Genomic DNA, 104997 nt, shown 5'->3' on the forward strand with positions numbered 1-104997 from the left:
AGGAACACTCTCCAAAATGCCATCAATAATGCTGTGCCCTTATAAGCAAGGACATGGAAAACAAATATAATTTGATTAATGAGGCGCAGACAGCCGGCATAACAGGACAAACAGGTTGGACCATATCTGAGAGGAAATATATGACATGACGAGGAAGATACTCTGTTGCCCCCAATGGGCAATCAGTGGTAGTGCAGGCACGGCACGGACACTTGTTGCATATCGTGAAAGACTTGATCTTCAATTCTGAGGACTTAAATACAATCAACAAACGATGGTGATTCGTTTGAATTGGAATGGTTAGATTATCTTCAAAATGAATGGTCTAAAGAGGTGATGCAATGACGATTACCTGCTAAATACTGAATACTGAGAAGGGTGCAGAATGACCAGGTGTTTTGCTTCAGGTACCAATGCCAGGTCGACTGACAGACACCAAACACAGGCATGTGGGTATACGAAGCTTATCAGTCCCACTCAACTCCCAAAGCAAATAGTTGAGGATTGCCAATCATGTTGATGTTATGAACACATATTCTCTTTCGCACAAATGACAATGTAACTTGTGACAATGATAAACTCTATTTGCCTACATGAAGGTCCAATACTTTTCCTCAGGTGAACACATTTAGAACACACACACACACACACACACACACACACACACACACACACACACACACACACACACACACACACACACACACGCGCACACATGCCCCCCCACACACACACACACACACACACACACACACACAAAACAACACAACCCAAAGAAGCACACACTTTCTCACACAAATATGCACAAACATGACACGACACACAAACATGTCAAAAATTGCAACACCAACGCACAGACCTGAAGGAGCAGGTGAAGTGTATCAGCAGGTGTGCAGTGTGTGTGTGTGAGAGAGTTCAGTATATCAGTGGGCCAAGTAAGTGTCCATATAATAACCTCAGATGCAGATAGCTACTTCTTAAACATGTACTCACATACACAGACACAAACACCCGCACACACACACACACGCAGCTGCTAGCAGATTATTGCTGTGTAAAAACATTTAACTGCCCATGTGTGTACATAGCATATAAACACACCTGTGTGTATTGTCTGTCTGTCTGTCAGTCTGTCTGTCTGTGTGAGTGTGTGTGTGTGTGTTTGTGTGGTTGCGTCTGTGTGTGTGTGTGTGTGTGTGGGTGTGTATGTGGTGTGTGTGTGTGTGTGTGTGTCGTGCGGATAAAGTCATTTGATGCACTATGTAAATATAGTGCATCAAATAATTAACCCATTCAAGTCCCCACCCGGGCTCAAAAGGTCGTGTTTTTCCAATCGAGCAAAAACGTTCTCATGCCGCTCTAGAAACCTCCTACTCCCCTGAAGAGACCGCCAGACTTCACACTGCACATTAAGAACGTGGATGTGTACGTGTGTGAGTGTAAGTATGTGGGGGAGAGAGGGACAAAGTGAGATAAAGACTACATACGAGATGTGCTTCATCACGCCTGGTGACTCACAACCTGCTCGCTCGCACCCTTCCAACGAGTGATCAAAAAAGTCCAAGCGAGAGACGGCAAGAAGGGTTTCTTGATATAAGTGTTGAGATGGTGGTGGCGGCGGTGATGAAGTGGGGAGAGATAGCAATCAGTGGTGGGGAGGCTTATGCAAATAAGGAGGGGGGGGGGGGGAGGACCTGGGTAGAGATCACGGTGGATGCAGCCTCATGAGCGAGAGCCTTCTCGCGCGTGTGAGGGCGTTCATGCCACGCCAGACGCCATTGAATGTCACACCAGGTTCTTCTGGCGACAAATTCGCCTCTAAACCCGTCTTTGCATTGACTTTGTATGGAGACGCGGTGCCCCCTCTATTTTGGCGTGAACGTACCTTAGAGAGGGTGACCCGTGAAGGATGAAGAGGCATTCAACAGACACACAGACAAACAGAGAACGAGAGAGAGAGACAACAGACCGGCAAGCAGACAGCCAGGCAGCCAAAACAACAGAAAGAGATCAGGACCTGAAGCGAGAGGGACAGAAAGACAGAGAGAGATAAACAGACAGACAGACCGAGAGAGAAAGATAAACAGACAAGACAGACAGACACGCACACAAATTGTAGCAGACCTGATAGTCACACATTTTCTGGCCTCAGTGTTTCAGTCTTGAGTTTCACATGGTGTGTCAGCTCCTGTTCTCAGGTTGAATGCGAGCCACTCTAGAGGGCTTCATTCAAAGGAACATGTTGCTGTAATATGTGTGCATTTTATTCATTTCTTACACACAGCCAATTCGTAAAATAGCCAGGTTGCTTTGATCTAAAGTTCCCATCCAGGGGCAGATACTTATCGCTACAATGCTCTTATGGAGTTGTAATGGGGTAACAGTAAGGGGGAGGGGGGGGGGATTGAGGCTTTGTTTGGTGTGTCAATATTTACACTGACACATGCACAGTTAACACTGACTGACTGACTGACTTCTCCTGTTTGTGTATTTTTACCATGCGCAATTTTGAGTGCTCTGTGCATGCTTTGTGTAAGAACGTTTAGCTGTCGGTGTTATTTTTTGTTTGTGTATGTGTGAGAGAGAGAGAGAGAGAGAGAGAGAGAGAGAGAGAGAGAGAGAGAGAGAGAGAGAGAGAGAGAGAGAGAGAGAGAGAGAGAGAGAGACACACACACACACACGTGCACATGTGTGTGTGAGCGCATATGTGCACATGTATGTATCTGACATGATCAGATGAACAGATTAGGAGCCCAAAATCATGATCAACAAAACCCTTTCAAACAAAATGATGATCTTTTGTGAGTGTAAGTTACAATCAAGTTACACACACGTCCCGTGTTTGCATGCGTGTGTGCGCGTGTCTCACACAATTTGTGGTAGGCCTATACCGCGTGTAACATTAGCTTTCTATAGAGATAAAGGGGGAAATTAGAAGTGGTGCAGTATTTCACGCAAGCTGTAATTTGACACACTTATTGAGCAGTAAAACTAATAGAGGTATTTTAGTAAACCAATGACAAGAGAACAACGATGGAGATCCTGTCTAAATCTACAATAATAATTTGAATTGCAAATACTGGATATATGCAAATGTACCCAGGAATTATAGGCCATCTACCCCTACCTTCTCTCCCTCTGTCTTTCTATTACCCTCTCCGTGTATTACCTAAATACCTTCTTATCTCTAAACAAATTTCTAATCTGTACTTGGCTGTAATTCTAATACTACAATATATGTCAAGTAGGTTACTACATTTAACAAAGGTATATTATTCTGCCGGCCTACTACCACTGATGATACAATGGCCTCCATAAACTCTATCTCTACTTACAACATGAATCATTGTGACTCATTATCGGGCTAAATTCTCACGCTTGCGTGTTTGTCATGTAAACTCGAGCGGTATAAAACTTGTGTCATACCCCTTCAGTCCCTCTTTCATCTTTACCCAGCTCTATGTTTGCTTGCAGACAGACCATGGCTGCCTGCCATTCTTCTGCCACATGCACGGTTGTAGTATTTTTACGATGCCTGTATACGATTTTACAAGTAGTCAAACATTGAGGGAAAGTGATATAGTTTATTGGTTATGGGCGGTGTATGAAGCAGCGTGAGGGTAGCGCCGTCCAGTGGTGGAATAAAGCAATACCCGTGCGTGCGTCAAACCACTGCAGCTATTCAGTTTCATAAATAACTTTATGACGTTGTGGGGTGTGTTTACCCCAATCAGAATCGATTTCTTTATTTGCCATTGGTATTTTCAATGCAGCGGATACACTTTTGGGAAAAACAGTACTAACAGAGATAACACAGAGACTTCAGAGATATCACATTAAATTACAAAGGTGCCAGGTGCCTTATATCAGCTACAGTGATCCAATAAAATCACTTACCAGGCGAGATCACGGGATAGACAACTGTGGAAACATTTACCTTCAGTAATATTCACGGAAATGTACACATCAAGGTAAAAGTAAAAAAAACAGTTATTGTGTGACATACTGTCTTCAGTGCAGACCAATGCAAACATTTGACTTCAAACCTCAATGGACCCTTTCACCGAGGTGTCATGGTAGAATAAACACAGGTGTGGCTCACACCCCTCATTATGGATCTGCTCCTTTTATGTCCTAGCACACAGGTGGTAGACCTATCTGCACTAAATTACTCTTCTAATTGGGCCCTGGCAAATAAAAGTAGCAGAGCCATTATGAGTGCCATTAGCCTCACCCGTGTGACTCATAAGAACACGTCTGGGAAATGGGGCACTGCAGAGGGTTTAGACTATACAATGGATTCCCTGGAAGTTTGCTATCATCAAGATAGGTGAAAAGCGGGGGCCTTAAAGGATAGGTATTCTTTCATTTAGCGCCTCTTTTTTTTACCTGGACTGGATTTTCTTATCTTTTTAGGATTAAGGGACTGGTATGGGCAGATATTTTTTTAATGTGTCCAATATTGAGCAAGAACGTAATCCTTAAGCCGCAGAAACAGACAATGTACTGCTTTGGGCGGTTTCTCCCCGCCAATGTGTGTCTTCTGAAAGGGCTTGTTTTTGCTACTGGACGGCTCACATCACCTTATATCATTACGGAATGAATTCCTACAGAGAAATAAAAGTAGTTGATTCATTTTGGCTTGATCACGGTCTGTTTGTTCTTTGGGGTTGGATGGACACGTGGGTGAGAGCCGGAGAGAACGCTGATTGTTGTGTTGGACTACAGAAAACAAAGCTTAGTGTATCTAAAAGGTTTGGTCGAAGGGCAGTTGAGATTGTTAAAAACAATAGGGAAATATCCTTCAACAATGCGACACGATTTCAGAGACTCCTTGAGCCAGAATGGGTCGGACACAATAACAAACAGACCATATCCACCAAAAGGTAAAGAAACAAGTTTATTTCCTTTCCATTATGATAGAATATAATCTTAGCCCGTCATTAGCAAGTGGGGGGTGAATCAAGACCATATAGTCAGCAGCAGGAAACATTATTTTTTTTTTTAAATCTACAGCTACCTATTCATGAAGATGTGCTACACAATGAAACACTGAGAAATAGACAGACAGTGTACCTTTGTGGTTGTTGAAGTTCTGGTCAATAACAGTGATGTGACTATGGCTTGCTTGCTCGGTATACTGAGGTACTACTAAATCGTTTTAATAGAGACAAGTATCCCAAATGACTTGCAGTAGTTTTCCATTAAAGCTATGGTTGGCAATTTATTATAGAAGCATTTGTATAATCTTTGTAAATTGTCTTCATATAATAACGGCAACCAAATCAAATGCTGACAAAAGAAAATGAAAAATCTTGTATCTGCTGCTGTCGCGGGCCTGTTATAAGCCAGTCCCATCATTTTAGTGTCCCGTCATGTTGGGGTGAGAGTCAAACACCCCTAGACTAGATTGCAGATAAAAAGCACTTGTGCTCCCCTCTTAACTATGGCAGTAACCACTAAAACCTCTCCTGAGTTCATTTTAAAAAGTTCCCCAAACACGCAAGCCAGTGGCAACACTTTAAACTTTGTTATCCTTTTACAAAACTCTGAACCTTTGGATCATGTGTTTGAACGCAATTTGTTATTACTTTCGGTAAAGAGTCGCTGTATGGGAGTCCCCTTAACAAAAGTGCCCATTTGTGCAGTGATTATTCCCTAATCAGTATTTAACCATGGTCATGAAACCAAAGTTGACTACTCCGATCAATACCAGACATTATTGCAATGAAGTATTAAAATGCTGGAATGAAAAATACAGTTGCATTTGTTATTGAACATTAGATTAAGACACAAAGAAATATGAAGAAACAATTGATTTCCTCAAACAGGGAGGATGACTGAAGGGGATACCAATCAGTGTAGTGAGTAGAAGTCAATTAGATGAAACCCTGTATGATTGGCAGTATAATCGGAACCATTCGATTTTGGTGGAAAGAAATCCCCGGTTCCTACGTACTGACGACCAATTGTGAAAGAAGTGCATGGATCTGCGGAAGTGGTATTAAGAAACCAAGCAAAAAAATCAACGCTACTCCTTGTACCAAAGAGTAGAAGACAAAGGAGTACTGCATTATAAACTTGACAATACCTCAGTAGTGAACGGTGTGTACAAGTGACGGATCAAATCGCTGCTTGGTGCAAAGGCAGTTGTGAATGGAGGGTGTGTTGTTGTGAGGCCTATGAGGTTGAGATCACCTGTAAAAAACCATTCAAATCATATGCACAAAGAGTTTTTTGACATTCTGAACCAGTATAAGTGCACATGTAGAGATTTTGGCATTTGAATTGCGGAGTTCAAGCACCACACCGTTTGTATAGATTATTTTTTAGAAAGTACAGTGAGTTGTATGGCTTTTGGTATGCCATAAAAAACAGGCCCTTGGAAAGGGCTCAAGTTATGTTTGTTTCCATATCACCTGCCAAGTTCAGTCCACAAAAATCCAACGTATCTACGATTCAGTTTTCTTAAAACACAGGTATTGGTTATTGGTATCCATATTTACTCCAATGATAGGGTAAGTCTGCGCCACAATACCTCTTTCTATACAGGAGGCAGAGAGACATTTTTTAAATTGTGTCCAACAGAGTGCACATTTTGAAAAAGACTAAAGAAAGTACATACAATTTATAAAAGCCTCGATATATTATACAATGTTTCAATTGTTATTTTTTTGGTATTAATTACAGTAATAATTACAGTAATTGAAACAAATGTTTTACCCCAGTCCAGCTGTAAAGCGTTTCATCGTTTTGACATACTTTCATCAAGTCATAAAGTCAAAGCTGTCCATGAAATGATAACTTGCTCTTTTAAAACAATCCACATAGCCGCCCATATACCCGGGTAAACAAGACGAGAGGAGCGTTTTCATCAAGTTCCCCTTGCGGCCTTTCTCAATGCACTTTCCCTGTCATACTTCCCTTCCACCTCCAATCCACCAGAGGGCGCTATCCCCTTACCCTTCTCGTGGCCCCACACAGCCCTCCAGGCCCGTGCATACAGCCACAGAGGTTCGTCTGAACAAAGACGGAGCCGTCCGACCACGAGCCACCTCCCCACCCACTTGCTCCTTTCCTGGGTTTGGAAAGGTAGATGAAGAAGAAGAAGAAGAAGAAGAAGAAGAAAAAACCCAGCATGGAGGAAGGTTTAGCGAGGATTATGGGTTCGCCACCGGTCCCCTGTTTTCTCCTCCTCCATCTTCTTCTTCTTCTTCTTTCAGATGGGCATGGCCCATCCAGCAAGTCTTGTTCTGCTGCAGGAGGTCCATCATTGTGTGGCTGAGTGGGCTGGGCTCGGTGAACCGGCACCACTCCTCAAACAAGGGCTCCACGATGTGGGAGATGAAGCCTGAGGAGAGGGCAGGGAGGAGTCCAATGAGGGCCCCGTCCCCAAAGAAGAAGGGCCCCCCACCTCCAAGTGAGGACGTCTGACCACAACAGGCTTATACAAACACACACACACACACACACACACACACACACACACACACACACACACACACACACACACCCTACCTATCTGGATGGAGGGGACAGAGTCTTCCTGCTGATTGCACAGAGGGCTGACCTCCAAGGCAAATTTCCTCTCGATGTCACCTGACAATACAATGGTGTTGTTAAACATGGGGGATTCATTCAGCTCTCAGTGTATTATATTACAGATTGTTCACAGTTTTTATGCAGGTTTTGAGGTGCCAGTGTGGGGAGTCGGGACCCACCTTGCCTGTAGAATTCCTCACACACTCTCTCACTCCACTGTCTGCTGAGGTTCCACTCCCGACACGGGTTGCACACATCTGCACACTTCAGAGCAATCTGAGAACCATGGCAATTTACAAAAAAACACATTGGTTTACGAAGTCTTGGTTGGTTTTGTGTGTATGTATTTCGTTGTCAGTGTATGAATTGAATATATTTATGTACCTGTGTGTGTGTGTGTGTTTATGAATTGAATATATTTATGTACCTGTGTGTGTGTGTGTGTGTGTGTGTGTGTGTGTGTGTGTGTGTGTGTGTGTGTAGCCCTGTGGATGGTATACCTGCAGTATAAAGTGCCTGTGTGGGGCTTGATGGAGGTCCAGGCTCTGGTGGTTCAGGTGTTCTCTGAAGGTGGACAAGAACTCATTCTGTCTGCTGATATCTGTGGCCAGGATGAGGGAGCCCAGCTGCTGCTCCATGTCCTGCCTGGGGGGGCAGCACTGAGTCATGAAACCCACCCACAACAACACCTGCAGTGTCTATTTGATCAGATTGTGTGTGTGTGTGTGTGTGTGTGTGTGTGTGTGTGTGTGTGTGTGTGTGTGTGTGTGTGTGTGTGTGTGTGTGTGTGTGTGTGTGTGTGTGTGTGTGTGTGTGTGTGTGTGTGTGTGTGTGTGTGTGTGTGTGTGTGTGTGTGTGTGTGTGTGTGTGTGTGTGTGTGTGTGTGTTGTGGCAACCCGGCCCCGACACGGCGGGCCTGGAAGCCCAGAGGGCAGGTAATACGAGCTGTCTACCACCCTTTTCCCCCAGAGGGCGCCAAGGGCCGCTTTGAGAAGGTCCCACTCAACGCCAACAGGAGACACCTGTGTACCAGGCCAATCAGACCCAGGTGAGGGCTATAAAAGAGAAGCTGAGAGGTAGTCTGACACGCAGGAGGTATGTGACCCATGCAGGAGCAGAGAGCGGAGCGAAGCGAGATTCCCTACCCGCACGGACCTTTGCCCCAGGACCCGGCCTAGAGAAGACCCCAGGGGACCACAGAAGGACCGCCTCTCCTGGACATCGGGACGGCGCGTGAGACACGACCACAGCGTCCCCAGTGGCTCACGGAGCCCAGACTCTTTATTTTGTATCGTTTGCATTGACGGGTGATTCCCCTATTTTCCGTTCGTTTGGATTAATAAACGTGCCTTGTTGGCAGTTTGAGCAGCAGAGACTCTTGTTACTTGAGCCGGGTTACCACAGTGTGTGATCAGATTGTATGTGTGTGTGTGTGTGTTTGTGGGGGTGTTTGTGTATGTGTGTGTGTTGGTGTGTGTGTGTGTGATTGTGTGTCTGTGTTTGTGTGTCTGTCTGTGTGTGTGTGTTTGTGTGTCTGTGAGTGTGTGTGTGTTTGTGTGTGTGCTTTCTGGACCTCATGCTGAGTGGCAGGTGCGACAGCAGGCCCGACTCTCGGAGCATGCCCACCGTGGACCGCCAGTGGTGGCTCTCCAGCACCGAGGTGTTCTGTGGGGCAGGGGCATGTGTCAATTCGTTACCGTGGCAACAAAGGATTTTATGGTTGTTTCCCCCACCAACAAATAAAAGGGTTTTCAAAAGTTAAAACAAATGTCCATAAAATGCATATACAAACAGGTACAAATATATTTATCAAAACAGCAACCAAAAACAAGTGGTCAAATACAATTCATGCCAACAGCCATCGAACACGGAGGGAGGAGCCACGGGGTGCACCTGGTAGAGCGAGGCCAGGTGGTGGCCGGTCTTGATGAGGAAGGGCTGGTTGACCCCGGGGTGGTCCACGTCGTGGGCCGCCGCCGCCAGCAGACCCAGGAACACGTCGGTGGGACTCAGCAGCTCTGCAAGCTGCAAACAGGGACACAGTGACACAATGATCCAGTGACACAGTGACACATGATCCAGTGACACAGTGACACAGTGACACAATGATCCAGTGACAGTGACACAATGACACAGTGACACAGTGACGCAATGATCCAGTGACACAATGACACATGATCCAGTGACACAATGACACAGTGACACATGATCCAGTGACACAGTGACACAATGATCCAGTGACACAATGACACAGTGACACATGATCCAGTGACACAATGATCCAGTGACACAATGACACAGTGACACATGATCCAGTGACACAGTGACACAATGATCCAGAGTCACAATGATCCAGTGACACAGGGACACAATGATCCAGTGACACAGTGAGACAATGACACATGATCCAGTGACACAGTGACACAATGATCCAGTGACACAATGACACAGTGACACATGATCCAGTGACACAGTGACACAATGATCCAGTGACACAATGACACAGTGACACATGATCCAGTGACACAGTGACACAGTGACACAATGATCCAGTGACACAATGATCCAGAGTCACAATGATCCAGTGACACAGGGACACAATGATCCAGTGACACAGTGACACAATGACACATGATCCAGTGACACAGTGACACAGTGACACAATGATCCAGTGACACAATGACACAGTGACACATGATCCAGTGACACAGTGACACAATGATCCAGTGACACAGTGACACAATGATCCAGTGACACAATGATCCAGTGTCACAATGATCCAGTGACACAGGGACACAATGATCCATTGACACAGTGACACAGGGACACAATGATCCAGTGACACACTTATCCAGTGCCACAGTGACATAATGATCCAGGGACACAGTGACACAGGGACACAATGATCCAGGGACACAGTGACACAGGGACACAATGATCCAGTGACACAGTGACACAGGGACACAATGATCCAGTGACACAGGGACAGTGTCACTGGGACAGTGACACAGGGACAGGGACAGTGACACAGGGACAGTGACACAGTGATCCAGTGACACAGTGACACAGGGACAGTGACACAGTGATCCAGTGACACAGGGACAGTGACACAGTGATCCAGTGACACAGTGACAGTGACACAGGGACAGTGACAGTGACACAGGGATCCAGTGACACAGGGATCCAGTGACACAGGGACAGTGACACAGTGACAGTGATCCAGTGACACAGTGATCCAGTGACACAGTGATCCAGTGACACAGGGACAGTGACACAGTGACACAGGGAAAGTGACACAGGGACAGTGACACAGTGACAGAGGGAAAGTGACACAGGGACAGTGACACAGTGATCCAGTGACACAGTGACACAGTGATCCAGTGACACATTGACACAGTGATAAGGTGACACAGTGATAAGGTGATATAGGGACACACTGAGGCAGTGACAGTGAGTACTGTTCACTACGCTGCTACTACTGCCTCTGGCAATTGAGGTAGGCAAATTTAAAAGGCTTAGCTGAAGAACGACGTTTGTGTTCTCTATGTGATCTGATAATAGCTATCAATCAAAGCAAATATTAACATGCCGAGAATGACGTAGTTGAATTTGAATAGTTTTGAATCCTATTGGGTTCTTTTCTAAAATCCCTGTGTGTGATTGTCTGTGTGTGTGTTCGGGTGTGTGCGTTTGTATCAATGAACCTTTGATTCCTTCAGGTAACAGTACATGGCTTGTGTGACATCTGCAGCATGGAGAGCGTTGTGATAGGGATTGTGGGAGTGGTAGTCATCTTGCACCATGCCTGTTAAAAAAAGTGAAGTACTTTTTTTTAATCAAATCAATCCCATTTAATTTAACATACAAATATTCTTTGGGATGCTGAAGATGAAGCAAATGGTTTTGTCCTCTAAAGAAATGGACAAAGTATTACATATAGTATTACATTCAGGAAATAACACAGATTACCCAACCAATAGTCGAAGATGTTCGGCTGTCAAAAGAATCACAAGGATAGGATAGCCATACTGCTCGACAGAAAAGATTCAAAGAAAGACACCAGTGTTCAAAGTAGAGTTGACCAAAGGGGCATTGAGCTGGGGAACGCTAAAACCTACCCAGAAACCTGAGCAGTTTGACCATGTCCAGGTGGAAGTGCTGGATCAGACCATAGACGTTCAACAGGTGACACATCAGAGTGACCAGACTGTAACCTGTAATACGCACACACACACACACACACACACACACACACACACACTGAAGTGAGTTCACCGTGTGGGGTTCTGCCTGAGAACTGAATTATTACAGCACTCATTAAGATATCCTGGATGAGATGGAAATGCATTGTAAAGGAGCGTGATTAACAGCAACAGATTAAAGGTTTAGGTATTCCATCAATCCATTGATCATCAACATTAACCCTGTCATACAAATTATAACCACAAAGGTTTGGTGATAATATTTCACTCCTTCATTCAATGGGACTACTTGGATCTGAGCAGTAAAGAAATAGCAGGTCTTCTGCCCTTGAAGCTGTCCTCTATCTAGGATGAATGACTGTTGGCTGTTCTCACCGTTGGTGAGACGCTCAAACAGGAAAATGTCAAAGTTCCACGTGCCCACCTTGGACAGCATGTGCTGTAAGAGAAACAAAACATTATGTACTTACACAATGTAGCAGCTATATAACATGTGCATAAGAATGTGTGTCTGTTGAAATACATTTTGAGTCTACTGACCAAGTACAACTAAGTATATTCATCCAAATGTTCTAGTCTGGTCGTATGTTCAATAGCGGTATGCAATAATTATTCAGCAATAATCTTTACTGTTTGTGTGTGTGTGTGTGTGTGTGTGCAGGTACGTAAATGTGCATATATGTTTATATGTATGTGCGTGTGCTTGCGTGTATGTGCATTCATGTGCATCTGTGAGGATGTGCGTGTCTGTATGAAGTTGGTGTGTCAGAGTGTGTTTACCGTTGCCTGTCCCAGGTAGTGGTGGTCCAGTAGGTGCAGAGACCCCGGGGCACGGGGTACCTGCCCCCTCAGCAACCGTGAGGCGTGACAGTACCTCTGGAAGCTCAGCTGACGCTTCACACTCCTCCTGGAGCCCGCCTCCAGCTCCCCCTGTTGGACATTGGCTGGAATGACACACCAGTTACACACGCGCTATGGACTTAAAGCTAGGGTGGGCGATTTTGGAGAAAACAGCCGTTGAGATTCCGTCGCGTGCTCTCTGGCCCGTCCCTGCCACGCTACCTGCTGTAGCTCCTCCCACCGAACCGTCAGTTATGCGCGTTCATGTGAATTCAGTTACATTGATAGGAAGACGAAACACCATGTCCGATTCCGAGGTAATTAAACATTAGTGCTGATTGCTACATAAGTACATATATAGCATCAACATCTTACTCACAGACATACCATGTATGTTATCTTAAAATCATTGCCATTGCGCTGGTAGGCCTAAGAAAGGTAACTGTATCAGCCAAGCAAGATACCAATATGAAAACAGACTTCCAGAATTAGGAAGACGATTGAGACATATGGAGCTTGGTATATTACCGATGTTTTAAAGAGTGTGTTAACGGTTTATGTTCTATGTTAAATAAGTAACCCACTGAGTTAAAACCCCAAGTCAGCCAACAGGTGTGGAGAGAAACCACCCAAGCTCATGACACAACCAGTCCAGCAGGTGGCACTAATGAGGAGCAAGTCTCTGGAACGAAGCAAGCCTGTGGTAGAACTGAAAGTACTGAAGAATGATAATTTGCTCAAACGGCCAGAGACTATAAATGGGGGACTTACTGTTGAGGATGCGCAGGTCAATCAGTGGGTAGGAGCCTCTTCTCTCAGCCAGCAACACACCTGCATGACCTCTGGCCAATATGCCATCAGCTGGAGGGAGGAGAGAGAGATTTTTTATTTAGATTTTATGGTGCAATGGGTTTTCAGACCAGCAAAGGCAATACATTACGGACCTTCTTGCTATATCAATTTGTAATACATCATCAACCAATTCATATATACAGGGATGTGGATGAGAGATTGACCCAAGATGGAAGCAAGTGAAACTCGGGAAAACAAACAGTTCCACTGTCAAAGTCATTGTGCAGGCTGGCAGACCCTTAAAGGCAGATTAAGAGTCCTACCCACTAAAAGCCCAAAAGAAACAAGGGACCTTTGACGACGCCTGATCAGAAGAGAGCATCATGACGCTCATCTGAGCCAGGCTGAAGAGAATGGACTTCCTGTGTGTGTGAGTGTGTGTGTTGTACTACGACCAAAACATAATCGACCCACAGTCTGAAGCATTGCAATGTCTTCAATTATCACCAAAAATAAACTCACATACAGATAAAGAAACAAATGGTATCATGTTCTAAAAAACCGGTGTGTAGGTTTCAAAGAGTTTGACACATTTTTGTGTGTGTGTGTGTGTGTGTGTGTGCGTGCGTGCGTGCGTGCGTGCGTGTTGGGGTGTGTGCGTGTGTGTGTGTGCGCGTCTCTCCTTGAAGGTGAGCTGTGTGCGGGCCGTCCGTCTGTCCAGTGGACTGCGTGGAGGTCATGCTGACCAACTACGCTATAGACTGACATTGCATCAAGGCCTGTGACCGCGGACACAGCACGCCCAGCTCCAAGGGCCCTCACTCCCAAGTACTGGATACACAGATTTGTGTAAACGTATCACAGGATAACAAGTGAATAAACACACGCACTCAATGAAGCCCATCAAAAAAAGGAATGTTTAATACACACACACACACACACACTCACACATGCTTGTTTACCAGCATACGCACCAGACACACACACACACACACACAAACACACTCACACGTGCCTGTTTACCAGCGTACGCACCAGACACACACAGACAGACAAACACACACACACACACACAAAACTTTAACATGTGTCAACTCACACGGAGGCTGGTCCTTCAAGACGTTCTCAGCTATCTAACTGCCTTTATAAAGATCCTATGGGATGGGCCCCCAATAAACCGGGCACCTCTGGCATGCTCTGCATAACTCCTTATAGATGTCAGTGACTGTATGTGAAGGGACTTCAGAAGGGCGTGTGAAGGATTATCCAGGTCAGGAAGCCATGCGTTAAACATAGCCAGGAGATGGGGAGAGTAGAAACAACATACATGTAAAGACACTCCTATATACTGTATTTCAACTGACAGACGACACAAGTGAGTGAACAGGTATTTCTAAGAGTGCACAGAAAAATGGGGATGTTGCATTGTGGGACTCATCCACAACCAGGCAGAGAGAGGGAAGCAAAACATCAAGAGGACGAGTAGATCTGGCGACGAGTGCAACCCAAAATACCCCCGCTGACTAAAGTGCAGTGCAGGCATGCGTGTGTGTGTGTATACACACACACACACACACACACACTTCTGAGCATTGCCAAACTCTCCTCCTCCTCCTCCTTCTCCTCTTGTACACAGGGACAAGCTAGACAGACACACACACACACGCACACACACAACTGCCACCTAAGTAACAGTGATTCTCCCATCTTCTTTCCACCATCATTCCTTCTCTTCCTCTTCTCTTCCTCTTACTTCTCTCCAACTCCTCTACTTCTCCATGATTCACTCTCTCCTCGTCTCCCCCGCTCTCTCTTTCTCCTCCATCAAGCTCACCCCCGCCTACCCCCCCTATCCCCCCCACCCCCACATCTTGTCCCAGCACCATCGCCTGCTCTTTATCCTCTTGTGACCACCTTTCCTCTCCTCTTCATCTGCCTCCTTCTCCTCCACCGCGGGAGGAGAAACTGGGTCAGTGTCTGCAGCGTGAGCCCAGCCAGAAGTGGGTCGTATGGAACGTGAGCCAGCCGGCGTGCATGTGGTTAAAGAAGCAGCGGTGTGCACACCCCCCCCTTGTTATCCCACCTCTCCATGCACACTCACATAAAAACACACATGCGTGCCCCCCCCCCCCCCCACACACACACACACACATATACAGACACATAAGAATATTTGCACATACACAGGCAGGAAAATTCGGTCAAATCCCCGACATAAAAACAATGTGTTAATGTTAGAAATAAACCCACAATATTTTTGCCCGTCAAATCCATAGCTTCAACCAATCTCCCACACACACACACACACACACACACACACACACACACACACACACACACACACACACACACACACACACACACACACACACACACACACACACACACACACACACACACACACACACACACACACACACACACACACACACACGAATGCTAACAGGAAGCAATAGAAATGGATAGGATGCACGCCTTCAGCGTTCTGGAACAGGGATTGTTTACGCAACACACACACTGGGTGGGTGGGAGGGATGTGTCTGAGACAGGAACGCTGAGCAGAGCCACACCGCTCTCCAGCAGAGGCAGACCACATCCGGTAAACATCGTAAGAGTACGCACAGGAAATCCAACAAACACCGAGATCACACCGCAGTTTACTCTCTTGATTGGGTTCTTAGGTGGTTGGCTCCTTGTTACTTTCAATGTATCTGTGTTTTGGTTTAGTGTCACATGTTCAAGGGGGGAGGAATATGATAAGCATGTTCATTATTTAACATCAAAGATCATTTTTACATCTGTCTTTTTTTAAAAGAGTATAAGCTACAGCACTCATCTCAGTGGCTTGCATAGGATGACGGCCACAGCTTAGCAGAAAACCCTGAATGAGTTCATCCAGTGAGACTCAATGATGGCAATATTGACTGCCCCCTGGGCAGTGAGGGCTGCCTTGTAGTCTGAGGTCCCTGTCTGTAGATCTACACGGCCGGCTGGAATAAGGTTAGCTCAGTACACTCTGGAATAACCATCTATCTGCCTAACCCAGGAATCATTTTACATGCACAAATAATAATTTATTAATCAATGTTGTTAAGGTGCCTTAAACTACCATCACATCGCTACTTATATTTGAGAAGTAACTGAAATATTTGTATCTAACTTGACATCTTCCATATGCACCTCTCGAGAGACTTGTGAGGTAGTGTGTGTGTGTGTGTGTGTGTGTGTGTGTGTGTGTGTGTGTGTGTGTGCGCGCGTGCGCGTGTGAGAGTGTGTGTGTGTTTAGTAGAGAGGTGAGAGCATGGATTGAATCAGGTATTCTCTGAGGAACCCGTTGAACCGTTATCACAAGTCAACGGGTTCAATCATTCAGTCGGGGAAACTCCCACTGATCTACTAACACACATACAAGTCCGGAAACTTCTGCAAGACGTCATTATCATGCATTCAACCAATCCCTTTGGCCAGTATGTATTGACTTGCTTTAACAGCTCAAGTCAACGCTCACGACTGTGAGCATGCGTGCAAGGGTTAAACGAGCGAGCGAGACACCTCATCGGTGGAACACTTTTTTTATTACCACGTAAAAATAAACTTGAATCATCCACTTCAGTGTTGTGTGACGGTGTGCTTAATGAGATTATACTGATACACAGTCCAGTTTACCACTACGGCATCCTCCACTGAATCTCTTGCACCAAATAAAAACATGTTGCCGTTATCCACGGGCATGTGCGTTCTGACTCGGCAGCCACACAACAAAAACCTATGTTTATTCATTTAACTAGAAGAAAGAGGCAATTTTAATGAAAAAAATTGATCATGTGGATCATCATCTGTTATCTTTTTGGATAGCTCTTTGTAGTTCACAGTGGATCCTAACAAAGTTTCAACTTTCTTTTTTGCCCTTTCCCACGAACCTCTATCTCTAACAAATAGGTCACAAGAGCTTTCATTGTAACCCCTCTTGTATTGAATTTTCAATATCCAACGGTCCCGATCACATTATCCAAAGAATCCCTCAACCAATCTGCTGGCTCTCTGCTCCTATGTTGCAGGGAAGCAATATGAGTTGTTAACAGTTGTGCACACCAGACATCAGCGGTGCACACCAGACATCAGCCGTGCACACCAGACATCAGCCGTGCACACCAGACATCAGCCGTGCACACCAGACATCAGCCGTGCACACCAGACATCAGCCGTGCACACCAGACATCCCCAGAGCACGCTGTCACAAGCAGCATGCAGGATGCTAGCATTAGGCTCCCTTTCCCAGCGCGTGTGTGCTCTGCGCACACACACACATACACACACATACACACACACACACACACACACACACACACAGTAAACCATGAGCAGAAATTGCTTTTTTGTGTAAATTCCCTGACAAAGAACCTTGTGACAGTCCCAACACCATAGTAATGTACTGATAAATGGGATTCAAAGCCATCTCTGAAAGACATGCTCAGGTATTCCACATACTTGAACATACCACACACACAATTCACAGTGAAAAGGATCACCTATCGCCAAGAACAAATTAGGTATTTAGAATTGTCTCACATCGATAACATTGTTGTGTTACTGTAAACAACCACTACTACTAATAACAATGATAATAATATTAGGTGTCACTGTTACCTGCCCGCTGTGCACTCTTCTCTTCTGCGTCCTGCCTCAGCTCTTCCACCTCCACCCTCCAAGCTCCGGGTGTCTGACCTTGCTCGGGCCCCCGGGGGCCCCCTCGGCGGGCCCTCCAGGCGGCCCTCAGCTGCCGTAGGAGAGCGGGCAGTTCCAGCGCCAGGGACAGGGCGCCGCAGGTGACTGGCGAGGAGCCCAGGGGCCCCCACACCGGGGAAGGGGGGCCCTCGTCCTCCTCGTTGGGGGTGACGCCGGCCGTTACGTCGGCCCCCACCCCTTGGCCGGGATCTCGCAGCCCCAGGTCTTGAGCCCACAGGCCCCCAAGGACCGGCATGGCTGTCCCCTCGCTGGGAGATGGGCAACACAGGGTGAGAGAGACAGAGACAGAGACAGAGACAGAGAGAGAGAGAGAGAGACAGTGAGAGAGAGTGAGAGAGAAAGAGAAAAAGACAGTGAGGGAGAGACAGAGGAACGTCAGGAGGAGAAGGTAGGAGATGTCCTAAGTGTGGGAAATGAAAGACGTACAGGAGAAGAGATAAGTCCGATAAAAGCAGGGGAGAGGACGGAGAAAGACCATTGTAGGAGGTGGAGATGGAGAAGAGACGGATCAGCAGCAGGTATGGAGGAGAGAAGAGGAGCGAGGAGCGCCAGGAGAAAGTGGTACTAGACCAGCAGGAGGCACAGGGAAGAGCCGCGCACAACGCAAAGAAATGTCAGGCAGAGGAGAGGACAAAATGAGCGTGGCTTCACTCTGCTCCACTCCGCAACTGATGCTCAGCCTGCTACTGCCGCATTCTCCCACTCTCTCTCTCTCTCTCTCTCTCTCTCTCTCTCTCGTTGACTCTTAAGCCCTGCCTCTGTTATTCTATCGCCAGCATTACCACTACTACCATGTCTGTCCGTCTTTCTCACACACACACACGCCAGCACGCACGCACGCCAGAGAGAAAAATAAAGAAAACAAAACAAACATGTGATAGCAGTGTAAGCAGGTGGAGCGGTGGGTTCATGGTCATGTTTTCTGTCTGAATGACTAGTAGGAGCACCGCCTGCGCCTTCGTGCACGCACACACACACACACACACACACAGGAAGAGAGTTGGTTAGATCAGTGTGGGAGATCAGAAAATTATAAAACACATTGTCCTTGGAAGACACACACACACACACACACACACACACACACACACACACACACACACACACACACACACACACACACACACACACACACACACACACACACACACACACACACACACACACACACACACACACACACTTCTTAACATTGATTCCCATTCATGAAAATTATTAGTATTAAGCTCATGCATAAATCCCTATCAACGATTCAATTAGCCTCCCTATGATACACCTAACGCGACAAATTCAAGATTTCCAGTGACTTCAAAATAATTGACTATACAACCCACTGTGTCCTTCACTCTGAGCTCACATGCAGGGACCATCCCATCCACCCTCTAGGCCTTCCTGTATCCACTGAAGATCTGGCTTTGATTTACCAAACTCAAAGTCTTGGGGGGGGGGGGGAAAAACTCCCCCCGGGATGGAAAAATATGTTTTGCGTCAAAGCATAAGCACAAAGAAAAATATCTAAACATAGAGTGAGTGATACTGAGTACTTCTCCTGATTTTCTGTAACACATGATAAAAAATAAAAAGGAAATACCTGATGCACACGCGCACACACACACACACACACACACACACACACACACACACACACACACACACACACACACACACACACACACACACACACACACACACACACACACACACACACACACACACACACACACACACAGAGAGCCTTGAATCTCTCATATCAGAAACAATATGGTGTGTCTGCGCCTTTATGGAAAACATAGAATGATTCCCTCTGGTTTTGAAACAAAGACAAGGTTCACATGAGAACGAGGACTCATTCAATGAGACTTTCATTTCTTTACGTTGATGCTTCTGAAGGCACTTTTACTTTAAAAAGTATAAAGATCTATTTTACAGGTTATAAGGAATGATATTTTTTTTCTCTCTCTCTCTGTGTGTGTGTGTGTGTGTGTGTGTGTGTGTGTGTGTGTGTGTGTGTGTGTGTGTGTGTGTGTGTGTGTGTGTGTGTGTGTGTGTGTGTGTGTGTGTGTGTGTGTGTGTGTGTGTGTGTGTGTGTGTGTGTGTGTGTGTGTGTGTGGTCATGTTTTAGTGGTTTTCTTAGCTCAGTAAAGGACTAAACACAGTTCCTGTGAGCCAGGGCAAGGCTTGAAGCTAGTTATCAATTTCCCACAATGTGCAGTTTGTGAGCGCTCCATTAGTCTGACTAAACATTAACAGATAGATTAAGTAAATGTTATTTCAAAAGACAGGAGATTAAAATAAAAGGGCCTGGAAAGAACATTCAGTCTGACTCCAGAACGTGACACGGGAGAGGTTGAGAGTAGTATGGTCAGTCAGAATGGCTCTTACCTAGTGTGTCACTTAAAGGGGCATTGTGTTTCGTCCTTCCGAATAAAAGTCCTCCACGCCTCTGTGAGATAACACTTTTATATTCTATATGGATCAGAGATCTTCCAAAGGTAGGCTGACAAGAGAACTTTTATAACACAACATTGAGACATTTCAATGTGTGCCCAAACAAAAATAGTTAATATGTAAGATACAGAAACAGAGATTGTTGAAGAGCCTTTTCACAGAGGTGTCATCATACAAGGGCACGCTTTGTGGAGGATCTTCACTACTTAAGTCCACTACACTCTGCCCGAGCTTCTGTGAAACGGGATATTAGCAGTTTAAAGGGGACATATTATGATAACAATACTTTTCCTGGGATGTGTGTTGTTTTGGGTCTCTGGTGCTCCCACAAGCAAACAAACTTTGAAAAAAGTCACAAATACATCACAATACACAAAATACATTGGCTAGCACACCTGTTTTTCTATTGAGTTTGTATCAGGCGTACTACTAACATAGGACAATGCAGAACACTGGGCCACAGCAGGCAGGTTGAGAGGGCACCTCCACAGTAGGACTCCATTCGTTCTCCTTGTGGGCCATCCCTGACCTTTACAGACATCAAGTAGCGATCCACGCTCACACCTACTGTTAAGTTGGACAAGGGCAGGGCTCATTGATATTCTCAATGGCTGCAAGATGCAAGGAGGTAACTTGTGGGCGCTGACCAAATTGCTAATGACTGCTATCCAATAGCTGGGTTGGATTCAAACACTTGTGCCTGGCATAGAGTACCCATTCAGCCCACCTCAGTAAACTGCTGATGGAAAATGCCCTTTGAGCCAAGCTACTCTATTCCGAGTACCCCTGTTTTGTTGATCCGGTAACTAGGGTCGGGGGAGGGTAACAGACTACATTTTCCAGCAGTCCCCCCCAATCGTCAATATTGAGAGAAATCTTGAAGCCTTTTTATTCTAAGCAACGTTGAATTATAACACAGAGAGCTTGTTTTGAGAGAATGTTCACACATCCAAGACAGACGGCCAAACACACTCGTTCATGTTGTCATTCCAGAGACCAACTTGACAGAACCTTATGGCCGCGTACTGGAGAAATACGGCGGGGGGGGTAGGTCATCAAAGTGCTTCATCGTAAAAAGAAGGAGGATTAATCACCAAGCATATAAAGGCTTTAACTAAATGTTGGAAACAGAGCAACCATGGGGAGCGGTTAAAATCATTCAGTCCAGGTGGTCATGGCATGTTTAAAACTGCTTACTGGAAGTCCCAATTTTATCTGCCTTTTTTTTACTGAGAATGAGAGCAGACGTACTCCATTTAATCTGAGTCACCAATAATCCATTGAGGTGACTGTAATGCTGATTCGTTAGGCATATCATTTTAAAGCGTTGGACAAAATATTAAGAACAATATATAAAGTAAAGGTGTTTTAAATGTTTGAGTTTGGCTAATATTTATGTCCTTTTCAATGACAGGTTTATAACTAGGCCTATATACACTTCCCTAAACATAAACAAATAGTAAACAAACTGAAAATAAACCAAGCTGTCAATACACCAGCAGGTGTCATAGCAGAAACAGACCACAAAGAACTATACAGCAATCTTTTTCACATGCCTTAAGTGACTTATTTTTATTCTACCTTGTTTCAATACATTTTTACAGCGAGTTAAAATAAAATGTAAAAAATAAAGCGATCAACCGGCTGACTCTGATACATTTTCCTTGACCTAGAATTCCGTCTCAAAAAACAATATCCACATGAACGGCAACCAGCACAATGTTCATGTGAGGTCTAACACCTTTATACTTTATTATAAAATCTGGAATATTCCAGTGGTATTCCGGTTGACTATTCCAGTGACAGCACAAACAGCACTACACTCTTGTGTAGTGAATCAATCAGGGAAATTGGCCTGCGGCATCTTATCCGGTGAATATTTTACACTGGTGTCTGGCTTTTCTCTTAAAACTTGTGTGTCTATGTGCCTGTTGTGCTTTGAGTATTTACACTTCAATGAAACTTGAAATAACATTTTTGTTTATATTATGAGTGGGAGAGATGGGTTCCAGAATACTTTTTAAGGTTGTTCTTACTGTAAATGTGCGTGTGCATGTGCGTGTGTGTTTAAAGATAAAGACAGTGTAAGAGTGAAAAATCGACGGAAACATATTAGGGTAAGAAGAGTAATTATGTATGAAATAAGTCTATTTTCTCTAAGGTCAGGAAAATGCCACAATATGACTTGGTTTGGTAATGTCTGTGTTGGCATATAGAAACGTTTTTAAATTGCCCTGATGGTATAAGACAGCCACCAAAGTATACACTTTAGTTATAGTACCACCTTGTGGCTAGTCAGGGTAAATGTTGAGAATAACTCCCTACCTTTAGCCTTGATAAATGCCAAATCTATATCATTCAGTAATTTTAGTGATACATTAACCAAGGTTAAGAGCACATGAGAATGATGCCACAATGACCATGTTATGTTAACGTGGTATACACTTTAACCAGAGAGAGGGAAATAAAGAGAGAAAGCCAGAGTGAGCCAGAGACAGAGATACCTGCTATCGGTCTATGAGGCAGCTTCTCCAGGTTCCTGATGGCCGCGCGCGCATTGCTCCTTGGTCCGTTCTCCAGATCAGTGTGTAACTGCAGCACTGGCTCCACCATGGAGCATACCAGCTGGGCCAGGAGCATCTCATAGCGCATTTCTGCCCTGGCTGGACCCTTCAGGGATGGCCTTTCTCAACAGTTGTCGTTGTTATGAATCATAACATAGAGAATTCTCATCTTGTAGGGAAACATATGAAGCATTACATTTTAAGAGGTCTCAGCAATAAAAGGCGATACTGTAACAGGTTAACTGCCTGTCTTCGACAGCTCTAGATCTACTTTAAGAGGGGCTTCAATAGAGAGCAAGTGCTACGAATGATGGCCTATGCATTATACAGTCCCTGACAAAAGTCTTGTCGCTTGGGTACAAGTTGACCTTAAGCGCCCCTCAAATATGTCTAGTTACGTTCGGTGGCGGAAAAATCATGGTCTGGGGTTACATCCAGTATGGGGGTGTGCGAGAGATTTGCAGGGTGGAAGGCAATATCAATAGCCTAAAATATCAAGAGGTATTAGCTACCTCTTACATTCCAAACCATAAAAGGGGTCGAGTTTTGCAGCAGGATGGTGCTCCATCGCATATTTCCATCTCTACATCAAAGTTCCTCAAGGCGAAGAAGATCAAGGTGCTCCAGGACCGGCCAGCCCAGTCACCAGACATGAACACCATTGAGCATGTATGGGGTAGAATGAAAGAGGAAGCATGGAAGATGAAACCAAAAATTCTTGATGAACTCTGGGAGGCATGCAAGACTGCTTTCTTTGCTATTCCTGATGACTTCATCAATAAATTGTATGAATCATTGTCGAACCGCATGGATGCAGTCCTTCAAGCTCATGGAAGTCCTACAAGATATTAAATAAGGATCTCACAGCACCACTACTTAATTCAAAGTTATGCAACATTTTCATATTTGAAGTAAATTATTCACATTACTCTGTAGGCGACAAAACTTTTGTCTTGCCAAAATCTGACCTGTTCATTAAATGATCAATCCATCTTCAGTGAAGTAAATTTATTTTTGTATATTAAACTTAATTTGGGAGGGTTTTAGCTTTCATGAGCCATTTCTAAAACCGATGGATTAATAAAGTCAGGTTAAAAGCTGTTTCTACAAAATCGATAAGTGACAAGACATGTCAGGGACTGTGTAGTGGCAATGTGGCTAAAGCTGACACAATGTGTGTATTTGTAAATGTTTCTATCATTAGTCTATCCTATTCACACTTTGCATTGCTCTTTCCATGGTTTCCTTCTACAAAACATGTTTGTGATTTGCCAGTTAGGAGTGAGACAGAACTTATGTGGATGATTCAACAATTCATTTATGTACATGTAAACATAAAAATTATCCAGACGAAATAGCATTTGCATAGAATAAATCCATATCTTTAGAAGCCTCAACTCACATAACCAACATAAAAAATATAAAAAAATAAAATACAGCCATATACAATCTCACATCGTTAAAGCACAGCTTCAATAACAATATTACACATTTCATTCAAACCGTGAGCTGCCAAAACAAAACAAATTTGCATGACAGGAAAGAAGATCCCATTATTAAAACAACTTTCTCCATACATTGACTGCATCGAACAATAAGCCAACATTCAAACTTTCCTTACAAAACAAAAGTAGCTTATGAAAAGACACAGCCTTTCACATAAACATGATTGGTGGGGAACATCTGTATATGTGTCTAATGTCTGTGTGCTGCTGTGACCGTTTGATCATCTGAAATCAGTAGTAAGATAACCATTTCACAAGTTTAGAGGTGGAGGCGCCCCCGACTCCGTCTGCTTGGCTGAATGACCTAAAATAAATATTAAAAAGTATCTTGTAAGAAGACACTAGCCACAACAACAATATACACACTTTATGATGAGCATACCTTTGCTAAAATGGTAGAACTACTGTGACTAGTAAGCACATTTACCAAAAACGAATTGACAAGTTTATAACGTTCCCCTTTTTAAGGAATGTTTTAGTGTCATTTTGTCCCACTTGAAGCATGAGGAGGGGGAGGAGGAAGCACAAACACGTTTGGAACTCACCCGAGGGGATTCTGGGCTGCCGAAAGGCGAGCTCTCCATTGAGTTCTCTTTGTCAGAGGAGGTGTTGTGGAGGTGGTGGGCAAACTTCCTCCTCAGCGCCTCGGCGATGAGGGAGGCAGGGTCGCTGGGCAAGGCGAGGCTTTTACCTCCGCTGCGTCTGGGTTTCACCGGCCTACCTCCTGGGGACCTGGGAGCACACCACAGGGAGAAATATTCCATCAGCCGGTGACACTCTTCGTGGCATGAGATGTTCATTAATTCATTAAAACAATAGAATGCCTCTAAAAATATATTTTCCTGTGTATGCGAGTATATGTGTGAGGTATACTCTCCATAAAGTTCCCTCAAGTGCAAAATCAAAATCAATATTTTTCTTATCACAAACACAATGTAATCAATAGCTATTAAAACGCTTGCCATCGTTGCCTTACAATCTCCATCCTTTATCGATGACCCGGCTTACCTCTTCACAGAGCGCAGCGTAACACTGTTCAGGTCCTTAAGGACATCTAGCATGGAGGGCATGGCCTTGGCTGAGACAGAGCCCTGGGCCGGGTTGTTCCCCTGGGCGTTGTTGGCCAGTCTGCGCTGTCGGATCAGGTGCGACAGAGGCAGCGTCTCATCGGGAGCCCCGGGCCCAGACGAGGGGGGAGGAAGAGGCGGTGGCGGTGGAGGAGGAGGAGGAGGAGGTGCAGATCGTGGTGTGGAAGTAAGTTGAGGAGACAACGAATGTGTACCGAGCAGAGTCTGGGCAGGCGTCAAACCTGTGTTGCAACATAGATGAGAGATTGAGGGAAAACGGATGGGCGGTAATGATAGAGAAAAAGAAACACTGCTGCTTAAATGTAAGTGAGAGCAGCAGGATAAGAGATGAGAGAGAAAGATGATAACCTAACCAAACTACACATTGTTCCCAAAAAAGAGCACATAAACAATCGTGGGTTGTGTCTGGGATGTCTCTGATTATATCCGGTGTGAAATGGTGTACATTTGTTTGGCTGTACTCGAACCTTGTGGCGCGGTGACAATGATCGCTATCTGGGCTCGTAGTTTCAGGAGCTCATCCTCCAGGAATGTGATTTTCCTCAGGGCCTCCGGGTCGCTGTTCTGCCCAAGCAACGGGGCTCTGCTATGAGCTCGGCTCGGCAGCCGCACCGGTCTTCCAACAATGTCCCGATGGACAACGCTTTGATTTGACGGAGGCAACCGGTTTCTACATTTTTTTATAAATTAGAATCAATAAAATATAATCAACTTGACCCTGGCCATTATAATCATCATCATCATCATTATTAAAAACCTGCTTTGTTTGTAGTAGTATGGTGAGGTAAAATCACTCATGTCACAAATGCATATTATTTGTGGGCATGCATTGCACTCACCTGATCTGGGTCAAGCTGTCGCCATCATCCTCAGCCAGCCACAACACATCCGCAAATGAAGGTATGGCGTGCGTATCCATTGTAACATCAACGTAGCCATGAGACCGGTAAGTGTGCAGAGGGATCTGACAAAGAAACATTAATAATCAGAAGAAAATACAACACACTTTTGTAACGCATCGGACCAAAACAAATTCTGCAGCGTCGTTTGGTTCAGTTCTTGTTTGAGTCGTTTTCCCCATTTACTGAACCCAAACATAGCATCAAATGTATTACACTATGTGGCATTGTATACCTGGAAGTGGACCCGGGGTGTAGGTGTCATATAAATATTGGTCCCAATCATACGGACAATGCTTCGATACTGTCCACACAGCTCACTGTCCCACCCTGGCACCAACTAAGCAGTAGGAGTATGAGCAAGGAGATTGAAAAAGCAATGTCGATTAAAAACATTAACACAACAAACCACAGACAAACAATGTACATCTATGACAACTCACCATTTCTTGGGGGACTCCGAAATACGCCAATACGGTGCGGAGCAAATCCAAAACATCCTCTAGAACCGACATTGGAAGAGCTTGCTGCGGAATACAATGAAGTGCCCTTTTATTTCTGCTGACTAGGAAGCGCAGTTGTAAATAAGCCAGCGGTTAACACAGAATGAAGGTTAAAATCAAGTCATATGCTTTGCACCTGGAAAGCGAAGGTACAACACAGGTCAGACTAATAAGTCTGTGTTGTTTAATTAAATTAAACTACAGTACTCTTAACAATTCAAGGACAGGACTTCTTTAAACATGTAACCTTGCTTGCTTTATATTGGCTCCGTGCGGAAGCTTTATTGAAAGGATGATGAGCGGGATTGGAAATAGGAAATAAACAACATGCAGCGAACATATAATTCGACGAAAACTTACTGTTATGATTCGCTCATCCAATTTAATTGTTTCTTCAAAATGTTTTTATGACAAATACAAGGCGTGGGTCATCCGCATCTCAGCAAACATGATAGTTCCCTTTAGCTGCTCATGTCGTGCCAGCCCAGCAGATCGGCGTCCAAGTCAAATAAAGCTCTAGCAGTAAAACGTGCTCTGATTGGCCGTCTAAAACCCCACCAATATTTGACCAATGGGAGCGAGGGACTCTACGACGCAGGCAGTTGGGGTTCTACCAATGGCACGACCGTAAAGCTCCATGCAACGAATTTTGTATTTTGGTTCGCACGAGCCATTCAAGCCAGTAGTGAAGTGACAAACCAACGGTACACAAAAACGTACAATCACGTTTACAATCCTTGGTCGAGTATTGTGCTTAACGTTTCTTAATGTTTTTGTAATTCCTATCTAAATATCTATGTCTGTGGCAGGTGTTAATCAACAATCATTTGATCACGAGCGCCGCTAACGTTAGCTTGACTACTAGCTTAGCTAAACGCTAGCCTGTTTCGGTAGATATGTCACAACAACAATATATGGTCGTTTATGTGAATATATGTGTTGGCCTACAGTGTCAGCGCTCCGGTCGCAGGGTCATATCGTGACCTATCGTGACATGTTTGTCAGTATCGTGTTGCTTTTTTATTCGTTGTCAATCTGTTGTACATGTAGTGTTTTGATGACTCGTGTGTTTTCCAGCTGACCACGATGAACGACGCGCTGTCCGTAGTGGGTCAGCTGCGGGACCTGGCCTCCGAGCCGCAGAACCGAGAGGCCATCGTCCAGGACCAGGGCTGCCTGCCCGGCCTGGTTCTGTTCCTGGACGTCCAGGACGAGGATGTGTTATTCGCAGCCCTGCAGGTGAGGCCGTAGTAAATTGGTAGTCCGACCGTAGACTGAAAGACTGAACCACTGGACTACTAAAGCGGTCAACGTCCAAAACAACAACAAAACCCATGGCTGGGTAACACTTTACAATAAGGGTACAATTATTATCCGTTAAATAACATTAGTAAACGCATTAATAAGCATGAAATCATGGTGTAGTAATTTGCTTATGGTGTATGAGCCCTATTAAATATAAATGATAAATATATGAATGCCTTAGTTAACAAAAACGTCTTACTTAATGGTTAGTTAATGCTTATTACTGCATTTACTAATGTTAATCAATGGTTAATTATTGAACCCTCATTGTAAAGTGTTCTCAATTCTGTTTTATATTTTCACAATGTTGTCTATGTGCGATTCATTAACGTGAGACAGACACAACTAATGCCAAATCATACCAATCCAGCTCAATGAGATCTAGTTTCCATTGTTCTTCCATGCTACTTCTATTTGGTTATCTAGGGTGTTAGTCTGTAATAAACTGTGGTTCTTCCCCTATCCCTTCTATGGTCAGACTCTGCGCTACCTGGCGGAGCAGCCCCGTAACATCCCCATCATGAGCAACGAGCTGGGCATGATGGTGAGCCTGGAGAACCTCACAGAGAGGTGAGGACCACACCCAGGGCCTCCCGCACCCTCGTCTTGCACATCTGACTTTAGATAAACATTGTCCATGTGTATAATGAGATATTGAGTTGTCTGATTTGTATATTTAAGTAAAGATCTTTGTTGGGGATATTTTCTTAATTTATAGATGTTTTTGGATTAATCTGTTGCCAATGTGTCCTTACTTTGCTTACTTTGGCTGAAAGGAGCCAACATCTGCATTTCAAATAATAGGCAGCAGTTGTTGATTACCGTTTATCAAACCATTGTTTGGTTGCCTAATCAAATGTAACAATCTTGAAGATTTAGCGTGGAGAGAGGCTTGGTTATATAGAAATATAATTATTACCAAGATGCAAGTTACTCGAGGTGAACGATCACTAACTGGATTCCACAAACCACAATTTGAACCGTGCTCGTTCTTCCTCGAAGGGCGTGTTTGTCTGGTGAAGTCCTGTCCCTGGCCAAAGAGGTACACGGCATCCTGAGCGCGCCTGTTATCCGCACACCAGAGAGGGAGAGGAGGAAGAAGCCCCAGTTCTTCATTAACGCCACGAACAAGAAGGCCAAGTCTGTTACCCTGCACATCCAGGGACTGGACAGCACTGTGAGTACCGCAGACTCTCAGCCTGCCTTTGGGCTGGATTATATTTTAAGACTGTTAAAATAAAACTCGATGTATTATATAACTTCTCGAATTAGAATGAGATGTACTTTATCGATCAGACTGGAGACTCAGGATATCATTTGTGTAATCGTAGAATATGATATTTTTTTCTTTCTAAAAACATGAACTGTCTAAATGTCCAAGTGAATCACTATTCCCCCCCTGTTGATCATTTTAGGACCAGCGCGGCTTGTGTGAAGAGGCTCTTCTCAAGGTCAAAGGAGTGATTAGTTTCACCTTCCAGATGGCCACAAAGCGATGCACTGTCCGAATCCGCTCAGATCTGACAACCGAGGTATGGCGGAATCAACACATTTTAAATCAAATGTAAGTGTACTGCATTGGTTGGTATTAAAGGGAAATACCAATCCCAAAGCCAACTTAAATTCATCTTAAAGGCATAAAATGGAATTTATTTAGCAGACGCTTTTGTCCAATGTGATTTTAGTCAATTTAGATGACGTCTTTAAATAGCGAACTAGAATTGGATTACACTATTACATCTTTCTCCTTCTCTTCCCTAACAGAGTCTTGCGTCAGCCATCGCCGAAACCAAGGTTCTGTCTGCCAAACAGGTGGTCAAGAACGAGGCCGGGGAAGAGGTGCGTTCTTATATGTTTTTTTGAACAAAAAAAGATGACGGGGACACATGAGACCAGAGCTGAAATGAGACATGTTCTCCCCTCTCTTCCCGGGCAGATCCTCCTCACCCTGAAGCCGTCGGGAGTGGAGGTGCAGCAGAACAGCGTCCTGCCGGACTACCTGCCTGAGGAGGAGGAGGAGAGCCCGGAGAAGGACCTGGGCCGCGCCGTCTCCCGCCCCGCGGCCCAACAGGATGGCAGCGGCAGCTGGATCAATGCCGCCGCCAGCTTCCTCTCAAAGAACTTCTACTGGTGAACCCAGAGAGCCGCTCGGAGCTGCTGCTGCTCCGCTCCGAAGAGCAGGCCGCGGCGGCAGCTGTCGGAGCGTGACTATCTCCTGGAGAAACGATGGGTGGTTTCTCTGATTCTTTGAGAAAGATTGGTTGGTTGAGTCATCACTGCAGTTCCGTGGTGTTGCAGTGCTGGATTGTTTCATGTCATTTGTAAATATAGATTTTCTTTCTTCCTCCTTTTTTGTATATCTTGTTTTATACGTTTACATTCCCCCATTACTTTGTCTGAATAGATGTCTTTGTACTGGGTTTTTCCTGAAAATACATTTGTAGTACTATGTCTAATGTGTCCCTGGGTCATTTCTATTTGTAATGGGCTCTACGAATGGGGTGAGGTTATCGACACAACCAAAAGAAAATAGCATCAATCGCGACCAAATTTAAAGACTTTATTAACATGCAATAAAGCACAGTTTGGGAATGATTCTTTATGGACAGTAGTTAAGAAACTAAAGCATTTCCAGTGTGCATCCCCCACCCTCATCTAGGGTTAAGAAGCTCCTCTTCATGAATCTGATGCAGAATAAACATTTTATTTACTGCATTTCAACCACTTTAAACCAAATAACCTTAATTACGTTGCATTTCAGTATAGTAGGTATTATTACAATGTATTGATAGTATAAACAAGTGTTTCTAAATACTCAATGGGCTATACTGTAAGATACAAAACTGTTTTAAGTGCAAAGCTTTTGAAGCGATGGGTCTGATCTGGGGTGAGGCTGGAGTTGAGCGTTAATTCTCAGGATCCTTTTCGGCTCACTTCTACAGTCTGCGGTAAAACATGTCTACACAAGCCTAATTACATTTCAAGTATTATTGCTTAATAAGTACCAATGACTTTGTACACCCCATACCATTGAGATGACAAGAGTCATAATTCTTCAATAACATTCCAGTCAATCCTGGTTTCAATGCATTTTATATTAAAGTGGTTTTGAAGCCATTCTATAGAACGGGAGCCACAATAACTAAACACATTTAGTCCAGGATTCTGTAAGCGTGCAGCCAGGGTCAATTCCACATGTTTTATTTCTCACCCCTTGGTTTTTAAAGACTAGTTTGGGCCGAAGTCCACGCTTAGCCTCATTTGGGATAATGCGGTAAGGCAAAGGAAGGTCAAAAATAGCAGCATTTATTCCTCAATCAACTCACCTCCATCTTTAATAGGTCATTTCAGAGAGCATGCATACGTTTCACTATTTAAATCTCACCCTTGCATGGTTTTCTTCTTAAAAAAATAAAACGAAGACCACCCTTTATTGACCTTCCTTAAAGTGTATTTTTAACCCAAGTACCACGGCCCTCGAACACTGCCAATTTGGACCAGCAAAACAACCTGCCCTTGTTTTTAAAGGAGAAACAAGAAAAGGAACCATTAAATCAAAGAAAAATGAATAATGGGGTCTTAAAAGCAATTGTTATAAATCTATACAAATCAGTTCTTCCCATATAATTATTTGCTGAGAGAGAATTCTCTTTGAATCCACCTATCAGCCCTCAACTCTTTAAAGTCTTCTAAACACAGCAGCAGAAACTCTACAGTAAACGGGAGCATCTCAAACCGCTACAAGTTCATTACATAGGATTATTTTAAATTAACACCAAGGACTGCGATCAATGACTAGGCCACTCCCCATTCTTTATTTCCTCTATTATTTCTAAAGAAAAGCATGATCGGTAGAATTATGAGGTTTCATTGACACCGGGGAAACCTTATAATACTTAGGGGCACAGAGGGAATTCCAGCTGCTTCCGTAAGTCGCGCTACGCTCTACAGCAACAGAAAGTATCAAGACTTTTCATGATCTTATTTTACAGGAATTACACGTTATAAACACACCCCCCCCCCACAGCCATAGCCACTGCAACGTATACGGTGGGAATCTTCGATGCTGCTGCTGCTGTTGTTATCTCAGGGGTGGCACGACCAGGTCATCAGAAGCAGAGGGGAGCGGTGATGTCCTACCAGAACAGACCCCACACACTGCGCGCCCGGAGGCAAACTAAGTGTCGTGGTCGGAGACGATCCTCCTCGACTCCCGGAGTGGAAGCACGAAGTGTGCGGTTGACGAGAATCCCGTCAGCTTCTGTTGGGGATGTTTTGGAGAGTTCTTTGGAGAATGCCAGCTTTGGGAGACAGCTACGGTGCACTTCAGATCAGCAGGACGCAGGGGGAGGGAGAGGTGTGTGTGTGTGTGTGTGTGTGTGTGTGTGTGTGTGTGTGTGTGTGTGTGTGTGTGTGTGTGTGTGTGTGTGTGTGTGTGTGTGTGTGTGTGTGTGGAGGGGGGACTTCATTACCTTGGGGGGCGTGGCCTTAGAGGTGGTCCCTCGCTCCTTATTTCAAGGTAGACCCCCCCCCCCCCCACCACCACCACCACCACTCCAGTCTCTTGTGTGCCGTCACTCTCTCCTTCCAACCGCTCTGTTATGTGTGTGCATTCGCCCAGCTCCGTGCACACACTTCAGGCAACGTCTAAAATATTTTAGGAAGGAGACAAAGAACTAGATGAAGCCGACACTATTATTGTTATTATCGTGGGACAAGCGTCACCGTTCGACCAAAGAGCTTCCGCTGACCGAGTGAATGCAAGACACAGAGTACCACGAAGGACACACACACTGACCTGTCTCCTGTTTGGCCGTGAGGTCGTCCCTCCCGCCCAGAGGCTTGAGGAGGCCGTTCTCCCTGAAGGCAATGACACGGTCCCTCTCCTCAGGCGGCTGCTGCTGCTCCTCCCCGGGGGGCCGCTGCCTGGAGCCGGGGGGCAGCGTGATCACCTCCTCAAACTCCCCGTTCTCTCTGCCGGGGAGGACCAGAGGGAGGAGTAGATCGGGCGTGGATTAAACTCCCAGATTTGTTTTCTGAGTTCCTGCAGCTAGCTTCCCTGCGTTCTAATACCCATACTATTAGTAGTCCAGAAAAAGAGTATGTCCCAATACATAGTATGGGAAGGGCAGTATGCCAAAAATACTAGGATGTTGTACTACATCTGGTTGCGTTTCAAAGTATGCAAGCCAGCATGCTTTTCTGGTTATTCTGCCCCACAATCCATTGTGCAGCAGACGATGCGTCCATCGGCTGAGCCCGCGTCGTTGGGTCATCTGGTGGCTCTACATGTGTGGTAATCAGTGAAATCCCCAGCAGTATGTCCCATGTCCCAGTCCTCATCACGTACACACAGCATCTGCTACAAAAGTGCTGAACGGCCATCCCTTAGAGAACAGGGTTTGAGCGGTCTTTGCTCCTACCTGCCGTCAGGGGGTGTTGAGATGCTGGTGTCAGGGGGGGGGGCCGGAGTGGAGTTGGGGGCCGCGTGGCCGTTGCCGTTTTGATGCTGAGCACTGGGGGCCGTCTCTTGGGAGGGGCTCACTGCTGCGGAAAGGCAACAAATCAAACTCAACATCAATACCTCATTTATAATACGCTGCTAACAAAATAAAATGTTTGTGCTTTAGATTGTTTAGTTCTAAGCCAACAAATGCGACCTGCACTAACACTATACTTTTGTTACACCTGTTTGCACACCGGTGGTTCTAGAATCAAAAGGAGAGCCAGGAGCTCTGTTTTTAAGAGCCGCGGTGGAAGCTAACAGCCAGGTGGAAGTGGTTACCTGCATCGCCTCCGTTGCTCCGAGGTGTAACTTTCTGGAAAGGAAATGACAAACAAAGGGTCAGTGATGGAGCGTGCTGTGGCTCATGGCCGTCTTGTTTTGCCATAGAATCGCGGTTTCTCACCTTCTCTGATGGATCTGAACGTCTCGTTCTCTTCATGATCTCCTCGAGGCGCTGGAAGGAGGAGAAGACAAAGGTCATTTCACAGCAATAGAGAATAACATTGAGGTGTGTTGGTGTAGGTTTGTGTACCTTTTTCCTCTCATTGCGCTCTGCTTCCTCTTTCTGGAAATGTTTGTCCCTCTCCTGCTTCAGTCTTTCCCCCTCCTCCTTCTGCCGCGCCTCCTCTTCCACCCTCTATAACACACACACACACACACACACACACACACACACACACACACACACACACACACACACACACACACACACACACACACACACACACACACACACACACACACACACACTTTTCAAACTACAGCATTGTAGGAGGAACCACATTCATTGAGTTCCGGCGGGCTCTTGCTCCTACCTGTCTCTGGAGTTTCTCCGCCTCCTCCTTCTCCTTCTGAAGTCTCTCCTTCTCGCCTAACCTCTCCTCCTCCTCCTCCTTCAGCTTCCTCTCCTCGGCCTGCTTCTGCTCCTCCTCCTCCCTCCTCGCCCGCTCCTCTGCCTTACGACGGGTCATCTCCTCCGTAGCAAGTCTAGGAGGCAAGACACACACACACACACACCTTCTAGAAAGCTGAACCCTCGACTGGTGGTTCGCACCCTATTTTGGGCTGAAGGGAATGATTATGATAAATGTTGCAACCGTTTTTATGAGGATCTTTTGTATATATTCGATTAGAAGCAGTTTTCCCACACAGCATACAAAAAAGTATCACACAAAAAGTATCATTGCTTGTGTGACACTATATGGATATAAAATACGCATCGGAGTGGAGCTTTACAAATGGACTGTACATGGATGTTATTCTCAAACAATAAAGCAAACGATAAATAATAGCAATCATGTTGTAAACAGGAACAACTTTCAATATTTCCTTTAACTTAGTGACTGGCGTCGCGGTAAACTAAATCAGGAATACGTTTGAAATCCCACAACACATGCGACCTCCACCTCCGACCTCCTACTGAGGTCATAAAAGATCCCAGGGCACTTATCGCAAAGAGTAGGGGTTTCCCCGTTGTCCTGGCCCAACCCGGCTCATTCAATCTGGCCCCCTAATCATCCTCCTGTATAATTGGCTGACTCATTAATTCCCTCACTCTCCACCACAAGCTGGTGTGTGGTGAGCGTTCTGGCGCAGATTGGCTGCCGTGCATCACCCGAGTGGGTGCTACACACTGGTGGTGGTGAGTGAGGTCCCCCCTTCACTTTAAAGCGTCTTTGAGTGTCTAGAAAAGCGCGATATAAATTCAACCCATGCTTATCATTACCTCTGCTGCTCCTCCTGCTCGCGGCGCTGCCCCTCCTCCCTCTCCCGCTGCTCGCGGGCCAGCCGCCGGTTCTCCGCCAGGATGCGGCTGGCCTCCTCCCGGTCCGTGGTGCCCGCCGAGGCCCTGGGGGCGGCGGGGCTGCCCGCCGCCGCCGCCTCTGAGGGGACACAACCAACCCGGGCCCGTTACACGCAGGTCAGAGGTCGTCTGGGGGGACACGCTGCCCACCGGGAAAGCCTCTCCGCACTTTCCACTCGGGTGTCATTATTCTGAATCATCAACGGTTCCGATTCGTTATTTTCATTGCTTTGTTTTGTTCTTTTATTGGTTAAAAGTTTAATCGAGCAATCTATCCCATAAGAAAAATGAGACAGAGAATTGAAAGAACTATGAGACTATGAATGATTAATGTTACTTAAATAACAATGTTAAGTTAAATGACCAATGTTAAGTTAAATGACCAATGTTAAGTCAAGTGACCAATGTTAAGTTAAATGACCAATGTTAAGTTCAGAAGCTGTGGCTCAGAAGGAGGCGACTGGTGAGGAACCGACCAGGGCTGGATGTGACTGGAGGCGGTGCTGTTGGAGCCTGCTCCGGGCTGCTTCTGTTCTGGCCCACCGGCTGAGGCCGAGGCTGGGGTGGGCTCAGCAGCCGGTTCCCCCCCTCAGCCTCCTCCGCTCCTCCTTTCCCGCCTCCAGCGGAGGTCGGGGGAGGGGCGACGGTGATCTCGGGGGTCAGCTTCACCGGACGCATGTTTCCGGGGTCGTCGGCCACAGGGGACTTGATGAGTTTGGGGGTCAGGGGTCGGCCGATGGGTTTCTGTGGAGGTCTGTTTAGGGAGAGGACACATTTCACAAATGTCAAATGTCTTTTCAAGTCACACTGCATTTGATTGTTGAAATTTTGAAGAAATGAAATTACACACTGATAGTGTTTAAAAAGGCGTTGTTAGCGAGTTCTATAAAAAAAATAAGCGCTAAATAGCTCTATATCCCAACAGCCATCGCTGTCATTGCAGTGTTTGGACAGTAGCATGGGTCTCCCGATCTCTCCACTCTGCATAAAATGTTTAGGGTATCCCGTTCCCTCTTTATCCAATCAGGAGAGAGAACGCCACAAAGAGGCGGTCCTCTCTGTACCTTCATTGGCAGGCAGCAGGATTTTAGTGTCGACTGACAATGGCGGAACAGGCGAAGCTACCGACTCCAGGAACGACCAAACACGATGCCAATAAAATAAAGCTGCCCGCAAAAAGTCATGCGGATTGGCCTTCGATTCGGTCGGAAAGCAGGTGGTGACGTGGGTGAGATGGAAGTGCAAACAAAAAAAAAGCTGGCTGAATATCAGGTAGGCCGGCCTTCATGTGTGTGATTCTCCTACCTGACAGGAGAGGGCGACGTGGCTTTACTCTTCTTCTTCCCTGGGGAGGATGAGCGTTTCCTAGGGGCCACGGACAGAGTAGGAGCCAGCGGAAGAGTCAGGTTGCTCCAGGACTTCCTGGTGAAGTCACCCTCCTTGTGCTGCTGCGAACGACCAGCGGCAGAACAGGGATAGAGGAAGAAGCGAGGAGACAATTGTAAAAATGACAAAACAATAAAATGTTATGCTACCGTGTACCAATACACGTCCAAATATACATGTCATATAGATCATATACATATCTATAAACTTTTCCATATTTATTCATGTTGTTTCCAGGCTAAAAATAGCCTCCCTTGACACTGTACAGTGACAATTACTGACGGCAGTAAACATTACTATATCAACAGAAGGATGACGCTGTTGTGTGCAGGAGCAAGCGTCTACTTTACATGGCCGAGTCCATATTTGTTGACAAAGTGCAGGTGCCTTGCCAACAGCTAGGATAGAGTGGCTTGTGCCCGGATTAGCTGACCATCCTCTCTATGACCTGAGCACTGGAGTGACTTCTGTCTCCCAGGCTGCCAGCTCATGCTAAAACCCTTGCCGACGTCCAAGACAAGCAGGCATCATAAACGATCATAAAGACTGAAATCAATTGTTAAACATCCTTGCATAGATCAGGCACCACAGCAATACAACACTCTTACACTTGACAGACATCTAGTTGGGCCTCATGTTGAGGGGATTGGACACCAGTGACAATAGGACAGTGTATGTGTCATTAAGGAGTGGTGGTGTACTTTCACTGTCTTGTAGGTGTGGGTATGCGTGCATATGTGTGTGTTTGTGTGTGAAAGGACACACGGGTTGATGTCGTAGCTTACGAGATGTCCTCTTTTAAATACCTTAATGGTATAAGCTGTAATACACTGGCAGGACAGATGGCCTGTCTAGCAAAGGGAGCGAGCGTCGCATTGGGAGATGGACGACCATGTCCACACTCATCAGCATGTCCCAAAACAGAACAGATTGGGAAAAAAACGAAAACTGCACGACCAAGCATCCCTTGATGAAATATGGCTGTTTGAAGGCCATGCTTTAATACTACACGTCAAGTTTTGAGGAAAACTCAGGATATGTTTGAAGGGAAACTAAATATTGGCCACACTTTCGCTCACACACGCTTGCCTCTGTCTGGGGCAGGCTATCAGACGGATTGTACAGGTAGTAAGAAAGTAAGAAGGTCGTGCAGGTGAGCCCATATGCGTCGCTCCATGTGCGGCAGCCATTTTGTGACACGCTTGTCTTGTTCTCCCTCCGTTTCAGGCAATCACATGGCATAAATCACTTCTGACAGTGCATAGGCAAAATGCGGCTCCAGGTTCTGTGTTTCCGCCAAAGGAAGGAAGCTGTTCCCACACCTGAGGGAGCCTTGATAGCGACAGTGAAGAGTGTGGTTCTGAATATCGTTAGCTATGCTAATCTTTGGTGCACTTCTCTCTCTCTCTCTCTCTCTCCCTCCCTGATTATGCAATCGCATTGAAACCACATTAAAACAGTAGTATAGGCAGAAAAACCACCTTGGTGCTTGGGTGGATCTTAGGAAACTGAAAATGTAATAATAATTCAAACGCAGCACTCTCCCGCTACGACTCTGACCCTATTTATCACAGTCTGTGATGTCCCAGTAGGGTGGGTTGCATTTAATGACTTACAATCTAAAAATAGGATAGCTTCTTAAATTTATCCAACATTCTTAATTGATCCCAGACGGAAAATTCAGGAAATTACCATCACACCTGGGGATGAAAAAGGAGCAAAGCTGAACAAAGCTGGCCTTTTCCAGGCTGATGAGAGCATACATCCGTCCACACATCACTCTACCTGCATGGCGCCGAGGTTCCTCTTGCAGAAGGGCGGACAGGGGGGCGTCCCGCGGCTGAGGTTGCGGTCGTGGCTGCGGCAGTGGGGCAGTGGCTGGGCCTGCAGGGCCCTGAAGGACATGGGGCCCGTGGGCTGGCAGGACACTGAGCGGGGACACACAGGCAGGGCTGGGGGGGTTACGGACACGGGAAGGAGGTCGGGGGAGCGGCGGGAGACGGGGGTTTCCGCGCGTCATTTTCCAGGATGGGAGTATGAGGGTTAATGCAGACCAATGATGGATGAGAGTGTGAACAGGGAGGAGGATGCACGGATGAGGAGCAGAATGGAGGTATGAAGGATGGGGGGAGCAGGATGGAGGAATAGAGGGTATTTAGATGGATGATTAGCAGAAAGAGCAGAAGGAAAAGAGGGGCGGGATTTGGAAGGTCGACAGGATAGGGACGGGAAAGATGAAAGGAGGAAATCGGGAGGAAAGACAGAAAGATCATTAGAGTTAATTGAAATCTTGTTGCGTGTTTGTTATCGGGGGATACGTGCAGCACCACTAGAGTTTTTGATATGACTGAGAGGTGCAGATCTAGAGGAAAATTTGAAAGTATTTGGGAAAATATGCTGGATGAAAGACTACTAGGTGTATCTCGAAGACCGTAGTATTAAATTTAAAACCTAAGTTAAAACCATGCATCAAATATCGTTGATAACCTGTGCCTTTAAATAAACAACATCTTTGGCTGCCCCCGGATACAGGCCCACACTTAGCATTTGGGGCATGTCTCTTTCACTTCTTAGACAGAGTTCAACAAACTAGTCTTTGAGCTTTTTGAATAGAGAACCATTGTTACGGTTAAATCCCTTCCCATAGAAAAAAAGGAGGTTGGAGTAGAGAGTGACCATAACAGACAGTGGTAAACATAACAATCCACACAGCAAGATAAAGCTTTGAGCATGCAGAGAAACACACGTGCACTAAAGAGCACATGTTTATCCAACATGGGGTATGAATGCGCGAAAGAGCACGTGTTGCTGGCCAAAGGCAGAGGGCAGACAAAACATGGCTCGAAAAGTGGAAATGGGTCAGAGATGCTGGGGCGACAGAGAAAGAGAGAAAGAGCCAGCAGTTCTGTCTCCCAGCCAACTGTCAAACCACAGTGGTTCCATGATCATCTGCATCACACAAAGCCAACGCTATGGCCTAGACTGTTGGAGGTAACCATGACTGTCCTAGATTAAATAATACATTTACATTGCATAAAATGTTTTTTTTAAGGCCACCGTTGGTTGCATGATGGTCTGCAGTGCAGGTTACGTTATTTCCAGCATGCAACCCTGCATCGACATCGACTGTGTGAACGTTGTCAATTGCAATTGGGCACCTTGCACAGTTGCTATGGTAACAGCAGGGGGAGAAGGCGCCCCAAAAAGGGGGAAAACTTCCTTAACAGTTCACTTGTTTAGGCCTCTGATTTAAGGTTGTGTAAGACGGAGTGTGTGTGGGTGCGTGTGTGCGTGCGTGCGTGCGTGCGTTTACACCCTATATGTTCCAGATACAGGCTGGTAACTTAAGTACAAGTCAGCGTAATGCTTTTTAAATCAGGCTTAGTCTGATCACCCAGACTCCAGGTTTCTCTGGTTTCAAAAGTTCAAGGTACACATTCTTGCACGCGTACCTTCTCTACTACAACACAAGTTTCAGCTCAGGTGATTCACAGTTTCAATGAACATGCCGTTGTCATGGCTCTAGGAAAAGCATCTTTTGACAGGTAGAAAGGAAAACGACAGGGGTCCGTTAGAGGATCGTGCGTGTGAGGTTGTGTGCGTGTGTGTGTTACCTGTTAGCTCCTTGGCCAGGCTGGCTGTGCTGCGGCTGCGTGCCAGGTAGGAGTGTGTGGGCTGCTGCAGGCGGTTCACCATCATGTTCTCCCATGGCGACAGAGGCATGTGACGGAGACCTACACACACACACACACACAGTCACACAGTCACACAGTCACACACACACACACACACACACACACACACAGTCACACAGTCACACACACACACACACACACACACACACACACACACACACACACACACACACACACACACACACACACACACACACACACACACACACACACACACATTTTGATAAGTATTTGAAGAAGCACTTCTATAACTTATACATGTGCCTCTCAGCAGACCATGCAGAAATAATAGATAATAGATAGCTGCCAAGGCACATGCCATGCCGCTCGCCATGAACGGGCCGGGCCACATTCACAGCTGCATGCAGTCTGCATGATCACCACAGCCATGAGCAAACAGCCTGAGTTAGACCTCAGACCACGTCAGATACAAACAGGAGGAGGAGGAGGAGGAGTGCAGTCAAATAACACAATGGACACCATGCAAGCGGTGTCCGACAAAACACCAAACACGCCCTACCATTCAGTTTAGGCCTGTGGTAAAGGTAAACGTCACCTGTTCTGCTGACATTTATCTCTTATTCATGTTTGGGTGCTATGCCTGACAACGTAGTACTGTGGTATATTTCAAATGTATTATGCATTATAATGTATGTTTTATTTATTTAATACTTAAAATGTCTTAAAATGTGGTAGTGTTCAACTGTGGCAACGTGTCAACATCTACGTAATATCAATATTATATCATGGATTCAGAGTGGTTTCGAAGCAAAACATTTTGGGTGATCAGGATATTACAAACAGAGCAAAGCGTTCCCAAAAAAAACTAAAGATTAACCAAGAGGATTAGAGAAAGGGGTCATGCTGGAGCCCGGGGAACGACATTCTAACAGAGGCATGCACAGCTCTCTCAAGACATTCACAATCTAACCCTAAACCTGGTAATGCAAAACAATGAATGACCTTTATACCTTGCACAGAAAAGGGAATTCCAGATTATCAAAAAATCATGAATAAGAAATCTTATTATGAAGGAACCGAAATTCATTATTCAGCATGTTGGCACGTATGGATCGACTAATAACTAGTGACATCCCTACTTTCTTTTCTTAGTTCATGTCCCTTAAAGTGTGTACAGTATGGCATGCCCAGGAAATAAAATGGCTTGTGCACTCGTGTTTTCCAACACAACGCCATCTCCGCAAACGATAGCTCCACGTTTGCAACACATTTGTGATGTAAACGTTTTCCGCTGTTATCGTTTGACTAATGATTCAGAGTTGGTTATGAGTGATGATGAGGCTAACGTGGATGACATCTTCGACCACAAGCTTCCCAGGCAAAACCTGTGTTTCTGTTGTGGGTGATCTTCCCCTGGTGGAGGCGGAGTTTGGATTGAGAGCTGCTAAGGACAGGAGTGGAGGCTGTCCTCATTCGCAAGGCTGTGAGTGACAGACGAGACGGCCAAACAGAACACACTGGTATTCACAACACGCAGGCTACTGAGAGCACTGAAGGAGACAAATCCGTTGTTCCATGGTGACTCAATTCTATATTTTTATGAGTTATATTCATTTGACTGGACATGGAACCGTAAATATATAAATTTGTAGATATAATTATAACAATTATATTAATATTTGATCAGGTGCTCTACATAATTCACATGAATATAAGTCCTATCAGCGTCATACCAAGGGAGATAAGTCATATTCATTCTAAGGTGCCGAAAACACAATCAATTCTTATTTTCAGCTGACTTCTTTACACCAATTAAAAAATATGTAATAACATTATATTCCATGTCTGCAAAGTCTGTTTAGCTAGATGCCACTCTTCCCTACACACTGAACCTTTAATGATAGCAACAAGTTAGAAGAATGAACTCACACTGCGGATAAAAACACAGTACCTTTGGCTTGGGTCGGACTAGTGTCCTTCCCATGTTTCTCACCTCTGTCTGGCGAGTGCATCAGTGTGGCGGATGAGTGGGACAGGCGCTTCGTTATGATGGGGTCCATGTGCTTTGACAGATTCATGGTGGAGACCGCCCGCCTGTCTGAATCTACACAACACACCACAAACACAACAAGGACTTAGGTTCACACGACCTGAGGGGCACGGACAAAGAGAGAGTGAGGTGGAGGCTGAGGCAGTTTGAGAGGTGGAGGCAAAGAGGTAGAGAGGTAGAGAGGTAGAGAGAGAGAGAGAGAGATAGAGAGATAGAGAGATAGAGAGGTAGAGAGAGAGAGAGAGAGAGAGAGAGAGAGAGAGAGAGAGAGAGAGAGAGAGAGAGAGAGAGAGAGAGAGAGAGTGTATGAGCTGTGTTTCTTGTTAGATGGGGAAAATGCGGCGATTTCTTAGGACTAATAAAGGACCTGGGGAATTAGGGACAACTTGATTCTATGTTATCTATACATCGTTCAATATTAACACAAGTATTCACACACTGCATGCTACACAAACCACTGAACGAAAAACACCAACTGGACGGCAATGGTAAAGCCAGCTTCTACAGCTAGCAAGCTAGTCGGCTAACCGCTGGCTAACGTGTTTATATATTCACATTGTGAGGCCATTCCATATCTGCGCGACTGACTGTAAGCACCCTGCAAGTGCTCCAGCCCTGCAAGGTCAAGTTGATATAGGAAAGCTGACTCGACAAATCCTGGACCAGGAGCCAGGAAGAGGGAGGGGAGGAGAGAGAGACAGATAGGAGAATGAGAACAAAATCAAATCACTGAACAAACATTGGTGTGCGGTGGTGAGGGAAACCTGGGTGGGGAAAGAATAAAAAAAACTGAATTCTTTCCAAAAGGTAGAACTAGCCAAAAGTACAACAAATATTCAGGAAATGCCAGTGAGAGTATGAGATAGAGAGAGGTGGAGAAGGGTGTGAGTCAGCATTACCAGGGAAGTGCAACTCACTGTACAAACAACAACAAAGAGAAAACTGTCACCGAGCAACACAAAACTACAAAAGGACCACACACACATGCGTGAGGGACTGGCAACCTGACCGGTTTCCATTCATAACACATTATTTGCATTTTTTAACCATGACAGTCAAAGCCTAAATAAACAGCAGTAGTAAAACAGCACCGGTGCCCGGTAGGGTGAAAACAGCCAGTAAGAGTTCATTATGGAGAGAAAGCAGGTGTGTTTAATGCTACACTACACTGCAATGCATCTCATAGGTGCTTCAATAGGTGCCTTCAGGTGTGTTTTGTTAATTTTTTTTATGTGTGTGCTATAGGCGTGTGTTTGCGTGCACATGGTGCATTTGTGTGTGTTTATCTGCATGAGTGCCTGCGTGTGTGTGTGTGTGTTTTTGTTTGCATGCACGTTTGTATGTCTGTGTAGTAACTGAGTTTGTGTGCACGCGTGTATCATCTGTGTGTATTACCTGTGTGTATTACCTGTGTGTATTACCTGTGTGTATTACCTGTGTGTATTACCTGTGTGTGTGTGTGTGTGTGTGTGTGTGTGTGTGTGTATCACCTGTGTGCATCAACTGTGGATTCGTGTGTGTGTGCACACAGGTAATACTACATGTATAACATGTGTGTATTACCTGTGTGTGTGTGTGTGTGTGTGTGTGTGTGTGTGTGTGTGTGTGTGTATCACCTGTGTGCATCACCTGTGTGCATGTGTGTGTAAGGTAATACTACATGTATTACATGTGTGTATTACCTTTGTGTGTTTGTGTGTGTGTGTGACTGTAGTACCGGCCTGCGTGCTGGATGTGTGTGTGTGCATGTCTATATGTGTAGTACCTGCGTGCGTGCTGGGTGTGTGTGTGTGTGTGTGTGTGTGTGTGTGTGTGTGTGTGTGTTACCTGCGTGCGTGCTGGGTGTGTGTGTGGGCAGGGCCCCCCCCCAGGACCAGCGGTTGGGCTTGGGTCTGGTCCTCTGACTCCGCTCCGAGGTGCGGCGGATCACCGCTTCATGGCGAGCCTATCCCATAATAACCCCACATCACTTTACGGCCTCCATAAAGGAAACGTTATTCAATATTGATCCTCCAGTGTAACTATGATGTGACCGCGGGGTCTGGATGAGATCACCAGCAGGATGGAGGATACGTTACAGTAGTGACGCGGTGGAAACCAGTTCAGCCAGCTATTATGTGCTGAACGTAATCCAGCCCACAAAGGTCAATACGGTTTCAAATACAAAACCTCATAACTTTAATAACATTTCAACATTTAGCAGGGTACAAAGTAGCCGTGCTATTTGTGACCACTGGATATGTGTTAAAAATTATTTAAAACTTTAGGCAAAAATGATTTCTAACCAATTGATAAATTGCATTGACGAACGACTGAAACAAGGCTGTATAATGATTTTACAGATGGTGACATCTGTTTCCAACACAAATGTTGGTACGTAACACACACACACACACACACACACACACACACACACACACACACACACACACACACACACACACACACACACACACACACACACCTGATCTTCCTCTAACTTCTTCCGCCGTTTCTCCTCCACGGCGATGCGTCTCTTGTCCTCCTTGTACCTCTGCTCCTCCTGCCGTCTCCTCCTCTCCTCCAGGTGCTTCTCGTACTGCTGCCGGGCGCGCTCCTCGCGCTCCTGCCACTCAGCCTCCCGCAGTGCTGAAGCACACACACGCACACAAACACACGCACACACACATTAAGAACATATGCAGAGGTTCTATGGAGTTGAATGAAGTTAGTCAAGAATGACCACAGCTATCAAAAGGCATTCAAGGAGGTTTATTCAATAAACAAAAGGATACACAAACTGGTTTGTGTAGAAGTAACCGCTGTGAAAGCTGGAGGTCATACAACCTTGCCTAAACTCTCGACACAAAGACACACTAAAACAGACACGTGCAGAATACACACCATTTTGTTTCTCTTGCAGTTCGCGGCGTTCTCGGGCCAGCTTCTGTCTCTCATCGATCTTGTTGTAAAGCAGAGAGTCTGCACAGCGTAACACAAAGGGAAACGGGTGAGGCAATGAAACGATTCCACTCAATCACTCGTGCAATGGCCATGAATGGGATTTGATTAAAGCCCGGCTGAACGAAAATTATATTAGGGGCCATCTGCACAGAATATCAAAACATAAATACATACACTACGTCATGATATGCTTATGAATGGATCCAGTTCAATAAGTCCAACTGAGAGCCTATGGGTTTTTTCTGCGTTATGGTTACATTTTTTATTTATTTATTTATTAATAGTTGGGACACGCCAATAACGGTATCTTTAATTAACGACAATGAAACACCAATCAAAGTCTATAACCGATAACACAGAGCACACTAAACAACCATCTCGAGACGGCCCCCCCCCTCTGCGTTCCTTCTAGTGGTTTCTCCCTTGATAATCATGGGAGCATGCACCTTGTGGGGGCTAGGTGGAGGGGGTGTCATACATAATGGCCCGTGAAGCCCTTTGAGACGGTTGCTCTGATTGAACGCTATCCAAATCAAACGCTCTTGGATTGTGACCAGGTCCAACTAACTCTGAAAGCCACTCTGAAGGAAGGGCTGCGGTGTGGGGAGCCCACCTGCTCTGTAGGCCGTGCTGCCCTGGGGGCTGCTGCTGCTGCCGGCCGTGCTGAGGGTGACGGTGTACGTCTGGCCCGAGACGGAGGAGATCCCCCTGGAGGTGGAGGACGCTGCGCCCTCCTCCGCTGTGCCCTGGGAGGAAGACGCTGCAGGGAGGGGGGGGGGGGGGGGGAGAGAGAGAGAGAGAGAGAGAGAGAGAGAGAGACAGAGACAGAGACAGAGACAGAGACAGAGACAGAGACAGAGACAGAGACAGAGACAGAGACAGAGACAGACAGAGACAGAGAGAGAGAGAGAGAGAGAGAAAGAGAGAGAGAGATGAGAGTCAGCAGGGAGCAGAGAGGAGACAGACGGAGACAGAGACAGAGAGATCCAAGGTGTTACATTTATGTATGAAAACACAGACAGACAGACAGTCTGTCTGTAATTGGGATAGCTGAAGAGGTTTCCAGGAAGAACACGCACATGCAAACACACACACACACACAAATGAAAGAAAGAAAGCTGGTACTCTCGTATGCAGACACCAGGATGTGTACAATTTATTTGTAGTAAAACCCAGACACAGACTGACACACACACACACACGAGTCAGAAGTCTTAATGGAGGCTTAACAGAATTGAGAACCGCAACAGATTGATAGAATACAATACATCCCCCCTGCATAACTAATTGTTTGAATACGAGTTAGTACAGTGATTATTTTTGGCATCATACCAATACACATGCAAATGCAAAACTATATAAAATATAATTATAACTGAACACATTTGAGAGGTGTATAGTAATGACTAAAGATGTCTTGGCTGTATATTTCTTTCAAAAGGTCAGTCAGTATATAATAAACACAACCATCTTGTGTTAGGGGGTAGAAACAGTTATCAACAAACAATAATTACAACCAACAATTTAAACTTAACTGGCAAAGAGTGTTTTTGCCTTTTTTATTTTGTTAAAGTAATATTTGAAATAACAAGTGTCATTTTTCCCTTAGCCGGTCCTGCTTCTTTATATAACCTCATGTAGCTCAATACGGTCCACTGAGTCCTGACAGCTCATACAAAACCACTTGATAAACGCACTCTGCGCCCAAAGATGACTCAGCACATTTGGGCAATTATTCCCATTAACACTGACGTTGATCTCATTACAGCTGCATACACTGGCCAACATTAGAACAGCAGTATCAGAGTATATCTATTTGACCCCATACATCTCCAGTAACCCAAGATAAATTCAGTGGCTATGCATCTTGGGTGACAGAGGAAGGACAGTCCCCACAGACACCAGACTGTCCTAGAAAAAACTCAAATAATAAAACAGTGACAGATCTTGTGACCCAGATTAGCATTTCACCCATATCTGCATTCCTAGTGCAATTGCAACCACATATTACACCAGTTTACATCCAGCCCATAGTGTCGCTTCAATGAAACCGGTTTTATGTTTACCCAGGACAACAATAGAGACAATATCTGCAGACTCATCTTTCTGAAAGATAATCATTACCATCTTTGGAAGGAGGCACACTGGGCCCCTTTGTCAACCTAATGAACATACATCTTGTTGTCAGTAGGCCCAATTATTCTGCTCTGGCTCTTTGCGGCTCTCTTTGAAACTTATTTTGAGAATTATTGGTCATCTTTACCGCAGGTATATCCTTCAGCAAGGGCCTTTAATAATGAACAGCTGCACATAACAACATTTACCAAAGCAATACAAATACATGCAAAGAAACACAAATTAACCAAAGCTTATTGCATTAACATACAATGTATCGAGCGATGATGTAGTCAGACCATGAGATTAGTTTAGAATAATACTAAAGGCATTTTTGAATGCCTTTAGTTAATTCTGTGAAGGTTACTGCATTCTTCCATTATATCATCAGGGTTAAATTATTATGATAACGTTCCGATATCAGTGCATTTATCTTGACAGAACTATTCCAGGGTTGAGGTGTTTTTGAATGGAACCAGCTGAAGGGGAACACAGGGTGGTATAACCTTTCGGAAGTTTGGATAATAGCCCAGCAGGAAGGATGGTGTGTAAATATTGAGACAAAAAATCTCAGGTCCCTCCACATTGAGGATGTTTGGAAAATTATAAGATGGCGCATTTATGAGATTGCGGTCATAAGCTATAGATGGATATTTGATGATCAATTTTAGCAAACATATAATAATTTGATTTTAAAGGGGACCTATTATGCTTTTTCGACTTTTATGACCTGTAAACGTTGTTATAATGATTGATAGTCATGTTTAACCATACTAAAGTGTCAAATAATGACGTACATGCATTTCGACGTATTCCCTGCTGACAGTCTGGGGTGGCTGTGCAGAGCGCTAAACACTCGGGACAACGTTTGCGATTCACTTGTTCACATTTCCGGGAAATCATCTACGTAGACGTAGAGGCACTCCTGCCGCGCCCCCATATGCCTGGTCAAATCTGCCCGCGCGTGCTTCAAGGAAGGTAACCAATCACGACGGAGTTGGGTTGGCAGAAGGGGGGCGACGGGGCGGAGAAGGACGAAACCGAGCATTGACAGAGAAGGCTGAAAGCGCCCAGATGAGAGGAAGAGTTTCCCGAAAATCTACATAGTTTTTTGTGCATGGTTAAACATGACTATCAATCATTATAACAACGTTTATAGGTCATAAAAGTCGAAAAGCATAATAGGTCCCCTTTAAAGATCTCATAGATGTCCATACACAAACGGACTGCCTTATGATTCATAGCCACGAGAAACCCACCCGTAATCACTTAAGTGTGTAAAAGAGTGATGGTTACGTTCAACCTGACATTGATGTTACCGGCAGTCCAAACTATGTCGACCACAGGGGTCGACCATTCAAGGTGACCTCCAGCTTGCATGGAGCAGTTTGAGGTGCGGTGTGGCTCAAAGACACGCCAAAACTGACGCCACTAAAGGAGATGAGGATGGAAGCAGCCACCTTCCAATGTACTGCCCGATCTCTACATCTGTTATCTGGGGTGGCAGTGTGGGAAGTGCCCCCCTGTTCGGCTACTGGATGACCCCTAAACACCCTCATCGCACCTCACTCCTCCAGCTTGGTGCACCAGTTACTCCTCCGTCTGTCAAACACTTCATTTGTTGTTTCATAATTCGGTCTAGATCTAATATACATATTATGCAAATAGATTATGCATATTGTTGGTTTATGACAGGGCGTCCAAACAACCCCAATATACTGCAGGACAAAGTACCGCAGTGTTAGCTGATCACATAGTCACTGACCAAATCAAACAGTGGATTTGAGGTTATAGTTTACCAGGCTACACTAACTATTACTAATAGGAACAATTCACAGAGTCTGCTTTTAATTTAATTTGTTATAGTGTTGTAGCAAAGTTTGAATAATCAATGGTCGTAAAAACGATAAATCGTATTGTTTTAAGCCGTTACCTGGACACTTAAATCGTGACATGATTCCAAGCGGGGGGGGGGGGTCGCAGTCCCCTCCGATTGGTCAGATTGGTGGGTCCATATCAAACATGGTGCCCACTAGCGGCATCCTCCCCAGGGGAAGATAAAGTCCAGTAGGGAATCCATAGTGTGGAAGATCACACGCCACAGAAGAAGGAGATAGCCTCCAGCAGTGCCAAGGGACTCCAAAGTGAAAGGGAAACCAGATCGAGAGAGACAAGAGCGGTGAAATCTGTCTCGTGTCCCCAAATGTTGTTGAAACTGGTTTTGTATGTCGTCCAATCTGTGGCTTCTCTCCAACTCCAACCAGCCAGTCCCATCCTTTACCCTGGGAATGTGTTTATTTGAAAGAGAGAGACACACAGATGGAGAATGGGACAGTGTCGAGAATGACTCTTTAATCTGCCCAACCCTCTCCTATTTCTAAAGTGTGTGTGTGTGTGTGTGTGTGTGTGTGTGTGTGTGTGTGTGTGTGTGTGTGTGTGTGTGTGTGTGTGTGTGTGTGTGTGTGTGTGTGTGTGTGTGTGTGTGTGTGTGTGTGTGTGTGTGTGTGTGTGTGTGTGTGTGTGTCCCATGTAGTACCAGCGGCAGTCAGATTAAATGTTCAGAGTTAGCGATTAGCGCCGGGTTGCACTGGCCTATGGGTAGCAGGCTAACACAGCGGTGGGGGGGTTGCTTCATGCCTATCCTGCGCCCTGAGAGGATTAGCTGGCGCTAATGCTAAGCTAAACGCTAAGCTCCAGCCGGTGAAGGCTAGTGGCCAGAAGCAGGGGTGTCTCTTCCTTCTAGACCCCATGGGAGGCACCCTCGTCCTGGCTAACAGGTAAACAGCGTAAAGGTAAGAGCATGTTAGCCCAAGTCTAATCAATGACTAGCCTTGGACAATTTCAGTAGACACACGGGCACCCTGAGCCTGGGATGAACTACATTGACCTTAAGTTTGATGCTTTGGGGATAAAACGTTGCATAATTAAGATTATGAAAACGGCAGCTGCCACTGATTATTATGAATAAATAAATAAAAACATTTAATGGAGCTTTGGCATGAGACTTCCGTATCTATGCTGTCTTTAGTCTCCAATGCTCTCCATTATTCATGTTTAAAGTGCTAGGCCTACTTCTGTGTTCATGCCCCCTGGGAACACTAGATGGGACTGTAACGGTCCAAAGCAATAACATGAGCCTTGAACTCTGGTTCAGCCTGGTGATGGAAAAAGTTAGGGAGATGAAGGGGAAATTTCTACATGCCAGGAGAGCATTTGCATCTTATGATGGGCGAGTTGACACAGCCATGCCCAAATCAAAGCTGGTGTTTTTTGCCCATAAGGATTAACCCAAGAAGGTTGTCTGAGAGCCAAGACCGAAAGACATCGATGTTCCTGTGTAACAGCACCAAACCGGCTGTACCACCAATAACTCCCTGCTCAGTTTATTGATCCTCATCGAATTTCAGGCCAGACAGGAGGACCAGACACTAAACGGTCTGCCAAGAAATAATCCATAACTAATTAGGACTGAACATGAACTTTGTCTGAAAACTTTTTGCCTCCATCTTAAAAATAAATAAATAAGAATAACAATGGCTTACAACCAAGAAATGACACAGTCACACAAATAATTGCTGAGTGACAGCTGTGCATAGCCATGCAATACAGCCACACAAACACCCACACACATCAGGGAGGGTGAATCCCATCTCTCTCCCTTGCAGGGTGTCAGACACTTTCCACAAGCCAACACAATTGGACAAGACAGTTGCTTGTCACTACGAACGTCAACAGAGCTCCCTGAAGGCAAATGGATGCCCTCAATGGTGTTTGCAATTACCACTTTGTACAAATCGAGCAACGTTGAAAAAATTCTCTTGAATTTTCACATGGTTCATCGATTTAAAATAGAAATTACAATAACTCTCTCTGGGCAACTTTGGAAAGTTGTTTGTTCATCCATTTCCCAGAGACCTTAGTTGCCAGCATGTCTGCCAGCCACACACACACAGCAACGACATAAATCTCCATGCATACAAACCACACTACGAGCCAGGCAATGCCAACCCACATCCACCTGTCACTCAATCTCCTCTACCTTTTTTCCTCCTTCTGCGAGCCCCACGCTGCTTCTTTCCCTCCTCTTCCTCCCTGATGGTGAAGAGGGAAGGGATGGCTGAGCGGCTGGCTCCCTTCCTCAGTGTGCTTTTGCCCCGTGGACATCCACCACTTCCTCCTTTTCCTCCTCCTCCTCCCGTTAATTGTTCTTTACTGTCGAGCATCACCTGCCCCTGTCGCTAACCCACTAGCGAGCTGGCTAACTGTGTCACCTAGTCCAGCCCATTCCACCCCGTAGTGTCGGTAGGGGGGTACGATGGAGGCAGGTCACTGGAGGACAGTGCTGGAGGATGACACTGGTGTGGGTTGCACGGTGGTATCTCTCTCTCTCTCTCTCTCTCTGCAGGTTATCCCCCCGCCCACCACCACTACCTCTTCCCTCCCCCCCCCCACAAACAACCTGGCTCTATCCTCAGCAGCAGTGACTTGGCTGTGCAACAGCTAACGCTAGCTGCAATGCTAACACGGCCGCTACTTGTCAGCCTACGACAGTGTGGCGAGTGGGAGAGAGAGAGAGCGCAAGAGAGGAAGGAGAGATAGCGGAAGGAGAGATAGAGGGAGAGGCAGTAGAGAACACTAACAATGATGGAAGTCAATAAGGATGTGTTTGAAGGAGGGGCAGAGAGAAGGGGCAGAGAGAAGAATTATGAAATTGGAGTATCGAAAAGCGGGAGAACGAAAGAAGAGAGACAAAACAAACAAAAAAGGAGCAACTCACTGTGCCGTATCCATACTGACTGTGGTGGTGAGAGAGAGAGAGGGAGGTACAGAGTGAAACAGCAAGAGAGAGAGAAGGAGAGGGCGAGAGACTTGCAGGATGATGAGCCCTGGTGCAAGATGAAAAAACTGTAATCCTGATAACTGGAGTGGAAGTGCGACTGCTGTCCTTCAGTCCCCAAATAAATCTCTCCCTCAATTCAAGAGACACTATTCCTAATCTTTCTCCTACACACTGGTAAAACTACAGGTCTCTTTTCTTTGCCCTGTGTTTAAACTGAGCTCGATCTACGATCCCTCGGTCTGCGAATGCAAACGGACAAAAACTGACTTGATGCTACTGGCTGTAAGGGTGCAGGCAGGACACACAGACGCAGCCGATTTAAATATTTAGTGGAGATAACGAAAGGGAGAGATGCGATACCAGGAAGGGTAACCCTGATGACAGCAGCACGTGGACCAATGATGTCAGAGACTCTGTGAGGGAGTGAGCGAGCGACCTTGATGCAGAAAGTCTAAGCCAGCAGTTACCACAATGCATTGACAGACACCCGCGTACTACCCCACACACACACGCACAGCAAACTAAACAGGTCTAGCTTCTGCTAGTGTCTGTATAAAGTGTTTGTTCACAGGAGAGGTGGCTTCCGACTCCACCCACTTTTAGTGGTGTCAACACTGCAGAGGCTCATTCCCAGCATTGTTTAGTAAATTCGCTTGTGTGTGTATGTGGGGGGGAGAAAGAGGTGTACGTATAGAGATGGAGGCAAGGAGATGTGCTGAACTCTCAGTTTAAGATGCAGAGAGAGAGAGAGAGAGAGAGAGAGAGAGAGAGAGAGAGAGAGAGAGAGAGAGAGAGAGAGAGAGAGAGAGAGAGAGAGAGAGAGAGAGAGAGAGAGAGAGAGAGAGAGAGAGAGAGAGAGAGAGAGAGAGAGAGAGAGAGAGAGATTTGGCAGACTCTATGGCAGCTTATGCCCCCCCCCCCCCCCCCCAAAGCACACACAGGACCACTACAAAACTAGCTTTCTTTATGCACATTGTGTGCAGTTGTGGTTGCAATGCATGAGTGCATAGCGATTCCTTGCATCACTCTGAAAGTGTACATTGAATGTTTTGCATTCACCAATGGGCTTGAGGATGCTGCATTGCAGAAATATCAAGCATTGGGTAGCCCTGGCATTGCGTATAGCAGAGCTGTGATGTGAAAAAATACATTTTATATAATCCACACTTGAATTTGAATCTTCATATAAAACCAAGGGAAGCCCAGGGCTTTCATGAATGTTTTTTCCAAAACTCATTGCAGAAGCCATTCTAGGACTACACACATTCACAAAAACAGTCAGCCAATCTTTGTTCCCACAGTAGTCTATGGAGTAATACTGTAATCCTACGCTAGAGACTTTAACCCGATAGTCTTGGCTCCACGCCCTTCACACACACACACACACACACACACACACACACACACACACACACACACACACACACACACACACACACACACACACACACACACACACACACACACACACACACACACACACTTCACCTAAAGAAATCCAGAACAAATTATGTGTGTGGGTACTATTTACATGATTACATCTTCTCGCCGCAATAGCATAACGTTGCACCAATGGCATGTTTGCCAAATTAATGTAATTAAGTTGTCACTTTTAGAACCTGCCCACAGGCATTAACACTCCCATACAGACTATTCGTTCATCACAGTTGATCTCATCAGTGTGGGCAACTTGTTTCACAATCCACAAAGAAATGGACACGAATAACTTCCTTCCTTTCGTTTTACACTCCTCGTTCCAAAGTACATTTTCCCTCTCCCTTCTCTGACCTATAGGACAGCGATTAGGGTGTTGATACGTTGGCAAAGTAGGCCAGCCTACGGCATGTTTGGGTGTATTACTATTGCGTGTCTGTAACACCTTTTGTAATTGCAGCGTTCTAGAGAAGCTTCTGGACCCTTTGTACACACATTCACCTGTCACGTCAGTCCAACCCGATGAATTTGAAGCCCTAGGGGCGTTTTGTAAAGCTGGAAAAATGTCAGCAACAGGTGTCTACTGACAGCGACATCTACAGAAATCCCAATAAAAACAATGCTAAACAAGACAAACTTTCAACAGACTCGGAAAAACAAGGTTGAATCACTAAATATAAACCACCAGGGACTAGGTTGTGAGTTAATCCTATTCCCGTGACCCGGTTTGCGCTCCTTACACCTAACCTCAACTTCTGGTAAGGATTCAAAGCGAATGAAAAAAGAAAAAAACACCTTCTACTTTGACAATGTTGACCTTATTTGTCCCGAGCTTATACCATCCACAATAGTTCGTCAAGTCAACTTTAATGCTGATAACAACTCACCTTGGGATTCGGCAGGAGATGCGTCGCTGCCGTCCAGGTCCGCCATTTCTCCTGACGTGAGCTGAGATGGATTAGCAGTAGGAAATCGAGTGGACGTAGGAATGGTTCCGGGAATTCTGGCGCCTCCCCGCGGACAGGTGGGGGACTAGATGCTAGAATGTGAACGCAGTTTCTATTTTTGTGGACGTGTGCAGTGCGCCTTAGGACAGTACACTATAGCTTCATTTACTGGCTGCTTCGAAGTAAGTTTAATGTTAGATATTGGTTTGATATACCTGCAAAGGCCGTTAAACTCCATTTCACCATATGTGAGCCAATGACTCCTAATCAATAACATATGAGTCCTACCCTGTACAATTACAATTGGGGCATTTGGCAGACGCTTTTATCCAAAGCGACTTACATCGGTTATTACACACATTGACACACCGACGGCAGTCAACCATGTAAGGCGACAACTGCTCTACCTCCTGAGCTAAGCCACAACTTATTATTGGATATTATAACTTCTTTTTATAGGAGTACTTTAATGGAAAATGCATTCCTTCAGTGACTCAATAGCAATAGCAGATATTATTACACTAAACCATAAGACAACTTTTTATTGGATTATTGTTATTCTATTTTTTATAGGCGATCTTCTGGTATCACGATAATCACTGAAGTCAATAATGTTGATAACTGCAATTATGTGTGGAGGTGTAGCCCTCTTTATTATCTGATGCAGTTATTTAAATGCGCGATACTCCATGACGCATCCGCTTCTCACTTTTCTACATTATCCTGGGGTACAATATCAATGGCTTTACTCGATGGTGTTATCTGTATAAATCGAATTCATAGTGAACTCTAATTATTCATAGCGGCAAATACAGAATGACCAAAAAAAAGAAAAAAAAAAAGTGAGTTGGTGAAGGAGTAAATGAACACAGGTATAGGTGTTTATTTAGAAATCATCACTTAAGGCAATTATGAAACACTGCATATGAACTAATCGGTGCACCGGAGGGATCTCTCAGCAGTCTACATAGGTTTCAATGCTCCTCGTCATGGCAACCTGAAAAAGTATTTTACTTGCATATAATATTAGTTCACAGAAAGATGGAAAAAAAAGACAGTCCCACATATTATTTCCCTCCCCAACAAAACGGACTAAATGCCACGGACAAGTTACACATTCAAGATACAAAATTGTTCTATGTAATAATTACAAAGAAAGCACTTCTAATCGGTGTCCACACAGCCACATTAGAAAAATAACTAAACTATAACCGTATAGTCCACTTTGACATAAACATGCTTATTAAAGTGTCTAGTTTTATATATAGATTTTTTTTTCAAGTAAAACCATACAAAAAAGACAACTAGATTCACAGTAAGACACAGCAATCGAAAGCGGGATGAAAAAAAAACGATCAACTTCCCAAATTATGCTTAAAGACTCGAGACAATTTAAGACAGAACGAAGGAGGAAGGTCTGGCAGTAAGGTTGAAGGAACAAACAAAAGATCACAATCAGAATGCCGTTTGAAACCCCATGATGGCTCGGCATGCATTGGGTTAACATGGGCATCTTGTTTTGTTCAACGGCCCCTAGGGGTGTGATGCGGATCAGCCAATGTAAGCCACTTGTGCACTGGTGATCGCACGTGGCTAATCGTTTTTTTTTATTATTATTATGGATCCATATCACACCTGCTGGTAAATTAAATAGGGGCGTTTAAGAAAGATTCTACTCCATAAATTTGTCTGAACCGCTTGAATCAAGCGTAACAAATCCAGGGGTGTCATAATTGGTAGAAATCGTGTGGTGATACCGTCAATGCTTAGTTTGAGATTTGTAATGGACATAATGGAGATATGTTTGTATGCAATATAATTTATGTCAACTCCAACCCCCAAAAAAATGAAAACAAAAGTCTATTCATTCCTGAGGGGTTTTGAATACATGTGAAATATTTAATTAGATTAGCATTCACTTAATTTTATACTATATTTCCCACAGTCGATAACGAATACAATTCCATATTTTTTTCTCCAAGGTATCATTTATACACTGACCGGTCTCATGTCATTTGCATACTGAAGAAGAACTCCAAAGCTACACAACATGATTAAAAGGACAAAGTTAGGACCACCATAAGCAAAAGCTATTCGAAAATGTTTTTTCACGGATTTGAAATCCCAATAGCAACCGTTTGAATGAGTGGATGAAAATGTGTCTGGAGCATAACCAACACTCCCTTCCAGACCTCAGACTCTCAAGAAGGGTCCTGACCCTTCTACTCCATTCAGAAAGTACACAACCTTCTCATCAAATCCCAGAAAATAAATCCTAGGTGCAGACTCATTTTGGGAAGGAAACCAGCTGGTCATTAACGAAAGGAAATATGCGTTTGGCAGTTTTCTAGAGTCTTGTTGAATGTGTGCCGGTAACTGGCGTGGTTCTATCTCAGCTCCAACTAATACAAAGGGACGACAAATAAGAAAAAACGTTCAATCCTCTCCTTCCACATCTCTGAGTCTGAAGGCATCAGATGATCTTTCAACTGTTTGCCTTTCCTCCTTGACTTTGTAGCGTTCTACAAACAAGAGTAGCGGCCACGGCCGGCCACAAACAAAAACAATCAAACAATATAAAGGCTTTGTGAAGGAAAATATAAATACAATTTGCTGGTAGCTTAGTTTTACTGAATTTAATTATTCATACAATCTCAAGTTCATGGCACACAAAAATAACACAACAACTCTAGCGGCCTCTTCCTGCTCCTCGTCCTCGTCCTCATCTATACTGCATATCAACGCCGGCTTCCTTCCTCTGGGCCTGTAGACTGCCACCACTCATCCCCTCTTCCATGTCGTCGTCGTCGTCCTCCACCACCTGGTTGCTGCTCCCGGGCGGCTGCACCTTGACCCAGCCGTCGGTGGCCAGGCCGTGCTTCTTCTGGTGCCTCTTGTAGTTGTCCCAGTGGCCCGTGGTGTAGCCGCACTCGCGGCACTTGTACGGCTTCTCGCCCGTGTGCCGCAGCATGTGCCGCTTGAGGTTCATGCTCTGGTTGCAGCTGTAGCTGCACACGGCGCACTGGAAGGGCTTGGCGCCCGAGTGCACGCGCTGGTGCCGCTTCAGGTTGGCCAGGTTGCCGCAGGCGTAGTCGCACAGGTGGCACTTGTACGGCTTCTCGCCCGTGTGGACGCGGTGGTGCCGCTTCAGGTTGTCGAAGTGCGCCGAGGCGTACTCGCACTGCGGGCAGCGGTAGGGCTTCTCGCCGCTGTGCGTCTTCATGTGGCGCGCCAGGTGGTTGGGGTAGTGCGTGAGGAAGGGGCAGGCGGCGCACGTGTACACCTTGTCGCTGCGCTCGCCGGGGCTGCCCGGTGACGACGACGAGGCGTCCTTGGTGAGCATGTCCAGCGTGCACTTGGCGCAGATCTGCGCCGTGGTGCCGTCCTCGTCCTCCAGCACCACGCCGCACAGCCGGCAGGTGTAGGGGAAGAGGGGGAGGCGCCCGCCGCCGCCGCCGCCTCCGCCAGTAACACCGCCGCCGCCGCTCCCCGCTGGCGGCCCCACCTTGACGGTGTGCGAGCTCATCCTCCGACCCGGGGCCTCCAGGTGCACAGGGGAGGGCCGCAGGTTGGGGGCCGGGGGGTTGGGGTTGGGGCTGGCCAGGAGGGGCGGGGGCAGCGGGGGGGTCCCCTTTAGGCTGTTGAAGGCGGAAAGGTAGTCGCTGTTCTGGGGACCTGGGTTCAGGTTGGAGGACGGCCTGGAGAGCTCTGGGACAAATAAATACCATACAGTCAGATAATGGAGGGCAACAGTAAAGACATCTCGTGGTTTAGCAGAAGAATGCCACGATGGGTTACGACGGTCGGAATATAATGAATGTACCCCGTTCCAGACGAACAACACAACACCCCCGACTGCTGGAGCATCCTGCGCCTCTTAAAGTCGCAAAACGCTTGGCTTACCTCTGCTCGACGCGCCGGGCTCCTCCTGGCCGGCCCTGGGGCCCCGTTCGGCCCCGGGCCTCTTCAGCCCGTTCTGGCCCCCGTGCGGCGCGGGCTGCAGGGGCTCCGGCGCCATGGCGCCCCCCGGGAAGGAGGTGAAGTGCATGCGCTGGTGCCTCTTGAGGTTGCCCAGGGAGCTGCAGGCGAACGAGCAGCGGTCGCACTTGTAGGGCTTCTCGCCCGTGTGGATGCGCAGGTGCCGCTGCAGGTTGACCAGCTGGGCCGAGGCGTAGGTGCACAGCGGGCAGTTGTAGGGCTTCTCGCCGTTGTGCGTCTTCATGTGCCTCTTGACGTGGTTGGCGTAGCGCGATGAGAAGCCGCACAGGTGACACGAGTGCAGCCGGGCCAGGCCGTCCTCGCCCAGGAACGCCTTGTCGCCCGCCTCGCTCCCGCCGGCGCCGTCCTCGTCGTCCTCGTCGTCTTCCTCCTCCTCCAGGTGCTCGCGGGAGTCCTCCGAGCTCATGCCATCCATCCCGCCCCCGCCGCCGAACGGCGAGCAGTAGTCGCCGCCGCCGCCGCCGCCGCCCTTGAGCTCGCGGGAGGCCTTGCAGCAGCGCAGGCAGTAGGGCCCCACCAGATCGATGCCCGGGCCGAGGGGCTCGTCACGGAGCTGGCCGCAGCCCCGGCAGGAGAGGTAAGGGGGGAAGGCGGGCACGGGCTGGGGGAGGGCTCCTCCTCCCCCTCCCCCTGGTCGTCGGCCTCCGCCGCCGCCGCCGCCGCCCTCCTCCCGGCTCCGGTTGTCGTCGGCTCCGAGGGAGCGCTCTGCTTCGCTGTCCATGCTGAGGTGGCTGTAAGTGGGGCTCTGGGCATACACAGAGAAACCGATCTCAGCCGCTACTTCTGTATGGTTCAGAAACATGCAGAGAACAGTCAGTGGGGCGAGCCACAGAGCAGGGGACACGATGACAACCATCCCGGTTATTCATCCTTGATACGTGGATTAAGACCACAGCAAGAAGAAATAGAAAATACTACAAAAAAATAAATAATCACACTAGGTTTGTATATTTAGAAAAGCATATGACATACTGCATCTGAGCCATGCATTGAGCAACACAATTATATCATTGCATTGGCTGGCTCCTCATTGAAACAATACAATTATGGATTTTACGTTGTCAACCTGTCTGAAAAGTTAAACAACACTAAAACCACAAAATGAAAACAGATGTTTCCCTAATTCCCAGTGGGATTTGAGATACGGTTCACTAAAATGGAGCGTTGACAGCCGATCACAAAGCTATATCAATATATTCCTAGAGCAGACCTTGCTGACCTCACCAAGAAAGACCACACATACAAACACACACACACACACACACACACACAAACACAAACACCTGGCCATGCAAACTGTATTTCTTTCAGCTTTAGGAAAAAAATAAAGAACATGCATATATATTAAAAAAATTATTCTTTCACACCAACCATACAACCAGTAGCAGCATTCTTTCCTTTCCTCACCTGAAGTTCAACAGGAGACCCAACACCAAAACAAAGGGGGAAAAATAGGAAAGAAAAATTCCTTTCCCAGCCCTAGGAAGGCATACCAAGAAAGAAAAAAAACAAAGCTTCTGTTCCCCTCGCTCTCCCTCTCTCTGAACCAAACAGCTCTCTCTCAGCAGACAGTCAGTCAGACAGCAAAGCCCTGATCTGCTCCTCTCCTCTCCCTTGCAGGGGCTGGTGGTATGTGAGGCAGGAGAGGAGCGGGGGCTGCCCTTATATGCGGCAGCAACAGCCCCCTCTGGGAGCCCCATGTGGATGATTACTGAGCCCTAATGATAATGATGATGACCGTAATGGCAGGGCCCCGATGATGATGATAATGATGATGATGATGAGGGGAGATGATGATGATGATGATGATGATGATGATGATGATGATGATGAGGGGGAAACGATAATGGCCGTGTGGAAGCGAGAGCCAAGACAGCCGATGATGATGATGATGATGATGATGATGATGATGATGATGATGAAATACATGCCAGCCGTGTAATGGTGTCCTTGATGGTAATGGCCATCTCTCTCTCCCTTTTTTTTTATGACCTTATATAATAACAGTGGCTCGACTGCTTTCTCCACTTTTCCACAATTTTTTTTCCCTCTCCCCCTGCCCCCCGCTCCCCCCTCCCCCCCTCACCGACCCACCCCCTCCGCGGCTCGTTCCTTCTTACAAAAGGGCCACATGGGGAGAGTCTGCTGCCGTGGCAACTTCATTTCTCTTTGTGTGTGTCACACGAGACACAGCTGCGCCGTGTCTCATGCGCTGAGAAATGACAGAACCCTGAAGAGCAACACTGGCCTTGCAAGGGGGATTGGCTGACCACATTTACCTAAATAATCAATCAATAGGTTTTGTTATAGATGTTATTATTATTATTGTGGGACGTGGAGGAGGGGGGGATTTGGTTCCCTGGTCAACATTTCCACTGTTCTTTTAACGCAAACACAGTTAAAAGAAAATCCCCATTTACAAAATAAAAACAAAGCCAAAATATTAGGAAGAATAAACTAAAGAAACAAACCTGAGAACTTGTCAAGGCCTAGCAGATTGCTGTCGTGATCTGCGTCATCGAATTCAAGGTGTTGTCCTAGGAGGAAGTCTGCTTCTAAAGTAAGGGATCCTGGAGCAGGGAGGGCTACACCATCTTCAGAGACCACTAAAGTCAGGAGAGAGAGAAGGAGACAGGAGCCGGTCAGACACGCGCGCATGAGGCGGCTAGTCGTTACCTGCCACCCTCGCCATGGAAACGGCATGTGGATCCTAAATGCACGCCGCAAAGAATACATGATGGATAAGTGGCGAAGTGAGGCCAATTGCTCACATCATCATAGTCATCATCGGCACCGCCACCACCGTCGTCATCATCATCATCATCATCATCATCATCATCCAAAATGACGGATGATTGCTTGGTTGTAGAATAATGGTTTTCAATGGGAACATATCTAATTTTATTTTACCCCATAGAACAGCAACCAAGGTGAATTCACAATACATGCCATCCCGGTGAGCTCCAATAACGCCTGTAGACTTGGCAACTCGAAACAGAAAAGTGTTGCAACTGGTGAAAATATTGCTCCAATGAAGGCGAGCATCATTTGCCAGTTCAGCAGCCAACCAAAATGTGTTCCTCGGTGGCGTCTAATCAGAGTGTGTTCTGCAGCCAAATAAAACTAACGGCTACCGGAGGCTCATCCGTTAAGACACGGCGCCACGATAAAGGGCTGGAGTTGGAGTTGAGGGAAATAATAAGACACAGATACGGATGACTTAATGGATCCTGGAGGAAATTATTTAAGAATAAGGGGTGATCCTTCATTGAACGTTCAATGACTTGAAGCTCGAAAAGACCCTTTATACACCGATCTATTATTGCACATAAACTATACCAAATTCCCCCTTAATATAGATTCTGAGGGCCCTCTGCTTTGTGTATTTATACATATAACAATTCTACAATAAGCCATTGATCGTATTTGATAAAAAATTTGAACATTGTCCTCCTTTCGGGGCTATCACTAACAGATGACAGCAGCCACAGATTGTGCTGTGTCATTAAGAAATATATATTTTATTTTGTACATTGTTATTATAAATCTAACATTCGATTTTATTTATTAATTTCAAGCGTTCAATTTAATGGTTCAATTTGCAGGCTGCCATCCAAGGTTAATTCATGTTTGGAAGGTTCACATAGAAAATCTATTATGAAATGATTAGCATTTTATTTAGATTTCGAATTACATCTGGTAAGCCAGCTATTTTTTCGTAATGCAACGTGTTCGTGCAGATCAAGAAACGACCTTCAACGTGACATAACTCATGTAAGACTAATGTTAGAGCTGGTAGAAGGAATGACATCCTAGTAGGTGAAAAAGAGTAAAAAGTACACGGTCATGAACTTCGAGTGCGTTCGAATACTTTCAAAGGATTATGGAAAGGTCCTCTTTATTTTAGTGACTTGTATACTTGCATATAAGTACATATAAATATATATTTGTATATACACACCCATCTGTTTAGTTTGCTCTCTCCTTTCAATGTGGCTGCTGTAACACCTGCATCTCTAGGGATTAATCATTTTTATCTGATATTACTTCGGTGATGTATCGTGGGATGAGCCATCAATGTCCCCATAGATCGTGTCTGATAAATCATTAACTTCCAACAACCTTGAAAACATCTGTTCCTTTAAAATAGGAAAAACGCCTTCCCGATGACGACACTGAAGCGTTTACACATGCATCCTACAGTTGCCATAGCACAATGCTGCCATCTAGTGGACAGTTTAGAGAAATACATGGAGAAACATAGGAGCAGGACAGCTGTTCCTGCAAAAAAGGAAACACTGCATACTAAAATGCATAATTTACAATTTCTCTCTAGTGCATTGCTGCCATCTTGTGGATAGTTTGGATCAAAACACGCAGCAGCACAGCAATGTAGAAGCTTCAATGAAGTAACTGCTGGGCAAATAGTATGAATAGTCTCTGGAAATTTTTTGATATATGCGGTGAGAGACGTCTTTTTAAACTCCCTATCCAAGTTGCGTCATAAAATACTATAATGAGGATCATTGAATTGTTCCATTTAGAAGATTAACACATTGCAGAGACGATTGACATGCAGTTGTTGTGACAACGCCATATGGTTACTCTATTGTTGGAGTTGCAATGCATAATATGGAGCTCCTAGCTGTAAGGCAGGAGTCTTTCAGAATAAAAACAACTCAATAACAGAATTATGTCCTCTCTAGCCTGCTCTGCTCTGGTGGTGTTAGTAGGAGGGGCTCTGGGTGCATCGCCATCTATATTATTGGCTGACCAGAGAATATATCAGCTATAGGAAGTGATCCTACTGATAACATTATTGAAACCATTATCGATCAGCATTAACTAGATATGTCCAGGTAATTTTAAGCTATGAGCTAGTTGAAATGTTACACATTGCGCCTTTAACCATTCAACTAAACTTTGGGCTGAAGCTGATGATGTATGCTAGATGCAACAACTACCCAGTTAGCTATACAAACTGGTAGGCCAAAAGCGATCAAAAGTCCCTATGTAAATAGGGGACCTTTGCATACATTCACACAATGCAGGCTACCTTTATAATATGCTTAGTTAAGCATATGATTGACACCATTTATTTTATGGAGCAACAGAGTTATCCAGATTGACAGAGGAAAGTGCCACTTCCCAGATATATGGATTGTTATAGTGCTTCACATTTTACGGTGAGCGTAAATCACTTACATTTGACAGGCTGTGGATTCTGTTGTTTTTTTCTGGGCATCTTCCGGTAAACCCCTCTTTGTTTTGAAACCTCTTCTGGAAATCTCCCAGGATCATCAGGTCATTCTTATTTACGTCAAACCTATTTAGTGACTCTACGAGGAAATAAATGAGAAAAATGTAAATCGGCCTGATTTAAGCAGACGTTTTAAATAGCAGATCGAAAATCAACCAGAGTTTACATGCATCGTGCCATATCGATGTTGCATCATTGTAATTAAATACAATCGACGTTAAATGTACAACGAGGAATTACATCCAACGAAAACATCAAAAGGTCAGCCGTAGATTTCAACAGTAGATGATTCAACCAGCAGTGACAAGCTACCCATCTCCACTGATAAACCTGATACCTCAGCTTGAAATCATCAAAACGAATAGCAGACTTTTAAGACGTCGCTTCCGTGGGATCATGCAGGGCACCGTTCACACCAAAGACACCGTTGCCATTCAAGTATGGCTGCTAATTACACCAACTGGCTAACGTTAGCTGCAGCTAAACACATCACCGACTGCTGTTCAAATCAAACAGCCGCTATTTACTTCACTTAGCCCCTCAAGCTAACTCACCAAAATATATGTGCATGCTCGTCTCGATGGCGATGTTTACGCGCGTCGTTGATCTCGTCATACATGCAGAGTTTGAGAGTTTGAATCAAGAGCACTGCGTCTGAAGAGCCGCCATTTCTTTATAAGCCGCGGCGACAAAGAAAAGCAATTAATGGTGTTTTTCATAACTTAATTGATTTTGTGATATTCCTTGTGTACATTCTCTTCCGCTCAATCGGCGGTTTCCGCTTCCGAAAACAATTTCCGGTGGTCTGGTCCAATGCATCATGGGAGTTGTAGTTCTAAGATCGGGCAATAAAATGAACAAAAACAGATGAATTCATTCGCATAAGTCGTCAAAACTGGAACAACGGTAGTTGGGCGTGTCATAATGGTTTAAATATAGATATTCATTTATAAATAGTTATTATCCACTATTTTAACATCCGAGAACCAGAAACAATATGTTGGTATTGGTAATAGTTGACTGAATGTAGGCCTACTGTACAGTGTATTGTAAATTACATGTTGTCTTCTGTTTCTTTTCTTTTTATCTTAACAATAAATGTACGAATACAATTAGAGTTATTCATAATTCTTATTCATCCTCTCCTCTCCACCTCATCTCACCTCTCCTCTCCTCTCCCTAGGAAAATAGTGCAGCAATTAAAGCTAGGGTGGGCGATTTTGGAGAAAACAGCCGTTGAGATTCCGTCGCGTACTCTCTGGCCCGTCCCTGCCACGCTACCTGCTGTAGCTCCTCCCACCGAACGTCAGTTATGCGCGTTCATGTGAATTCAGTTACATTGATAGGAAGACGAAACACCATGTCCGATTCCGAGGTAATTAAACATTAGTGCTGATTGCTACATAAGTACATATATAGCATCAACATCTTACTCACAGACATACCATGTATGTTATCTTAAAATCATTGCCATTGCGCTGGTAGGCCTAAGAAAGGTAGCTGTATCAGCCAAGCAAGATAGCAAACTAATTGCAACTGTAGTTCGTTAGCATAAGAACAAAACAAAAAAAACAAAAAAAACAAAAACAAAACCTCCTTCTCCATGATAACAGAATTCTTCTAGGTCTCCCTCTTATCAATATTGACAATCGATATGATCTCTTTACTGTCGTTGTCCATCATTGTGTATGTACAGTTCTGTGCTGAAAAAATATATATATTTGTTAAAATAACACAGAAAGCCAGATTACACACAAGGAAACCGTCACTTCAAAGCGATCGCGAAACTGAGCTAGGCTGCTGCTAGCTTGCAACAACGTTATAACAATACATGGAATATCATATGCTAGACTTCCCTCGCAGTGCTTATATTGGCAGTTGTGTCAACGTAGCTTTTATACAAACGTGACTCGGACATTATCCACAGTTGAGTTGAAGCCTAGGCCACGTGTTAGCACAATCTCTGTGTTATTCCGACAGCCAGGGTTGGTGTGACCATAACTAACCTATAAAACGGACCGGGAAAAGAACCATCGGCTGATGCAAGACATCCTACAGAACCGTATTGAAATGGTTACATTACAGAACCGTAATGTAACGGTTATCGTGGCTTTGCTTAGTAAAAAACCATACCAGCCGACACTTTACATATTCATCGCAATATACCATGGAGGGATAGCACAATTCCTTACCTGTCTATAAGAAATATAGCCATCTCAGCGTCCGATTTTAAGTTTCTCCGGTCACGTAACTCTCTCCATCGCTCATAAGCCACGCCGATGTTTACTCTGGTTTTATTTCGAGCTCTCTCCGCCTCCCTTTTAGTAGCTGTCCTTTCAACAAGTGTCTTTCCTCTTTTTTTCTCTGTCTTAGTGGTGTTAGTTGATGGTATCCGGGGAATGGGAAATTTATGGGCCGTTGATGAAGACACGGCTATTCATTTGTTGTCCGCCGTAGTAGTACAAAACTGTCAGACCGCTAGGCTCGTGAACGCTCACGCAGGGACGCACCAACGTCGTTGCCAAGGTGACCGGACAGTCCCACAGCCAATAAGAACGGAGAATCGGAGCCTCGCTCGGATTGGTCAAAGTGTACATGAGCGGTGGCAATTTTTGGGTGCGGCCCACAGAGGCAGGGGAGAGCAATGTTATGAGCAGATATTCTCAGAGCACTTCACCTACATATAGCTGACTGGCTATTAGGACAGTTTTGCCAAATATTACAGTAAAGAAATTACCCACCCTAGCTTTAACTGTTCAAAAAAAACGGTTCAAAGCTGCCTTTCGCATCCGTGCACATGCTATATAAAATATCATAAAGGCCTTTCAGTTGTTACTTAGCCTGAGGGCCTGTCTTGCAACTTACATTGACCGTGGGCTATTCGGGGGAAAAAAGAAAGACATGAGAAAATACACCCAAGAATGCTTTATTTTTTATTTTATTTTTTTTCTAACTGGAGCGTTCCTGTTTATGTTTGGTGGGGGATCCTTGATTTCTGCGTCATCCTATTGGTTGGAGTCTCTGCAGTGAGCCTCCTCTCATGTCGCGCACTGCTTTTTTACAGTGGATGGGGAGGACGTCACGCAGGCCCGTCTCTCTCTGGCCGTGGCGGTGCCACCCTACAGAATCCACCTCGCTGCTCGTTTCTGCTCGGATATTAAAGGCAGGGGATTCTGTCACCGTGCCGTGGTGCTGAAGGGGGAGGAGCCAGTGGTCGATTCAACACACTGCACACACACAGAGACACAACGCGCCAGGGAAGAGGTAAGGCACTGTTTACGTAACAAGATGGGTTTTTACAATAGTGCGTTCCTTAAAAAAATACGTTCACGCTTTGTGAGCGGTCTTGCGCTCATGCACTGCGCTGTACGCGTTGTTTGTAGCTGATGGCCGACAATGTTTTCTGGAAATTGACAACAATGTCCATAGCCTGTTAACCTTGCCACTCCCCTGCAATAGCCCACTGATGCCCTGAACAGACCCCATACCCCCTTTGAATAATTTAAGTGGATGTTTCCCTTCATAAGTCCGAGAGCGTTGCGGAAACCGTCGTTTATTTTAGATACCGCATTAAGTTGTATGTAGGCAAACGTGAAGGCTGTAAAATTTATTTTGTTTATAAAGAGGGTTTTAATCTACTCAATGTACCTTAATCGTTGGAAAACCTATATGCGCGTTATTTATTATATCAGGGAATAAGCCTATATTTTATTGCACGATGGAGCCAAAGTGATGAGAATTGCATAAGGATGCTGCAGGACTCATAGCCCACACGAGGTGTGTGTGGCTTCTCTGAGTTTGAGGTCGCTTTTCACGGTTCCTGAAAGCCGCATTGCTGATGTGGGCTGCTGTCCAGTGAAGAGATATTTAATATGGTGTATCGCCATGCCTCCCCATCCACCTCCTCCTCCTCCTCCTCCTCCTCTCCCCCTCTCCCCGAGACGGAAGAACTCATCGTGAAAACTGACCTTTGGTCATCGGATTGCATAGCAACAGCTTGCTGTTGTGTCTCGTCCTTTTATATATACATCCACGAGAAAATGAAGCACATGCCTGAAACCTTCGTTTATTTATTTATAACCGTATTCATGCATTATATCATGTAGTTCTGATCACAGATTTTGTAAACATTTCGCCTTTATTTATTTTGAGTTATATTCTATGAAGCAGGTAGAGTTTTCTTCTTTTCTTGTTCTTGTGTTTTGCTGTGTTGCTATTTGTGAATGAGTTATTGTAGAAACGTATTGTTGAGTGTGAATTAAAGGGTTCTGGTGGCTGGGAAAGAAAGAGAGGGAAGAGGCAAGAACAAACTAGAAAAATGTGGTTAAAAAAAGTGTTACAAAACAAATATAGTTTATCCACAGAGTCTTGTATTGACGTTGGCTGTGCTGTTGCCACATCTTCAGGCTGAGGTTAGTGGGTCATTGGTTTATATTCAGTGTCCATCTTGCTCTTGTCCTAGTCCAGTCCTATCTCTCTTTATGGCCCCTTGCTGCTCCTGTACATTAGCTTTCCTGTCATCCCAGAAAGATATTTAATTTATTTTCAACATTTTCTAAGGTGTCGGTGGTAATTATTTTTTTAAAACAAAAACTGTTTTTATATAGTCCTGGATAACTCAAAATAGCAGTTTGGGTTTAAGAACTATTGTAAATGTACTAAATTAGTAGTAAATATGTATTTATGTAGAATGACCCAGCTAGGCCTACAACAGGCAGCCTGATGACACAAATAGAAGAAGTTTGCTTTAAACCCTCATCTGACAAATGGTGGCTGGTAAATATCCAAAAAAATATCCCCTGGCTTCCAGAAAGGGTTTGTCCCATGGGCCCTAATTCCACATTAACTGGCTTTTACCTCCTATTTGCTAGCATGGTTACCTAATACTCCGTAGACCTCTACCCTTGGCCCCGTTCTGCGACAAACAAAACACCAGCCTTATATCTGCCATTCTCCTCGTGCAGTGTTTCACGGGCACTTACTGTAACCACAAGGTCGATTTTACTTTTATTCCAGAAAATGTACCTTATCTGTGTCAATTTCAAAGTAAAACGAGTAGCTGTCCTTTGCTTTTTGTTTGTATTTTTTTCCAATGACATACAGTTGTTATTAGGACAAAGTTTGAGGGTGGATTTTGTGTTTGCCCTTTAAACCTCAGTAATCCTGCAAGCCGTGTTGGTTATGATTTTGGAATTGTAACACCGGTTACGTCATTTTCAGATTTGTCAGATTTATTTCATAGTCAAACGTGTGAAAATGATGTTTGTCAACGTGTGAAGGCCTAGTTCTGCTCTACGGTTCACAAAATAACCATGTTTTCGGATTCACAACATAAATACTTTGCTCCATGTCCACAGTATATAATTGCACGTGTATGTGTGTTGCCTGGGCAGTCCCTTGATGTGAACGTGTGGGAGGTTTTCTTTCTATAAATACACACCACATTATTTTATGCCTTCCTCTCTTGGTCGGTGTCTTAAGGATCCTGTGCTGGAACTTTTTTCCAAAACGCAGACGTTTGTGGTGTGGAACAAGCTTCTTCCGGGAAATCTGAATGTTCTGCAGAAATGATCCGTTCAGTGAAACCAAGAACAACACGAACGTAATTATGACATTCCTTGTCGCTTCAACGTTGTGTGTAGGCTGCGTGCAGTTATATTTGGGAGACATATCCAAAAATGGCTGAAGTCTGTATCCCCTTTGCACATCAGCACTCCCCATCATTTTTATTTGACATGGGGTTGGTTCAATTTGTCACATGCTCTCTTATTCCTCCTGTGATGGTTCTGTGATGGTGTGCTTTATAATCAATGAGACAATGAAGAAGAATCCTTTGAATTGTAGTTCGCACTTGGTAATGTCTTTGTCACAGTATTAATCGCTTGGGTGTCTTTCTGAATGGAAGATGTCATTAGTCAAGCATGTTGCTCGTGGAACCAGAAGGGGCTCACTGTCTTGCTGTCTACTTGCACCATGCGTCTTTTTCTGTGCCTCCTAAGCTAAGCCTCAAACACCTTATAGCCTTTGTTTGGCTCATTGCTCGTCTCTCTGTATCGACCGCCTGACCTTTTAGTCTATTGGTGAAGGTGCTGGACTCCTGAGCTGAAGGGTTCTGGCTCTGACCCGGTTTGCACCTGACCTGTAGGCTGCTTCAACACGTTTGACTGTCTGCAAAGTTGCCAACGTCAAAATCGTTTGTTGTGCTCCACCGCCGAAGTAGAAAGCAGCGTTTGGTGATGTTGTTGACATCTGTTGCTCCAGTCAGGGCTGCACCTGAAGTAGTGCATCACACAGCATTGTAGTTTGAAGGGCAGTGGGCTAAGTCGTCATATCTCTTAAAGCAAATATCCCTTGTTTACGACAATTGTTGAAGGTCATCATTTGTTTCTGTATCTAGTTTGATTATGAATGAAAGGTTACAGGTTTCAAACCCTTATACACTTGTAACTACACTTTAGGCTTAAAAAACTGAAAATCTACTGCATGAACAAATTACTTTAAACATAACACAGATGAATGTGAGGCTATGAGAATAAATTGTAAGATCAGGTGTCATTATCGGGTCCCTTTCTAACACATTTAAATAACTTATTCCTACGTTTTTTAACTGAGCCCCGTAAACGGCACTGTATTTGTTACATCTAGAGGGGTGTCAGGATATAAGGTTATTCATTACCAAGCCTAAAGATAGTGGTTTTAATGTCCATGTCCACCCTTACCTGTAGGCAAGATAGCTAACCCCCTGCCCTCTCCCGAATGACGTGGATCTCAATTTGCTGCAATTCTCTTTAGTTTGCATCAAGCTGTATAATAGATCCATGGCAGAATGTTAAGAGTGCAGGGGTCCTTTCATGTTTCATTGGCCACTTTCAACATTCAAGATGAATGTTTTCCAAATGTTCTACGTTTCTTTGACTAGTATCCTACAGTGAAACATTCCTATATGGTATTTCATTTAGCCTATTGTGTATAACGCAATAATGTCTCTTGCAGTTTGGCAAGTGAAACCCCAATCTGTAACGAGCTGTAACATATATATTATTTTTTTTCAGTTGCGGGCAAAGACACTGCTAACCCGTCAGAGACCAGTGAGGAAGAGGTGCCATCTCTCGGCCTAGCACTTTGGACGACTTGAGAGACGTTTGGTGAAGGCGGGGGAGGAAGAGCAAGAGACAAAAAGAGAGAGGGAGAAGAAGGAGAAGAAGAAGAAGAAGAAGAAGAAGAAGAAGAAGGAGGACAAACACCTAAACGAGACTCCAATCGCTCTCCGGAGATGTTCTCCTCCTCGCGGTCGTCTCTCTCTCTCTTTCTCTCTCGCTCGCCCTCCCTTGTACGGCACAGCCGACGTCCGTCCTCCAACGCTGAGCTGTGCCAAGGTTGAGTTGACACGGCCACACACACAAACACACAACCAAACAGTAACACGCATACACACAAACACAAACTTGGAGAAGAATATGTGGCAGAAGACACAGAGATAAACACACACAATCAAACACACTTGACAACACAGGCGGCATCAGACACACACACACACACACACACACACATGGTGGCCTTGTGTTCATGGTCTCAGAACCGCCTCACCACAGCATCCCGGGCCCCCGCTCCAGACCATGAGGAGACCCAAGCAGCAGACGGGGCACCTTAGCTTCCTTAACTTCTTCAGCCGGAAGCCCAAGCCAGAGCCCGGGCCAGAAAAGCCTGCGGAAGTCTGGCCAAAGGACGAGGTGGTCATCACCCTCACACCCAGCGACCATCCACAGCTGGTAGGCCTGGCTTTTATCATTGTGTAGTAGTGTTGTTGGTTGGTGAAGGGATATAGACTAAAGCAATGGTTCACACACACTTTCTTTTGGCTTTGACCTCGCTATAAGTTCTTGCGACACCAACTTCGTGCAATGTTGAGCTTTTGCTCCCGTTTTGAACCGGGAATATGAAACTGAATATGCTTGTAATATCGATGTCTGAGTGAAGAAGGTAGTAGTTGTAGTTTTCTCGTGGATATTAATCATTAGACAGGTGGTTTTGCACGCAAGGGACCTTTATTGTTCAAAACCTTTGAATACAAAAATGTACCTTCAGATATCTTTGGTTTATAAGCCAGAAATCTCTTGCGAACCCACTTGCATTTCAGGCAATCCCAGGATTGGCAAACAATGAAGTAGAATGAGTACAGAGGGAAAGACAGAACTTACTATTACTTTCTAGGGGGAGGAGGATCAAATATGCGAGGAATCTCAAAAGAAATGTGGGCTGCGTGAACTACATAAGGAAGTTCATTTTTTCCCCTTTCTGGCAACCAGGTGTATTTTGGTATTTTCTTCCTTTGGCAGATATTACTGTGTTTTAAAGTATTTCAGGATACCAGAGTGTATACCAGGATAACTTTTAAGTTTTCGAAAAAATGAAAAACAAGTGGTCCTCTTGCGTGATGGTTCTGTAACGTCTGGGGCAATTTGTAGATGATTAACCGGTACATTGTTAGCGTGCAGGCCTCCAGCTCTAGCTCCCATCCATTAGAGTGTTGGTCCTAATTACAGAGCAATTTATACCAATTCTGTTGCCAAGAAACAGAGTAGCAACTAACTACATGTCCCCCTTTGCACTCAGCTTAGCTAGCTGTTATTGGACGACTTGTCTGTTTTCCTTATTTTACTCACTCCCTCTGTACAATTAAAGCAAAAGTTTTGTGGAGTCAATACCAAATATACTATATGCTTGGCTATAGTTTTGGCTAAAGCTAAGTAAGCATTGCATGAGGTGTTTTCTTATGATTTGTAGATGTTAAAATTACGCTTTTGTTTTGAAGGAGGAGAACCTCTCAACAAGCACCGCCGTTGAACTCTGCGTTCCGGTGACGGATGGAGCAGACGTGAGAGTCGATACAAAAGCCGACGATGGGAGCGGCGAGGAAGCGTTCCCCGCGGGGGAGTGCTGCTCAGACGGCGGCGCCGGGGTGGACGTCGACGGCGGCGGCGGCGGCTCGGCCGACGTCCTGTCCCTGTCCTCCTCCGGCCAGGAGCAGCTTCTGGACGAGCACCTGGAGGAGTGCCCGCTGTGCCTGCTCAGCCAGCCGCGCCGCCACTTCCCCCGCCTCTCGTCCTGCTCGCACCGGGCCTGCTCCGACTGCCTGCGGCAGTACCTGCGCATCGAGATCTCAGAGAGCCGCGTGGGCATCGCCTGCCCGCAGTGCGCCGAGCCGCTGGCGCCGTCGGACGTGCGCGCCGTCCTCGACGACCGGGCGCTGCTGGAGCGCTTTGAGGAGTACCAGCTGAGGCGCTTCCTGGCCAACGACCCCGACACCCGCTGGTGCCCGGCGCCCGACTGCAGGTGAGCCCCTCGCAGAACCGTAGGCCGGATCCATCCGGTTCTGAAGGATCAGGAGAGCTTTAACAATGCTTATGATGTTTGTTATTGCGTCATGCTATCCGATGTCGGAGCAGTTGTGTCCGATCGTTAGCTTCCTAAGGATTGCATTTGACAATGAAAGGTCTGCGAGGTTTTTTAGCTACGCCCTCGTGACAAGGATAGTGCTATTTGGCATCTGGTCAAGAGCTTGAAAGCAGCATGGGTTCTTCACTTGAGATGAGATATTAAAGGTTCTGGGTTTCCTTCCCTCCACACTGTCCGCAGCCTATAACTAGTTAATATTCACTCACCCTACCTGTGAGTTGCCTGTAAAAGCGCCTCATCAATTATTCATAGTTAATTTACGATCCCTACCCTATAATTTCAATCATCTTGAAGCAGGACCATTAATCTTGGCTTTCACGTAAGAAGCACACACATGGACGATATATATGCATTTAAATAAATTAAGAAATCCACAAATATCTATGAGAACTTGAGACACAAATACAGCACTATATGCAAGGCTGTGGAGGGAAAAACTTTGATAATATGGAAGCTTTGTTCTGAGCTTATACTGATGTGCTGATAATAAGAGGCCGTAATAAGAGATAGTGTGCGATCATCAGCATGACTGGAAACTCCAATATCTGTGGGTGTGTTTGAATGTGTGCATGTGTGTATGTATGTGTGTGTGTGTGTGTGTGTGTGTGTATGTGTGTGTGTGTGTTTGTGTATGTGTGTGTGTGTGGGTGTGCGTGCGTTTGTGTGTGTTTTGGACGCATGTACGGTTTAACATTATTGACTATGTGTCATGTTTGCGATGCTGTGTGTGTGTGTGTGTCCGTGCATCTGTGTTTGAGGGTGTGTGTTTGTGTGTCTGTGCATCTTTGTGTTATTGTGTATGTGTGTGTGTGCGAGACAGTTTGGAGTCGGGAACAGTAGACTGGCTGTCTCCCCTGCTCCTCAGTACTCATGATGATGTCATGCATTTTGTAGTCCAAGCCTATATGCTAATCCATCTGAAGCAACAGCTGACTATATATACAAAGACCTCCAACGTGTCACTCATCGTGTGTACCTAAAAAACTATCACAGCGCAGTACTTATTTTTGTTTATTTGAGTGCTTCTAAATTATTAAAATCTGAATTAGAATGCATGCCATCAGGTCTTAGTTTGGGTCTTGACTTGAGACGCACACATACACACACACACACACACGCACAGCGTTTGAAGTGTCTGTGTGTTGCGTAAGCTACTAAATCAGAGCCCCAATATGTCTCTAACACACATTCCTCGAGGTCTTAGTGACAGAAGCTTAGCCACGGATTACGTTGGCTCTCCGAATAATCTAGAATGTGTTGTTTTTCTTGGTGTTACGGTAAATACTTTGTTAGTTTGTTTGTGTGTATTAATTATTTATCAATGTGAATGCAGTCGATTCTTTGAGCGACATTTAGAAAAAAAAACAAAAAACATATCAGTTCTGGTTACTCTCTGATCAACGTGAGCACAGTGCACTGGAGGGGTTTCCCTTCAGTCTGAAGTCACGGAAGTCCTGACCCATGTGACACCAGAACCAGCCCAAACATACGCCAGCGATTCTGACCTCCCACCGCTGCTCCCTCCGCGCCCGTCCGCAGCTACGCGGTGATCGCCTACGGATGCGCCGAGTGTCCCAAGCTGAGCTGCGGGCGCGAGGGATGCGACACAGAGTTCTGCTACCACTGCCGCCAGCTGTGGCACCCCGACCAGACGTGTGACCAGGCCAGGCGCCAGCGCGCCCGCCACACGTCGGGCGGCCATGACGGCTCCACGCTCTACGTGTTCAACGAGGACCCCAGCGGAGGTAGCCCTTCACACTGAATTGTTGTCAAAATGTCAAAGCGGGCCGTGCAAGTTCAAGGAGGAGAAGGCAGTGGACAAACAAGGCAGGAAATATCCAACCTAAAGAGGTTCACGCCGACACAACGTGTTACATGTCAAGGCAGATTTAGATCATATCAGACGGTTTCAAGTGGTGTGGGATAGAAATTGGAAGTTATTTGAATCTATGAATTATAAGGGCAGACATGATGAACTAGGGTAGAAGCGGAGGACGTGGTCTACAGTAACTCACTATAGTTACTAAAACGGTTACTAAGAGGTTGCCAAGCAACACAGGCATACTTTGAAATTGTTGGCGCTTTAATGCTAACAATTAATTGAACAATTGATTATTATGTGGTAACAGGTGTGTGTTTATATGAGAGTATTTTAAAATGGCTTTGAGACAATCAAAATCAAGGACCGGAACTATATGTTTTATAAAAAATCTAGGCATACATATGCCTATATTTAGGTTCACACCCTGTCCGCTATTGTGATAAAAATCATTGCAAGTTGGAATATATTATTATTAGTTAGTTACGCATTCATAATCTATTCTTTAATCAGTTTCACAGGCCTTTATAGTCGGGAAAGTAAAGACACACAGGAAAGAGACATTTTCTTATTCTTTTTTTACAATGTACCTATTATTATCTTAAATTATCAGTCTACTAGCTTGTGCTGTTGCAGACACCTAGGGCTCAACCATGTCATTGCCATCAGCGACCGATGCTACTCCTTTTTCAATCAATGTGCCGGAGAATAAAGCTGAAAGATGACCCTGTTCCTACATTCATGGTGGAACCCTCTCTAGTCCTCCCATTCACAAAGTGGCTCCTTTATTATTCACATACAGACTATAAGGAATTATATTGTAGGAAGGAAGTTTGTACAATTCAAAGCTGCCTTTCATTTTCATTCACATACAGTATGCCCCACTGTCTAACTAAGGCAAGGCAAATGTATTTATAAAGCCTCCTTGAAACATAAACGCCATTCAGAATCACTAAAAGACAAAAGAGGAAAATAAAAATTAAAATAATAGTGTAATATAATAGTCAACACATGTTTACATGCAAAGAATAAAAACACCGGTAAAGACATAGCATGTTAACCAAAAGCTAAGTGTTGAACCATAATGTAAAAGCACATGTCTCCCTCCCCCTCCCTCCTCCCCCGTCGGTTGCCATAGATGCGGAGGAGATCAAGGCGTGCCCGCGCTGCGGCGCTTACATCATGAAGACCAACGATGGCAGCTGCAACCGCATGAACTGCACCGTGTGCGCCTGCCAGTTCTGCTGGCTGTGCATGCAGGAGATCACCGACGTGCACTACCTCAGGTACCAGTTCAGGAGATCAGCGACGTGCACTCCCTCAGGTATGAGTCACGTGCACTATCTCAGGTATCAGTTCAGGAGATCACCGACGTGCGCTACCTCAGGTATCAGTGCTGCTGGCGGTTTAATGTAGTAGGTCACCGACCTGCACTACCTAAGATATCCATGGCTCTGGCCGTGCTTGTGTCAGCAGGACTCAGATGGATGTCTTCGTGTGCTCCATTAAGGAGAAGTTGCAGTTGTCGTTGTTCCCAGAGCCTGTTAACGTAAACAGATAAACGGCACAACTCCCAATCACTCATAAATCAATTAAAAGACAAAGATAGTTCAGAAAAGGCAAGGTAAAGTTATTAATATAGTGCCCATCAAACATACTGAGTGGTTTAAATGGGCAATAAATCATTTCAATTTTATTAATATATATTTTGTAAAAGACAGATTTCCTCATTGACGACAAGCTAATCTAGCCATCTTATTTAGTCTTACCCATGGACATTTTCTGCAACCTGGGCTCCTTGAAAGGCAGATATTCAATGTTTTTCTCAGAACCAAGAAACCCAGATAGCATGCAATACATACAGAATGCAGGTGTTTACATTAAATTAATCAAATTAAACATCAAATTCCCAAACGGATGAAGGTTGGCACTGTGTGATGGCTTAACAAAGAGCCTTTTAGCGATTCATCATGTCTATGTAATCTTTTATCAAACTGCATGGCTTCAAAGCGACCGGGTTCAGCTAGACACACATTGATTTTTCCAGTCATGGACACAAGAGCTTCTGCTGACTAATCAATTAATTTGCTCTGTCGGACCCAACATTTCCATGCTGCAGCAGCAATTGCAACTCAAGCTTTTGGAGATGATTGTCTTTATGAGCAGAAGTAGCTCATAAAAAAATAAATCTTCATTCATCTGAAAAGATGAAAGTGAATAGGTGAAAGGTTTGCTCATTTGGAATCACTTTTCACGTTTTAGCCTGCAGTTTCTTAATATTAGCTGATGAAAAGGTGAAATTGATAAATGATGAATAACATAATAGATAGCATTTAAAAGATTACATCTATTTTTCACCTTCCTACGATTTTTTGACTTACTTTGAATAAAAATGGTTCAAACATACGAATTAACAAACATTTAAAAAATCTTTACATTAACAATTTTACTTTTGGTTGTGTTTTATGCTTTTATGTTACCAAGCCATGAATGGAGACACGGCCCAACAGTTGCTAGTACATTAGAAGGAGAGCTGTGCCCTATAGATTACCACAAATGTCCTGAGGGCTCTTTTTATCTCCATGAAGCGTAGATGTAAACAGTAAATCTGCCATCTGAGAGGCAGGAAGCAGAGCAGTACAGAAGCATTATTCTGAACACTTAACTAGGGTCTCAAAGTGACATTAAGTCTAGGGAATCCATGATCAAGCAAGCAGATGGAAAAAGCTTAACAGGTCATATGTGGATGAGATCACACAGTGGAAGACAAGGACAATGGGTTAGATATTTTCTTATGTAGGCCAGCCAGATAATTTGGCCCAAGGGTGCTGTTCACGAGCTGTGATTTTCACCCTCATCTCACTTTAACTTTTCAATTCTTGATTAAAACTAATTTAATTGTGCCTGTTTTTTCGTATTTGTACACATGGAAATTTTTCTCCATCTCTCTTTCCCTCAAACTAATTCTCCATCTCTCTTTCCCTCTTTCACTCTCTCCCACTCTCTCTCTATCTCCCCCCTCCATCTCTATCTCTTCTTCTTCTTCTTCTTCTTCTTCTTCTTCTTCTTCTTCTTCTTCTTCTTCTTCTTCTTCTTCTTCTTCTTCTTCTTCTTCTTCTTCTTCTCCTCCTCCTCCTCCTCCTCCGTCTGTCTCTCTCTCAGTCCCTCAGGCTGTACCTTCTGGGGGAAGAAGCCTTGGTCCCAGACACGTAAGGTCCTCTGGCAGGTGGGCATGCTGCTGGGGGCCCCAGTGGTCATCTCCCTGATCGCAGGGATAGCCATACCAGTCATCATAGTGGGCATACCCATCTACATGGGCCGCAAGGTACAAGCTGTCTGGAGCTGTCTCACTGTCTGGTAGACAGTGGACGGTCCAGTAGACATTCACGCATGATTGACATTTGACACTTTTTAGTAAACATGCAGTGCATGCTTTGTTGTAAATTGACCATTCCAATGGGTCCCTATTGGTCTGATTTTTCATCGTTATGTTGCACTCTGTATTGTAGTTTTTCAAGAAAAGTGTGGGACATGAGGTTGGATTGATTTGTTGTGGAACAGTGTTTAAATATGTTTGTAGGTAGGTTTTGATTTACCTATTTGATATAGGTTTTGTATTTAATGTTATTAACCAAAACTTAAAAACTTGTAAACTTCATCTCAATAAGCCTTATTAGACTTAATTGTATAAATAATAAACCTGAATGATGAAATATCTATATTTTTATGTTATTTTCTCCAGGTTCATGGTCGCTGTAAAAAAAACAACATCTCAGGAAGTAAGCATTATTTGACCGTGGCAAGTGGAGTGATGATGTCAGTGTTTGTGTCGCCGGTCATAGCAGCCATCACCGTGGGTAAGAGAAATACATAGCAACAGCGTTAACCTAATGAATTATGTTGCTATAGCTATGGGTTAGCTTTTTGGTCAACTTTCAGCTGGAAGGTTCTGAACCCGAATGTCTGTGTAGAAGACAGTCTGGGGAGAAAGCCCCCCCCCCCCCCCTCGTTAATGACATAGTATGAATATATAGAATATGTATAACAAAATATGGTCATGTGTCTAGTGGCTAGCTGGAGGTGGCAGGGGCACTCAGAGTTAGCCGTTAGCCTAGCATCTAGCAGGGAGGTGGACGGGGCACTCCGAGCTAGCCATTAGCCTAGTGTCTAGCTGGGAGGATGAAGGGATGCTCCAGGCTCTGAGAAGAGATGAGTCAGGGGTTTTGTAGATGAACCAAAGAAAGTACCTCTCAGGAGTAATCACCCTGCAGCGGGCCAAGTTCAGCCACCACTGACCGCGCTCCATCTGTGCAGGATTCCGGACGCACACACACACACACACACACACACACACACACACACACACACACACACACACACACACACACACACACACACACACACACACACACACACACACACACACACACACACACACACACACACACACACATAGACAAGCACGCACACAGACTCAGACATACAAACAATCACATACACTTTCACATACACACACACACACTGTATAATCTTCTTAGCTTCACAAAATGTGAACATGATTTTATTAAACATGTCTGGTTGTTGCCGTTTTCGTCTGCAGGCCACATTTTGGGGATGTTAGTGCGTATGGTGGGTGGGTTTTATTAGTTATTACCGGTATTTAATCCAGCCCTTATTACCAATGCTTTGCGATACTAAACGATGGCTGCAGTGATTGGCCACTATTCGTAAACAGACATGGGGTGAGAGAGACCTTGCGTCTGTATGAACCCCCCACCTCTCAACCAAACACACACACACACACACACACACACACACACACACCCACACCCACACACCCACACACACAGACACACACACACACACACACACACACACACACACACACACACACACACACACACACACACACACACACACACACACACACACACACACACACACACACACCTCGTCCTGTGTCTTGTTCTTTTGTCGCCCTCAGATAGTTGCCCCAGCCTTTCGCCCCAGCTCCAGCGGCCTTAATGAGCTCTTTTTGTTTGTTTGGTCTGTATACTACACTGTGTTCCCACATTCCCAGCTCATTCACAAGCCATCCAATCCCAGGGAGGTGGGTGGTGGGAGGGGTAGTGTGAGACCTGGTCGTGTGAGTTTTGCTGATAATAAATTGGTGAAGGTTATGAGAGTGGAAAGAAGAGAAGTTCCTCTGGGATCGCTCTCTCTCGGAAGTGTGTATAGCACAGACATTGTTTTCATTCTTTAACACTTTTCCACTGATATTATATCAATGTAGAAATGTCATTCCCTACTACAACATCATAATATCAATTTCAAGGAGTTCTGATTCAATTTAGACTGATTTCCTGAATTCCCAACCCGGGATATATAAACAACATCAACAATCTAACTGGTGACAGATCAGCGAGAGACATTTTGGTTAGTATAGAATGATGCTTTGAAGTTTAAGATGTTCCTTTGGGGGGGCCTTCTGTTGTGAGTGTTGTGTGTTGGATGCATCATATGGATTAACAACGAGACACCCAGGAGCAGTATATTCCCCTGATACCACAGTTGGAACAACGATTTCGTATGAGTTACCTTAATCCATAACGTTATTTTCAACCTAATCGGCTCTAATTATATATTCTTCCACAGCGCTTTGAGTTTTTATGCGTCAAAGCTGCAACTGGTCGATAGTTCACCTGGATAGTTCAGTATGGATTCTTAACTGTTAATCCGGAAAAATAACGCAGACCCATGGAACGTTTTCGACCAATCAGAATAAAGTATTCAACCATGCCGCTGTGCCAGCCCTGTTGCTGACCGCGTGTGTTTCCTTCCAGGTATGGGGGTGCCCCTCATGCTGACGTATGTCTACGGGGTGGTCCCCATGTCCCTTTGTAGGAACGGCTGGTGCCGCCCTCAGGGTGACCCCCCCGACTCACACAAGATCCAGCTGGAGGACCTAGCTAGCTGTGAGTACAGCGCCCCACGCACCCTGTAGCCCAGCTCAGCTCCTCCAATGTCTTCCTCAAGGGGATATATTATACCATCAGGTGTGAGCGTGATTAGCCGTTACAGGCCGTTTTGAAAATGTGCCTCTTGTGACATCACAAGAGGGCCTGTCCAACTCGATGTACGACGGATAGATGAGCAACGTTCGCTACGGTCCACCGGGTAGGCTGGTAGACTGATCTATCCAGCACGCATCTAGGTGGACGCGCCCACTTGTGATGTCCAAAGAGGCGGATTTTCAAAACGGCTTGTAACGGCTAATCACACTCACACATTGCGGTATAATATGTCACCTTTGAGCGTGTTCAGCATTATGTGATTAATGCAATGTGATGTGTCGGCCTGATCTGATCTGCCTTTCAACTTCCCTTGAAGATCTTCTGTTCTCTCACGTAGTCAGTGACCACTGGACGGGTCAAAACAATCCGGGAAATCCTGGCAACACCCACTTGCAGGAAGTTAAAGTCAGTGTACAGGAAGTGGGTGTGCTCCCTAGTACGAGCACGGCACCACCCGAGGTGAATGCCTGCACAGGATTGGAGGAAGCCACGGAAAGTCCTGGATACTTGCAGAAGGCTAGCCAATCAGAATGCGAGTTGGTTGTGGTGCCCGATGGCAAGCTGAGCGACACTCAAGCCTTCTCCTTAAGGTAAGATTTGCTTCTTCAGTCTCCTCTCGGGTATAATCTGCAAGTTCAACTGTATTTACACAGCCAATAATAATCCAAAGAACAGTTTGCCTGTTTAGATAGTGCTAGTAATATTTCATGTGAACCAAACAATTATGTGTAACCCTGAACCCTAAATCATAAACCTTGAACCTTGAACCCTGAACACTTCACCTTAACCCCTACCCCCTAAACCCAACACCTTAACCCTAAACCCTAATTCTATGTGTCTTCCGTTTCTGGTGTTTGTTTGGTTGCCCCCCCCCCCCCCCCCCACAGAGATGGGACCAGTATTAAGGTGCGGGTGGAGATTGAGACCCACCCCAGGGGGGCGCGCCAGACCAGCCTGAGCAGCGTGCTGTCCGGCCACAGCCTCTCCGTGGAGTCCCTGGGACACTCCCGGCCCCAGTCGCTGTCCCAGGACTACCCGTGTGCCTCAGAACCTGCAGACAAGAAAGGAGCAGGAGGAGGCAGGGGAGGAAGTGGAGGAGGAGGAGGAGGAGGAGACGAAGGAGGAGGAGGAGTCAAGAAGTTGGAGGCAGGGGAGACCGAGGGGACTTTTTGGCCCGTCTTTGAGCTTGACGCAGTGTGAGGGCGTCACAACCCCACAGGGTTGAATACCCGACTGGGTTTTTTGCAGAGAAACAAAGGGTCTTTGTGGCTACCACTGGACCGGTGTAACCCAGCCTGGCGTGGCCTGAGAGGAGCACGTAGCATCGGCCATCCCACCCGTTGCCTTTTTTATCCTTGGCCTATGAAGGAGAGGAAAGTGTGAAGGAGGAGCTTGAGCATTTGTGTGTGTGTGTGTGTGTGTGTCTGTGTGTGTGAGTCTCCATGTGTTTATGAGCATGCGTGTGTGTTTTTGTCTGCGTGTGTGTGTGTGTGTGTGTGTGTGTGTGTGTGTGTGTGTGTGTGTGTGTGTGTGTGTGTGTGTGTGTGTGTGTGTGGGTGCGTGTGTGAGTCTGCGAGCGTGTCCATGTGAGCGTGTATTTGCATGTGTTTACGAGCGTGTGTTCGTGTGTGTGCGTGCGCGTGCGTGTGCGTGCGTGTGTGTGTGTGTGCGTGTGTGTGTGTGTAATTGGACAGAGGGGAGAACTGGGCAGTGACTTCATGGGCGTCTGCCGAACCTCTGCAGGAAGAACGTGGAACATGACATTAAAAAGATATCCCTGAAAGCATGTAAGCAGACTAGTGCAGTGGGTATACGCCTGTTGTCGATTTATCTCCTAATGTGCGCTCTTTTAAAAAGGTACTACCTTACCCGGCATCCCATAATACTAATCAATTTAATCCCTGCTCCTCGCGCTATGTCATCCTCATCCTTGTTGCCATCCCAACCCTACTGAATTGATTAAAAACAGGCCAAATGGGAAGTGAGTCGACCGAAAGCATGACGGGAATGTTCATTCAACTCATCACGACAACACGTTTCAAATCACATGAGGACATATAAACCGATGTATTGTTTGGTTTGATCTGAATGCATCCCATAATAAGACCTATGAGAATCCACTGGTACGCACCCAAGGTCAGTGAAAGGTCAAACAGTTAGAAAGGGTGAACTGCCAGTTCTCACAGTATTGTTGGGAGATAATAATGAGTGCATATCCTAGCATTCCTTTAGCATATTTATATATACATATATATCAAACATTCAGCCATGCCATACACTCACAGACAGTTATGGCTCCATAAGCATTATTTACAGAGAGTTCTGTATCATTGTCTGATGGTGACTGTTGGTAGGAGGGGACGTGATGGCTTTTGTGTTCATGAAACATCACGATGGGGTCTCTGATCCAGGTCCAACGTCTTCCACACACGGGGAGAAGGCCAGGGTTTTGACTATGAATCTATGTCCAGTGTTCCCGGAAAGAGACCCACAGCAGTGTCCATTTTGTTTTCTTTCTTTTTTTAATTCTGGGAGACAGGATTTGCTTTTTCCTTTTTCCTGTGGGTCAAAAAGCGCAAAACCCATTGCAGTATATTACTGAAGTTAGATGCAGCAAGAGCTGCAAACTTTTGTTCAAACAAAACAGCTGCATGATTTACTTGCTGTGTATCCAGGTTAACCCATATATGCAGCACACGTACACAAAGACACACAGACACACGCACAAACAGAAACATAAAGCAGAAACAAGTAGTAGGGTAACCCTGCTAGCAGTACCTAAAAGTGCAAAAATCTAAAGAAAAAACCTCTTAAATACTCACGGAGCACCGAACTAGTACTTCTAATACTACTACTACAACAGCAGCATGCCATTCCAGGCTATTCTGTATAACCCCCTGCTAGTGGAATCATGGGAAAACACATGATTTGTTAAGCTTCCTGTGTGTGAAATGATCTCAACAGACAGAGATGTGCTGAAATAAAGATTTCACCATGAAGGATGATTGCCATGTGTTATGTGTCACGTGAATGACAGAATTCTCCTGTTGCATTTTTCTTTTCTGTGTGTCAATGTGTGTATGGATTCATGATGGAAGAGATTTCATGAGATTCCATTAAGGCGCCGCGCAAGTAGTGACTTATTTAAACAGCAGGGGGCGCAAGTATACAGGTAATTTTTCCTGTTCTATTAATTTTCCAATGTCCTGACAATGTATTAACAAAGAATTCTGCCAATCCTTAATAATAATTATTAAATAGCGTTATCTTCAACAATGATCATTTCCTACAGTATACAGAGCAAACAATCACATTAAAAACAAATTTGTCTGGCTTATCTAATTTAACATTATTACTTCAATACAAATGATAAAATGGGGCCCTTTTTCTTAAAATGAGCCTCATCTTCTTGAACTGTATTTAGCAGTTCATTAGTTTAGTAGTTAATTGCCAAAGTTACGTTAAATGACAAAATATTCGACCCTTGAGCCACAATAGAAAACGGAGTGGTCACCACGGATGGGGGCGTGTACGCCATTGAAGAGGGCGGGTCTATTTTAGGATGACACGCCCTCTGTAGATGGGCAGTCAGTGTGGTGCTGCAAAAGTAGAAGCGTGCGATGTTCGTTGTGTTTGCCCGTACGATATTCCGGAGGGAGGGACACTGATTGCCCAAAGTAAGGACACTTGTTCTTTCTTTTAACGTTCCGAAATCTGTATGTGTGTGCTTCACCCGACGACGTAGTTTAGCCCAATCCACTTATTTAGTCTGTCTGTGTCCAAGGCAAGGAAAGTGGTACCCACCTGCCGAAGCACACACCTCAGTATGGATGCTCTGAAATCAGCGGGGAGAGCAATCATAAAGAGTCCAGGAGTCCCGCGACATACATGGGGAACTTCAAAGCACGAAAGTAAGTGTATACCTTCACCTTGTGATTCAGATGCTTGGTTTGTTTAGTCAAATAGTTAATGTGTGGCATGCAACGAAGCTCTCCCTCAATTGAGAAGGCTGACAATCCATGGCACCAGCTTGCCCTATAAGTGTTTACAACTGGGGCATTGAGCTGCAGTTAATTAAAAAGCGTTTTTTTTCATTATATAGTAGCCTACATAATCTTCACACATGTTGATTGACAGTGTAACCTTTTTTATTTTTTTATTAAGCTGCTTTTGTGTGGACTGCCAAAATGAGAAAGTTAATTCAATATTACCCCGTTTCTCTACATCCTCCTAAAGCTACAATAACTTAAAGCGTATAGACTGTATAAAACTTAAATAAGTCAGACAATGACTGAATAACTCCAGATATTTCTTTTCCCCCAGACAAACATTTATAGTTCATTATTTCACCAAAAATAATATCGCCGTACATAAATTATTGCACGCAGCTCTTGTACTAGTCTGTGCGAGAATATGTAATTGGAACAGTTGGCAAAATATATGTTTGTTGTATATTTTTTTTCGATAATCTCTTCCAGAGGTCAGAAAGTTATGTTATTGTGGAGGTTTGCATGGCAGTATACGATCTGTCTTGTGCATACTAGGGTGATGTCTTTATGATTCCCTATAAACACAATGAGGTCCCTTGGCTGTGTGTGTGTGTGTGTGTGTGTGTGTGTGTGTGTGTGTGTGTGTGTGTGTGTGTGTGTGTGTGTGTGTGTGTGTGTGTGTGTGTGTGTGTGTGTGTGTGCTCTGCTACTTGGTGCTCCAAGATTTCATTTTTGTTTTTAAATGCATGGTGGCAATTTACAAGTAGACACTTAATGACTGAGTATCAATTCACAGACATGCGTGTCAAGTCCTGGCTTATTGATTTGGGAAGCTCACTGTCACTCGTCGTTCACACTGCGACGTGTGAAATCTCACAATTCATAACATGTGCCAAAAGACTTGACACTCGCCAGGGAATACACTCCATGAATGAATGATTTAAGTCAAATAGGGGCTTTGAATCTGCTGGGATTTAGATCTGTTTTCTTTGGGATAAGGGTTTTTAATGAAGCCTGGCTGTATTGAGACATATTTATTCATATTTAGATACAATGCGTAGATGATTGGTGTTTGGTTCACAGGTTTTTGATTATGGCGTATCATTTGCCTGATAAATTTTCACGCAGAAAGGAGAACATGGTAACACTTTATTTCATACATTATTTAATGCAGTAATAGGCATTATTATATAGCATAAGCATTGGGTATGCTGTAAGATGGGCTAGAGTTAAACCCCTTACCATACAAAATAATACTTTAGCCAACTCCAGCCTACCGTAGCTAACACCATCACCATTAGTAAAGATGAACACCATAAGCATACAACCGTTTCCCCTCATTGCAACATCCACAATCTATATTTTTGTAATTCCAAGTCTGTTTTCATTTGCTGTCAAAGTAAAGACTGAGCTGCATTGTCATTGTTAGGAAAGAGCAGCCCTGTGGTGGTTCATCCGTGGTCGTTATTGCTTCTAGAAGAAAAGGTTTCTGGTTTGTTTGAAGACAGCGAGGACAACAGAGACAAGACAGTGTTGCGTAGTTATCCCCCTTCCGAAGCCGGGAGGTGATGACTAATGACAGAAACCGTTCACAACTGTGAGACACACACACGCGCACGCTCACTCCAACGAAGCACACGCGCCTCACACGAGTCGATCTGGAAGTGACGGCTGATGTGGAGAAGCTGCTTAGCAGGCGGTCATAGTGGATCAAGAGCACATCTCCATGCCAAACATGTGGAGCAGTGGCTTCAGAGCGGCAGAATGCAGAAGAGGCTTTCCACGTCGCATGACTTCCTGGCCTGCCAGACTTTCTGACACATCAGGTCTGATTGTGGCTGGTGCGGTGTGGGGGCTGTTTTGCATGAAGTTTAATTAGCATTCTGGACGGTGTGGGTACTGGCTGAATTTGAGGAAAATATATGCAGCCACAAATTTGGATGCTCCGATTCCTCCTCCCTCACCAATTAGGTCAACATCTGTTCAATAACCCCTGGATCCTTTCAATGCCCCTTCATTCAAACCCTGACGGCCAACATCCACAGACCGCCACTGCTGTTCACAAAACACATCAGTTTTAATCAAACAGGAATAGATAAAGGGTTGGGTAGGAGATGGGATACATAAATAAACCAAATGGGGCTTCTTTCTCAGTAGCATACTTTCTGAGGCTGAGGTCATGAAGGGAGAGAGGGAGAGAGGGAGAGGGGCATGTGCACTGGGTGCTGAGGACAACTGCACACATGTGGGGTGGCATGGGGGTGCTGTGTGGAGTTATTCAGCTGGAAAATGGTTTGAGGCCCGGCTGAAAAAAACCCGTTGAAACTTTAGTGCTGTTAATGTCTACTCATGCTGTTTAAGAGGACTTTGCATTCCACTTTAAGACCAACTTTATTTTTTACTTGATTAACTTTAACCTCACTCTAGTACTCGTTATACATTATTAACACACATTTAATGCAAGCAATGAAGCCTCAATGTGCTCTCAGAACTGTGGCTTGTCTTTGTCGTCACACTTATACATTATATTATTTACAGCAAGTATGCTGAAGTAAGTACAATATTATTCATATTCTGAACTTGGTCTGTTGAACACATCTTTTATTTCTTTCCTATTTATATCCTATCCTATTGGGATATAAATATATATAGCATCATATAACCCTTCAAGGACACCGAGGACACCGGTAGTGCAGAGCACAGCGATAACGGCACGCCGGTAGGTCGACCTGTGAGTGGGAGCGGCGTACGCCCCCGTGCAGCTATCAAACCCTTCCCCGGGAGCGCAGGAAGCACACAAACTGAGTGACGTACGGGACGCCGCAGTGGCAGTTGGTGAGGCCAATTATCGTCCCTCCAACTACCGAAATGAAGCCGTTGCTCACACTCCCCTCAGAATGAGGTTTGGATGGGGGAGCAGGAACAATATCCTCCAGTCATAAATACAGTGGAACACATGGGGGAGGAGGAGGAGGAGGAGGAGGAGGAGGAGGGGGGGGAGGAGGAGGAGGGGGAGGAGGAGGAGGAGGAGGAGGAGGAGGGGGGGGAGAGGAGGAGGAGGGGGAGGAGGAGGAGGAGGAGGAGGAGGAGGGGGGGGAGAGGAGGAGGGGGAGGAGGAGGAGGGGGAGGAGGAGGAGGAGGAGGGGGAGGAGGAGGGGGGAGGAGGAGGAGGGGGGGGAGAGGAGGAGGGGGAGGAGGAGGAGGAGGAGGAGGAGGAGGAAAGGTAAAGGCTGAGGAATGTAATGGAGGTGGGGGGGCGAAGAGGATGGAATGCATTGGAAAGAAAGCATAGTATAGTGTAGGGTATGCAGGGTGTAGGGGAAGGGCAATGGCGTTGTCAGCGTTGTTTGACTCCCAGCTCAAAGGGTACTGGGTTTGATCCCCCATGGCCTCAGCCTCATGGTCCTTGAGCAAAATGCCCTTATCCCCCTGGCCTACCTGCTCCTCCTCAAAGACCTTGAAGATGCTTTGGATAAAAGTGTCTGCTAAATGACTTTGCTAAATTGTAGTATTTCTGTTCTTTTTCGTACGCGATGAATTGAGCTCATCTCTTGGCCGTCTGGTTTTTCTTACGGGCTAGTCATTATGTTATCCCTTTTTTTTGCCTAGCGTTGCAGCATTTAAATACCGTCCCGATTCTCGACAGCCTGAGTGCGCGTGGGTAGGATGGTAGTTTGGGAAGAGCTGATTCTGAGGTATTGTGAACAGGATGTCGCTTCACTGTCCAGAGAGTGCTGGGTATTTAAGGTGTGTGAATAGCAGAAGGGATCGTCGCGTTGTGTGAGATCGAAGCTCAGTAGGAGTGGGGATTGGGATTTCAAGGCATCCCTTGTTATTGTGCTTAGTGCTTACTATTATCCTTCTGTCTTCTGCCGACTCAGCTAAAAGTCTCCATAGGTAAGGGAGCGAGTGCGGAGGTCAATGGTTCATGGTAGCATGTACCCAATTAGCCCATTCACTTGCCCATTGGACTTCTATTAGCACACTTTGGCATGCGAATGCACGAAGTAGGCCTATTTAGGGGTCAGCTGGGCAAGCAGTTTTGCTTAATGCTAAAACATCCTCTGTCTCAAATTCAAAGGTAGGCTTCGCCAACATTGACATTCATATTGGTACGTGAATAAACAATTTTGTGCGTGTGCGTGCGCGTGTGCGTGCGTGTGCGTGCGTGCGTGCGGCTGGCTACTCAATAATGTTGCCAGCCACGCATATACAGAATTGGTGAATATATGTACTATTGAACTCCACTAGCAACTGTTAAATTAGCAACTGCATAAATTCGTACTTTATAACTGTGTTATTTGACTGTTTCAACAAAACGTCAGAAACCACAATTGAGTGGCCTGAGTTGGCAGTTGCATTTATTTGCCGGAATATAACATTTGTATTACTCATTTGCTGCGGAAAGAAAGAACAAAGCTCCTGCAGCCCTGCTTTCACTCCCTCTCTGCTCCCTGAAGATACTACTTAGGTCGGCCTAGTGTCAAAGGGAGATGTGCTCCTGTGACAGCTCTGCTCATTCTCTGTTCTCCGCTCCATACTCGTTAATTTCAGTGTTTCCTCTCGCTTCCCCCCCACTACAGGATTTCTGTACTTCGGTGCATTTCAACCTCACTGCACAATTCTATCTTGGGTTATACAACCATTTTCGGGATTGTTAAATGCCGTTTGCTATCCAAGTGATGGTTTCTGTAGCAAATTTCAGGCCTAATATTCACATATTGCTGGCCAAAAGGGATGCTATTATTTTTTTAGAAACGCGTTACCCCTTCAACGTTTGCCCCATCACACTCTGTGTCACATCATATCTGTACCCGAGGCAGCACTCAGCTTGGGACTCACTCTGTGTGGATGCTACTTATCTTCCATTATCTGTAGTCATTGTCGGTCATTTTGTATGACAGTATCTGGTAAATGACAAAATGTCAAAAGGAAAAAAGCATTCTAACTTAAAAAAAGGTATTTATATTATCATTTGGGATTTTCTTGCTGGAATATACCTACTTTTTGAAAATGCTTGAAAACCATTTCTGAACACGGAAAACCGACTTCATGGTCAACCTGTACATTGATTCTGTTTCAACCTTGAGAGCAAATGGATTCTCAAACAAGAAACAACCATTTCATTTCTACCACACATAGATTTTTCTCTGGTCGATAATATCTCTATTTTCTCCGTACCATGTTCGCACCTATTAGCCAGGGTTCACCTGGAACACTTGTGTTGTGTGCGACTGCATAACAGAATATTGATTAACCAAACTGCTCATGTTATTATAACTGGAGCACATCACTTTGATGTTGAACAGAACCAATTTGTTCACGTATGGATTGATTTTCTTCCGTGAGGCTTTTGGAGAGTTCCATGCCCGCAGAATGAATTGAGGCTGATTTTACCCCTTTTTAAATTTTATTTTTTCTGCATACACCCTTATCCAAATCGACTTCCTCTTTTTTCAGATACGTTGTCAATAAGTCAGTAGAGGTTAATCCTCTTGCTCAAGGGCTTCTAGCAGGTAGTCATGGTTTTGACCCAGAACCTTTTGGAAGGGAGCCTTATCTAAGAGAGGACTGGAAGGGAGGTGCTGGATATCTGTCGGGGGTATTGATGTGAAGATCGATGAGTGGCCCTCTAATAGTTGTGATCATTGATTTTTATTGTTTGCACACCACCCCCACCACACCCCTTTCCTCCACCCTCTGTTGATGGTCTCTACTTGTCATACCCTCTCTCTTTCTTCTTCGTACACTACTCTTTAAACACCACTCCTTTGTTTTTCTGGCCCTTTACGTTTATAAATCGTGTACCTTCTCCCTCGCATGTGTTTTTTACTTCTTTTTCTTTTTTTTTTCAGATGAGGTCGTTTCTCAGACCTGCAGTGAAATTTGCAACATAGGGAGTTTTGTCGAGAGACATATTCGTTGCATCGCATTGCAGACACACACACACACACACACACACACACACACACACACACACACACACACACACACACACACACACACACACACACACACACACACACCTTTCTCTCCTGTAAAACACACAGCTGTGGTTGCATGCAGTAGTGTGTCGTGATGCTTGTGGGGCAGCTGTGAAAAGGTATATCATGAGCCTCTGATATAACACTGTTTTGGAAGAGGTATTTTCTGTTACTTTTAGTGTGTGTGTATGTTTGTGTGTTTGTGTGAAAAGGGGCAATAAGAGCGACACAAAGAGAGATGCCGCAAGATCGTCAGAGGAAGAACAGCAGGTGTGTGTGTGTGTGTGTGTGTGTGTGTGTGTGTGTGTGTGTGTGTGTGTGTGTGTGTGTGTGTGTGTGTGTGTGTGTGTGTGTGTGTGTGTGTGTGTGTGTGTGTGTGTGTGTGTGTGTGTGTGTGTCAGCAGGACCTTTTCCTCCACCATCGGGGGGACTGCTAAATATATTTACTGTCCTCCTAGGAAGAAAAACACCTCAACAAATACAAACACTTCCTCCACCACATATGACACATCTGATGTGAGCCTTGCTTCGAGACCAAAGACGCATAAAATATGATGCGATTTAAACACAGTGACACGTATTCTCTCCCTGTCCTATGGGTATAGGTACTATGCAGTATCTATACCTCTGTTTTTATCCTCCCACACTCTCCTTTTCTGCTGCTGAAGCCCACATCCATGCATTCATCCCCTCATGTATCAAACGGGGAACATCGTCGTGTCTTGGCTAGAGTGTTCGACTCCCACCCGCCCACAGGTACTGGGTTTGATCCCCAATGTCCGCAGCCTTACCTAGAGCCATCGTGGAGCAAGATGCACTGGCTACCCTACCTACCTCCTCCTTGATGACATGTATCTAAAGTTAAAATTGTTCATCGCCCAATTGTAAAATCGTTGACCTTCACTTCCCAATCGTTGACCTTGAACACTTCCCAACCCACTAAACTCCTTCCTCCTCTCTCATTATATATACTCTCTCCCCCTCCTGTCCTTCCAACCCTCCGCTGAGCAGAGACTTCAGTAAAGATCACAACACCCTTTTCTTTCATAAGCGTTTCCCATAAACAACACTAATTGATTTGTAAAACCATATGAATAAGCTTTCGGCCAATGGTAGAGCAACTCTGACAAGGTAGGTTAATCAAAACCTCCCACCGCACTCCCCCTCCTCCTGTCATAGATTAATAGTTTTATTTAAATCGGTTGATGTAGTTTAATTGTCTCGGTGGCTGAATGATTTGTTCCTGTATGTTGTTATCTTGTTGTGTATATTTTGTTTTCCGGCTTTCCTTCTGAATGTGATGGATCGCTATGTTTATGTACACCCGTTTACCTATTCAAGTCACAACTACCCAGCATGCACTGCGGTGACGCAACAACACCTTTATGAGTGTAAACAAAAAGTGAACGCTTGAGTCATCCCAGAACGAGGCCGTCAGACGCTGTGTGTCGCCGCAGGCTGTATCTCCCTCCATCCAAACATTAGCCAATCAATCACTAGGGTCGAGTGAGTGGTGTGGACTGTTTCATCCACAAACATCCTTGGTTTCATCGCATAAGGAAGGATATTCCCGCGGGTAGCCTCTACTGACCCACACACACACACACACTCTCTTAGATCAGATCAGCCGGATGTCATAGGGAAAGGTTAGCTGCTCCATACTGCGATGCATGGTAATGGATTTAGAAGCTTATGTTGTCTGTTAGATCTCCAACTGTCAAAACAAAGTGTTGTTATGCCAGCTCCTTTAGAATAATATAATATATATTTCTATATATGATAATAAAAAGTATATTTTTAATAATATGTAATATTAATAATTAATTAATAATAAAATAAGGCGCTTATCCCATTGGTGTTGCTAACCGTATCTTCGCGCTTACGACTGCACCAAGGTTAAGCTCGCTAATTATTTCATGAATGGCGTGCCTAATGAAATGAGAAAAGCGTGTACATCGCCGACAAAGAGGGCTGAGATGAAAGAAGGTCCCAGGAGCCATTGATCTTATCAGCGGAAACGAGGGCGAGTACAAAAACAAACACCAACTGTTTGAATTGCTAATGAAAACCCTCTTTCTGCCGTGCGCCGTGTGCTTTATGAGCAAACAGCCACCAGCAATGCTTTAGTCACCACAGTCGGAGAGCGCTGTTGTTGCCTGCACTGTTCTTTGTTATACAATATTGTGTCACAGAATATTCCGGAGTATCATGGGGGAAAGTATTGCACTGAGCATATGCTGCACTTGTTTTGTGTACAGTCCCACAGAGTGTGCATACAAAGCAGAAAGGAGGGACAGATCTGAGGCAACTTGGCAGTAAATGCAGGCAATTAAGGAGCAGGTGAGAGGCTGAGACATCTTGCTGAAGGAAGCAAGCAGGTCGGTGGCATTGGGGATAAAAAAAAAAGGCGTGATCCAAGGTGAGTTAATCAAATGCCAAATGCCTATTCTCCCCAGCTGGAGAGACTAAAATCTTCCCCAGATTTATCATACAGAACTAACCCAAACCCATCAAATATATATTATAAAGTGTATGCTAAACTGAATCCCAGTTATATTATTACTCATTAACTATTAATTGAATTGCCAGATCAACCTCGATCTTCAAGAACTCACAGACAGTAATTAAGGCATTGCTATTAGGGAGGCACAAGGCAAACCTACTAAATAATACAACACGTATGGAATAACAGATGCCCCGGACAGGTTTCATGTTATCTTAATGGATCAGTTTGTTTTTACATTGTGGGAAATGCGAAAAACACCCATCGCCTCTCCTGTGCGTTTAGCTCATTAGTCGAGAGAAAAGTAGATTTCTGTAGTCGATCATGACGGCACTCTTTTTTTATGGTCCACTATCATGCTGTTGTGAATAGAGATAATAATGTACTGCTTGCAGTGATGTGAATGCTTTCCTCGCGCAAGAGATTAGTATTAGTTCCCCTCATGGCTACGAATCATTAGGCTGTATGATGACATTTCATGGAATTAGCCAGTCCGTGCGCGTACATACAGGACTGTCTGTTGAACCATTAGGCAGTCTCTTCTTATACGCAGGACCATCACTTCAGACCTTTCAAACCCTGCCATTACTTTTTGGCCAAAAGTGTATCATAGGTCCTCAATCTCCCGTGACCCCATATGCATAACACGCGGCCGCGGGCGGGGCCAGACCCGGAGGTTGGAAACCAGGGCTCTAATGAGTGTGTGTGCTCGCCGGTGGGAGAGACTCAAAGAGGGTATGTCACGGCCTATGATTAGCATAATGACTCAAGCCATGGGGCAAATTAACACATAATGCGATGCTGGAGCCGCTTTCATGTTCTGTTAAGTATCCCAGAAGATGTGTCTACATTACAACAGTCCTTTTCTTTTCATTGTTATTGGAACAACGGCGACTGGTTTGTATTCTATGGGGTGTTATTTTCATTACCGTGTGTTTTTACATTTGACATCTTCAAGGCATGCACACCCACACTCTACCCCTTCAAGTGCTGAAACGCGAGGCAGGGAATTCAACTCGCCTGTCAATTAGGGCCAAGTCACTTGTTGACATACTTTGAGGTATTTGTTTGAAGTGCTCTCCGCCAGGCGTGAGTGTGGTGCATCACAACGTGTGCGACGTGTCAGAAGCAGAAGGGCGCTGTCAAAACTGTCACTCAAAGAAACACATTCGCTGCCTCTTTATATTCCCGACGCAGCCCCCCACCCCCCAGCCCCCCACCGGCACAGCGTCTGTTGATTGCCTGAGGAGGTCTTTTGAGCTCACCCTGGCCTGGCATATACCTGGTGATAAGTTGCATCATATATCAGGGCAGGAGGTTTTATTTTCCCATTAATGTGACAGCGCTTGAAGTCTTGGTGAGTAAGATGTATTTATAGAGGTTATTAGTAAGGCTCCTGTCAAAAGTTCCAGAGTATATGTGTGCTAACTTCTTCATTAAAATTCCGAAAGCAGTTTTGACATCTGTGTATGCATGCACACACAAAATATTTGTGGAATCTTTTTTTTATTTGTGTTCTTTATTTAGCTGTATTCATTGGCTTGCTAATGTATCCATTCATTCCTAAAGAGACTAGCATTTTTGGAACATGAATTTGAATGCTTAACGTGCATCCCCCTATCCAATATGACTGGTGTTGTAATTTCAATTTTCTGGATGCTGAACACTGACATTAAACTGACCTTTAACAGGTCAGGTGTGTGTGTGTGTGTGTGTGTGTGTGTGTGTGTGTGTGTGTGTGTGTGTGTGTGTGTGTGTGTGTGTGTGTGTGTGTGTGTGTGTGTGTGTGTGTGTGTGTGTGTGTGTGTGTGTGTGTGTGTGTGTGTGTGTGTGTGTGTGTGTGTGTACATTTACACATGTTATTAATACCACAGACTGCAGCACAAGTGTGCAGTGTGAAACACCAAAGTGTAGCTCAGTGTAACAGACCAACAAGAGTGTTTTTGTTTCAGCATGGTGAGATCAGTAGATCAAATTTCACAGAATAAATGGACATGCCAGCCATCCTCACTGTCCTTAAACATGGAAATTATGTAAAAATGATAACAAATCTTTTATCTGTGTTATTTAAAATATGCAGATGTCTAGCAATCTTGACTTGATTGCCATGCTTGTTGGCATTTTGAAATGTTTGTTGTCATTGCCGCCCGAGCTCAGCCTAAGTGCACCGCGGCACAAGAAGACATTTAATTGGGATGCTTGTTTTTGGGTATAATCGCCGTGGTTGCCTAGCGACATCAGCTGGCTCGATAATGCCGGGCCGCTTTCTTGTCGCCTTTGTTGTTGTTGTTGTTGTTGTTGTTGTTGTTTTCATTGTGCTGGAGAGAAGCATGCAGCGGTGTACAGCTGCAGTTTGAAAGAGCTGGGGCAGGGGAAGGGTTGTACCACGTGATGCGTCTCGGGAGACGGGAGGAGCCCTCTGCATGGCTTGCCGCAGGTTGGGCTGTTGTTGCTTCTTGGGTTTGTTGAGGACTTTAGTGTGTGTGTGTGTGTGTGTGTGTGTGTGTGTGTGATTGGGTATGTGTGTGTATGTTAAGGTCTGACAGCAGTACACCTTTTTTGAGTCCTCAATATGGCAGTATCACCAATAATGCATCCATAATGCATTCTGATGTACAAGCCCTATAGTAGAGAAGATATACTGTCTGTCAGACAGCAGGAGGGCAACTTGGCCTCACTTTCTTTTTGCCTTCAGGCATTATCTGGAACACACACACACACACACACACACACACACACACACACACACACACACACACACACACACACACACACACACACACACACACACACACACACACACACACACACACACACACACACACACAGTCCCTTGCACCTTCCTCCTTCTCTTGCATATGTGGCCTATTTCCCATCTCAGGGTGTGTGTCCTACATTGTTCCGGCTCTTCGGGATATGAATAAAAGCACGATAAAGGTGATTACACGTCGGATCGGAACCCGCGTGCGGGAAGACAGCGGCAGAACGGATGGAGGCAATTGGTTTGACTCTCTCCTTTTGAAATGGATGTTCTGTTTTTAAAAGGCTGTGTGTGTGTGTGTGTGTGTGTGTGTGTGTGTGTGTGTGTGTGTGTGTGTGTGTGTGTGTGTGTGTGTGTGTGTGTGTGTGTGTGTGTGTGTGTGTGTGTGTGTGTGTGTGTGTGTGTGTGTGTGTGTGTGTGTGTGTGTGTGTGTGTGTGTGTGAAACCCCGTTGAATCTCTGGCCTAATTAGGGTCCAGCGGGAGGCATAACAAGAGGGGGGAGCAGGGAATGATGCGCTGGGTGCTGCGAGGGCAAATTGCTTGTCTGGCAACCCTCCGAGATTAATAGTAATGGCGTGGGTGGGTCGCTGTGGGTGTGTCTGTGTATGTGAGTGCATGGTCGCCAAATGCGTGCTTCGGAGTTCATTGTGTTTTTCATGTTTCACGAGTCGACGTTGTGTGCGCGCCGCGCTCGGAACGAATTGGAGCGGGGCGTTGTATTTTTTTTATTCGTTGATGATTGAGTCATTTAACGAGCCCCCCCCCATCTCTTAAACGGCGGCGTAGTCCAACCCCGCTCAGCGCCTCATTGTTTATTGAAAGCATCCAAGGGCCCCAGTGCTTTTGATTTGATACGAGTCTATTCTGTGGATGCCGGAACGGAACAACCAGAACTTAAAACGTGTTTTTTTCGTTTTAAGTGCTTGCTGTGCAGAGTACTTCTCTGAGGAACGGGGTGTGAAAGTGTCGCTGCTCGACATCAATTCCACCTGTCACAAACTGGTTCATGTCAATGAAAAAGAAAACGGGGGGTTCACGCAGAAGTCTTGAGTCAAAAGTTAGTCATGCTTTCCTTTTTTCTGAACCACCATAAATAATTGAAAACCCAATGTCTGAATACATGTTGGATATTAGTAATGGGGCAGCAAATGTGTGGGGTAGTGGAGTGTGTGAGTGCTGAAATAGAGACCATTAGGCTGCTGGAATAACACAGAATGACAGAATGACACAAAAAGAGAGAGCTTAAGATGCCTTGAACCCAGGCTTCTAAGGTGAACCATACATGAAGACCCACTTTCCTTTCGGACACACACACACACACACACACACACACACACACACACACACACACACACACACACACACACACACACACACACACACACACACACACACACACACACACACACACACACACACACACACACACACACACACACAAAACACTGCGTGTCCTTCAAAGAAAGGATAATCTATCACAGTAGTAGTAGGGGCTCAGTGTGTATCAGTGCGAGTGGGTGAAAGAAAAAAAACTGTGAGGTCACCCATATTTCCAGGCTGGTGTTTTGCGCTTCAACAGCCAAAAAATCCTATTAGTCGCGCTCCGCTCGTCGCTGGCGCTTGTATCTGCCACGCTACCCTCTGTAGCCCAGTGTTAACGCAGAGATGGGGATTTATTAAATATTTCATATTTTGACCCTTATTTCCTGGAGGAAATGCAGGGTGGGGGTGGGGTCTGGGTGCTATAGAAAGCCTGGAGCATCAACAAAAGGCCTCCTTCTAAATAATAATGTGATATTAATTTGAGGCGTCACCAGGCACAGATGTGATACCGACCCCAGCAGTCGTTTTATCTGTTTTGGGCCGAATCCTTTCATGGAGGAAGAACAGAGGGAGACTTTTGACCCAGGGAATGGCATGGTCTTGTTAATTACATTTGGGTATTTTTTTTTATTTAACTGATTTATATTTCCAATGCAACTTCCAGTGAATTCAAACAAGGCATGTCCTGTTAGGTAGGATGTTGGGGTACTCTAGTCTAGAAGGCCAGAAGGTAGGTCTTACAGACATTTGGGACTGAACCCACAATCTCTTGGCTGGGAAGCAAACCCCATGGACACGGCACTATCCTGGCCCACTTCATAAAGGTATAAAGGCAGAGCCTGAGACGTTGTTATGAGAAGGAGTCTGTGTGTGTATGGGCTGCGGAAGGTGCACCTTACAGCCGGAAGGCGTCATTTCATGCTCAGAGTGCCAGGATTATCTCCCTTTGAGCGGGACAAAGCTCTGTATCAAGCTGTTTTCGACCCCGAGGATGAGTACTGCACAGAAACGGAATTACATTTCTCAAAATGTAGTTCAGGACAGGCCAACGGGCGGCTTAGGGTGTTTGACGTTTAACTCCCAGCCAAACCGTTCTGGGTTCAGACCCCTGTGTCCGCACTCTGCCTGTAGGCGCCCTAGAGCAAGATGCCTCGATGCCTATCTGCTCATTAATGACAGGTATCCAAAAATAAAAACACTTTCAGTTGCCTTGCAAAATGAATAAAAAGAAAAATGGTACAATTCGACTGTGTGTCACTAGAGCTATCAAGAAATGATATAAAGTCGATCATTCAAACTCTTCAGAATCATTCTCAACCGCCCAACGTGGGAGGACTTCCGAGTCCCCGGCCCGCTCAGAGTCCAAACGGAGCTCCGCCTCTCCGAGTGTCCTTCAGAGGGGTGGGCGTTTCCTGCTGAACCACACCAGAGGCGAGCCTCGGAAGCCGCCTGTTAGCAGCAGTTGTTGTTTCAGATTGAATAATTTAGTCGTAGAAGGCGGCGGGGTGGGGGGGGCGGGGGAGGGGGGGGGGGGCGGGGGAGGGTGCAGTTAGTGGTGGTGGTTCTCCGTCGTCCTCCTCCCCCCCCCCCCCTCCCTCCAGCGACAGATGGCTCGGCCCGGGCAGAGAACCTGCTGCTGCCAGAACACTGCAACAGAATGTTGGACAACCCTCATCTCTCTCTCTTCCTCCCTCACTCTTTACACATCTCTCTCTCCTCCTCGCTCACTCTTTACACCTCTCTCTCTTCCTCTCTCACTCTTTACTCATCTCTCTTCCTCTCACTCTTTGCATGTCTCTCTCTTCCTCTCACCCTTTACCCATCCCTCCTTTTCTCCCCATTCTCTCTCTCTCTCTCTCTCTCTCTCTCTCTCTCTCTCTCTCTCTCTCTCTCTCTCTCTCTCTCTCTCTCTCTCTCTCTCTCTCTCTCTCTCTCTCTCTCTCTCTCTCTCTCTCTCTCTCTCTCTCACAAAACATTCTACGTCTGAATGTTTTTCTGAATCGCTGTCCCGCCTGCATTCATGACAAAGTGCGCCAACAAGATGCTTGTTGCTTTGGCAACAAAAACAACAACATTTGGCCTGTTGCAGTCACATTAAACGCACGTATGCACGGATGCATATGGTGGCATGACCTCGGGTACACAGGTGCAGCGCATTCCTCCCCTGCCGGGCTTCTTTGTCGCATGGGGAGGGATTTTTGGAAGGTTTCCACATCGGCAGGTCTTTTACCCATCCACCCCCCCTCCCCTCCCAACTCTGTTAGACATACCCTGTAGGCAGCAAGCGCATGAGTAAGTTGGTACCTGTGGGGGCGGGGGGCGATGGATGAAACCTGCGGCATCATGTGTGGCACTGCAGCGCTGGATAATCACAGTGTGGGTTGAGCTGGAAGCCACCAGTACCTTAGCCTGCAAAGGTCTGCTTGTGCGTAAAGCCTGGTGGATGATGGTTGTGTAGAAGTCAATGAGCCAACGCAAATGCATATTCTATCATGTTCCATCAGGCATTTTTAAAGTACTTGGGTTCATATCTCACTGGGGCAAACAGGCATTGCGTAAGACGATTCGAACAAAATCTGGCAACCAAGAACACATCATGACTGCTCAAATATATTTCAGTGGTCTCAATGTGCTCTTTAAACCAAAAAATAAAGAACACTTCTGTCTCTCTCTCTATCTCTGTCTCTTTTCCTTCGCCTTCTCTTCCCTCTGTTTCTGTCTCTTTCCCCTCTCTTCTCCTCCTTCTCTTCTCTTCTATATCTTTGTCTCTTTCTTTCTCTCTTTCCCTTCTCTTCTGTTCTCCTCCTTCTCTTCTCTTCTATATCTGTCTTTTTCTTCCTCTTTCTTTCTCTTTATTTTCTCTTCACCTCCCTCTCTTCTCTGTGTCTCTCTCTGTCTCACTCTCTTTCCCTTCTCTTCTCCTCCTTCTCTTCTCTGTGTCTGTCTCTCTGTCAGAGCTGCCGGAGAACTGGACCGATACCAAGGAGACCCTGCTGGAGGGTATGGTGTTCAACGTCAAGTACCTGGGCATGACCCTGGTGGGCCAGCCCAAGGGGGAGGACATGGCCGCCACCGCCATACGCAGGATCGTTGCCACGGTGAGCCGCCCCCCCTGTCAGCAGTCCCCCATCATCCGAGGGCCAGATGCCTCACTCTACCCTGCTCCTTACTGACGTGGTTCTAAAAAGTGTCACAGAAAAGTAATCTCTGCGTTTTATTCTGTACTATTTTTAGAATGAAGTGAAACACCCATAGTCATGCAGTAGTCTTTATTAAACAAGTTATTTTTATTAAAATTGTTCACCTTTATTCAATAAGTCAATATTGAGTCAATAAGTCAATAAGTCTCATTGAGGTTGTGGCCACCTCCTGTCCAAGAGAGATCAGCTGCAGCACAAATCACAAAAAGTACATGACATGTACGAACAAATGACAGCAACATTATACACCGAAAAAAGGATTAAGATTAGAAGACAACAAAACAGGTCAACCTAAATGGCAGAACAGCTATGTATGTCGGTAGACATTCGGTGCAGCTCTACTGCACCGAAGTAGAGTCAAGAGTTTGCCTCAAGTCCGCACTGCTCAGTGAAAGCAACAGAGCGTTTGAGTACACCTCCGGCCTGGCAGATTAGTTCCAGGTGTCTTAGGGCTCTGTATATGGGCCGTGAGGTGTTTCTCCTCATTCCATTACTTACCGCCGTGTGGCCATTTGAGATAACAGATAATGCTGTTGTTCACCCATCCGTGGGAGGGCTAGAGAGTGTGAAAGCGCCACTATCAGTGCGTCGATGGTACACGTGCACTAGGACCGATCCCAAGAGCAGAACCCCCAACCAAGCGCCACCTTTTTCCTCGCCGGTCCATGACAGCGCATGGTGCGGTCTGATTATATTTGCTTTTATTACGTTATCCGTTCTTTAATTTGCTAGGGGTTTCCTGAAATATCTCATTTCATTTTCCCTTTTATTTGCTTTTTAATTGCGACCCAAATCAGTTTTGTTTCGTGAATAGCTTGAGGTTGAATTAGTTTAACCCCAAGCATTTACATCTGCCGTTTGGAAGATTTATCTTTTTATTTATCATGTCCCATTCTGTATCAATCACAACTATAAGCCTATTAGGATGTCCAAGGTTAACAGGCATAAATACCTCCTTGCGTCTTATTGAGAGATGACTCTCATGGACGGAATGGCTCATGTTGGTTCATTCAAGTATTGTTCGAACTCCCCTACGGATAGAAATACAAAAGAGCTTGTAAAGTTGCAATTGCTTGGGTGCTTTGTAAGAAGCAACGTGCGCTTACACGTTTCTATACCCCTGCGCTCTCATAAAAACACACACACACACACACACACACACACACACACACACACACACACACACACACACACACACACACACACACACACACACACACACACACACACACACACACACACACACACACACACACAGGCTTGTTCTTTATGCCCTCCGACTGCTGCCGTTTTACGCAGATAATGTTATGATATATTTTATGAAAAAGTAATCTCAAAAGTCCTCCAAATGCTCATTTTGCTGTATTGTCAGTCCCTGCTTGTGTGTTGGGAGCACGGCAGAATATTGCTGCTCCATCCCTACTCCACTCCCCAAGGCATTCAGGCTCCACCAGTAAGACATGGCACCGTTTCTCTTGTCCTTGGAAAGTCCTCCTCCCCCCCTCACTCTCTCTCTCCCCTGCCACCTTTTTATGTCACTCTCTCATCCGTCAAACCTCCTGTCGATCCCTCTGCAATAAAACGAAAAACCCTGCAGCAACGAAAATCGAAGAAGAAAACAAAACTGGAGCAAAACTATTTATGAAAAAAACTGCCGGAAAATAAGTACGAAAAACCATAGAAAATAAACGGCCAGGAAAAAACTAACACAAATCCCTAACACGCGCACGCGAGGTAAGGATTTGTGTTTTTTGTGATTTTCGTTACACCACTTCCAAGTCCACACGTAACTAACGTCTCGCTGTGTCGCTTCGATGCCTTCTAAGAAATGCATTGATTGGACAGAGGAGAGCGTCAGCAGAACGGAAACGAAATGGGGGGGGGGGGGGGGGGGGGGGGCGAGGAGGGTGAGGGGTGGGTTTCATCGAGTGGGGCTAATCAGTTTGGGGGGTTGGGGGGGGGACTGAAAGTCAAGTGCCATTGTTCCCCCTCCAACCCCCCAGGGACCTGCTATCTCATAGCACGAGCTCAGCACATTCACCTGCTGCCAGTTTTACTGCACAAGACGCCTTCAGAAGGGGTGGGGACGCCGGGGAAGGGAGGGGATGGAGAGGGTGGGGATGGGAGGTGGGCGGCTTTGGGGCTAAGCATACCGGCTCTCCTTTTTCCTTCAACAGCACAACCCCGGCGCACCCCCTTCCCCAGACACATTTTTGCAGCATTTTGCAGTTAATTATTAATTTTTTTTGGCCCGAATGAAATCCGTGATTAAAAGAGTTTTTTCCCCCCCGCCTCTTCAAAGTAATGTCATCTCTGGCTTGACTTGAGTTGACCGGCTGCCCTTTTCGGCCTGAATCAATTGACACATTTCATGTTTGATGCGTGAAAGGGGTGTGTGTGTGTGTGTGTGTGTGTGTGTGTGTGTGTGTGTGTGTGTGTGTGTGTGTGTGTGTCTGTGTCTGTGTCTGTGTCTGTGTCTGTGTCTGTGTGTGTGTGTGTGTGTGTGTGTGTGTGTGTGTGACGTGCGAAGCAAAAAAAACTTTTCTGTGTGTGTGTGTGTTTTTACATGTATTTTCATCACCCACAGGCGAGAGCGAGTGCCAAGAAGTTTCGTAAAGTGTCGCTGACGGTCTCTCCCAAAGGCATCGTCCTCACCGACACGGACACCACAGACCTCATAGAGGACGTCTCCATATACAGGTGAGTCCACAGGCCTCATAGAGGAGGTCTCCACAGGTGAGACCACAGACCTCATAGAGGAGGTCTCCATATACAGGTGAGACCACAGACCTCATAGAGGAGGTCTCCATATACAGGTGAGTCCCAGGCCTCATAGAGGACGTCTCCTTATACAGGTGAGACCACAGACCTCATAGAGGAGGTCTCCATATACAGGTGAGACCACAGACCTCAGAGGAGGTCTCCATATACAGGTGAGACCACAGACCTCATAGAGGAGGTCTCCATATACAGGTGAGTCCACAGGCCTCATAGAGGAGGTCTCCATATACAGGTGAGACCACAGACCTCATAGAGGAGGTCTCCATATACAGGTGAGTCCACAGGCCTCATAGAGGACGTCTCCTTATACAGGTGAGTCCACAGGCCTCATAGAGGAGGTCTCCATATACAGGTGAGACCACAGACCTCATAGAGGAGGTCTCCATATACAGGTGAGTCCACAGGCCTCATAGAGGACGTCTCCTTATACAGGTGAGACACAGGGACCACCGACCCCATAGTGGACATCTCCATGTACAGGAGACACTGACTAACACTACATATTGGCTGTTTAGACGATGCAGTTTGTAATAAGCCATATATTGAGAAGCAAGTTTTAACCAGAAGCGACTTACACGAAATGGGTCAGTATGGAGGAGATGGGGGGTTAGCGCAAGGGGGACAATTTATTTTCACCTCAAAATATCTGTTTTAAAACAAATTATTGAAATTCAATAGTTTTGTTCACCCTTATTGCCAATTCCTTCTATATTACAGACAATCTTAGTAGTT

At 45.4% G+C, this 104997-nt stretch overlaps 7 protein-coding genes across 18 annotated transcripts; 3 read left to right on the top strand and 4 right to left on the bottom strand.

Moving 5' to 3' along the window:
* Positions 1–3699: 3699 nt before the first annotated feature.
* Positions 3700–19308, bottom strand: LOC132449739 (cAMP-specific 3',5'-cyclic phosphodiesterase 7B-like). Its single transcript, XM_060041546.1, has 12 exons — positions 18024–19308; positions 13356–13445; positions 12525–12688; positions 12120–12183; positions 11661–11756; positions 11247–11347; positions 9436–9567; positions 9116–9207; positions 8043–8187; positions 7722–7818; positions 7519–7599; positions 3700–7351 (listed from the first exon to the last, which is right to left on the bottom strand). The coding sequence occupies exons 1-12, from the start codon at positions 18355–18357 to the stop codon at positions 7161–7163; spliced, it is 1587 nt and encodes a 528-aa protein (XP_059897529.1). The 5' UTR covers positions 18358–19308; the 3' UTR covers positions 3700–7160.
* Positions 19309–24427: 5119 nt separating this feature from the next.
* On the bottom strand, positions 24428–27647 carry mtfr2 (mitochondrial fission regulator 2). Its single transcript, XM_060042213.1, has 9 exons — positions 27490–27647; positions 27070–27153; positions 26862–26966; positions 26567–26691; positions 26195–26397; positions 25648–25948; positions 25185–25371; positions 24882–24943; positions 24428–24764 (listed from the first exon to the last, which is right to left on the bottom strand). The coding sequence occupies exons 2-8, from the start codon at positions 27139–27141 to the stop codon at positions 24899–24901; spliced, it is 1038 nt and encodes a 345-aa protein (XP_059898196.1). The 5' UTR covers positions 27142–27153; positions 27490–27647; the 3' UTR covers positions 24428–24764; positions 24882–24898.
* A 61-nt stretch (positions 27648–27708) lies between these two features.
* On the top strand, positions 27709–30778 carry armc1l (armadillo repeat containing 1, like). The gene is made up of 7 exons (XM_060042214.1): positions 27709–27833; positions 28207–28368; positions 28913–29004; positions 29437–29611; positions 29850–29966; positions 30199–30273; positions 30371–30778. Exons 2-7 carry the CDS (start codon positions 28216–28218, stop codon positions 30566–30568), a joined length of 810 nt encoding a protein of 269 aa, XP_059898197.1. The 5' UTR covers positions 27709–27833; positions 28207–28215; the 3' UTR covers positions 30569–30778.
* Positions 30779–30980: 202 nt separating this feature from the next.
* Positions 30981–55162, bottom strand: map7b (microtubule-associated protein 7b). 5 transcript variants are annotated; one of them, XM_060042203.1, is made up of 19 exons: positions 55056–55162; positions 46393–46539; positions 45720–45797; positions 45301–45464; positions 44664–44781; positions 43392–43493; positions 42780–42890; positions 40745–40864; positions 38916–39082; positions 37050–37192; positions 36221–36498; positions 35667–35823; positions 34756–34927; positions 34473–34577; positions 34344–34394; positions 34220–34253; positions 33858–33981; positions 33233–33408; positions 30981–33081 (listed from the first exon to the last, which is right to left on the bottom strand). In XM_060042203.1, exons 1-19 carry the CDS (start codon positions 55099–55101, stop codon positions 33071–33073), a joined length of 2304 nt encoding a protein of 767 aa, XP_059898186.1. In that variant the 5' UTR covers positions 55102–55162; the 3' UTR covers positions 30981–33070. The 5 variants fall into 5 exon arrangements, with proteins under 5 accessions (XP_059898186.1, XP_059898183.1, XP_059898182.1 ...); XM_060042200.1 differs by lacking the exon at positions 55056–55162 and adding an exon at positions 51934–52310 and having other exon boundaries at positions 37050–37189; XM_060042199.1 differs by lacking the exon at positions 55056–55162 and adding an exon at positions 51934–52309.
* An 812-nt stretch (positions 55163–55974) lies between these two features.
* On the bottom strand, positions 55975–65177 carry znf513a (zinc finger protein 513a). Of its 8 annotated transcripts, none has more exons than XM_060042205.1 (5): positions 64929–65176; positions 64320–64453; positions 61586–61720; positions 59019–59897; positions 55975–58823 (listed from the first exon to the last, which is right to left on the bottom strand). In XM_060042205.1, the coding sequence occupies exons 2-5, from the start codon at positions 64357–64359 to the stop codon at positions 57838–57840; spliced, it is 2040 nt and encodes a 679-aa protein (XP_059898188.1). In that variant the 5' UTR covers positions 64360–64453; positions 64929–65176; the 3' UTR covers positions 55975–57837. The 8 variants fall into 8 exon arrangements, with proteins under 8 accessions (XP_059898188.1, XP_059898189.1, XP_059898190.1 ...); XM_060042206.1 differs by lacking the exon at positions 64929–65176 and adding an exon at positions 64712–64905; XM_060042207.1 differs by lacking the exon at positions 61586–61720 and having other exon boundaries at positions 59019–59859; positions 64929–65177.
* A 2290-nt stretch (positions 65178–67467) lies between these two features.
* si:ch211-278j3.3 (E3 ubiquitin-protein ligase RNF19B) lies at positions 67468–84728 on the top strand. The gene is made up of 10 exons (XM_060041113.1): positions 67468–67638; positions 71427–72143; positions 73187–73707; positions 75370–75575; positions 76788–76935; positions 78812–78974; positions 79392–79506; positions 81493–81624; positions 82040–82313; positions 82611–84728. The coding sequence occupies exons 2-10, from the start codon at positions 71991–71993 to the stop codon at positions 82921–82923; spliced, it is 2025 nt and encodes a 674-aa protein (XP_059897096.1). The 5' UTR covers positions 67468–67638; positions 71427–71990; the 3' UTR covers positions 82924–84728.
* A 521-nt stretch (positions 84729–85249) lies between these two features.
* On the top strand, positions 85250–104205 carry si:dkey-71h2.2 (low density lipoprotein receptor adapter protein 1-A). The gene is made up of 4 exons (XM_060041114.1): positions 85250–85400; positions 85508–85634; positions 101240–101382; positions 104072–104205. The coding sequence occupies exons 2-4, from the start codon at positions 85550–85552 to the stop codon at positions 104186–104188; spliced, it is 345 nt and encodes a 114-aa protein (XP_059897097.1). The 5' UTR covers positions 85250–85400; positions 85508–85549; the 3' UTR covers positions 104189–104205.
* Positions 104206–104997: the final 792 nt, after the last annotated feature.

This window comes from Gadus macrocephalus, chromosome 21 (assembly GCF_031168955.1).
Source record: "Gadus macrocephalus chromosome 21, ASM3116895v1".
Classification (NCBI taxonomy): domain Eukaryota; kingdom Metazoa; phylum Chordata; class Actinopteri; order Gadiformes; family Gadidae; genus Gadus; species Gadus macrocephalus.

Bases quoted from the DNA above. Each gene is read 5' to 3' on its own strand.
- si:dkey-71h2.2 (XM_060041114.1), top strand. From the start codon at position 85,550: ATGGATGCTCTGAAATCAGCGGGGAGAGCAATCATAAAGAGTCCAGGA. The intron at 85,635-101,239 runs GTAAGTGTATAC...TCTCTCTGTCAG, and splicing joins GGGAACTTCAAAGCACGAAA to AGCTGCCGGAGAACTGGACC. The intron at 101,383-104,071 runs GTGAGCCGCCCC...CATCACCCACAG, and splicing joins TACGCAGGATCGTTGCCACG to GCGAGAGCGAGTGCCAAGAA.
- si:ch211-278j3.3 (XM_060041113.1), top strand. From the start codon at position 71,991: ATGAGGAGACCCAAGCAGCAGACGGGGCACCTTAGCTTCCTTAACTTC. The intron at 79,507-81,492 runs GTAAGAGAAATA...GTTTCCTTCCAG, and splicing joins CATAGCAGCCATCACCGTGG to GTATGGGGGTGCCCCTCATG. The intron at 82,314-82,610 runs GTAAGATTTGCT...CCCCCCCCACAG, and splicing joins ACTCAAGCCTTCTCCTTAAG to AGATGGGACCAGTATTAAGG.
- znf513a (XM_060042205.1), bottom strand. From the start codon at position 64,359: ATGCCCAGAAAAAAACAACAGAATCCACAGCCTGTCAAAT. The intron at 61,721-64,319 runs GTAAGTGATTTA...TCCTGACTTTAG, and splicing joins GAATCCACAGCCTGTCAAAT to TGGTCTCTGAAGATGGTGTA. The intron at 58,824-59,018 runs GTAAGCCAAGCG...TATTTGTCCCAG, and splicing joins GCCCGGCGCGTCGAGCAGAG to AGCTCTCCAGGCCGTCCTCC.
- armc1l (XM_060042214.1), top strand. From the start codon at position 28,216: ATGAACGACGCGCTGTCCGTAGTGGGTCAGCTGCGGGACCTGGCCTCC. The intron at 28,369-28,912 runs GTGAGGCCGTAG...TTCTATGGTCAG, and splicing joins TGTTATTCGCAGCCCTGCAG to ACTCTGCGCTACCTGGCGGA. The intron at 29,967-30,198 runs GTATGGCGGAAT...CTTCCCTAACAG, and splicing joins GCTCAGATCTGACAACCGAG to AGTCTTGCGTCAGCCATCGC.
- LOC132449739 (XM_060041546.1), bottom strand. From the start codon at position 18,357: ATGCCGGTCCTTGGGGGCCTGTGGGCTCAAGACCTGGGGCTGCGAGAT. The intron at 12,689-13,355 runs GTAAGTCCCCCA...GTGTCATTCCAG, and splicing joins TGACCTGCGCATCCTCAACA to CCAATGTCCAACAGGGGGAG. The intron at 7,819-8,042 runs GTATACCATCCA...CATGGTTCTCAG, and splicing joins ACAGGCACTTTATACTGCAG to ATTGCTCTGAAGTGTGCAGA.
- map7b (XM_060042199.1), bottom strand. From the start codon at position 52,117: ATGCTCGACAGTAAAGAACAATTAACGGGAGGAGGAGGAGGAAAAGGA. The intron at 39,083-40,744 runs GTAACACACACA...TAACCCCCCCAG, and splicing joins CCTGGCCAAGGAGCTAACAG to CCCTGCCTGTGTGTCCCCGC. The intron at 33,409-33,857 runs GTAGGAGCAAAG...CCTCCCCGGCAG, and splicing joins TCAACACCCCCTGACGGCAG to AGAGAACGGGGAGTTTGAGG.
- mtfr2 (XM_060042213.1), bottom strand. From the start codon at position 27,141: ATGTCGGTTCTAGAGGATGTTTTGGATTTGCTCCGCACCGTATTGGCG. The intron at 26,398-26,566 runs GTGAGTGCAATG...AAAAAAATGTAG, and splicing joins GACAGCTTGACCCAGATCAG to AAACCGGTTGCCTCCGTCAA. The intron at 24,944-25,184 runs GTGAGTTCCAAA...TATTTATTTTAG, and splicing joins GCAGCCCAGAATCCCCTCGG to GTCATTCAGCCAAGCAGACG.